The 144,179-nt window shown below is 36.6% G+C and overlaps 1 protein-coding gene across 1 annotated transcript; it reads left to right on the top strand.

Annotated features, from left to right (window-relative positions):
• The first annotated feature begins 19,623 nt into the window (after positions 1 to 19,623).
• LOC149532366 (phospho-2-dehydro-3-deoxyheptonate aldolase 2, chloroplastic-like) lies at positions 19,624 to 77,600 on the top strand. The gene is made up of 5 exons (XM_089804249.1): positions 19,624 to 20,621; positions 75,795 to 76,072; positions 76,197 to 76,473; positions 76,751 to 76,996; positions 77,161 to 77,600. Exons 1-5 carry the CDS (start codon positions 20,142 to 20,144, stop codon positions 77,443 to 77,445), a joined length of 1,566 nt encoding a protein of 521 aa, XP_089660375.1. The 5' UTR covers positions 19,624 to 20,141; the 3' UTR covers positions 77,446 to 77,600.
• Positions 77,601 to 144,179: the final 66,579 nt, after the last annotated feature.

A 144,179-nucleotide genomic window follows, 5' to 3' on the forward strand; every position in this document is an offset into this window, starting at 1 on the left:
TGAATGATACTGAAAAACATCACCAAGATGAAGATGTAAGAACATAAGATAGATTCTGAAACTTGACAAGTGTCTTGAACGTGTATCTAGTCTCCAAAACCATTGAACATCGTCCTTCTACTACCTAAGATGGGAGTGTGGCCTAGACACTTTTACCTTGCCAACCACAGAGTGTTTATTCCCCTAGGATTCTTCCTTGCTGGGATTCTTCCTAACAATGAAGAATGCCCTAACCATGGCATGAGAAGCCTAGCTTCCTGGAACAAGTTGGATCGGATGGATTCGGTGCAGCCTTGAAACATACTACATGCATCCATGTGCCTAGTAGCCTAATCACAGAATGTGGCAGGAAAAAAAAAAAAGGACACTACACAGTCTACTCATATTTAGTGAAAGAAAAACTGTAACATATCTATCCACATATACATTTCTTTTAAAATGAAGCATATCTACACATATGCAAGAGAATTTGAGCATAGTCACACACATATGCTACATGTCAGAACAACATACTTAAATGCAAATAATAAATGGCTTGGCCAAGCACTAGATTCGTCAACGATACTGAAAAGAGAGACAAAACATAATGAATCCTACTTTTCAGAACTTGACGGGTTGAGAGAAACAAAACATAATGCATCTATCTCACCCTCCCTTATGCCACATTACACCCTTCCATAAGGTAGCGAACATCATACACATGATAGAAAGAACAAGAATCCATTCACAAATCTTACTCAATTATATGCATCTTCTGTTATCTATCACTTAAGTCCAATTGTTTATCCTACAACAGTAGCATTGAATTAATAAGTTAAGTCCAATCGTTTATCCTATAACAGTTGCATTGAATTAATAAGTTACATTCTTGGTGGCTGATATAGAGGTTCCAACATGATCATCCAACTATAAATAAGGAACAATGTTACATGAGTTTACTTCTAAATCTAGTTAATAAACTACCAGTTGAAAGATAAGCCTCTATTTCTTCTAGTATTACTCTTCTAATTTGAAGTCTACATATTCATTAACAACATAATCAACAGGAAGAGTAATTGAAACACAATTTAACTCAATGAAAACATCTGAATTCAGCAATCACTCAAAATAGTGGCTCATTTATTCATAGCAGATTTTCATAGGAACTTGTAAGTTTCATCCTATGTAATGGATCAACGATTTCAGCACGAAATAAGTTCACAATTACCATTACAGTAGTACTAGTATAATGATAATCTAACAGTTTACAATTTTTAACCAACCACATAGTCCTTATAAACCACCAATAATTTTAATGACATACAAAGCATGATAAGTTATTATCTCAATTTCACAACAGGTTTTGATTCTAAAGAAATTAGTCCTCTCCCTGCCCAGTTATCAATTTCACTAAAGGATACAAGAAAACCTACACAATTTCCATTAGCGTCAGCAGACAAATTGCTTATCTCATTTGCTCCACCAAGTCCCTAGTTATCAATACAGTCATGCTACTGTCATAAAAGAAGAAAAGAGGGTGTTCTGGACAGATATAATCTTAGTTTTCATTCAGATCCATGCCATTGTGAGACATCTAAATTTCCCAAGTATCCAAACCCAACAAGGAACACATGGGATCAGACTACTGTACATTAATACTACCGAGTGGAGGAATCTATTAGTAAGAAAAGCGGTCTAAAATTTAATTAGAAAGATGTTGTCGAACACCATCAAAAGGTCTCTTCCTTTATAAACCGACTAGAACAAAACTAACTCCTTCACTTGGCAAAATGTCGCTAAGACATCACAAGTTTTTAACCACATTTTAAAATGATTCTAGAAAAGGTAACATCCTTCTACAGGATAGGTCAATATTAAGCTAGGTTTAGCACTAGTTTTTGTGGCAACTGCCAACCGCATAAGCTTCCACAACAGCCCAACTTAGTCTTTTTAGTTCTCTCTCTCCCCATTATCTGCATCGTGTCCCCTTCATATTGTTTGATACCAATAGTTTAGTTGGCTCAAGAAGGCACACATGCATATTTACGCTATAAAATGTGCAATCCTTTAAAACTAAAGACACATCCCTACTGTAAAACATAAACTAAATTTTGTATCTCCTAAATTAAGAACTTAACTACCATTTTCTATGCCCTGTACAAATAGTGGATATTTAAATCACAAACAAGCATGATTACATAATTTATTTCCATCAATTCGCAGAATTTAGACTCATAAAAGAAGAAGAATATTGGTTTAAGCAAGCTATAACAACAGAGGAACCTGAGAATTTACTCTATTCCTTCAATTTTACTACTCGAGTGTTGCCTCCTTCAACACCCATAGTCGTCACTGCCCACCAAAATATCCCTTCTTCTGTCCCCCTTTATCATTACTTCCTCCTTTATGCCCTCAGTCATGGATGAAACTGCCCCGATTTGGATGGAAATGAGCATATAAGCTTCTCCAGAAAATAATTAGATAAAGTGATGACAATCCAAAACAACATCAAGACCAATATCTTTTAAAAACACATTTTTAAAGGGGATAAAGTTAAGATTGTCATAAGAATTTATAACTTGAAGCTTGTATTAAATCCTCTACAACATAGTACTATAAGGAGCACTAGTTTAAAAATTAGAACCATGTTCATGTCATTAAACTACATTTCAATATCATATTGTCATTTTAGCAGTTAAGGAAAAAGATCAAATGCATCAAAATATTAATTCACACTAGACTAAGTGGTGTGTGAAATGATGCACAGATTATCCGTTTGTCCCTTTCCGAGAGGCTAACCCTCTCTACTTTAACCACACCCTCATCTTTGACACCTTGTGATCACTCAAACACTCGCAACCAGATATAAGTCAGTATCCATCAAGATATATGACTAAATCAACATCATAACATCAACGAATTAACCCATGCAACAATATCCACAATGCATCATTATCATGTAAATTAATGCATTACATCATCATCTCAAATGAAATCCAAACATTATAATAACTTTATAACATAATCATTTTTTAACATTAAATGAAGTACAAGAATTTCCAATTCATTATTTATTCATTTAAGCACACTAGTTAATTTAATCTAAGTTTAAAACAAGATTTGGCCAAGTTGAAATCAACAAGGTTACCACATAATTGCCACATAGGCAAAAACAATGAAGGTCTCAAGATAGGACGTGACATCCACAAAGCTATCATCCAAAGATTCTTTAAAAAATTAAACTATAAGATTATTTATTTGATTTGTAAGTTTTCAAACTAAAAGAACCTAATAGCAATATCATAAAAAAAACCCAACCAACTACCAAATCATTTTCTTGAAAGCTTGATCATCTAAAATATGTGGACATATCAAAATATCTAAGTGCCCATTCCTAGAGAGGTGTCAATAGAAAGGTGGCATGACCAAGGTAAGGTTCAATGATGTCCCTAATGACCTTGAGCGAAAAAGATTTTACAAAACTCAATCCTTGAAGGAAGAATCAGTTATGAATTTAACTAAAAGAAGTGTTTGTTATTAGAGATCTAGTACCAAACTTATATAACTAAAGATAGATAAAATAAGATTTGGTTGTTAAAGGTTTGGTGCTTAACTTCTTTTACACTAGCATTAGAAGCCTACATAAACTTTCCAAGGTACATTAGGAAAAAAATAAAAGCCCACAGAATTACAAATGTTCATATGCCTTTGCAGCTAGTCTATCTCTCACAAGAGCTTTGGTTCAAAGGTACATTCCATTTACACAACATTGACAAACCATGGAAAAATGTAAATTAAATTAAATTACCAAAATAAAAAATGGCAGAGACTCTTAAAATTCAAAATTGACACCAAGATTTTTCAAAATGGAGTTAATTTTATTTAGATTAGGAAACCAATACATCAAATAGAGTTGAGACTAGTTAAACTAGTCATTATGCATTTTTCACACTTTCCCAATAATAAGGAGGACCATTCATGAAAAGCACAAAATTATCTACAATATCAATAATATTGGAAAAAAATTGTATTTCATAGGATTTGAATTGAGTTGGATACTAGTAATTGCAATGCCATGTTTACATGAATAAAACAACAAATTATAATTTAGCATAATGTTCACTCAAAACCAGCCAATGAATTCAACAAATGATCACTCTTAAAAATAATGGATAAATCTTCAATAACCAACAAATTTCAAACTAAGTTGTATTCTAGATCACTTATTAATCCATCAATGATAAGGTATGCGTATAGTTCCACATAAACATCCTGGCAAAAATTATCACAGATAAAACCTAAATGTAGTTGCTAACTGCAATCTCTATGCAATATCTATGACAATGAACTATTTTTTGTTGGCATTGTGACCCAAAAGGTTGTACTTGAACATCTTAAGAACACAAACAACTTCATTTAATTTTCTTTAAATCTTTACGTAACATTTTTTTTGAAATAAGTTGTTGTAGTATAAAATGTTAGTGTAAATAATTATTATTTACACTTTACCTTAAATTTACTTAGGATAAATGCATTATTTTATTATTTATTAGGTTAGACACCTAGGAGTTTGTGTACTCATATGAGTTGTCTTGTTGAGAACACATGAGTAAGCAACTCTAATTTAGCACATGGTGTCTACAACACTAGAGTTTGCATAATCAACTGAGTTGTCATATTGACAACATAGCTATTCACACTTAATTATGCACATAGTGTCTACAACATAATTTTACATGACACACCTTTGTAAGCTTATCCTCTCATCATCACACTAACTCTTGTGCTTAATGGAGGATAACCCACTCCTGGTGGACATGTGCTTAGTTGTGAGGCTTATCATATGGCTAACTTCTAGACATTCTAGATGCATCATAGAGGCCTTTATATACAGGCACCTCTAGTGTACTATACAATCAATACAATGAATTGAATATCATATTGTTATTCTAATCATACTCTATTGGTCTATTTGTGCTAGTTATTGTGCTTCTTGGTCTTGAGTGATTTTTCCCTAAGACAAATTCTTACATGGTATCAGAGCTATACCAAATTCTTACATAAAGTAGTTAAAAAATTAGAGCCCTAGGGATGCATGATATCAAGTCATTGCTTGATGTTATTGAACAAGAGGAAATGAATGGTGTTCAAGCATTTTTTTCCTCTAGTGGTACAACAACTAGCACACCCCTTAGATTTTCTATCCCTTGATTAGTAATTGGAGTATGGTTTACTCCAACAAAAGATTTAGATCATTGTTAAATTTTAATACCTTCTACAAGATGATATCTACTTTAAATTATTCATTTCACATGGTTAGACATTAGGCATGTATTTAACTAAAGGCTAACATAATCAAACTTGTCATTTTAATGCATATTTGCACCTTTTTCATTCCAGCAATTTGTGTTGAAGTAACCATATTTATAAGAGTGTTGCAAAATACATACCCTTAGTACACATATAATTGCACAAAAGATATTGAAATAAGAGCTTGATGACATTCAGATACTTTATTGTAAGACTCTAACTACGCATATGAAAACACTTTATTATATGCAAACACTATATGATGAAATTATATGTTTATTGTTACAGATTAGATTACCAGAGACTATAAAGTTTTGAATATGGGCGTATAACTTAGAATGAACAATTAAGATGCATACACTTGTACTTTTTATAAAAAGACCATATTGTTCAAGTTATAACTATACAGATAGATAGATAGATAGAGAGAGAGAGAGAGAGAGAGAGAGAGAGAGAGAGAGAGAGAGAGAGAGAGAGAGAGAGAGAGAGAGAGAGATTGTTCTACCAAATAGATATCTCTGTAAGATTTTTAGAAAAAAATGGCGGGCTCTATGTAGAATCACAAATAATCTTCCTAAAATAGAAAAAGAAAGGAGAACGATATGCGTGTTCCTTTGGCCTTTGAAGACCTTTTCATGTGGGCACGATTCAATCTAGAATAGTCTCATGTAAGTAAGAATTGGCAAAGAACAAAAGATTTTCTAGGAGACTAAGTCCATGTTAAATAAAAGATTTATTATGAAGGGTTTATGTAACACTAGAAATAGATAAAACACTTATATGATAGTTTAGACTCTGTAGAATTAAAGTCCACCAATTGAGCATTGGTGATATTGACACAAGCACTAGCCACTAATTTAAACTTTCAAAATGTTTCAAGTATTCACTTTAAGGTACATTGAGAAAGAACAATAGAATGAGCCAAGTCATAACTCTTTAAAGTAGCAGATGAAAAGGGTATGTCCTAGTTCTAGTGACTAATATAATAGTAGATATTGATTTGAGATATGCCTGGTATTTTTCAAATTAGGGAACCTGGAGGGTCTAAAATAAGAAGTCAAAGTTACCTAGAATAGTTTTGAAAGAATCAAATGAGTTGTTTATAGAAGAGAAATGGAATTTGAAAAATTGTACTTATATGTTCATCAAACACTACAACACATGAATCTTGAAAAAAATATACCATACGAAGTATTATAGCTTTTGAAAAATAAATGAGAGATCTATAGAAATAAAAGAGCTTCATGGGTATCTAAGCAAAAAATGATTTTTTTTGGTTATATTATAGGGCCATAACTACATATATAAACATTATTTGAATTAATCAACCATTTAGAACATAGATTACCAAACTTTACTTAATGGAGCTATAATTATAAAAATAAAATTAATTCAATAAATCAACAACTCAAAACATAGATTATCAAACTTAAATTCAAAACTCACATTAATTACCAAACTTAAAGTTCAAAGCATAGATTACCAAACTTTAGAAATGAGTATCTTCTCATGTGCAAGCAATCATATTGCTGAGAAAAATATCAGGTTGTCACATTTCTTTTCTAAATACAAAGATTCTACAATTATATTAAAATAATAAGAATAAAGATTGATTTTTTTTTTTTTTTTGCTCGGTAAAAGGTTGAAGCCCTATAGATTATATTAATGAATTAATAAAGTTACAAAGTCTCCATTCAAACGAGCACTGGTAGGAAAGAATGGAGGAAGAAAACCCCTAGTCTTGCCTAGGACCCTCGTCCTTTATCTACTACAAATTGAAAGGGGCATACCCCAGTAAGATTTTAGTTGCATATTTGAAATTAAAAGAGCTCCTTATATAATTGGGATTTTTAAAAAGGCATTCCTTCCTTTACAAAATTGAACAAATGAAGACGAATAAGAGATTGTCTCTATCAGTCCAGAGTGCCCTCTTTAAACTTCCTTCAATGTGACCTTGTACTTTAGCTATAATTTGCTACTTAAAATTCAAAAGAAACATTGGATAATAAAGATTAGTCATTGCTTTTATGCCTACAATTTGAAAAATTAGGTAAGAATGTGACACCTCTAGAGAGAAGAATAGCTATAAAATAGATTGAACAGTGATAAACAAAGGGGTACAAAACCAGGAGAGAAGCTAAACCAAAATAAATGATAGAGGTGAAGCGAGATTCTAAGATATATACATAGGGAAAAAGTACCAACTCTAAAGAACTTTGGAATGTATTACAACTTACAGTTACCATTAAGATTTTATAGTCAAGGAATACCAATCCCTTGTCCTATTTTATGCTTAGATTGCTATGTATGAACTTTAGCTTAGATTTTAAAATTTACTACATTTCTAGGGTTTTCTTTAAAATGTTATTAAAGTTTAAGTTTCCAAATCCCTATTAGGGTTACTCTCCTCTAATATGTTTTGATTAAAAATCAACAAATTTATTGAATTAAGGTCCTCATTAATCAATAAAATGTCCAAACCATACAACCAAAAAAATGTTGCTCCATTGAGACTACCCCTACAAAATTGATGAAAGGAGAACTGCCAAAAAATTAGCTAACCTACTCTATGTCCTTCTAGTTTAAATTTCCACTTATTGTTGAAAAAATGGTTTATGATTACGAGGAGCATGATCTTAATAGATTTCTAAATATGAGATACAATTTTTTTTAGATTAAAGTATTATTGAATTGATTTTCCCCAAATTAATTTACTAATGTACCAAAAAGATTCTCTGTCCTCACTCACTAGTTGGTACTCTTGCCACAAAATACTAAATATTGATCCTCAAAATCACCATAAAATTAGAACAGAACTGAAAAGGAGCCATAACTGAGAATAAAAAGGCTACTTCCATTACTAAGTGATAAAGATCTATATATAAGATTGAAAAATTGTTGTATGAGGCTTTGGTTGATTTTTAACTTTATTAATTGATTTAATGGAGTTGAAGAATTATTATGGTTTATAGCACATCATAATTAGACATTTTTTCCCTTATTAGCCTAAATTGAAAATAGGAAAACTATTGTATGAACAAAATAGAAACTCCAAATCAAGCCAATATAACTTATAAAAAACAAAGTAAAATAAAAAAAATAGATAAAGTAAAAATCCCTATGTTATATATGCTTTAGTTTTCAATAAAAGACCTACTATTTTAAATTTTATTATTTTAGAATTTTTGGACTATATACTTGATTGAAAATTTGGGATATTCATAGCTTTGTTGTTTCAAGTCATGAACATGCTCACTAGAATAGGAGAAATTGAAGACACTAAACTCATGAAAAATCAATACCTTTATCATATAGGGTCAGTTTGGGGACACTACAAATTCTATGTAGCATCCATACAAACCTTAAGTACAAAGGATATTTTCACACCATATTATTGTCCATGACATTGATTATAATTACCAATGCTGATATTTCTTTTAGCAATTTAATAATAATAAATATTTAATACAATAGTTTGGCATAGGAATCGTTGGTTGTTTACTAAGAATTAGCATGTTTATCCTTTTTAATTAATTTGTAATATTCAAATTAAATCACAGTTAATTGGAATGTGTGAAATATTTTTTTAGTAAACACAATGCATGAAAGGAAACTCCCACTAGACATCCACTACACTCCATATCTTTAGCTTGGAAAAGAAAATAAATATATTAACATTAACAAATTGGAAAATAGGGGAAGAAATGTGAATTAACTGTGTCATTTTATTTGAAAATAAATTATAAGTTCAATCCTCTTTCCATTGCGTACATATACCAATTTAAATTAATGAATTGGTGTACAAATATTTCTAATAGCATACAAGTTAAAACCAGAGAAAATTGAGGTTATATAATCATCCCAAAAGATTATCATAACAAAATTTCCATCAACGCCTACACATTCAATTTATTTGTTGAAAAATATAAAAGGTATAATGAAAACAAAATACAAAAAAATATAGATACTAAATGTTGGTATTTCTAATCTTTGGTGTCTATTAGTGTCAATCACTTAGTCATTTACAAGGCAGAGTCAAACGGTCATCACTATGACCAAGCTACTATGCGTAGGCTAAGTCATGTATATAAGCTAGTATGTACCAAGAAATTGTATAGAAGCTGAGTACAATATAGTATATGCACCAAGCTCGTTTAGTGACTGAGCAAGTTATTAGTGATCAAGTATAATTCCAAGTATATTAGTACCAAGTGATATAGTATATATCAAGCATAGTATATGTTGAGCATCAGGAAGTTAATAAAGACCAATAAACAATAATGTCGAGCACCAATAATAGTAGAGGCCAAGCAATGTAGAGTGTATATAAAATTCAGGAATGGAACAAAGTTTTACACAAAACGATTATCAAGCCAACTTGGAAGGTATATTTAAGTTTTGAAGATGTTTTCATAGAACATTTAATACTTGTTAAGGCTATTACAAAACATTTACATGGCATGGCTCACATATCCCCATGTGTATGTTCAATGATCAAGATGAAGAGAAAAAACATGGAAAAATCTAGAAGGCTCTTCATGTAATATTTATAAAGTGATGATCTTAACCTAGATCGAGAGGATGTGAGAGCTAAGAAAGTGGTCATATGCATGCATGTGAAGATCAAAGAAGGAAATCATAAGTCATTCAAGGGTTCTATTTTCATCTAACAAAATAGGTGATTTATTCGTAAGCAGTGAAAGTGGAAGGAAAAGATAAGAGTATCATATCAAAGGAGAGGATCAGTTAGTGAGGAGAAGACTCGACATCAACTTGTAGAGAAAACTGAGAGTTAGGTACTGAGTCATTTTTAATAGACTTGAATCAGGTAAATCACTTAATAGATTGGTCTTAACAAATATTTGTAAATCTCCTAACATAGTCCTTACTTAGTTGTAAGTGTCAAATCCTCTAACCAAGTGAAACCTAACAATTCCTTAAGTCTTTAATATGATAAGAGTATATCATATATTATGGTCAAACATTGTAACCTTAACTAGTTAATTTTATTACTATAGTAGTGAAGATTTGTGGGTGTCATCCCCAACTCAGTTTTGCCTTCACCTTGGAGGGTTTCTAGGTACAAATATTGTGTTATGTGTTATTACTTTGATGCATGTGATTGAAGTGATTTACATGTTACAACAAGTTTACAATGATTGTATTACATACATAAGTTATATTGGATTTGGATGAATTTGTGAAAAGGTATAAATTATGATAGACCCCCGCCCTCTTAGTATCTAGTTTACTCCTCCATAAATAACTAATTAGTATCAGAGCAATGGTTCTCTGAAGAAATCTTAAAGGCTTGGAGATTAGGTCTTGGAAGATGGATGCTTTCAAACTAGATAAGACTATTGACAATTAGGTTATCAACATCCAACTCACACTATAGAAGTTAGAATAGAAAAGACAAGATCTTAAGGATTCCCTAAAAAGAAGAAAGGAAATTGCCATATAGATAAAGAAATTCTCCTATGATGAAGTTGAAACTAAAGGATTATTTGACGCAATCAATCCTAATGACAAAGCATCTACTAAACTATTGGAAAAGAACAAGCTCCTAATGAAGAGATAATAACACTAAAGAGAGAACATGATATCCAATAAGTGAGACTATGTGAAGTGATTAAACAAAGAAAGAATGATGAAGAAGACAAATAAATGGCAAAAGATGACAAGAGGGTAATCAACACTAGACTAGAAGAAAGGTTATCAGATGTGCAGAAGGTCACAAATACACAAATGGATATGATGAATCAACTAATGACTACAAATCAAATACTAAATCACAAAGATATGAATTTTTCCAATCTAAAATCTCATAATGTGATACTGAAGAATGATAAGGAATCTATGGAGTAATTTAACAAACCAAAGCAAGCAATGAAATATTTTGAAGAACTTATTGAGTCATCAAGATGTTCCAATGGATCAGGACATTCATGCACTGAGAAAGTAGAATCATTTAGGAATGGAGAAATGAGAAATACAAAACCAAAAGATAAACCAACTTGTTATCACTATGGAAAAATTGGTCATATTAAAAATATTTTTTGAAGAAAACATGGTATGCAAAACTCTAAACCTAAGTTTATTAGTTATTGTTTTTATTGCCAGAAACAAGGACATCAAATACACAAGTGTAGGTCAAGATTGTAGAGTGCACCTACTACACCTAGATTTGAAGGGAACTACTACAACTATAAGAAAGATGGCCATGGAGCATTTGAATGTAGAACAAAGAAAAAACCCCCATTGGGAAAATTAGAGAAAGAAGAATTATGCACCTAACAATGCATGTTCCAAATTTGGACATCAAAGCAAGAATTGTAGAACTCAAGTACGTTCAGACAATTAGAAAAAGGATAAAGGAAAAGGAAAAGTAGATATTGAGAAAGTGAGGAATGAAATGAACTAGAAATGGAAAAAGAAACCAGAAAATGGAAATAGTGGAGTTAATGGAGCTAAGGTCACCCAATCCAATGGAGAAGGTGATCATATCATCTCTAACTGAGAAAAAGTGGTACGTATGGAACTAAATGCCTAAATGGTACATCATACATAAGTTCCTTACATAAATATGTGCCAACAGTTCATATCTACATATTTAAGATGTAAGAGAACAAAGTCTGTAAAAGGTTGTTGAGTATCAATATTTTGTTTGTGTTGACTGAGTGTTGTAACATAGACCGAGCATTATAATACATACCAAAGGCTATGGAAGAGATCGAGTTGTTATGTTAGTTGGCTTCCACTCAATAGAGTACACAAGCATTTATGGAAAACCTAATTGATCGAAGGCAAGGTATATAACAAATTTTGAATACATTATTTTCATATCTTGCATATAGATTTTCAAAGAGCTCAGAGTGATTAAGCAATAAAGTGATAAGACAAATTCAAGCAATTATTAGAGATCTCAAGAAGTGAATTAATCAAATGATTGAATAGAAGTGTGATCAAGTGTTGAGCATCTAGAGAAGGAAACACATCAAACCCTAGTTACTATCATGGAAGCTTCATCGACTACTGGAATAAGCTAAATGGTTAGTAAAATTCAATTGGTGAAGAGTGACACTTGTCATCCACCTAAATTTTGTGCTATTCTAGAAATTGTTGTTAAAGGAGACTCAATGGGTGTGTTATGCTTGATACCACCTAAAGTCATCATGATTCATGATGTCAGAAGTTGTTACATGTGTAAAGTTGGAGAAGTTGGAGACTAAGAAATTAGAGAAGCTTATGAGAAGTTGTGTTATGAAGGAACCTTGAAGAATGAGTTCAAAATTGTTGAAAGGAAAGGGTTAACTCAAGCCATAGAATTTCCAAGAAATTTCAGAATAAAATGGATCAAAGTCATCTTAAGAAGAATTCATGGTATGAAGTATTGGCTATAGGATGGACCAATAGAAATCACAAAGATGATGATGCATGGGGTTACTGGCTATCCAACCCTAGATAGAAAGAAAACCATGTGATGCTTAAGCTAAGGAGAAGTTGAGGCTAATACAAGAGTTGAGTGGAATGGATGTGGATTGTCCATTTCAAGAATTTCTAATCCACTTATAGAATTTTCAATGAGAGTCATTGCTCACAAATTTTATCAATCTAGTAGATTAAATAGTGTGTTGAGTATGGTTGTATATCAAGCATGTAAGATTTTGATGAAAGATCATGAGTATGATCTTGTCAAGATGTCAATGACACTAGTAGTAGAAAACTTGTCATCAATAAGGAAGGAAAAGAATTCAATGTGTAAGTTCAGTTCCCTAATTGTTTGTACATTCTTTTATATTCAGAAATATTTTCCTGGAATAGGAAATGTTGTATGGGAACAATACAAACTAATAACAAGGCAAATGAATGAGTTTATTACTCAATTGGGAGGCAATTTTGATAATGCAATGAATACATATTTTGATGAATTCAAGCTGAGAATGAAAAGGAGAATGAGAATTCCAAAGGAATCGGTCACAAAATATTAGAGTGACATTTTTTCCTTGTTAATATAGACAACACATTTGTGCAAGCAACAAAGCCAAGGAAGGCATGGCTACAAAGTTTTAGATATGGAATAGAAAGTGATGATGCGAATGTAGACATTGATGCATTATTGAAGGAAGAAATAGATGTCGAGGCAAAACCATTTGGAAGATATGAAGAAGAAAAGGAAAGGATTATTGTGAGCATCAAGATAGCTTCCAAAGAAAAGAAAAGGAAGAAGATGATTGAAAACCTAGAATCAAAATTAGGCACCCTAGGCAAGGGTAAAGAACCATTACAGTTAACTCAAGGTCTCGATGAAGAAAAAGAATAGGAAAGTGGTGAAGAGGAAGGAGAAGAAGAAGATGAAGAAGATGACAAGAGTAAAGCCCTATTTGTTGCTAAGCCATAGAGCAAGCAAGCTCAAAGGTCAAAGAAGAAGAAGGTAGCAACAACACCACCAAGTAAGCCAAGGACTAGGGCAACTGATATTGTTGAGCAATCTATAAAGCTGAAATTAGCAAAGGCTACTGAGTCTAGTGAACCTTAAACTAGGAGAAGGAGATTGGCTAGAGGACCACCTATTAGATAGATCAAAACATTAAAGAGGTATGTGACAACATAAGAAGAACTGTAGGTTTAACTAGTTTCAAACATGTGAAAAATGATACATTAGACAATGATGATAAAAATGAAGTGGAGGAAACTATGGTAGAAATGATTGAAAATTAAATGCTAACTCCTAGTGCAATAAAGGACAAGATATCCAAGGATCTATTTGATAGATTAGAGAGGAAATGGTAGTAGGCTAAAGTAATAGATAACCATATAATAACTAACACACTAGTTAGAGTTATGCCTAATTTGTCTCAAGAACAAAAGGACAAAATTATGAAACAACATAGGAGCAGATTTGTTCCTAAATACAAAATGTTCTTGATTTTACAAAACAAAGAGGAAGTTGTATGACAGCAAAGTGAATTGTTGTGGAAAAGTATTTTTGGGCTTATAACAAAGGAGGTAGAAACTATGAATATTGATGATGAACACAACTGTGGACGAAGCTCAACTGTGTTGAGTCCACAAGATAGCATGTCTCCTATACATGTCAACACCCCTAATATTCCAGAAGCCAAGCAATCAAGGTTCACTAATGAAGAAGAAGATGGTGAAGATAAAGAAGTTGATATAATTGATAATACTATTTTAGCACCTCAAATTTAGTAAACATAGCATCAAATAAGGCTAAATCAAGTTCTACTATTGTTGTCTCAAGCATAGATGCACAAGTAAGATCGAGTGGTGATACCCCTTTACCAACTCCTAAGGTATTGCCGAGTAGCAACACTCCTTCATTGAAAAGGAAGAGAAGAGAAATAAAGAAGGTGTCACCAGATATTAAAGTTAGTCTGGATGAACATATTGAGATGCCATTTTTTGACCTGGCAAATCTCACCTTGTAGCAAAAATTTTTGCTACAAGAAATTTTGAAAAAGAAAACGAGGCTAGAAGAGCTTAGGAAAGAGCTAAAGTAACAAAAAATATTACAAGATGTAAAACATATTTTTGTTGAAGCTTTTAACATATAGGATGTAGATGAAGAGACATCTATTATTGATCAACTTATTTATATCATCGATCAAGTTAGTGCAGAAAATTTGAAATCCAATGATAAGTTGATGAATTGGTCAGCAAGAAGAATTGAGACCAAGGTTATGGATAAATTTTTCATAACTATAGTAGAGAAGAAGGTGCTATTACAAGAAAAATCACATATAATGATGGATATTGTATAGAGGGTGCACCAGGTATACACAATTTTTTTAGATGTGCCAAGATTTATAGATGATATTCAAGCAAAGGTAGATAAGACTTAGGCTGAGATGAAGACATGCAGTAGTGTTATGTCAGAGTCACCATGATCTAGCATAGATCACTACAATGTTCTACTGAATGCTCAAGGTATAATGGTTGAGCTTTAGGCAACTAAAAACACCATGAGATCCAAGTTGATCTTAATTCAGGCATTGTTGATACCTCATTTGGAGGTAATACAAAGAGAACTGAAAACAACCCATGATCTTATTACAAAACATCATAAACTATTAGTGGCTGAGAGTTTGATTGATCTAGCTACAAGATTACCACTTCATAATCAAAATTTAAAGGCATCAAGGACCACTTGGAATCATGTAGTGACCATGATTACCAGAGTTCACAAAGAATTCATTGAAACATATGGATTACTTCAACTCTTTCAACCCTAGCAACAATGATGCCAAGTGTTCAAAAACAAGAGGGAAATGTATATAAGGGAGAAGAGTATATAGAAGGAGCATCATTTACAAGTAATGAATAAAGGTTGCAATGAATTTTTGTATTCATTTTTCACAAGTCATAGGACTTAGGGGGTGAGCTTATTCTAGGAAACTCATTCATTTTTGTATTGATATGACAAAGTATTTTTTTCCACTAATTTCAAAGGGGGAGATTGTTGGTATCTCTAATCTTTATTGTCTATTAGTGTGAATCACTTAGTCATTTACAAGGCAAAGTCAAACAATCATCACTGTGACTAAGCTACTTTATGTAGGTCAAGTCATGTACATAAGCTAGTATGTACCAAGCAATTGTAAAGAAGTTAAGTATGGTATATGGATCGAGCTCATTTAGTGACTGAGCAAGTTATTAGCGATCGAGTATAATTTCAAGTATATTAGTATCGAGTGATATAATATGTGTTAGAGCACAATATATGTTGAGCATTAGGAAGTTAACAAAAGTTGATAAACAACAATGCCAAACACTAGTAATAGTAGAGACCAAGAAATGCAAAGTTTATATAAAAGTTAGGAATGAAATAGAGTTTTAGGAAAAATGATTATCAAACAGACTTGGAAGGTATATTTAAGTTTTGAAGATGTTGTTATAGAACATTTAATACTTGTTTTACAGAATATTTACATGGTGTGGATCACATATCCCCATGTGTATGTTCAACAATCAGGATGAAGAGACAAAACATGGAAACATCTAGAAGGCTCTTCATGGAATCTTTATAAAGCAATGATCTTAATCTAGATTGAGAGGATGTGAGAGCTAAAAAGTGGTCATACACAAGCATATGAAGATCAAAGATGAAAATTAGAAGTCATTCAAGGGGTTCTATTGTTTTCTAATAGAACAAGTGACTTATTCATAAGTAATGAAAGTGGAAGGGAAAGACGAGAGTATTAGATCATATGAGAGGATTAGTTAGTAAGGAGAAGACTTGAAATAAGCTTGTAGAGCAAACTGAGAGTTAGGTACTAATTTACTTTTAATAGACTTGAATCAGGGTAAATCTCTTAACAAAGTGGTCTTAACAAATCTATGTAAATTTCCTAACATAGTCCTTACTTAGTTGTAAGTGTCAAATCCTCTAACCAGGTGAAACCTAACATTTTCTTAAGTCTTTAACAGGACAGATTCCTCACATACTAGATCATATATTATGGTCAAACATTGTTAACTTAATTGGTTAACTTTATTATTGCAGTAGTGAAGATTTTTCATGGGTGTCATCCCCACTCCAGTTTTACCTTCACCTTGGAGGATTTTTTGGTAACAAATATTGTGTTATGTGTTATTACTTCCATGCATGTGATTGAAGTAATTTACATGTTACAACAAGTTACATTTATTATATTACATGCATAAGCTATTATTGGATATGGATGAATTTGTGAAAAGATATAAATTGTTATAGATTCTGATTCACCCCCCTCTTAGTATCTAGTTTACTCCATAAATCAACACTAAATTCATCTAGAGAAAAAAAAGTCTTGTAATGAATTCATCCAAAATACAGTGAGAATGTTCAATCAACATGAAAAAAAAATGGTTCAAATTTTGTCATGACAATCATAAAAAATCATAATTGTCCGTCCACCACAAGGTTTTGCAACTTCTTATGCTTGTTCTCGCAACCTTGCACTTTTTGAGTCAACATTTTCACATAATAGGCAATCATTTTTTTTCATGTAATATATAGAAAATTCACATTTCTCCATTGACACATTTTTAGAGTATGAAAATTGAATAGAAAAATTCCATCTATATTGTCATGCAAACCACCTATCTTATTTAATAACAACACATCATTTATGAGTGACATTTACTATAAAATTAATTTATTTTGCATAAGCTTGTAACTATCTACCTATATTTTCCTTATATTTTGAAGAAGAAAAAGAAAAGACTACCAAGAAAAATGTCAGCAACCAATTGAAAAAATGAAATTAAAATTTTTAATATAATTTTAATATGGAATTTCTCTAGATTATAGGTTTAAGAAATGTTGCACAATTCTCTAGAGACAAACTAATGTTAGAATTGCAACTGAAAACTATAGTCTTAGGCCTGACTGGGACTAATAAACCAATTTTTATATTACTTTATAAACTCACTAAAAACTATTGTAAAAATTAATTGTGACCACCATTAAGACCATTAGTTACATGCCTATAGATAGGCATGGACTAATAAGGACAATGGGTGCCATGAAGAACAAAGGAACGTGAGAATGATACAATCTAATGTAATTGATTACCAGAAGAAGAAGAAAAAAAACAAAAACTAGAATGAATTCTTAGGGTAGGTCTCGATGTGACTACTAAGCTTATTTTGGCTAGCAGCCACTGTTCAACATTTCTAGCAACAATTGGTGGAGTGGCTAGCCCCATGCTTATTAATTTTTGTTGTTGGTTTTTTTTTGATAGATTTAAATAGAATTTCTAAATAAAATTCAGATAATAAATCTTGTAGAAAAATGTATTGAGAAAAATAGGAGAGATAAATGAGAGGGAAAATATTTTGTGGGGTCATCTGGTATTTTTTTCAATAAGCAGCGACTCCTTATTCGAGCCCCCCCTTTTTTCAATGCTTAATTTTTAATTTTAAGTTGTGGCCACTCCACAAAAATCCTAAATTATCCCCTTCTCGTGATTTGGAAATGCCATAGGAAAACTATAGTTGCTTAAATTTAATCACAAAGCACACTTAAGTAGCTGTATGGGAACATGGAATAGTCCCTACTTTTTGTTTGCCTCTTGTTCAATTAGTTAATACAATTAAGAATGTAGAAGTTCTAAAGGTGTTTAACAATAGATTTTGTATTCTTTAATTTCTAAATTATTTTCTAACTATTAATTTATCTTTTCTAATTGACCACTCTTATTTTTATCAAGGTTTTATTATTTTTTCAACTAAAAGATAATAACAATAGTATTATTAAAAAAATAGTAAAGTTTCCTTCATTCTATAAGACTCTAGGAAATACTTCCACCTTATTATTGACAATGCTTCTAAACTTATAAAATTGATTTTTCTGCTCAAGGTTGCCCAACATGAAGGAAAATTGTGGCAGAACAATCAAAATATTTGATTCTACCCAATAAAGTTTCCTCACATTACATTTCTTTACAGTCTGAGAAGGAAATCTAGAAAATAAAACTTTTTTAAAGTGGTGCAGGAAATTTATAAGTACTTAAGAAAAGGTTTTGAGTTTTGAACTTGTCTCAAGATTAAGTACGCAAAGCAGCTTATAGCGCACTATCAATGTGAATAATTCCTGCTTCAACATTATATTGTACTATCCAGAAGGCTTTCTGTGTATCTGTCTCCCTCATCTAATTAAATGATCTTTGCAATGCACATTTTATTATATAAAAAGCTCTATTTAAATTGCGATTAAAATGAGGGATAAATCATAACTACAATTGCAACATGATTTTCTGGAATTAGTACCAATTTTGCATTGCACTGCACAAAGTCTAGCTTGTTCCTAGATCTACAAGTATATTGAAAGGGCTATAAAGTTGTTATTGGATATTAAGAATGTGAAGGTGGGAAAATTTCTAGAGGTTATTGTTAACCAAAAATGTCTTCCCACCAAAATTGTCATATTTGAATTCAAACGTTGTAATGTTCATATTTGAAAATTTAAATAAAATGGAGCACAAAAATACTTTTATTCTAAAAACCTTATGTTATGTTGTTTGGCTGTGATTTTTTATATTTCTGTGGGCTCGTATTTTATCTGTCGTCAGATCTTGCAAAGATCAACAAGGGGCGCTTTTCCACATTCTCAGATTTGTCAGAATATGTCAGAATGTAGGAAAGTGCCTCGCTGCCATGGGTCGTGTGGGTTTTGAACTCCTCGTGGGCCATAGACAAAGAAATGTGATGAGGTGATGCTGGCATAGGAGAGGAACTTCATTGGTCAAGCTCTGACAATGCAGGCAGAGGGTGGTCCATGTTTCATCCATCATCAGATTAAAGATGATCTACGATAGGCACTTTCTCACAATATGGAGATAAACAAACTTTAACAAATACAGGGAAGCACTTTGTTGACATGTGGAATTGCTAAAGTCACTTTGTGGAACAGTGTCAGAACTTGCCAGGACTAGGGTGGACATGTCAGGATAGTGTGGCAGGTTTTGTTTGGTCAACAGTGTTGAAAACTCGTTCCTAAAGACGTTCCTAGCCCTACTATTTCATGAGTTTGATCTGAAGCCTTTGGTTGTCACTTGAATACTATTTTTCTGGTCGTATCTTCTTATCCTCTACAATTCAGACTAAGAATTTTGTAGGATCCAACTCCTTTCTGTTGTTATCTACCTAGTATATCGTACAATGACACATTATGTTTTTTATTTGCTTTTAATCAAGTTCATGCGAAACTGCTACGTGAGAGCTTCTTTTATTTCTCGTCACCTTCAGACTGTCCTGCATCCTTAAAAGTTCTTGTTTGCGTTTCTGTCAATTGTATTCCATATAACTCTGATATCTCTGAAAACGAATCTCTCCAGCAAACCCTGATGGCACTTATATGCCCCCAACCTGCCTTCTTAACAAACAAGCCCCTTCCATGCAATTCAAACACCTTACCCCCATTTTTCCATCATCAAAATAAGAACAGGAAGAAACAGTGTTTGAAAGTTGAAGCAGAGCAAAAGTCTGTTAAAACCTCCTCTTCTCCAGGTCTCCTGCCCGACTGGAATCCAGGCAGTTGGAGATCCAAGAAAGCCCTGCAGCAACCCAGTTACGGGAACACGGAAGAGCTCCACTCTGTCTTGAAAATGTTGGAGGCCTTTCCTCCTCTGGTTTTTGCAGGGGAGGCCAGGAAATTGGAGGAAATGCTGGGAGAAGCAGCACTGGGGAACGCCTTCCTTTTGCAGGGAGGTGACTGTGCTGAAAGTTTCAAGGAATTCAATGCAAACAACATCAGAGATACTTTCAGGGTTCTTCTGCAAATGGCTGTGGTTCTCATGTTTGGAAGCCAAATGCCTGTCGTCAAGGTATTCCTTGGTACCAATTTTATTTTTTTCATATACCTAGTTAGCCGCTGAATTGCATGTTGCATCAACAGACATATGCTCCGACGTTTCATATCGATGGTGCTATGATGGGTGCTTTTGTTTTAATGTTTTCAAATGTGTAAGTGGGCTTACTATACATTGAAGAAGGGTTTGGAGAAGTGATTGTATATATTGTAAGTCACTACTTTGGTTGGTGTATAAGAGGAGCCCCTGTGTGCATCCTTTTTCATATCTCTGGTACAGATCTATCGTATATATTGCAGATCATCATCAATAAGGGCACATGTATAAAATCTATGGCTCACCCATTGATGATGCTGTGAATTATGTGGATAACAGAGATTTTATGGAGCTGTGAATTATTTTTGTACTAAAGGCTCTACAAACGCACACATGCACATGAACTTCTCAATTCTTACAATCATGTTGGTGATGTTATGATATATGGGTTTGTGAGAGATAATTTTCCTGTGGTCGATTGTGGGTACCACTATGCTTACCACTATGCTCATTCTCCCTCTCTCTGAGATAATTTCCATTTGTAAGGAGCACGGTATTCAAGTTTTGAGATTGCATTCCTAGCCCCACATTTCGGTAGAGAATTGTGGATAGAAGTGCATGAAAGAATTCTGCGAGTGAGAATACTTTGACTTAGTTGTATCCAGAATTTTCTATTAAAACACATCATTCTTTGGTATGTTGGAAACAAATTGAGAGCAAAATCTCGTTCATTTGTGAAAGGAAATTGACATGAAGCAAATAGAACCAATTTAATGTTCGACACAGACAAACTTGTCTTTGTATAAGTGAGAATACATGTATATACCATGCATACACGATTTTTTCATATATGCTACACTCCTCTTAAGTACATGTGTCAAATAAGAGTTTTAGTTGAGTCAGTTATAGGGAACATATTATGAGTTTGAAATGTGGGATATAAAATATATAGAAAACAAACTCATCTGTTCAGTGAAAGGGTGTAATTTTATATATTACTGAAAAACTTATAAAACAGAAGTGTTTACAAGCATAAAATATTTACATATTCGTACACATATGTCTGTATTAGTATATGTGTAAATATATATCATAATATCCACAGTTTTGTTTTCAGCTCACTTAATTTTGCTCATGTGATAACAATCTGGTCAATAATGCTTTGAAATCTGTGCATTTATAAATCATTTGTAGTTCATTTAACTGTAAGAAGCATTTATTCGTTTAGAATTGTGTCATAAATTTGGTAAAAACCAACGTGATGCAGATAAATGCCTCTGCGCCTGCACCTCAGCTGTAAAAAAGAACCAAGAGATTATATATATAAAGACACAAAATGGAGATAATGTTCCCATGCTGTACGGGAAAACATAGAAATCAAACAAACAAAACTAAACTCTGCATTGTATTTCACTGAACAGAAAATAACAACTGATTACAAAAAAAACACATGGTGAAAATGCTCATCTCCTTTTCACAGCCCCTATAGATCCTACCTAAAACAGAGCCTTATTTTCCTATATAAAGGAGAAAACCTGATGCAGGAGCATCCTAGGGTAGTTGGCAATCCTGTATGTTGAAGTGGTTTTGACCTTGGAGTTGGAAAGCTCGGTTGAATGGAGGTGATGGGTTACTATTGGGGTAGTTCCTGGTTATAGTTTCACCCGAAGAACTCAGTGACTGAAGGAGCTTGGTGATCCTTGTGGTGCTCAGTTAATATCCTGCTCGGTGGAACATGTGCTCGGTGATGCTTGTGGAGCTCAGTGGACATGCTTGCTAGGTGTGCTTAGTGTATACTTGGCTTGCTCAATGATAGTTGCTGACGTTCAATGATTTGGCTCATCAAATTATGTTCTTGAGAGTTTTGATAGGCCGACTTGGTGCATTTAATATGTGTAGCGTGTGGTCGTGACATGGATCAATCGTGGGACATGTGAGGACCTATTTGTGGTCTTGGTCCTTTCTCCTATGAGCATTGAATGATTTTTGTAAGCTGATTTGAGGCATGTTATGTTTATCTGGGTTTTTGGATGGTTCTATTGTAACAGGCCAACTTGTGGCCGTGCAAGTATAAAAGGAGGGTTTGGGTTGTGTTTTAGGGGGAAAGTCAATGTAAGGAGAAACAAAGATTTAGGAAGGAGTCTGGAGTTGCGCATTTAGAGCAAATCTAGTAGTTGAGTGTGGGCTTAGGAAACAAGGAGATTTCTTGGGGTTTCTATCAGATTGTTGTAGTTTTACAAATCTGGGCTAGTTAGGAGTAATCTGAATCTTGTAAGGTCTTGCTGAACTGTTAATGGGGAAGGCCTTACAGGCCAACACATTGCATGTAATCAGTTGTTAATGAAAAAATAGTTGGATAATCTATCAGATCTTGTATCTTGTAGCATATTAAAATTTTAGAATGTAATTAATTCTTAAGTAAAGATAACAGATCTAATTCTTAATTGAATAAAAAGAGATACAGTTAAAACAATTACTCAACTACTTCACATGGAAAGGAAAATATGATCTACTACATTTTGAATTTGCATATAAATAAGAAATAACAAACATTTAACCATTAGTTTGTATGACATTCAATTATTAATTACCATTTCCAACATAAAATACTCTAAGGATAAACAACATATTTTAACAAGGAAGTACAAATGAAACTTAAACAAAAAGATTACTAGTGTAAAAGCAATAGATGAAACATAGTGGTGCAAGTCTTGGCATTTGGAAGAGAGGAGAAGCATTTCCATGGGCTTGACCTCCCCACCGTGGACCCCTCACAATCTTCAATGAGAAAAACCCTCCCTACCCTGGGAGTTGGCTTGGGACATCCTTATCTAGTCACTGAGCATCCTAGTGTTAAAGTGTTGACTAATCAACTGTCAAGATTGTGGACACATTCCAACTAGCCTATCTTACATTTGCTAGCACCCCGACCTCGGGTGACCATGGTGGCAAATGCCATTAACTACCTTGGCCAAGAATTTTGAATGGTCTCATGTGCTCGATCACCCACCGCTCAACTTGACAACAAGAAAAATACAAATGGATTACCATGAGCTTTCATTTTTAAGTTCTGTTTTTTAAGGTAATATTACTGATTTGTTTGTTCCCTTTTACTGCAGGGTTTTCCATTCTTTCCTTCCTAAGCTTGACCATTATGGTACTTAATACTTGGAGGAATTCTCACGATTCATGATTTCTTATTCGTTTACCATGTATCATGCCTTTATCTGCCTATGGCATCATAAGATAGTATATTTTTAATTCTGTTTTGATTTTGCAAAAGAGAGTATTCCATCTCAGGGACATATCAGCTATGCCTCTGTATGGAACTCCTTGCTCAGATCTTTTATTAATAAAATTTCTTAACACAATATAGCAATGACCGAATGCACAAGTAGATCAGCTTAAGATTATTTTAGATCAACAAACATGTGCAGCTTTGAACCTTGCTACAAGTATTGAAGTAATAATCGAGATTGATAATCCTGACGCATCACATATACAAGACATGGCATGATAAATACAAGGAAATTTAAATGCATGACCTGATTTAAAAAACATGACCTGGTTTCGGTTTGAAGTATTTGGTGATAGAAAAACAACTCGGCTCTAAGACTTTTGATTGGGTCGATAAACAATTCACAGCCTGAACTTGCGAGCTTCGGCTCTAGCAAATGACTCCAATTGCATTAATATTATATGGCAGTGCAGAACTCACTCAATGCTTGGATATGTTGCAGAAGAATGGAGAGAGAGAACAATGAATATTATCAAGAAAAGAGTCTATCCTGCAAGGATCATTAAACATGATATAAACTTGTATCAGCCAAGATGGTAAGGCCTCCCACATGGGTTTAGTTAAATCAAGATACACGTGGTGTAAACGTTGCAAGGCTGCTTTCTGTTGAAAATTCAAAAAGGACAAAGAATAATAATATATAAAACTATTAACCCGATATCATAAGGTGGAAATAAGGTTGATCAAGCAAAATTAAATAAAGTCCATATCCATGCCAAAGAAAAGATTATAAAAGCAAGGTGCTAAACATATCTTGGTATAAGAATATCACCTACCATATATTCATGCTTGCTTGAGTCTTATGATATATATATACACATACATACATACATATATGCGTATGCTAATGATTATTTCACACACACACACACACACACACACACACATGCACGCATGCATGCGTGTGTTTGTGTATACGTACATAGTTCATACCCACACAAGTATGAGTATAGACAGATATTTTTATACCAAGGTATGTCGGCTTGCATAAAGTGAGGAAAATGGAAAAGGTATTAATCTTGCTTAAGTTACCTTTAATTCTTCTTTTCAATTGTTTTAACCTAATAGCTCATGGTAATCCTTGTACTTCCTTGGTTGTCTAGCTGTTCAAATCCTTGGTCTAGGTGGTTAAGTTCATACCTGTTATTCTGACAATGGATTTGGATATCCCCTTCCTAACTCATTTTGACAATGCTTCCCCTTTGTTGTCATACTCTTGCAAAATAGAAATGGTTCCCAGTAATAACATATTCCAAGATTTTTAAAAATAAAATACATCACATAATCATTCTAAATTTCTATGATATTCATTCTTCTAATTTCATCTTAACGGTTAACTAACATTCACGTGATATATCAACTAATAATCGCTATACCATTTCACATGGATCAAATATCTCAACAATATCATTATTATTATAACCAATTTTACAAGATCGGTTATTTCCAACGGAATTATCTAACAACTGATTTCACATGAATTTTTCCAACAACTAGAATATTATATAATATAGCAAAAATATGGGATGTAACACTTGTGTTTCCGGTGTGTGGTTGTTTGCTAGGGGCTTGGTCACCTCCATTGGGGGTTCACTCGGCCTTGCACTACATCAGAGGTATGAGAGTGAAGGTTTGATTTGGTTGGTGATTTTTTTGCATAGTGTTTTCAAAGATATTGGAAGATGCCTTCGAGAAGATTGGACCCTAGGGCGATTGTAGATCTCTGTGATGCTGTAGAGATTACAATTTTAGAGAATGTTAGATCAGATTCTAGATCTAAGATGGAGTCGATGAAGAATGATATGGTCGTTGAGATCACGCGAGCTATAAATGGTGTACCGAGGAAGGTAGGTACGGAAGATGGTTATGAGGAAGCTGTTGAAGACTTTGAGGTTGTTGGATCTAGTGGTGAGAACTGATCAAATGGAGAGATCTATGGAAGACAAAACTGGTCGATTGGATAGATCTGAAGCTTGGTTGAAGTTGAGGCATAAGATGGATGTTTCTAATTTCTCAGGTACTTTGAATCGTGAAGACTTGATTGATTGGATTGGTGAATTAGAAGACTACTTTGAGTTAGAGGATAGCGGTGACTCGCTCCGAGTGAGGTTGGCACAAACTAAGTTGAAAGGACATGCTGCTTTATGGTGGAAAGAATTACAACGAGATAGAGAAGAAGGTGAAATGAAAATCACTAGGTGGAGGTTGATGGTGACTAAATTGAATTCAAAGTTCATTCCTGCTGATTATGAACTTGAGTTGTTTAAGAGATTGTAGAATCTGAAGCAGAAGGAAATTACTATAAAGGATTATATCGAAGAGTTTCACAAGTTAACAATTTGGTCTGGACATAGAGAAGTTTCTAAGGAAAAGGTGGCTAGATATGTTAATGGTTTGAGATTCAATATTTAGGATGAGATTGGTATGCTGAAGATTGAGTTAGTTGAGGATGCTTATCAGTATGCTTTGAAAGAAGATAAGTTGAAGAGAAGACATCAAGGTAATTCTCAAGGGAAGGAGAAGCATGATCACTCAGTGATGGATAAATAGATTGTTGAAGATGAACCTAAACCTATTAAACCGAGGAGAAGAACAGGTAGAGGTAGATTTAAGGGTACTTGTTTTAGGTGTGGTGAAGAAGGACAAATCTTTTGAATGTCCCAATGTTGATAGGAAAGTTGGTGATAAAAGAGCTACTACGGTAAATGAGAATGAAGACTCGGTGAATGAGCCTGAGGTGGAAGACAGTTTTTTGGTTCAGCGAGTATTGTTTGGTAAGTGGATGCGGGAATGTTGTTAAAGGAGAAATTTGTTTAGGACTCGATGCAAGTTTGGAGGTAAATGTTGGAATGTGATTGTGGATGGTGGTAGTACTAATAACCTATTTGTTGAGGAGATGGTTTAGTCCTCATCCTTATAGGATTAGTTAGTTACAATATGAACATGCTTTGAAAGCGAGGGAGCAATGTCTTGTTAATTTTCAAATTGGGCAGTATGTGGATCAGGGGTTGTGTGATATTGTGGACATGAGAATGTTGTGAGGTTTTCACACTATCGCCCCAAAAAATTTTGGGGACCCCCTTTTTTTCGGTTGCCTTAGCAAATTTTTCGGAATTGTCCAGAGGTTTTCAATTTGAAAATTTTACATTTTGGATGCCTTCGGGCCAGAAAGGGATTTGATTTGTTTTCACCCGATGCAAAACTTGATTTTTCGAAACATGTAATTTTATCTTTAGGCCAAATAGTTTTCAAAAACAACATTTTATTAATGGTTAGAACGATATTTGGCAAGATAAATTTGCAAATTTTGGACTTAGATTTTTTTTTGAAAAGTTGATATAATTGTATAAGCTAGAGCATTTTTAGAATGAAATTTTTTAGATTTAGTCATTTCGGAAAATCTTGAATTTTGTGGTGAAAAAGGAAATTTTTGATAGTGAAATTGGAATTGGAGTTTGAGTTTCGATTGCTAGGGAAAGGATTTATTTAGTTAAAAAATTGTAATCGTATTGCAAAATTGAAATGGGATTAAATTGCAAAATCTCGTTAATTTGGTTGAAATTTTGCCTAGATGATTTTAGAAATGTTAAAGGAAATTGGTAATTTGAAATTGAAAATTGATTTTGGCTTGCTAAATTTGATTCTAATGATATTTTAATTGCCAAAACGTTATTAAATTAAAATTTTGACATCTCCTAGGCTTACCTTGTTTCTATTTTGCAATTTTTGATCAAAACTTGCAATTAAATGGGCCATTTTCACTATAGGGCTAAGTAATTTTAATGTTGCATTTAAATTTGGGCCATTAATTAAGAGACTAACTTAATTTTGTTTTCCCTCCAGGCAGGTCGGCCCACTTGGAGAGGCAAAAAGTTTGGTATAAGAGGGGCTCCCCCACCTCCCCCTCTTATTTCCTCATTCCTTTTTGCCTCCTCTTTGGATGTGCAACTTTCTTCTAGAAGAAGCGAATTTTTCTTGGGCGATTTTTGGGGTAGATTCTCCATTTCTTGACAACATTTTTTCTCCTTCTTGCTTGGGCAAATTTCTGCCCTAGGACGATTTTTGGAGCAGATATGTTTTTTTCCTGCTTGGGCAATTTTTTTAAAGTCTGATTTCTCCATCTTTGACAACGATTTCTCCTTCTAGAATTAGGCGATTTTTATTTGGTGAAAAGGCAATGTGATTTAAGGTCTAATTCAGTGAAATGGGAAAATTTTGCAAGGTTGGTGAATTTTGATTTTTGCTAGGGCATTATTATTTGCAAGGAGGATTGAAATTTCCAAGATCTGATCCGAACTTGAAGAGGGCCTAGTTATTGGTAAAGAAAAATTTAAGGTAAAATTCTATTCATTTTTAGAGGTAAAGATTGGTTTTAAAAGCGGATTCTATTCCTTGTTCTTGCTTGGTTCGTTTCCCTTATCTTCTTCTTGCACTTTTCATCCACCTCTTCATCATTTCCATTGATAGAGTAAAGTTGGAAGATATAAGTGTAGATTTCATGATAGGACACTTGGAGAAGCATGAATAAGCTAGACCACCCTAGGATTGAAGTTGGGAGATATAAGTGTAGTCCATTCTAAGGTAACGAAGAGGTAGAAATAAGTGGTAGTCCCACCCTTAAGAAAGAAGGTTGGAGATTGATAAGTGTAGAGATAGGATTTGGAGAGACAGAAATAAGCTAGATTCCATCAATAGAAAGATGGTTGGAGATTGATAAGTGTAGTCCATATCATTTAGAACGAAGGGGTAGAAATAAGTGTTTAGGATGGTAGATTTTAGTGTAAGCAAGAACCCAAAGGGAACGAATACCAAAAAAAACAAGGAAGACATGATACCTAATATCACCTTCTTCTCGAAAGTGAGGCGAATAAGTGACACCAATATCGGTCAGTGAACAAGATACTATTGAAGGATAGACTGAAGGGAGGACAATCCCCCATGGCGAAGAAGATCTATAAGAGTGAAATTGTACATGTGGCGGCTCTTCCTCCTACCTTGCCTTGTCTAGAATTGATAATGGAGTGTGCGTCCCGGTCTGATATTGTTACCAAGTCTATCATTTTTGATGAAAGGAAGAGAGTGTTGGCTAACATCAGTGGACAAGTGGGAGAAGAAATGTTCAATATTCCCTAGCATAAAGGCGTGATAGTGGTAATGATGGATCAGGCGACCAAGTTATTTTAGGATAATTAGGAGGCCTACTTCATTCATTTAAAGCAGAATTGGTTGCACAAAGGCAAGAAGGGAGTTACCAAATTGTTAAAGCTCACCAAGTCATATTTCAACCCAGAGTACGATGATTTTATTGCGCTTCCTAGCCGAATCATGGGCATGGCTCAGGGTATACAATTTGAGAACTAGATGTACTACTTTATTGATGAAATTGAAAATGGAAAGAGAAAATTTGATTGGGCTAGAATTAGAAGTGAAAATCTAGAGTTGAAACTAAGGACAATACAAAATCAAAAGCAATTCTACATGGGATCCTATCTTTTCTATCTGATTGCGAGACTATATGAAAATTCTAGACTTAAGGCCTTAGGAGTGATTGGCAATGGGTCGGGGCAATGTTTGGTACATGAGTGCTATCCATAGCTTGTTTTGCAAAACACCAAAGATTATAAGATGTTTTATGATGCCTTTGCCATGAAGACAACAAAGATATTACAAGGGACACTTGCTAGAAGGTTCTCATCGGAAGTGGAAGTAAAAGTTAAGTAGTATGGGAGTTGGTTCATCCAATTTCCACAATTTACATATGTTAGAGTAGCAGGAAGTACAATTTGTCCCAAGAGACTTCCGAGGTACCCACCCGACAAGATAGTTTTGATGGAGTTGGCTAGGCAACTTGACATTATGACAAAATGATGAAACTTAAAGGTGAGACAGGGATTACCTTTTCATTTGGAATAGGCAATGATACTTGCCCCAATCCTGTTGCCTTTGCAATTGCAGAGAAAGAATTAGAGTGATATCATCTAGGATGGTATAGAGCAAGACAAGGATTCGATCGTAATGGTCTTATCAAGGCATCTCACGAAAACACATTCAAACATATTCCTACTATAGAATATTTTTGGGCCAATGCACAAGATGACTTTCACGTGAGGATGCTAGCTTTCTCAAAATTGTCAGTGGGCATGATGAGGGCAATCAGATGGAGAGGCCTTGATATTCCCAATCAACTGGAAGATGATGAAAATGTGCTAAGAGAAGATTATGATACAGTGGATGAGACAAAATTTGGATTGAGACTGGATGAGTTGGGGAAGGTTGCCATCAAGAAGAAACATTTGGGCACCCTTGCCTCCCTCAATGCCTTTATTCGATATGTGAAAGAGTATGAGGACCATGAGAAGACACTGCAAGCAGCAAGAAACATGATGAATTCGACTGAGGTCAAGATGAAGCACACACTTTGCCCTCCCATGAAGGAAGTCAACGACAAGCTAGCCAAGTTCATTGCCTTGGCTAAAAAGATGAAAGAAAAGGGTAGAATTATATTAGAAGATCATTTGATGTAAGCCCAAGTGGAAATTTCTCCTTCTTCTTGGGTAGGATAGGTGTCTGATTCTCATTGGCTACCATTTTGGTGCCTTCTCATTGGTTGCCACTTTTTCTTTTTTTTCATTGGTCCATTGATGAGGTGGCGCCTTCTCATTGGCCAATGGGGTGGTAACCCTAATTAGGGTTTTTGGGATTTGATCTAGATCGTCGGTTTTGCCTCTTAATATCTACCATTGGTTGTAATTTTGGCCCCTATATAAGGCCATTTGCTCTCATTTGTAAAGGGTTGAAGAAAATTGTTGCTTAGATAATACCAAAATTGTTTTTTTATCATTGTTGTGTCCTGCATGGTGATTAAGAACACTTGGTGTTATTGCATGGTTTCTACTTCCAATAGTTAAAGTTAAAAGGGTTGAAGAAAATTGTTGCTTAAGATAATACCAAAATTGCTTCTTTTATCATTGTTGTAACTTGCATGGTGATAAGAACACTTGGTGTTATTGCATGGTTTCTACTTCCAATAGTTAGACTTAAATTTCATTGAAGTTGTTAAAGTAGATTTTATTTCAAGAAAGTTGTTAAGAGTAAGAATAGATGGATAGTTGTATGGTGATATTAGCGGATGTTTGATAGTGATCTATAAATTGGGCCACTAGCATCCTAGCTATTGGTTAGGAAGCCTTGGGTGGTAATCTAGTCTTTTTTTTCCTCGAATCATTGCATCTATGGAGGTAGAGCCCCTGGTAAGCTTTCATCAGATTCGATCCTGTCCGTTTGCTAATCTTTCCATTCATAGGAGTAGGAGTAAGGCAGCAAGTAGTATAGTAGTTGGAGTTCAATCGAGAAGGAAGTTAGGAAAGCATAAGTCATTTGAACATGCACCCTCCATTATCACCATCAACATTATTTGGCATTCATATACTCCACAAAGCCAAACATCATCATCATCAACATGAGAGTTCGATAATCTTGAATGAATAACGTAAGGCCACCTACGTGATTAACCAACAAATCACAAGTGAGTTAGTATCCATAGGTGTAAGGAACATTGGAATTTTTTTCTCATGATCTTCATGAGTATTTACTTTACAAGAGAGGGATTGAGTGTTTGGTATTCCATGTCAAGTATTCAATTGCTATATGTTATGTAGTAGTACAAAACTGACATCAACAGAGTAGTTTTCACATATTACTTGGTAGACCTTGGCAGTATGATTGCACGGTAGTGCATGATTGTGTCAAGAATGTATTTACTATTGAAAAGGATAGCATAAAGTTTTCCCTGATTCCTTTGTAGAATGCAGAATTCGATAGGAGGAACTTGAGTTTTGGTAGGCGAGTTGAGTTGAAGGATTCTCAAGGGATTAGAGATCAGTGTAGAAAACAGATTTGTGGTACACAGAGGAAGGATGTTAAAAGATAGAGTAATAATTTGTTTGTCGCAAGGAAGGATTTACAGAAGTGGAACAAAGGCAAGAGTGTACAAGTTGAAGGCTTGGAGGACATGTATTTGAAGAACCCAGTTTGGGGTTTATGTGCTGAATCCCAAAAGATGTTCTTCTAGTTACTAAGAACATATTTTCGCATTTGGGGTGTCTGATGCAGGAGCATCCTAGGGTCGTTGGCAATCTTGTTTGTTGAAGTGGTTTTGACCTTGGAGTTGGAGAACTCAGTTGAAAGGACGTGATGCTTGATTACTATTGGGGCAGTTCTTGGTTATAGTTTCACCCGAGGAACTCGATGGCTAAAGGAGCTCGGTGTTAATATTCTGCTCGGTGGAACCTGTGCTTGATGATTTTTGTGGAGCACGGTGGACGTGCTTGCTAGGTGTGCTCATTGCTGACGCTTGGTGGTTTGGCTCACTGATGATGTTCTTGAGAGTTTTGATTGGACAACTTGGTGCATTTAGTGTGTAGCGTGGATCGATCGTGGGACATGTGAGGACCTATATGTGGTGTTGGTCCTTTCTCCTATGTGCATTTAATGATTGTTGTAAGCCGACTTAAGGCATGCTATGTTTTTTTGGGTTTTGGATGATTCTATATGTAACAAGGCGACTTGTAGTCGTGCAAGTATAAAAGGAGGGTTTGGGTAGTGTTTTATGGGGAAAAGTCAATGTAAGAAGTAGAGGTTTAGGAAGGAATCTGGAGTTCTGCATTAAGAGCAAAGCTAGTAGCTGGGTGTGGGTTTAGGAAACAAGGAGATTGCTTGGTGGCTTGCAAGCACAAGTTTAGATCTTGCTTGGGTTTCTACTAGATTGTTGTGGTGTTACAGATTTGGGCTTGCTAGGAGTTATTTGGATCTTGTGAAGTCTTATAGAACTATTACTATAATTGCTTTATTAGTCATAATTGGGAAGGCCTTACAGCGTAACACATTGCATGTAATTGCCCATAATAGACACAACAAAAATTGCAATCCTAGGGTGGTTGGCAATCCTATATGTTGAAGTGGTTTTGACCTCGGAGTTGGAGAACTTGGTTGAAAGGAGGTGATGCTCAGTTACTATTGGGGTAGTTCTTGGTTATAGTTTCACCCAAGGAACTCGATGGCTAAAGGAGTTTGGTGTTAATATTCTACTAAAGGAGCATCCTAGGGTGGTTGGTAATCTTGTATGTTGAAGTGGGTTTTGACCTTGGAGTTGGAGAACTTGGTTGAAAGGAGGTGATGCTCGATTACTATTGGGGCAGTTCTTGGTTATAGTTTCACCTGAGGAACTCAATGGCTAAAGGAGCTCGGTGTTAATATTCTTCTCGGTGGAACCTGTGCTCGATGATGCTTGTGGAGCACGGTGGACGTGCTTGCTAGGTGTGCTCATTACTGACACTTGGTGGTTTGGCTCACCGATGATGTTCTTGAGAGTTTTGATTGGACAACTTGGTGCATTTAATATGCGTAGCGTGGATCGATCGTGGGACATGTGAGGACCTATATGTGGTCTTGGTCCTTTCTCCTATGCGCATTTAATGATTGTTGTAAGTCAACTTAAGGCATGCTATTTTTTTTGGGTTTTGGATGGTTCTATATGTAACAAGCCGACTTGTAGTCGTGCAAGTATAAAATGAGGGTTTGGGTAGTGTTTTATGGGGAAAAGTCAATGTAAGAAGTAGAGGTTCAGGAAGGAATCTGGAGTTGTGCATTAAGAACAGAGCTAGTAGTTGGGTGTGGGTTTAGGAAACAAGAAGATTGCTTGGTGGCTTGCGAGCACAAGTTTAGATCTTGCTTGGGGTTTCTACTAGATTGCTGTGGTGTTACAGATTTGGGCTTGCTAGGAGTTATTTGGATCTTGTGAAGTCTTGCAAAACTATTATTGTAATTGCTTTATTAGTCATAACTGGGAAGGCCTTACAGCTTGTTAGGAACCTGTGTGTTCCTTCTGTTTATTTTGTTAGAGTAGTGTTGTTGGACGCATATGCTTTGTAAGTCGTCCCGTGAGTATATTTTATTATCCCACATGCATAGGTAGTGTTACTTTTCTAGATCGTACTCAGTATATAAGAATAGGTTGAGGCCCTTGATGGACACGGACGAATTTATTGTATTGAGCTTGCTCAAAGGAGGTTACCCCCTCGAAGTGGCCTGCGATCAGTAGATTCATTCTGAGTTCTGCTATCACTTTGTATTCTGTTATTTCGAGCATTCTCACGATATTGCTATAAGGAGGTTCTTCGCATCTGGTATCAGAGCACTCTCTTGGGCTCGCTGGGTGGAAATTACATCAAATTTTTTTTTCTGTCGTGGCCTTCAGGTTCCTCTCACTTCTAATCTCTTGTTATTGCAATAACTCTTTTCAGTTGTTCTGTCTGTGAGTGAATTTTTCTAAGTCGACTGTTCAAAAAAAAAAGAGTAAAAATTTTTCTGTTTTTTAGTCGTAGCTTCCTTGTTTGCTTTCTGTTTCTGCTCATACTTCCGCAGAACGTCTGCAATATCATTTCGCATACTTCCTTCCTTGGCGACCCAACCCCAAATTTTACATATCAAAGCCCTAAATCCCTCATTTATCTAATTTTAGGGTTTGCCCTATCTTTTTCACCTCTCATCCAATCGCCACCAAACTGAGCCACAAGATTCAATTCCTCATTTTGCTCCCTTATCCCTCTTGGACTGTTCACCTCATTTCGCCTCCCTACCCTTGAAACCCTCATTTTTCTTTTTCCCTTGTCCCCAGATAGTCTCCCACCACCCGTCGATCACCCATTTCCTATATGAGTTTTACCCAAATCCAAGTTTGCCGTAACTAAAAAAGTTTTTGTTTCTCATCTTCTACCCATTCCAAAAAAAAAAAAAAAAAAAAAAAAAAAAAAACCTTGCTTTATGGTTACGCGTACAGGAGCAAAAATCATGGAAGAGGAAATTGCATCCCTCAAAACCAAACTTCAAGATCTGGATGACAAAATTCTGGGTCTTAACTTTCAGCAGTCAGCCATGAGCCGAAACCATTCAGGAGATACTGGGTCCTCTTCTGGCAATTTCCGTGGACCAAAGCTTGATTTTCCACGCTTCGATGGTTCTGATCCGACTGGATGGATCTATAGGGCAGAGCAGTATTTCAGCTTGCATAATACTTTGGATAACCACAAAGTCCCCCTTGCATCTTTTCATTTGGAACATGAAGCTCTTCAATGGTTCCGTTGGTACATCAAGGCTAATGTAGGCCCAACGTGGACAGAATTGTGCACCCTCATTTTGGAGCGCTTTGGCCCTAGTTCCTTTGATGATTTCACAGGAGCACTCACTAAACTGCGTCAAACAGGCACTGTAAGAGAATACCAGACAGAGTTTGAAAAATTAGCTAATTACACAGAGGGCTTGTCTGATGAATTCTTCCGTAGTTGTTTTGTCAGTGGTCTGAAGGATGCACTTCGCTCAGAAGTCAAAATGTTTCGACCTACTACAATGATGGAAGCCCTTGGGTTGGCTAAGTTAGCGGAAGACAAGATTAGTGCTCTACAACGCTCCAGATCTAATTTTGTTCCATTCAGAAATACAGGTTCTCACAACCCTCCAGTCATACCAGCTCCCAGAACTACTCCGATCAAGCACTTGTCTGAAACAGAGATGCGAGTCAGGCGAGACAAAGGGCTTTGTTATAATTGTGATGAGAAATGGTCTCGGGGCCATAGATGTGTTCAGCAAAAGCTCTATCTCTTGGATGTGGATTCTCCACCGGAACTGGAAGAATATGTAGATGCTTAGGAAACAGTGGATGATGAGGTTGAGCCTCACCAGCTTGAACCTCCTTCACCAGAAGCTCCACCAGAGATATCTGTCCATGCTTTGGCAGGAGTCACTACTCCACAAACCATGCGGGTCCAGGGTTTCTTCAAGAAGATCCCTCTTACTATACTCATTGATTCTGGTAGCACTCATAACTTCATTGATCCACGAATAGCCAAACAGGCTGATTGCTTTATCCATCCCTGCTCTAGCTTTGAAGTCATGATTGCCAATGGGGGCACTTTACCTTGTAAAGGGAAATGTCGCAATGTGCGTCTCTCTATTGGAGATTATAACATGCGCTCTGACATGTTTGCCTTACCCTTAGGTGGCTGTGATGTGGTTTTGGGTGCCCAATGGTTACGCACTCTTGGCCCCATTCTTTGGGATTTTGCTGAACTTTGGATGCAGTTTTCAGCCGAGGGGCACCAACACACTTTGAAAGGCTTACAACCAGGGTCTCTCAGCATCATCAGTTCACACCGTATGGAAAAACTTCTTAAGAAGAATTCACATGGTGTCATCGCTCAGCTCCATTCCATTCAGATGCAGCCATCAGCAGTCTCTAGCACTCCTGCCGATCTCCAACACATTTTGGACAAGTATTCTGGTGTATTTGCTGAACCTGTGGGATTACCTCCTTCTCGTCCAGAGGACCACCGTATTCAGCTCCTTCCTGGCAGTGTTCCACCCAACATCAGGCCCTACCGCTACCCATTTCATCAGAAGACCGAAATCGAGATACTTGTCCGTGACTTACTGAAGCAAGGTATTATTCGCCCTAGTACCAGTTCCTTTTCTTCTCCAGTTCTGCTTGTTCGCAAAAAAGATGGGTCATGGTGACTCTGCATTGATTTCCGAGCACTTAATCATCTCACTATAAAGGACAAGTTTCCCATTCCAGTTGTTGATGAACTTCTTGATGAACTTCATGGGGCTCATTTTTTCTCCAAGTTAGATCTTCGTTTTGGGTATCATCAAATTCGGGTTAATGAGGAGGATATACCTAAAACTGCCTTCCGCACACATGATGGTCACTATGAATTTTTAGTCATGCCCTTTGGCCTCACGAATGCTCCTTCAACATTTCAGGCAGTGATGAATAACATATTTCGACCATACCTCCGAAAATTCATTCTGGTCTTCTTTGATGATATCCTCATATATAGCAAAACTTGGGCTGAGCATCTCCATCATCTGGAGCTTGTCTTGCAACTTCTCTCTGATCATCAACTCTGTGCAAAACTATCTAAATGTGTGTTTGGCCAGGAGGAAGTGGAGTATCTCGGGCATATTGTTGCACACCATGGAGTGCGGGTGGATCCTACAAAAATAGATGCCATGAAAACTTGGCCGCATCCTAAAACTCTCAAGAGCCTTCGGGGTTTTTTGGGGTTGACTGGCTACTACCGCAAGTTTGTCAAAGATTACGGGAAAATTGCAGCACCATTGACAGCTCTGTTAAAAAAGGATGCCTTCTCCTGGACCCCTGTTGCTGAGACTGCATTTGAACAACTGAAACAGGCTATGTGCAGTACACCTGTTCTCGCGATGCCAGATTTTTCCAAACCCTTCACTATTGAGAGTGATGCTTGCGGCAATGGATTGATTGCTGTTCTCCTGCAAGATGACCATCCTATTGCGTTCACTAGCAAAGCCCTCTCTGGTAAGAATCTAACCCTCTCTACTTATGAAAAAGAAATGATGGCTATTTTGCATGCTGTACAGAAGTGGCGGCCATACCTCTTAGGGAGTCATTTTTGCATCAGAACCGATCACCAAAGTCTGAAATACTTCCTGGAACAACGGGTATCCTCTCCTACACAACAGAAATGGGTCAGCAAACTCATGGGGTATGATTATGAGATCACCTACAAGAAGGGTAAGGAGAATATTGTGGCAGATGCTCTTTCTCGCACATTTGATAATCAAGCTTCCCTTTCCGCTATTTCTATGCCCATTCCCAATTGGTTAGCGTCTGTTCAGCAGGGCTATGACAGTGACTCTTCTTTATCTCAAATCATTCACCAGCTAGCCAATAATCCTTCTGCTATACCACATTACTCTTGGGATGGTGCTTCTCTTCGATACAAGGGTCGGCTAGTGCTTCCTCAGAACCCAGCTCTACATCAGGCTATTTTTTATGAACTCCATGCTTCTCCTTCAGCAGGGCACTCAGGCTTCCTCAAAACTTATGAGCGAGCAAGGAGAAACTTCTTTTGGAAAGGGATGAAACAGATGATTCAACAGATGGTGGCTGAATGTGATACTTGCCAACGCCACAAGGGTGAAACGACCCTCCTTCCTGGCTTGCTCGAACCATTGCCCATCCCTACACGGATTTGGACTGATATTTCTATGGATTTCATTGAAGGGCTTCCTAAATCTGGTGGCAAGACAGTGATCTTGGTTGTGGTTGATCGTCTCTCGAAATATAGTCATTTTTGTGCCCTCAGCCACCCCTATACTGCCTCCTCTGTTGCACAAATCTTCATGGACCAGATATTTCGTCTTCATGGACTCCCTTCTTCCATTGTCTCTGATCGTGATGCAACTTTTACCAGTCATTTTTGGACTGAACTACTTTAGAAAACTGGCACCAAACTGAAGATGAGTTCGGGCTATCACCCACAAACTGATGGTCAAACTGAAATTGTCAATAAATGCTTGGAAACTTATCTTCGTTGCTTCACTTCCGAACAGCAACATCAGTGGGCCAAGTGGCTCCCTTTAGCTGAATGGTGGTACAATACCTCTTACCACACTGCCTCTAAAATGACTCCATATGAAGCAGTCTATGGTCAGGCACCTCCAGTGCTCCTTCCCTACACTCCCAACAGCTCACCAGTCCAGGCAGTTGACATAGTTCTCCGCAGCAGGGATCAGATTCTTCGTACCTTACAGGATAATCTTCACATGGCCCGTAATCGGATGAAACAGCAAGCAGATCAACACCGTTCTGAGCGCTCATTTCAAGTTGGGGATATGGTTTTTCTTCGTCTACAGCCATACAAACAATCCTCCCTAAAGCTGAAAGGGCGTCATAAGCTGGCCCCAAAATTTTATGGGCCTTATAAGGTTCTACAGAAGATTGGTTCAGTTGCTTATAAACTGGAACTTCCTCCTTCTTCCCGCATTCATCCAGTCTTTCATGTTTCTTGTCTAAAGAAAGTTCTGGGTACCACTGTCAGAGCACAAACTACTCTCCCTGAAATGGATACGGAAGGATCCATTATCCTGGAGCCGGTGGCAATCATTGACCAGCGCACTCGCCAGCTTCGCTCTCGCTCCATCTCTGAGGTCTTGATTCAGTGGCATGGCATGCAACCAGAGGATGCTACCTGGGAACCCCTTCTTCAGATTCAACAACAATTTCCACACCTTAAGCTTTGAGGACAAAGCTTTTTTCTAAGGGAGAGGGGATGTTAGGAACCTGTGTGTTCCTTCTGTTTATTTTGTCAGAGTAGTGTTGTTGGACGCATATGCTTTGTAAGTCGTCCCGTGAGTATATTTTATTATCCCACATGCATAGGTAGTATTACTTTTCTAGATCGTACTCAGTATATAAGAATAGGTTGAGGCCCTTGATGGACACGGACGAATTTATTGTATTGAGCTTGCTCAAAGGAGGTTACCCCCTCGAAGTGGCCTGCGATCAGTAGATTCATTCTGAGTTCTGCTATCACTTTGTATTCTGTTATTTCGAGCATTCTCACGATATTGCTATAAGGAGGTTCTTCGCACAGCTTGACACATTGCATGTAATTGCCCATAATAGACACAACAAAAATTGCAATCCTAGGGTGGTTGGCAATCCTAAATGTTGAAGTGGTTTTGACCTTGGCGTTGGAGAACTCAGTTGAAAGGAGGTGATGCTCGGTTACTATTGGGGTAGTTCTTGGTTATAGTTTCACCTGAGGAACTCGATGGCTAAAGGAGCTCAGTGTTAATATTCTACTAAAGGAGCATCCTAGGGTGGTTGGCAATCCTGTATGTTGAAGTGGTTTTGACCTTGGAGTTGGAGAACTCGGTTGAAAGGAGGTGATGCTCAATTACTATTGGGGCAGTTCTTGGTTATAGTTTCACCCGAGGAACTCGATGGCTAAAGGAGCTTGGTGTTAATATTTTGCTCGGTGGAACCTGTGTTCGATGATGCTTGTGGAGCACGGTGGACGTGCTTGCTAGGTGTGCTCATTGCTGACGCTTGGTGGTTTGGCTCACCGATGATGTTCTTGAGAGTTTTGATTGGACAACTTGGTGCATTTAATATGCATAGCGTGGATCAATCGTGGGACATGTGAGGACCTATATGTGGTCTTTGTCCTTTCTCCTATGTGCATTTAATAATTGTTGTAAGCCGACTCAAGGCATGCTATGTTTTTTTGGGTTTTGGATGGTTCTATATGTAACAAGCCAACTTGTAGTTGTGCAAGTATAAAAGGAGGGTTTGGGTAGTATTTTATGGAGAAAAGTCAATGTAAGAAGTAGAGGTCCAGGAAGGAATCTAGAGTTGTGCATTAAGAGTAGAGCTAGTAGCTGGGTGTGGGTTTAGGAAACAAGGAGATTGCTTGGTGGCTTGCGAGCACAAATTTAGATCTTGCTTGGGGTTTCTACTAGATTGCTGTGGTGTTACAGATTTGGGCTTGCTAGGAGTTATTTGGATCTTGTGAAGTCTTGCAGAACTATTACTATAATTGCTTTATTAGTCATAACTGGGAAGGCCTTGCAGCCTGACACATTGCATGTAATTGCCCATAATAGACACAACAAAAATTGCTTAGAATAGAAAAGCACGAACTGCAGAAAAAAACCGATGCAGAGAAAAGTCAGTTAGGATAATTCTTTAGTTATATTTTCTTCACCATATTTGAAAATTCTGAACGTCCTAGTTTAAAAGAACCGGGCAATATTGCGACCAATAGAGAGTAACGGGCCTAGCAGTAGGCCTGTCATCAAATTATTCTTTTGTGATTCCTTGACACAGTTTTGAGTCATTACTAAACATTCTAATTCTACGCTTGTTGGTGTGAGGAGTCCAGTGCTGATTCCACCATTCAGTTGGGCCAATAAAATTGTGCTACTCTAGAATACACAAAATATTAAAACCATTTCCGGCATCCCAATCACACTTCACATTACCACTCTCATACTGAGTGAGACTGTCACTTTGACCCAGGATTTTATTCATATCCATGGAAGATACTTTTTGATCATGCTTATATCTCCATAGTTTACCATTCCCTTCAACCCCATTACAATCAGCTGAAACTTCAATAACACTACCTTTTAAATTCACCTATGATCTTGTCCATTGGACCATGTTCTAGCTCCACATTAAATTTTGATTGTAGTTCCTCTTCAAATTATCTGTCTCCTTTGTACTCAAATTTTCCTTCAACTTCTTTCTTGGCTGGTCTGGAAGACCATTTTTCTCATCAAGCTCAAATCTAGCTTTTGGTAGAAGAGACAAATATGCTACTTCATATGCTCCTTCCTCTATATTGAGTGTCATAAGTATTTTCTGTACCTCAATGGATAAAGTTCCGATCATAAGGCCTAGTTAACAATGACATGCATCCATTGGTACCACATCATAGAGCACTTCATCTGCATATAGACCAATTTTAAAAAAGCAAGAAAACAATATTTATCCACAAGCATGCTATGATTATTCATTAATCAAGAAACCTTGTAAGTGTTAGCTTTTGGAATGTAAACAAGCTATAATTTACTAACCATTTCTATGTTTACCAGCTTTTGAGTAGATCCACCCACTACGACTACTTTACACAGCTATTTTGTTTGTCTTCCTCTTCCAATAAGCTTCAGGGTCAGGGGCTTCTTTGTTCCTAGATTTTAGGGCTCTTGTCAACATCAGAGTGTCTTCCAACTCAGCTTCTTTCTTCTTCTTCTTGGGGTACCATCACTCTTTTAGTTTTCAAGGGCAGTCTATGGCCTTATTTGTTTCATCATAAATAAATCATTTCAAGAACTACTACTCTCTTGAAGGCCCTCGTCCTTGTCCTCTACCTCCAATGCCCCCCCTTCCTCTAAAGTCAAACTTCACATTCTTGTCTTCTTCTGACTCTTCACTCACGGTTAGTTCTAAATTAACTATATTTTCTTTCTTTGATAGCTATCACCCCATTTACCCACTATTTGTTTTTTCTGGTTTAGTTTCTTTTCATCCTTCAAGGCATATTTGTATGCCTCATCTACAGTAGGAACTCTCCCCACAAGTTTGTCTAGTTATAACTTGAGCCTATTCACATATCGGGCTGCCGCTCGTCCTTTGTTCTCTTGTATATCCATTCAAATTTGAAGTCTCATAAAATTGTTTAATATGTCTGCATTGACTGATTTATTTATTTTAATTGTGAAACTTTTACAACAATTTTTGTTGGTGATATAAAGGCAAAAATAGAGCTTTCAAAAGTTTCACCGTCTAAGGCCAAATTCAAACTAATCTTGTCCTTGACTTTTTCTTAGCTTTGCACATTGTCCACCATAGGAATGCATGTGGTTTCAACTTGGAGACAGCAATTTTAACTCTTTTTGGATCACGTTCATACATATCTTCCATTTCAAATTACTTCTCCAACTCTTGGATCCAATTTATGAATGTACCAGGATTGAGCTTGCCTTTCAGATCTGAAAAATCCTCCACTTTGGAACTTTTTATAGTGAGTGCTTCAATAAGCCTCTCGAAAGGGTCTGAAGCCCTAACAGCATTTACTATTTTTTCCCGTTCCTTTTTGGACTCATCCAATTGTAATTTAGCGTCTAGCCTTCTAAACACTTCCCCAGTTTTTTTGAGGGCTTACATTCCTCTTGACCCTTCTTCCCCAATCCATGCGAACTGCCATCATAAATTGCTCTGATACCAAAACTTGATGCAGAAAAACGACCCTGTGCCTGCAAGTCAGTTCTCAGAGAGAGAGAGAGAGAGAGAGAGAGAGAGAGAGAGAGAGAGAGAGAGAGAGAGAGAGAGAGAGAGAGAGAGAGAGAAGATAATGGTCCCATGCTATTTGAGAAAACATAAAACAAACAAAAAAAACTTTGCATTGTATTTTATGTAACAGAAAATAGCAACTGATATAAACAAAATGTTGAAGCTTCTCATTTCTTTTTTCACAGCTCCTATGCACCCACCTAAAAGTTAAAAGAGAGCCTTTATTCCTATATAAAGGAGAAAACCACAGCCTTCTGCACTCATTACACCACAACCCCCTAACTGACATCACTTGTAAAGAGGCACTACAAAAATAAACCAAAATAGAAAGACATGAATTGCAGGAAACTGATTGAGAGAAATGCCAGTGAGGAGTATCCTCAGTTATATTACAGCCTCATTTGTTCAGTAAAAGACTTACTCACTATTGCCAAACATATAAACAATAGAATGTTCTCTTTCATTCACACACCCAGATATTATGTACAATTGCACGAGTACATGCATTGGTGTGTCTTGTGTTAATGATGTTCTGAAATATGTGTTTATTGTTTCCACATTGTCAAGTGCAAGGAACATGGCATTCATTTCAACTCTGACATATAGACAACGCTACAACTCTCAGCTGTTCAGTTTGAAAGATTTATACAACACGAAACCTAGATGGAGGATTGGAGAGAGGTGAGAGAGTATACACACCCATAATTCATTTCTGTTAGAACTATGTGCCTTTTTACTACAGAAAATGTTTGAAATTTGGCATATAATTAGGGCTGAAAAACCTACCTGTTGAGCAAAAGAATTCACACCACAACCTTATTAAACAATAGAATGTTCATTCGTAGACATATATGCATGCATGCCTATGTATCTAAACCTGCACCCTTTTCATTTTTGTTGTACCCATCTGCCTGTTTCCATTAAGATATTATTGTGGATGCCCTGAAATATGTTTCTATCAGATAGTATTTCCCCTCTGTCAATTGTAGGGAAAATGGATTGGTATGAGCTTAAACTATAAGATAGATTTAAAACTTTGAAAATAACTCATTAGTCTGTTTACAAAGAGTATTAATACACCATCACCTAACTTATAACAACTTTGGGTTTTCATATTAGTGTTTTTTTTACTGTTTCAAGTTATGTGACAATTTATTGTGCTTTGTCTGGGTGGTCTGGAGTCAATCTTTATTGACACATATTTCATGAGTTACAGCTCACAGTAACTCATTTCACAATCCTCATGGGTATGAATCATCTGCTTAGCAGTCCTTGCATCTAGGTGATACTAACAAGGATGAAGCACTAGCTATTCTAGGGTGATCACCCATCCTAGTACTACTCCAGCCCAGTTGCACTTAATTAGATAGATTTGCCCGCTATCAAACCTTCTTGGCTTGTTACCCCAGTTGCCAAAGTGAACTTGTGTCATAAGTCAGTATTTCCTGTTGATAAATTTAATGTTTCTCATCGATCAATCACTCAATAACCTATCTTTCTTACTTCGGATGAACCTTCCACCTAAATCTTTGGCGTCACCCAGCACTAAATTAATTAGTGTCCATCCTAGGTGAGTGGGTACAAAGGAATTGCATGGCAATTGTGTTTGAACAGTTTGCTTTTAAAATTTTATGCATTGGCAAGGTGTGGAATTCCAGGAAGGCTTGGAAAGGTTCAAAAAAAGGTTCAGAATTGGCTATAATTCGAGATTACTGTTGAGGTTGGTGTGCTGCTAGTGTTGTTTTTTTTTAGGATGATACTAGACAAAGATAAGAAGACATGATATTTGTCTAAGCTGTAGAGAGATCCCCACTGATAAAAATAAATTATTTTTAAAGTTCCGTTCACTTGTGGTATGGTAATATTTAATCATAGTGATTTTTAGCAAGAGTAGAAGTACACCGTCACCGAACTTATAACACCTTTGGGTTTTCATATAAGTGATGTATATTTTTATTGTATCAACTATAGGTATTCCACTGGGTGATTTGGAGTCCATCTTTATTGACCCGTGTTTCATGAATTGCAGTTCACAATAATCAATTTCTCATAAGTATTGATGGTGCACCAGGCAGTTTTTAGACCTAGGCGATGAAAACAAAGATGACACCCTGTCTATTTTGGGGTGAAATCACCCATTATAGTACTACTCTAGTTCAAGTGCACTTAATTATGGAGTTTCCTCCATTGACAGTCCCTCTTAGCTTGTTATCTCATTTTCCAAAGTGATCTTGTGTTATCATGCGATTCATTCTTTTCTATCTATCAATCACTCTAAGACCCTATCGTACTTTTGGTGAACCTTCAACAAAACCTGTTGGCATCAGCTCACCCTAACTTAATAGTGCCCATTTCATGTTTGTGGGTATAAGGAATCAAATGGCAACCATGTTTGAACACTTTGTTTGAAGTATTGACAAGGTCTGATTCCAGGATGGTTTGAAAAGCTTGTAAAAAGTTCCAAGGTTCTTAAATATATTAGGAAGGCAACTTGTGGCTAGAATTGAGATTATTGTTGAGGCTGGTGTGCTTCTTTTGTTGACTTTTGGATTTTAGGACAAAACTAGACAAATCTCAGAATGCATGGTATGATTCTAGACTATACAGAGATCTGTGTTAGCATGAGTATTAATACACCATCACTGAATTTATAATAATTATGGGTTTTTATATAACTAATGATTTCTTATGTATAAAAAATGTGATGATTTCTTCAGATCCAGCTGTGTAGTTTGGAGTCAATCTTAATTGGCCCAGATGTCATGAATCATGGTTCACAAGAATCAATTACTTATGAGCATGAATGGTCAGCTAGCAGCTATTACATCTAGGTGACGCTGACAAGGATGAAGCTGTAGCTCTTTTAGAATGGTCACCATCCTATTACCACTCCAACACAAGTGTACACTTAATCATGGAGCTTCGCACATCATTGAACCCACTTAGCTTGTTATCTAATTTTCCAAAGTAATTGGTGTTATCACAGATTTTAGTGGTTCCTACTGATGATTTCAATGTTTCTAATTAATCAATCACTCTAGGAAGCTACTTGTCTTACCATGGGTGAATCTTTCACCTAAATGTTTGGCACCAGGTAGTCCTAATATAGATATGAAACTCAGACTCAGCGTGGACTTGGAAAGGGTAAACCTAACTTGGGACTCGACAAGGCTCAGTAAAGTGGAAAACCCAAGAAATTTAGAGATTTATAAGGATTTAGAACTTGTTTCATGCACCCTTTATTAAATAAACCTTAAAGACATAGTAACATTATTAATACACAATATGTTAAAATATTGGATGAATGAATGAATGAGCTAGACACTCATTTATAGTTTACAAAGATGATGTTTCTATTAGGAAACGATCTTAGTTAATAGAAATATTCTAATAATGAAAGAATATTTAGAATATTAGGAACATTCTAATATTTACAAGATTTACAATATTGACTAGTAAAATAATAAAAAATAGGATATTATGGAGATATTATTCTATTGCCCTTAATGGTCAACTTGTCTACAAAACCAAGAAGCCTCCCAAACTTAACAAACTTCTTTAGAAGTAGGGACTTAGCGAGAATATCGACAGTCTAGCTCGTTGTAGTAACATATTGCACATCTACGGATCCATCTTCAACCAAATGACAGATGAAGTGATAATGAATGTCAATATGCTTTGGGTCCCTCATGGAATACTAAACTTTTGTCCAGTTTGAGGGCCACTTGTAGAAGAGGGGTGAAGGGCCTTCTTGAGACAGAGATGTCAAAAAGCGTCCTTTGTTGCCAAATTACCTCACAACTTGCTTTGACCCTGCCTTGATATTCAACTTCCATTGGGGAAATAGACACGATCTATTGCTTCTTATTGGTCCAAGCGATAGCATTGGCGACCAACCTGAAGACATACCCAAAAGTGAACTTTTTTCATCAACATAGCCTACTCAATCTGATTCTATGTAACCAATGAGGTGTTGATCAATGGTTTGACCATAGAGGATACCAAAGTCTGAAGTGGCCTTGACATAGCACAAGATGCACTTCATTGCAACCTAATGATATGAAGTAGGAGCTATCATGAAGCGAGATGTCACTTATTGCAAAGTTCAGATTATGTCTAGTGCGATGAGATAAATCAAACTTCCCACTAGTTGCCTAGATGCGAATTCATTCTATATAGGACAACCAGATTTGGCTGACAACATTAAGACCAAACTCCAAAGGTGTAGATGCAAGTTTACAATCCTACATTCTGAATCTGTCAAGGAGAGCCTGTGCATACTTAGATTGAGAGATGAAGATGCCCTGTAACTATTGCCAAACTTCAACATCTAAGTAGTAGTGTAGAAGCCAAAGGTCGGTCATGTCAAGAGAGTGGGGCATAATTTCTATTTGATTTCTTGAATTAGTGATGCTGTATTGCTCGTGATGATCAAATCATCAACATAAATGATCAGAAGGATGATGTAGCTGCTAGTAGTCTTGGCATATAGATTCAAGTCAAAACTCCTTTAGAACCCTGATCTATGAGGTACTTATCAATTTTTATGTACATCCTCGAGGATCTTGATTGAGGCCATAGAGTGCTTTCACTAGTTTAAGGAAATGGTGTTCTTTACCAGTAACCTTGAATCTAGGAAGTTGTGCCATTTGAATCTCTTCCTATAATTTTGGAAGGCGTTCTTGACGTCCATTTGATGGATCTTCTAGCCACACTGAGCTTCCATGTCTAGGACTGATCTGATGGTGCTCATATTTTTTGTCTGAGAGGTCTCCTCATAATTAATTCCTTCACACTGAGAGAAACCTTTGGCAACAAGACGAGCCTTGTACTTATCTAGAGTACCATTTGTTAGCATGAATGTTGATGGTATTCCTTTGGGGGAGTATCCTAAGCATAGTTACGGGACTCAGACTTGCCTCTAATTCGGAAAGTCAAAATCTGACTTGGACTCAGACTCGACAACCGAACTCGGCTAGGACTCGGAAAATAAAAAAATCCATGCAATTCAAAGATTTTTTCATGGATCATTTAGTCAATTAACATCAGGTACACAATAATTGAGATAAATACAAGCTAATAAACACTCATACACAATTTTGCATAGATCACATAAGTATAACAGTGAATTTCTGAAGGAAAAAAACTAAATAACATAATATAAAGTTAATAAACATAGTGTCACTATCAAATGTCTACAATGTATGAAATCCATGGAATCAAAAGTTGAAAACATATATCAAAATATCAGCTAGAGTGTAGAAGATTAAGGTTCATAGTAGCCTATGCCCTCCTATGAATCCACCTAAGATAAGTCATGGAAGACTCAGATATTGAGAAATATGTTTGTTATAGCTTATGTGCGCATTGTAGACAACAATAGGGCTCTCAGTCTCAAGTATGTCTATCAATTTGCTTGTGAAACACAACCTTTAACGGTAAAAGTCTTTTAATAATTTGGGAGTGTTCTGGGCTTGGGACTCGGCGAGTCCATGTGGACTTTGCCAAGACTCAACCAAGTCTGAGTCCAAAGGCCATTTTCCTCGGAAAGGCCGCCTCTGCCTCAAACTCGCAGAGTTCCAGAACACTGATCTTAAGTATTGCTAGAACACTTGGGGAGATTGTTAGCATGATTGACATGTTGCATTCATGATTGTGTTTGTCATTGATGTCAACATAGTAGTAAGTCTGTGAAGACTGATAGAGCAACAGACAAAGATCTTAGTTTTACGGACAATGTTTTGATTGTTTGGTGATGCACATTCATGGACATGTTCTATATGGCACCCTGATGTTAAGGTTCAATGCACAATACTTGAGTCGAAGATGTACAGAAGATATGCTTGATTTATAGAGAGCAGTGCAAACACAGAGTACTTAAGAAGCGGTTTCTGATGTGTGTATTATATCTTCTAACAAAGATATAATTTGGAGATGTGCAGTCAGCCAGTGACATAAGATAGTCTGATGATGACATCAGCGAATGCGCAAGCCCTTGTGTCGCACATGTGAGAATTTGTATAGATTGTGAGCAGACAATTCTATTGTAATGATGAATTAATTAATTATATTATTATAATTAATTGGGAAAGCCTTGAGGCCGACTCAAGGAATTATTTTGAAGATAGGGTATAAAAGAAAGATGTTTTCCTTGTTTGTAAGATATGAGGAAGTGAGTGATCATTATATTGAATGCAAAGTGCGAAAAGGAGCAGAGTGTTTCGTGAATGTGAGTAAGCGATCCAAGGGATTATTGGATGCGAGATTTGTGATCTGGTTACAAGATCAGAAGGAGCAGAAGTCTAGTTGATAGGACAGAGAAAGAGGAAGTACTATTCATTTCTATTATTCTGCAAGGACTATTACGGAGATCATTTGGACAATGGGTTCATTGGTCTTGCCCTTGAATCTGTTTGGATAGTGGTTCCATCTATCTTCTACAACTCCTAACAGGGACTGATATGTACTGAATGTTGTTATAGACTTCTAATAGGTTCCATCGTCTAGCAAGGAATATTTATATTATTACATCATCTTGTGGGTATCATCCCCACTGGAGTTTTCTCTCTGATCAAGGGTTTCCCTAGTTAACATATCTGGTGTTATTGTGCATGAGTATCTTGTTTGGTTTCTGATTTTATTGCTCACGTGGTTAAAGTTTAATAAGATTGTTAATTGTGATATTAGTTGGATAATTGACTCACCCCCCCCGCCCTCTAAGTTATATTGGTGGACTATATATTCTAACACATTAACCTTGTATTTGACTTGTAGACCTATTTACATCCGATGGGCATCTTTCTTGAAGGAAGACCTAATAGAACCGTAAGTGTTAATTTTCAATAGACTGTGATGCTCAGTCTACATAGATTCTTCCTACTTGGGTATCCCTTTTGCCTCTATATATGTTTGAGGCTCATATGAATGTTGGCCATGGGAGCAAAATTTATAGAAACAGATTTGCTCTTTTTGTGACTAGTCCTACCCTCGATGCTCTCATCATCATACAGATCACCAATCGTCTTATTCCACGATTTAGGTTGAAGATTAGAACTGCCAACATCAAAAGGAGGAGTTGCAACAAGATCATCGTCATCAAACAGGAGATTGAGTGAATCTTGAGGAAAATCAGGTGGTGTAGCTATATGTCTAGGTGATTTTCCAAGAGGAGGAACTAGTGGAGAGGTAGGAATATGTTGTATCCCTCCAATCAGGTCGACCTAATGGAAGACGGGCTCCCAAGTCTTGAGCTTTGAGAGACTGATCCTCAAAATCTATAATTGGAGGAGAGAGCTGAAATGACCCTCATTCCTTGTCAAAGACCAGATCATGATTGAAGATGAGACAGTTAGTCTGATGTCAACCAATTGGTAGGCTTTGTGATTATCATTATAGCCTATTAGCATGATTTTTTGGCTCTTGGCATCTAACTTGGTGTATTTAGTATCAAGGATGGACAAGAACAGTGGAGTCTTAAACTTTGAGATGATTGATTCTAGGCTTATGACTTGACCAAGTTTTTTTGGAGTTTCCTTCTCAAGAGCCACTATAGGAGAGCGGTTAAGAAGATGGACTAGAATGTGGATTGCATCAGCCCAAAATGTCTAGAAAATTGTTGTTTTTAATCATAGAGTGTACCATTTTGGTGATTGTGCGATCTCTTTGCTCAAAAAAACCATTTATCTAAGGGGTTTAAGGTGTTGCTAGTGGGTGCTTTATGCCATGTTCATAGAAATGGGGGAAGGTAGAGGAACAAAATTCTCCCCCATTGTCAGTTCTAAGAGTAACAATATGTTGACTAGACTCTTTTTCTTCAAATGCTTTCAACTTTCGAAACAAAACAAACACCTCTAATTTTTGATGAAGGAAATACACCCACATTTTACAACTGAAATCATCAGCAAAAAGTAAATTTTTTTGGACCTAGTAATAGGAGTAACCATAGGTCCATAGAGATCAACATGAACTAGTTGTATAAAGGGAGTGTGGTACTTCTCCCCTCCTGAAATGCTTCACAAACTCCATGGTTCTGTTGGCAAAATGTTTAGCGCTCCACTTGGGATTCATGACAAGGGCTCAACTGCCTCCTGTGTACTATAAGTTGAATGGTTGTATCAACCACTGTCAGATTGGTCTTTTGGTGCAATGGCAACCCCACTCTAATAAGTCGTATCAAAGCTTGGTCACAAGTTTGAATCTTCAGACCCTTGGGTAATGCTAAGGGGGAGATTGTTGGAAAAATATTTAGCACTCCCCTCAGGGTTTGTGACAAGAGCTTAACTGCCTCTTGTGTACTATAAGTTGAGTGGTTGTATCAGGCATTGACATATCAGTCTTTTGGTGCAACGACAACCCCACTCTAATAGGTTCTAGGTCCAAATCTTTGATAGGCCAATGAAAAGATCTTCCTGAACAAGGTGAGAAAGATATGACACATTTAATTGTCCCAATCGCTGATGCTAGAGTCTGCTAATAGAGGAGTATTGGGCTACCATAGAAATCTTTTGAGAATGACTAGAGTCAACTAGTCTAACAAGACGATGGATCTCAACACCGATGGCAACAATAGACTAAGTCTCTTGATAAATGATATTGCATTGATGTGAACTGAAGTTTACATCTAGCTGAGGAGAATGTCTCAAAACTTGACCGAGAGAAGGTTGAGTTCTATTCTTGGAAGATTTTGCACGTCAAGGAAATCAATTTCCTTTAGAGTGAATTTGTATATTGCCTTTTTTGACAATGATGTACTCTTCCCCTCCAAAAATGATTGAATCTAAGGATAGATGAAAATTTGTGAACCAATCTCAAGTTCTCAATGATGAATTAAGTGGCGGAGACACGTGATTCAATATACTAGGCATGAGATTTAAAATGATCTTTAGGTCTTTTAGCCACGAAGGCGTAAAAGGTAGATTCACCCTACTTAGTGTGCTCTGTAACATGTGTTTTAGGTTGTGAACCAATTGCTTGGCCCGAGAAACTAAGCGTTTATGACACTCCAATTTCATATGACCAAACCTATGGAAATAGTTGTATTGAATATTTTTCTTCTTCAGGCCTTTTGATGACTGAGCAGAGGGATTTTGTTGATGAAAATGAGAGAACTAATAATTTCTTGTGTTGTTATGAATGGACTTAGTTGAGAAAGCTTGTGTTTTTGAAGATGAACTAATTGTTTGAATGTAAAGTCCACCAATATAATTGAGAGGGGAGGGGGTGGGGGGGACGGGTGAATTAGTTATGTACTTAAAACAACTTTAATGACTATCAAATTTGAAACGTGTAATCAAAAGATGCAATGACCATAGAAAGATAACCATACACAATAACACCAGATTTGTTAACTAGGGAAACCCTTGATCAGAGGGAAAACCCTGACGGGAATGATGCCACAACATGATGTACTAATATAGAAATTTCTTGTGAAAGGATATCTGATGAAATAAAATCAGTGCATATGAGTTCTTGTTAAGAGACTTTGAATCCCTATAAGGAGATTCTAACCTTGTTAGGAGCTATGCCAACCCTGCTAAGAGTTGATTGGAAGACAACTGAACCCACTATCCAAATTGCTTCAAGGCTGTCTTCACTGAACAATATTCAGGATAACATATCGAAGTATATGAACTGACTAAACAACAACTTCTTTTCCGATATAGTTCCTTTGAAGCTCACAATGCACTCAACATCAATCTTTGCTCTGATCTTAGCCAAATTTGCATCAAGCTTGCATAACATAACATATGATCTCACTGATGATTACAACCAAGGAAATAAATTTTTCTTTATACCAAGTCCTAAAACAAGTAGTGAGTCGGCCTTGAGGCTTTCTCAATTTACAACGAATAGTATAGGACCACACTAAGATATTACATTACACGTTTTATTACAAATAACACTTCCCATAATGATATTAACAATAGTTGCCCTCCTAGAATCAACACGTTGAACAATCTTCACAAATCTTCACAAAATGAACATCTAATTCCGACATGTTAACCAAAGCATCTTGAACATGTCTTCTACAATAGTCCATGTCAGCTGAATGATCTTCAGCCTCACTAAAAAGATACAACACGATTACCAGTACTCACATTCCAAAAACTTGCTCTGAGAGCATTCTCCATAAAATCTTCTGTAACTCACGAAAATCTGCATATCTCTTTCCGCGAACATAGACACAACATCAAAATAAATTCCTGAATTCACCTTTAAGTGCGCATAACATAACTCTCTAACTACTAACCTCGCTGAACAAATCTTCCTTTGCAATTCTAGCTGAACTGTCTAGAAAATTGATATGTTGACATCAATGACAAACATAGTCATGAATGCAAAACATAAGCACACAATCATCTCTGTCACATACTGACAATCTCCCCCATGTAGTCATACCTCTAGCAACAACAAGCATTCATGCTAACATTGGTACTGTTGGCTCCCGATTTAACATAATTTGAACAACCAAGTATGCAAGGCAAGAATGCGTCTATGGGCAGCTATCTCCAATAATGGACACAATTTATCAAGAACCTGGGCCAACTATAAGGCTACACTTCTACGCTTCAGGCTCTGCAAAACCTAGGCGGGTGAACCTTTTAGGATCCAATTATGTGACCAGTGCAATGAGCATAATCAGAATCTAGAATAGCAGATAAAACCCCTAATTCTTCTATACTTAACTAAGAAATCACAAGCATGAAATAGCTAATGACCTGACTCATGAAATTCCCAAGCTAAGTGCGGGTTAAACTTTGAATAGCTTTCAACATAAAAGGGAAAAGATTGATTTAATATGTTGATATCAGCAAGACCTAGGTATGAGCAACAAAATTGAATGATCCTATCTCTGATCAGTGCCTTATTTATTGGGCAATTAAATGAATTACAACCATACATCTTCTGGAAATCTTTGACATAATTCCTACATCAAGATCCCTGATCTATCTTTCACCTTGTGAATAGACATCTGCATCAAAATGAATCTCATACTTAGACTATCCTTTCATGAAATCTGAAAACCCTGTGATAAACACCAAGCAATTACATGGCTCTTTGATCCACAAACAAGACATTTCAACCACATACACTTCTAAACGAAATGCAACCTAGTTTGTGCTCTTTGTTCACAAACTAGAAGAAATTATAGTTCCAAAAATAGGAGAGATGATTCAAACTGAATTTAAATCCCTTTGTTGTTCTTTATTTGTTTTCCTTGAAACCAAATACATGAAAGATGTATAGAAACCAACTCACAAATCACCTAACAAATCTGAACTATCTGCATTAAAACATAAATGCTGCTCAATACAAGAAGAAATTGCTGGGTGTGTGGCTTTCACAGCCTGAGCAAAGCTCCTAGCACTGGAAAAATTGAAAACCAACCAACAACCTGTTTCAGAGGAAAAGAAATAATATATACGAAGAGGGAAATTCCCGGATTGAATTTGCAACTAACAAGTGTCCCTTCAGAATTCTCCCTCCTTGCCATGAGAAGACTCTCTAATCTCTCTCCTCAACTAGTGAATCAAATCCTTTCATTTTGGCCCTCAGAGGCATAAAATATCTCAAAATGTAATGATGCAAGAACATAACTGATTCTTGATATTAAAATGCATTCACGGTAAAAAGTGAAAAACCAGTTGAATATGGTCTTCAAAATGCAATATAATCTTTTCTAGCTTATTTTAACCACATTCAGGCTTCATTAAGTCTTCAAATCTGCCTCATGACCAATTTTGATGCTCGGTGATGAGAAATACCCATTTTGCTGAGAATGCCCCAAAGTTTACAAATTGGCTTACAGACTGAACTGGTGAGCATCTATGCAAAAATTGACCTCAAAAATGGAAAATTTAATTCGTTCTGGTTCTAGTGGTATATTGGAGTGCCCATTTTGGTGAAAAATGCTCCAGTTATGGCCTTCTGAAGATCGGAACTTTGTCATGGCTTTGCACAAATAAAAGAATGAAAATGAAAAATTTAAAATATCCTATAGTTTGAACTATAGAAATTTGACATTTCAAATCAAATTTTTCACAATGGATTTTAGAACTCCTTTTCCTCCCCAGGGCCACTAGGTGCTACCCGGGCTGCCACGTGGCATCCCCTAATTGGCTGCCTGGTCGCTCTGTCATCACCCATTCACTGCCCAGTCAACACCTACCTCGTCACCACCACCTCATCGCCACATGGCGCTCCGTTATTGGTCGAAACTCACATCTGCCATGTCAGCGCTACTGGGACCCACTGCCACATGTCGTCACCATCTCTACCCTCGCTATGTCGCAATGTTATGGCGTGAGCAACTTCTCCTTGGCGAGATAGCGAGGACTGCTGGATGTGCCACGTGGCAACATCTCCTTCTATCTCCATTCTACATGCCATGTCATCATTCCTGCGTCCTCGTTCAAAATTTTGCTGGCGTCACACTAACATCACCTCTAGGTGGGCTACATGGGCCGCGCGCGCGCTCTATGGATTCCAAAAGCTTGTGTCTTTAAGACACTCTATTATGTATGTAAAATGGTATTTAAAGTGTTTAAACTTTCAAAGCCTGGCGAATGTGGGATAATTCATGCTTCATGGCCTTCTCGCTGTGGTTGGCGTGTATTCTTCCTCTTTAGACAACTTCACGGTAAAATCTCCCTTTGGCAATTCGATCGCACTGTACAGGTTCTTTTTGCCATCATATACAGGTTTTGCATTACAGAAAGCCACTTGATTCTTTGCAACCAATTTTTTCTTAATCTCTTCCGCATTTGCCCTAGAAATAGTGGTCGCCAAGTCCTGAACCTCCGAAGTAGATGCATCACGGCCTCCTTTCTACTTTCCTCCACATTTGGAAGCACCATTTTTTGCAGATGGTCGTGTTATGTTTACATCGTAATGGAAGATCTGCTGATTGGGTAGAAATTCGACCTTGAAATGATTTGCAAAGAGGCGGACCTGCTTGGACCCATTTTTCCTTCTTGCATCGGGCCTCTTTACAGGCTTCAAATTTCCAGTGCTGAGTTCTCCAATGCTAGCACCAGTACTGCTGCTAGTGCTAGTACCAGAAATTTGTGAAACACTAACTGGGGCCAGGGGTTCTTGAATGTTCAACCGAGCCATTTGCCTTGTAGATTCATCCATAGCCAAACCTGGCTGAACCGAAGGCCACGGAGCAAATTGTTGTGGCTGTTGCCTTCCTCGTCCCCATGCCTGAGGAGGTCCTTGAACTCTTCCTTGACCGACTAGTGCAGCTTGGCTTGGATTGAGCATGCATTCATAGCTTCATCTTGTGGTACACCGGATGACTGTGGAAATCTTCTCCTTATAAGCAAGAGCATCTTGAATGTTCCTATTCCCATTAATGTTTATAAGAAACAATGGCAATCCAATGCTCTGGTCATGGATTGCATCAGGGAACTTCCACCTGAGACTCCTCTCCCGCTGCTGAGAAAAGGCAAGGAATAACATGACTGGACCGGCACGTAAGGCAGCTAGATTTTGCCAATTCTAATTTGGATTGCTGATAAGTAGATCGAAACCATTCTTTCATTATTCAAAACCATTTCCTTTTTTTTTTACTCCCCTGCAACTTCTGTTATGCTGCTGATGTAGTGGTCTGTTCCTTCCAGAGTAACGAGAATCGCGCTGAAATCGCGTGAATCGCCGATTCAGCGATCAAATTCATGCACCCCGATTTTTTTTGGAGTCGGAAATCGTGATCGGCGATTTCATCGGGTGAATCGCCTGAATCGCATGTATCGGCGATTCACTCAAAAAATCGCCTGAATCGCCATTAGAAATCGCCAAAAATCGGCTGGCAACAGCATGCATGTTTAGTTGGAAATAATAAAAAAATCGCTTATGTTTTTTGCTTTCTTTTTTACCTTTCCTCTTTGTTATAACCCTAAAGGGCCTTCTAATTGTTAAGCATGACTAGAAGAGAGGAGAAGAGAAAAGAAGAACCATAGGTTATATAAAAAAAAAAAAAAAAAAAAACGACGACAAATAAAAAATGTTTAGAATGCATAACGGATGATGCCCAAGGGAAGGGAAAGACATAATCAGGTAGTAAAACATTAGCGGTTCCCAGAAAGAGTGTGGGATCAGAAGAAAATCACAAAAACACTGTGTTCCATATAGTTTTGTGTGGGTTTCAGAGTGCAAATTTGGTTTTGGCAACGGGGGCGCTGCCCCTCGACCCTGCCCTGTATTGCGACAGGGAGCGCTCCCGGGGCGCTGCCCCAGGACCCCGCGAGGGCGCTGCCCCTCGACCTCGCTGGGGGCGTTGCCCCCTAGACCCCCAGTCGCTGCGGTTATCAGTCGTGGGAAGTCTCACCAGTTGATGAGACTTGAAGCTGTTGCAGGCATGGAGTGTCTGTGGTGGAGAGAACAATAGAGCAAGCCTTTCGAGAGGGGTGATATGCTTTGAAGCACTTGGAGTAGGTGTTGGATGTGAAGCTGTCTTATAAAAACTCTTTACCCCATGTGGTAAACACAAACTTCCATGTTTATATATGTTAAGTTTCAACTTCTATTTGATGATGTTATAGTGTGTTTAAGTTATATTCAATAAAGGGTGCATGAAATAAGTCTTAAATTGTTAAAATCTCTACATTTAAAGGGTTTTTTCAAATTTGCCGATTCATCGCCGATTCACCGACGATCACCCCCGATTCACGATTCGATTCAGCCGTGCCAATTCCGATACGATTCCGATTCTTGTTACTTTGGTTCCTTCCATGCTAGGCGGCTCCCTTTTTTGTGGGCCCTTTCAGTTGCAAAGATATCTCCATGGCACACTAGCTAGACACTAAAGAGCCACTACATCTGGAAACCCCTCAATCAAACCAGACATACCTATAATTTCTGAGCAAATTTAATCATATAACGTCGATGATGGTTTTGTACCAAATACTGATTACCTTTTGCTTCCAATGACAGCAATGCATCTAGAAAATTCCAAGCTCTTTTCTTTTGATATTGTACACTTAACCCATCAACATGTACAAGCAATTTAAAATGGTCATAGCAAGAAGGTAACCAATGCAACTATTGAGAATTGTAAACTTTAGATTAAGGTCTCTGACACCTTTTGCTCAGTAAATGATGCATAGCATATTATTCACAAATAACCAAGTAATTGTAGATGAATAGCATTAATTGTGTTATTCCAAGTAGAGCTTGTACAATCCACAACTTGGTTTAAAAAAAATGATATCCCCTCATACAATAAATAGACCAACATTCCAACCGAAATAAGCCTCTTTCAATTATTTATGACACCCAATATCTGTAGAATTCTTTAGGGAAAATTCTGAACATACCTGGTTGTGTGAAATTAGATTAACATCAATCTGTGTCAACGCCATTCCTAACTTGAAATCTTGGAGCTTTCTAATCTCCACCATAAATTGGTCCCTTACTTTCAAATGGAGTTAAAATGTTGTATGTATATTGCACATTGTATGTTGGTTTAAAACATTGTAACACTACCTTTTACAAAACTCCTCTAACCCCATGTCCAACTCTATGCAATCAGATGAAAATAATCGGACCCCAAAGTGGGTCCGACAAAAAAAAAAATTTCATTTCCAAACAAATGAATTCTCAAACTGACCTATTCATCATTTGAGACTGATAGGATTCAAAATCAAGCACTTTCCTATCATTAATAACTCATTTTATCACTTTCTTGCAACTTGTCGACTTTGTGCCAGGAGGTCCTTTGACCAGCCTTAAAAACTGACCCAAACATCTGACCGAGCTTTGAAACCAAACAGAGTGATTCTTTGTTCCACATACTTGCACCCTATTGAATCTCATCTCATGACGAATTCGAAGTCAAAAGATATTGACCGTCAAAGTTGACCTTTCGAAATTGCCTGCAAACAAACATGTCAGAAAACCATAAAATGCTTTCGGATTCGGCTTCAAAAACTAGTCATGAGGAGAGTATAAGTCTGTGATTTGGGCTCATGAGGAATCACGGGGTGCATTTGGCGGGTAGTCAAAGTGGGCTACTCAGAATTTCGCAAACTGGAAACACTGTCAAAAGGTGATTTTTGCAAAATGGAAATGACCTAGAAAAGTGTGTAGACGGATTCATCAAGACTTGAAACTTGGCACACTTAAAGTATTTTCAGAGGACAACACAGTGGTATAATCCATTCAATCTCACCTATTGTCATGTCCCCAATTTTCGGAGGCAGTCTGATTAATTAATTTGATTAACTTGGTTGTCCAAAATAATGAATATTTTATGAGGACGACTAATTAATCATTTTAATTAAATAAATAAGTGATATTAAGTTAATTACTTATAAAGTTATCAAATAAATAAATATTAAAAGGTAACTTTATATTTAATTAATTTAATAAAGTGACTTGGATTATAAAAATATTTAATAAAGTCACTTAAGAGATAAAATCAGAAATGTTCTAGAAGTCTCTGGAGAAGGTGGAGAGAAAAGAATAAATAGGCACCCCGGGGCTCCATTCGAATCAGGCAGTTTTTATCTCTCTTTGATTTCAGATTGTGATTCAATCACAGGTGCATTGTGGAACCTAGGGTTTTCGCAATTGTCACAGTTGGCCATTGAGAACGATAACTCTCAATTGGTACGCAATTTTGAGGGTGTGAAATATCATCTGAATTATTGCAGATTGGAGGTGACATTCAGTCATTTCATCAGGGCAGAATTTGTGGCTCAAGGCCAAAAATTTCGGGGGATCATTCTGAGGGTTGATATTCGAAGATATAATTTATTCACAAGGTTTTATAGGATCAGTTGTCAAGAGGAGTCAGGCGACCTCTTCAGCAAAACGGATCGAGAATAGAAGACGAGTTCCCTTGACAACCTTCCAGCAGCATTTCATCTATCATTAGGGCCGAACCTAGACCAAAAGCAATCGCAGAGATCATTTATGATGAAGCCCTTAGTCTGCATATACTTCAGGTTTGGTCCATGACATGATTCAGAAACTCAAACATAGCAGATGACCAAGAAAGTGGGATTTAATCTACTCGAGCCAGGCGTCATTTTTCAGGGCATTTTCATCATTGGAGGTAAAATCGAAAGGATGAAGAAATCACAAGTGCCGAAATCTCTTAGCGAAAGATTGGAGGAGGGACTTTCACGCGATTCAATTTTGTTGTCCATACCAGCAAATCACCGTGGGATCATTAACAAAGGGCATTGTTGCGAGTGTATGTATTAACCTTCGCAGCGGCTCTATAAACTGGGCGTCGTTTTCCTTCGCAACCAGCTGTCTCGACTTCCAACAATTTGGGTGCCTTCGTAAGTCGCGATTTGATCTAACATTATTAAAGTCGGATCACCAAATTAAGGAGAAGAAATCGTATCAGTCCAAGGATATCGATCTCAGTTCAAGGATGTTACTTAGCCATTTGTATAAATCCGCGGGTGGAATTTATCTCAATAACAAAGCGATCTTGATCAAGTCTTGGCAACTGCATGTTCGATTAGCATTAAAGCGACTCACTTATAAGCCAGAACGATTGCAGCACCCGTCTCGGCTCAGACCCAGGCTGGATCGACACCTCAAAAATTGAAGAAATTGAGCACGGGCTCGAATAGAGGGTGGCAGATTGGTGGCATCAGTTGGGTACCATTTTTAAAGGTTGTGAATTCTAAAAAAAAAGTGGCGCAAATACAATAGTATTGGTAGGCGGAATGAGAACAACTTGATTCAATCCAGGCTATGATAACTGGAAAAATTCTGCACAGACCCGTGTCTCAGCAATAACACTTCCATCAGTTTAGGCGGGCCATAATTCACCAGTAAATCTCATCAGTAAGATTGCAGCCAAGGAGAAATACCATTTTAGGGGTTCACGTTTATGAAAACTCCAAGTTCTTGATGTTACTCTTATTATTCAGCTAAAGACTGAACATATCTAGATACTGTTATTCATTCGCTATTACCAATAAAGCTTGTAACAGACCAGTTCCTTAATGCAAGACACAATAAGATTTTCTTGAACATCATTAGTACCACTAATATTCATTATAGCTATCTTGTTTGATGAATTGTTTGAAACGTTGCATCTTTTCGTATTTAACGGTTGCATATCAAGTATTTGACAGATTGCCACAGTTTAGTTTAGTGTGATTCAGTGGCCTTTAAAGTAAGGGTTATTGTAGTGGCATCAGGGTTGCTGGAAAAATGTTTGCCGAAATGTCAAATCATTGAAGTACGAGGATTTTTTTTTTAGTTATAACCTGTTGGGGTTATTTCAGTGGTATCAGAGCGGTTTTCTTGCCATCCTGTGGGGTGAGAACCGAATTACATGAGTGATTAGCACTCTACTTCAACTAAGATGGACAAGTACAACACAAAGTCTTCGAGGACACAATCTTGGACAAGTGATAGACACTGTATTCAGGGTCGGAATTGTGGAAAGGAGGGCTATTCAGACATTCAGGATGAGCTCAGGAAAATAAGGCATAACATGTCTGAACTGCTGGTTAAGCACCACCGTATAAATGACAGGCTGTCCGACCCAGCTAAGGTGTTTAAGTCAACTGGATTTCAATTTGGCAAAACGTCTCGCAAAGCACTGATTGATTCGGTGGGAGATATTACTAAGAGCCTTAACGAAGAATTCGAGAAAACAGTTTGCAACCGGTCAGAGGTTTTGGTTCAGCCACAAGGGGTAAAAGATATTACACCATGGGATAGTAACTATCAACTTGATACTCAAGTTGAGACAGTTGTATACAGGTTTCCCAAGGGTGATGTCTCAGGTACTCAGGGTAGTTTGGTTCCGACAGGCAATGATTACAGTGAAGTGAGTTCAGATGATGATAAGGATGTTGATGGTGAGATACCAGGTAGAGATGAGCAAACACTGAGTATTCATGATTTTGCTGAGAGAGAGTACCAGGCTCAGATAGATGTTTCATCACATGAGGTAGAGGCTGATAGGACTTCACATAAGTTGACTAGTCAGCTAAAGGTAAGCAAAGATAGTATTGTGGCTTCTTTATCTCATCATGACAGAATGCGGGAGATGATAGAAGAGCACATTCAGATGATTCAGTTACTAGGAAGACATAAGGGAGTTCAGGCAAAATCTTCTTGCTTTGACTTACAAGCAATTAGAGAAGGAATGGGAACGATGAAGTTGAGCTATTTACATCTTCTATCAGATCGTGACCATCTTCTTAGACTTGTCAGAGACTACTCAGATGCCTTGAGAAGGAAGGAGGGAATTGGCAAGTTTTCTTGCAAGCTTGAAGACACTCAAGTTTCTCAGGTACATATTCCCTTGGCATTACAGGACGGGAAGAAACGTGGGTATGAGCACGACATGGAACTGAGCTTAAGTTCATCTTGCACTCAGTTTTTGGCAGAAGACAAGTCATATGAGGTTGTTGATAATGTTACACATTCATCTTGCATTCACATCCAGGATATAAGGGCAATGACAGACAAGTTTGTGGAGTTAGTTGGTCACATTACTCAGGTAAGGAGTTTGCTTGAGTTACCAGCTGTTCCTTGTTTACGGATATGGACTCAAGAATGTTTTAGCAGCGTTTGGGATTTAGTTGACTGGAGAACACTTTATGGTAGAAATAATTGTTTGGGTGCTGTCATGGATTTGATCAGCAGAATACACGGTGTTGTCTTTCCTTGTGCCAGCAGCTTGTCCGATGTTGGTATTGGTTTTTATACACCGGTATTGTGCTTAGTTCATATTTTCAGACGACCATTTTTGCTAAAAGGTGTTGAAGATTTTTCATATTTGACAGTGTGTACAGGAGAATCCCAGGATCATATTGGCCTTGATGACATCCAGGAGGATGAAATGGACAATTTTGAAGATTCAGCTTCCTTGACAAATTCTTTGGGTACAGAGGAGTTTGACAGTAGTACTATAGCTTTTGACATTTTGGATGTTGATATGAATCTTGGAGATGATTCGCCAGTTATGGATGATAATAGTCTAGAAACCAGTGACTTTGAGGATACTCTTTTAGACAGAGCACCAGAAGAGGCTTGTAGGAGACAGTTCAGCCAGAGCCATCATGTGACTAGCCAGTTGAAAGTTAGTAAGCGAGACATTGCTATCGCTTGTGAGCATTTTGATACTGCTCGTCAGTTGTTGGCCGTTACTGGTTGGGGTACTGCTATGACAGATGAGTCCAGCGGTGGGTACCTTTCTTTGGCAGAGATTCATGCCTTGCGTGAAGCTGTCGGGATTTTAAAGCAAGATTACTTGCGATTGGTAGCCGACCGTGATCACCTGGTTGAGTGGGGAAGTACAGCATATGAGGCACTCTTGGATCGTGAAGAGGAGGTGAGTGAGCTTTCCCAAGAGCTCATAGCGACTACTGAGGCGTTAGAGGACACACAACGAGATCTACAAAAGTCGCAGTTTCAATTAAAAGAGGTGACCGTGGAGTTGGAGCTTTTGCGGTCAAAACCAGCCCCAGACCCAGTTCATTTGATTATTGAGGTGGATGATGGTAAGTACACTTCCGCAGTTGCTACTGAGGAGCATATTGAGGCTGACACACATATTCAGGATTTGGTAGTAGCTGGTCCTAATGAGTTCGAGATACTAGAGGGATCAAGTCTCCAGATCGATTCTTCTCAGACAGATGGCAGTGTGGTATAGTTGAGTATGCCATCCTTACAGGAGGATCAGTTGTGGTGTGCAAGGGAGTATGTTGATGCTTCCTCGTATAAATTTTACTGCACAGAAGCATTCATGGAGTATTTGCTGGATAGTACATGTATTCATTTGGACTCGCATAAAGTAACAAAAGGTGTTCTCATCCAAGATACTAATATTATTTGCAGATTGGTTGAGAAGATTATAATGGTCCTCTCTACTATGCTACCTCACAGGGATCTCGAGGAGAGGTTTGTTGAGAAAAGTGCACAGGATCCTAATCAGCCTACAGCTACTCGGAGTCTGAAATTGGAGCCATCTATTGATTCTCAGTTCAGCGATGGAGAGCCAGTAGCAGAATTTGGAGGTTCTTACCGGTATTATGCGGTAGGGTACGCTCATCATTTTTCTTTTGACACAGAGATAGAAGATTTTATTCCACCATCATCTACAGTTGGTTTTCATATGATTTCATCAAAGTTGTCAGTTGTTTGGATATCAAGTACAATTTCTCAGCTACTGGTATTGATGGTTTCTCCACGAGAGTATGATGAGTATTGGGATGATATACAGATTTACATTTGGGATCCAGGCATACTGATTGGTTTATGGTTCAGCCATTGCTTGGGGACAAGCAATTTCAAGAAGGGCGGACTGTCATGTCCCCAATTTTCGGAGGCAGTCTGATTAATTAATTTGATTAACTTGGTTGTCCAAAATAATGAATATTTTATGAGTACGACTAATTAATCATTTTAATTAAATAAATAAGTGATATTAAGTTAATTACTTATAAAGTTATCAAATAAATAAATATTAAAAGGTAACTTTATATTTAATTAATTTAATAAAGTGACTTGGATTATAAAAATATTTAATAAAGTCACTTAAGAGATAAAATCAGAAATGTTCTAGAAGTCTCTGGAGAAGGTGGAGAGAAAAGAATAAATAGGCACCTCGGGGCTCCATTCGAATCAGGCAGTTTTTATCTCTCTTTGATTTCAGATTGTGATTCAATCACAGGTGCATTGTGGAACCTAGGGTTTTCGCAATTGTCACAGTTGGCCATTGAGAACGATAACTCTCAATTGGTACGCAATTTTGAGGGTGTGAAATATCATCTGAATTATTGCAGATTGGAGGTGACATTCAGTCATTTCATCAGGGCAGAATCTGTGGCTCAAGGCCAAAAATTTCGGGGGATCATTCTGAGGGTTGATATTCGAAGATATAATTTATTCACAAGGTTTTACAGGATCAGTTGTCAAGAGGAGTCAGGCGACCTCTTCAGCAAAACGGATTGGGAATAGAAGACGAGTTCCCTTGACAACCTTCTAGCAGCATTTCATCTATCATTAGGGCCGAACCTGGACCGAAAGCAATCGCAGAGATCATTTATGATGAAGCCCTTAGTCTGCATATACTTCAGGTTTGGTCCATGACATGATTTAGAAACTCAAACACAGCAGATGACCAAGAAAGTGGGATTTAATCTACCCGAGCCAAGCGTCATTTTTCAGGGCATTTTCATCATTGGAGGTAAAATTGAAAGGACGAAGAAATCACAAGTGCCGAAATCTCTTAGCGAAAGATTGGAGGAGGGACTTTCACGCGATTCAATTTTGTTGTCCATACCAGCAAATCACCGTGGGATCATTAACAAAGGGCATTGTTGCGGGTGTATGTATTAACCTTCGCAGCGGCTCTATAAACTGGGCATCGTTTTCCTTCGCAACCAGCTGTCTTGACTTCCAACTATTTGGGCGCCTTCCTAAGTCGCGATTTGATCTAACATTATTAAAGTCGGATCACCAAATTAAGGAGAAGAAATCGTATCAGTCCAAGGATATCGATCTCAGTTCAAGGATATTACGTAGCCGTCTGTATAAATCTGCGGGTGGAATTTATCTCAATAACAAAGCGATCTTGATCAAGTCTTGGCAACTGCATGTTCGATTAGCATTAAAGCGACTCACTTATAAGCCAGAACGATTGCAGCACCCGTCTCGACTCAGACCTAGGCTGGATCGACACCTCAAAAATTGAAGAAATTGAGCACGGGCTTGAATAGAGGGTGGCGGATTGGTGGCATCAGTTGGGTACCATTTTTAAAGGTTGTGAATTCTAAAAAAAAAGTGGCGCAAATACAACAGTATTGGTAGGCGGAATGAGAACAACTTGATTCAATCCAGGCTATGATAACTGGAAAAATTTTGCACAGACCCGTGTCTCAGCAATAACACTTCCATCAGTTTAGGCGGGCCATAATTCACCAGTAAATCTCATCAGTAAGATTGCAGCCAAGGAGAAATAACATTTCAGGGGTTCACGTTTATGAAAACTCCAAGTTCTTGATGTTACTCTTATTATTCAGCTAAAGACTGAACATATCTAGATACTGTTATTCATTCGCTATTACCAATAAAGCTTGTAACAGACCAGTTCCTTAATGCAAGACACAATAAGATTTTCTTGAACATCGTTAGTACCACTAATATTCATTATAGCTATCTTGTTTGATGAATTGTTTGAAACGTTGCATCTTTTCGTATTTAACGGTTGCATATCAAGTATTTGACAGATTGCCACAGTTTAGTTTATTGTGATTCAGTGGCCTTTAAAGTAAGGGTTATTGCAGTGGCATCAGGGTTGCTGGCAAAATGTTTGCCGAAATGTCAAATCACTGAAGTACGAGGATTTTTTTTTTAGTTATAACCTGTTGGGGTTATTTCACCTATCACAAATTAGGAGTTATGACATCACGACCAGGGGTTCCAACAAATTTGCAAATGCTGACACCAATAAAAAGATAGAAATTGTGTTTGGAATGACGTTTGAAAACTAATCAAACGGATTCGTCATGAGCTGAAACTTGAAATATAACAACTCTCTGACGTCTACAATGCAACGCAAAAGGAAATTTAGCATTTCGGTCAGCTGGGTCAAAATTACAACTCGTCAAACAGGGCTTCTCAAAACTATGTGCAAAGTGCATCAGCATGAAAACAATAAACTACCAACTTTGAGGGATTCGAAACCTAGTCAAATGGACTCGAAACATCGCAAAATCTGAAACAGAGGCTCTCAGGTATGGATACTAAACACTCCCAAAGTGGCAGGTCATGAAACATTTCTGGGTGCGAGATATTCACTTGCAAACATAGGCTCCTGTCGTTGACACAGGTGAAAATGCAGATTTGACAATTCGCTCAAAATGAGACTTCACAAAATGACTCGGAATGGTGATTTAACTTCATGGAACAAGTGGACACACTGAATGAAAGGTGTTAGAAGCATTAAACATCTCTTAGGTCTCAAACTAACAACCGGGTACACATGCATTTAAAAGGTTTTTATAGGGCTCAAAATCTCAATGGTACTCAAAATTGACCATGCAATTATTAGTCCCAACAGGTACCACTGCCCAATTGTTGTTTCTAGCAATCTTTTTGTGGAAGCATAATTTAGAGATTGGAAATCAAAACATTAGAATGAGTAGAAGCAATGTTGAGAGTTTCAAGAAAGTGCTCATAGGAAGACAATAGACTCATCAGGGTGGTCATCACCATGTCATCTTCCTTCATTTTGTGTCAAGTGGATTTCAACCGGTCTCAAATGTCCTTGATTTTATTGAGATGATCATGTAGGGATGCCTATTTATCCATCATGATTGTGGAAAAGCATGTTCTTCAAGAAGAATGCACGTCTCCTATTAGATGTTTCATTCAAACTTTTGAGATGCATCCAAACTTCAGCAATTGTTTTGCCAGAAGGAATATGCAATAGCTGATCACAAGTGGTCAAAATTTGATGAGCATAATAGCTCCTTAATTTTGCTTATTAAATTTATCCAACTCCTAGCCTTCTTCCTCGGGACGGTTAGTATTTCCCAAAACAACTTCATCTAGACATTTGTATTAAAAAATTGTCATCACATGCCACTTTCAAGTGTTTTAGTTTTTGTCGTTGAATTTATGACTCCCCTCAAGTAGAATATTTGTCAAAGATGCCATTATAGAAAATTGAGGTCAAAGGTGGTTGATCGAATGATGATATGAATATCGAGGCAAAGAACATTCAATATATGAAAATTACGGTTTGAATATGATTGAGGTAGAAAATAGACACTGATTTTGAGACTGAACAAGAGATTTTTGGTATTGGATCCCAAGGCAGAGTTTTCAAAAGACCCGAATTCTTTTGAATCCTCTTGGAAAACCCACCAAGAACCTGCAATCAAGATGCAAATTCAACTGGAATATCAAAGGATATTGAAAACACCACAGTCGGTTCTTTGCAACAACTCAAAAGTGGCTGTTAATGAGGAATCAGATTGCAGGTGAAAAGATTTCACAGTATGAATCATAAATTCATCTCCTGGGATGAACACAGGCTGAGCAGAAAGCCCTAGTGAAGAAACTTTAGGCAAGAAAAAAATGAAGGAAGTCATTGCAAAAATCAGCAAGAGGGAGGCCATAAAAATCTTCCAAATGTGGGTGAAAAGGAGAGAAATCACAGTTCTTGTGACTGAGAAGAGAAAACGAATGAAATGGATGGTCATAGGAGCCAGAGAAAAACAAAAATTGCTCGCAAAAAAGAAATTTCTTGAGTTGCAGGCGTGGGGCAAGCGTGAGGGGTAGAAATGGCTGAGAAAAAATGCAAAAACAATTAGAACATAGAAAAACACTCAATGCAACATGCAGATATGTTGATAAAAATTCCATTGAGATAAACTGTGGATTTGCAGCAACGAAAACAAGCTACAAACAGTTTTTAGTGTTATGTAGCTGCAAGAGAGATCGACTGTGTGATGGTTCTGTTGTGTGTTCTCAAAAATTGTTTGGGCTTGAGCTCTAGAAGTTTAATATTGCCATTAAGCTGAAGTTGTATTGGATTCAGGTTTTGTGTTTCATAAGTTAACACATGCGGTGTTTCTTTATTATTTCCCAGCTGTTGATATCGTGATCATGCTGTACTTATTTCATCATGGTTGAAGAGCTTTGTGAAGGAATATTTGATGACTTGGCTTTGTGGATGTGATGACTTGGCAGCAATGTGTATTCCTGTTGGTGATTTGGCATCTTGAATGTACACTCAGCTATGCTGGTAGTTTACGCTGGTATTTTTTGTTTGTTAGTGACGACTTGATTGTATGTGGCATTGGTTTACTCTCATCATCTGTTGGATTCATTTATGTCTCTTCATTTCCCCCTGCTGCTGCAATTTCACCATATGTAACTGTCTCTGCTTGGTGATTGTGCGTGTTGCTTCAAGTTTGCTCTATTCTCATTTTTGTCTTCTATCAAAAGATATATCTATCGTTCATGGTTGTATTGGGCATGCATTAATGGTAGTATTGGGCATGCATTCTGCGGAACAATTTTCCTAAGCTCGAATTGCCTCCTCCTTGCTGTGAGTTTGTATTATTTATATTGTGTAGTTTGTGGGTGTGAGACAACTGTCGTACGTGATCTGAAGTTTTACAGTAGTGAATTTTTTCATTCTACAGTATTGAAGACTAAGGAATGTCAGCTATATAAGTTTTATACTCTCTGCATTGAGGGTAACGTGTCTGCTACAAAATTATTTTGTGATCAATCAAAGTGTGATCAAGGAGTGTGCATAATACATTCTAACTAGTGTCAGTGAGATTCTAACATTGCATAGAAAACATCTTCAATGTTGAATTGTGTTTAAGGCTTAGCAATTGACTGTTTACAATCATAAGCTTGAGAGCATTGAATTCAGTCTTGAGTATTCAGTAAATGAATATTTTTTGGGTCTGGCTGGGTTTTTCCTTGAGCTAGAGGGTTTCCCAGGATAAATATTTATGTCCTCTGTTATTGTGTTTTTGATCTTTGCTTTCTATGTATTCTGGTTCAAAAAACTTAACAACAGTTACCTTCAACAGAGAAAAGCTTGCATAAATGGCATCAACAGTGACATGCAAACCCTAGTTGGGTTTGGTGAAGACAAATTTCTACAAAAAAAATCTAGAGTTAATTCAAAAATTCAGAATAAATAATTTCAGAGAAGAAATATATTTTCAAGAAAAGTAGTCTAGCTCTGTTATCATATTACACATATAATTTGGTAAAATATTGGATGAATAAATAAATGACCAAGAGGCTTATTCATAATTTTCAAAGACAATTTTTCTATTAGAAAATCATCATAGTTATTAGAAAGATTCTAATAACAAAAGAATATCTAGAATATTAGAAACATTCTAATACTTTCAAGATTTACAATATTGACCATTGGAATAATAATAAACAGGATAATAAGGGGATATTATTCTAAAAATAATCAAACAGAAGCTAATTTGGTACATATACAAGTCTACATCAGTCACATAAGTATAAACATAAATCATAGTTGAAGGAAATAGAAAACTTAGATATATAAATATTATAAAATAATAAAATATAAACAAAACTCGTAGAATATGACATCCATGACATCTAATGTTCCAAACAAATATCAAAACTAAAACTACAACTGTATGGCTTGGAGGAGCCTGCATTCTTCCTATGTAGGTTTCTATGGTAGGTCTTGGATGATTTGGTGGTTGTAGTCTCTGCCCATGATACCATGCCACACTCCCCAACATCAATTGTGCCTGTCTACTTGTGCTCAATCCTCCTCATTCATGGCTACAATCTGAGCCTCTTTATTTGCCTGGTTTATCCAATTAAGGTCTTGGTCAAAGACAAGATCCACAGTATCAATGATCCACTCCAATTTTGGATCAAACTCCTCTATAGTGATTGAGGAGAGTCATGGTCCAAAACCTATCTTTATCTAAGATGAAGACTGTAATGAACAAAGAATAAATCATCCAATCTCTCTGGATAGATAGTCTATTGCACCTCTTGGAGTATGTGTGCTCAATATAATCCGATTGTGCTGACAACTGGAAGCACTACATGATTAGCTCAAAAAATGAGTGGCTATCCTATGAAGATTTGGTGATTTAGGACCAAAGAGTTATCACCATCTATTTGAGATAAGAAAAAGAAAAAGAATTAGTCTCATTTCTAACTTGAAGACCTTAAGTTAAAAAATCAAATTATGCACTTAAAATATTTCTTTTTTCATGGCTGCAATTTTGTCTATCTTTGCAAATTTGATAAGTGAAGACCTCCCTTTGTGCATTAGAAAAGGCCCCTATCTCGTGGATAATAGTGATAGTATCACCAAGTGACATTCGGTCTATCGTTGAGTAGAGCCCATCAAGAACCTGCTTGTTAGCCTTGAAATTAGGGCAGAAATGAAATGTTGGAAAGAGGTGATAAGCATCTGGATGGACGGGCTTGTGAAGCTGGAGGTGCTATCTCCTATAAATTATCTCCCAAATGGGATGATTCTTACTCTCATCTTGTTCTTAGATAGATCTAATGGCCTCTTTGGTCCTACCCATGCCCTCATATGTGTAGCCAATCGCAGGCTTCTCCTTGGTATCACCAGGTAACAACTTATATGAGAACTACTAGGCACTCAATGAACTTCAAATATTGTGAAACACAAATAGTTAGTGTAAATGAAAATGAGAAAAAATGCAAACAAAAGAAAAATATGAATACAGATTAAAACATAATGTAGAATTTGTAAAAAACATTATCTCAATCATCAAAGATATAATCTACCACATCAATCCCTATTGTGGTCGAAGCGTAGGATAAGGAAGTCCACTCCTCACCAACAAACATGTGCATCAAAGACATCTTCGACAAAATCACGGATTGTAATGTGATGAAATTGGTGGTAAATCTATTAATTCCAAGATGAGCCAACTCCTTCTGCCCCATATATTACCTCATTAGGCGAAGGAACCATGCTTTATTGTACACAAGTTTGCATTTTATTTTGGTCCTATTAACATATGTCTTGACCCATGGAAGCTTGCCAATATCCTCCAAATGAGGTCAAGGCAATGGGTGCCACACAAAGACCACAGTATGCTTGGGTGTTTGTCTTTTAAAAGTCTGTTAACAACATAATTTTTTAATTAACCAGTTTCCACTTGAACTATGTTTTCCTCACCCACCTCAAGTATGACTCTCTACAAGCTCACATAGGAATGTGACATTTTTTCGATAATGCAGAAGCATCGGTAGATTTGAGGAGCATCGTTGAAAATAAAGAAAATAAATGATCAAACTTTAAATCATAAACTCAAATTATGAATCACTAAATCAAATCCAAATTGATAAGTAGGATATATTTACAGAACAAGTCAAATTGTGATATTGCTATTAGGATTCAATTGTGTGGTTTTTGGGTCAAATTCAGACGCATATTTCATCAGTGGCAGTTTACAAGAACCCATCTCTCATGAGAATGAATGGAACACTTGACACTCATTGTATCTAGGTGATGCTTACATAGGTGAAGCATTGAGACTTCCTGGGAGGTCACCCATCCTAGTAATACTCTAGCTCAAGCATGCTTAACCATGAAGTTTCCTCCACGGATAATCCCACTTTGCTTGCAACCCCATTTGTAAACCCTTCCACAAGTGTTGTGCCTTACGAACCACTCATTATAAAGCCCCTTAAGCTTATCGATTGATAACTAGGAGATAATTTCCATGGCAAGTCAAATTGTGATATTGCTATTAGGATATATTTGTATAGTTTTTGAGTCAAACTTATTGACCCATGTTTCATGAGTAGTGGTTCACAAGAACTCTGTTGTGTGCTTGAGCTGGAGTAGTACTGGGATGATTAACCTCTGAAGAAGTGCTTCGCCTCTGTGAGCATCACCTAGATGCAATGAGTGCTAAGTGATGAGAGATGGAGTCTTGTGAACTACTACTCATGAATCATGGGTCAATGAGTTTGGCTCAAAAGCAATGCAATTGAATCCTTATAGCAATATTACAATTTGACTTGTTGTGAAAATTATCTCCTTATCAATTGATGAGCTTATGGGGCTTTATAATGAATGGTTCATAAGGTACAACACTCTCTAAAGGTTTTTCAAATGGAGTTGCAAGAAAAGTGAGCTTAACCTTGGACGAAACTTTGAGGGTTTGTTGGTTGTTCTTTCTTTGAAGTTTGAAAGGAAAAGAATTGAAATGTATTTTTAAAAATGAAGTTTTTGCTTAGAAAAGATGTTGGTATGGAGCTCTTGATGTACCAAATGTGAGTATTAAGCTGTCTAATGTGCTTTGTTGACAATTTTTTGGTCTTCTTCCTTGCCGGGTTCCCTTCTATGCACTCTTATTTTTCCTTGCAAACTAACATTTCTCTTATTTTGCAATAAAATGTCTGTTGAAATTATAGAAGCAATATAGATGAAGGAAAAACAACATAAAACAAAGGTTGCATGGGTACTCATAACCACACCCTTGGTACTCGTACCCATGTACCCAAGTACCGGATACACATATCCCAAGTACCGGGTACTTGGTGGAGAGCACCATTGCTCAGCACCTTGATTAAGATTTTTTATATTTTCTTTTGGTTTTTTTTTTTGGCATATCAGCTTGTTGTTTATCAAGCTTAATTCAATACCTAATCAGTTTGGAACTTTGATACAATATTGATTAACAATAAACTTTATCACTGTTCAAGCCAGAAGTTTATCATTTGCAATATGTCATTGTCATATGATTTATGATCTTGTTCCTATTTAAAATCTTCCTTCTGTGTTATGCAATTAAATATCTATCATATATTATTATTACAAACATATAGAAAATCTGAGACTGAAAACAATACATTACATTTGCAAACTTCATCACTATTCTTGTTTTGAAAAACCATTGTCATGACTCATAATTTCAGATTTTCTATAAATATAAAAGTATAATTAAAAATAAAGTTTGACATACCCAAGTACCCCTGTCCCCTATTATGAAAAATAGCCGTACCCGGACCCGTACCCGTACCCTAAGTACCCCAAGTACCTACGTCCCCATGCAACCTTGCATAAAACAATTGTTTTTTGTATTTTTTATTGTTTTCTCTTTGACTGTTGCTAGTTGAGTCCAGGTATTGGGACTCGCTTGGTCCAGGCTGAGTCCATGAGTCTTGAGACTCGTGGAGTCTCGCTGAGGACTCAGATGAGCTTGGGTCTCGTGTCCCAGGTTTCAGCCAGGGTCACCTGGCTCAAAATTTGCAGTCTTGGCGAGTTCAGGCTAGTCCAGTTTCTGTGGCCTAATTCAATAGTGCCCATCCCAAGTGGCTGGGTATAAACATGGCAACTGCGCATGAAGAGTTTTTTCACAACTTTTAAGCACTGATAGGTTAAAAATAAGGTTCAGATTATGTTCAACAACAATTTTGGGGGATGGGGACTGTGGATGAAAAAGGATGCATTTCGGGGATTGCAGTTTAAGGCTAGTTTTAGGGGATCGATCTCTCTACATATGTCTGTGTGAACTTTTCAAAACATATTTATATATTAGAGAGAGAGAGAGAGAGAGAGAGAGAGAGATGATAACAATTTCAATATACAAACAAATCATGAGAGCATTTTCTGCAACATTTTTATTTAGCCCTTTAGCTCAACCATTTATTTGAAAAACGATTTGACTAGTTCAAGGGAAATAACAAAGTCTGTGGGCTTAAGTAGTTTATCAACAAAATGAATGCAAACCCTAGTGAGGCAAGTGAGGAGATCCTTGATTTAACCATTCCACTCTTGAATTAGATTAGGAAAGGAATTCAACCAATTCATACTATACTTCTTATTGGTTTGTTAGTAAATTGTTTTTTCTCTTAAATGCTTGAGGATATCCCCACTCTCTTGTAATACTAAAGGCTGTCTTATGAACCTACCACCATGTTTGGCTGCACATATTATTTTTATTATGAGCTAAAGAATATAAAACTGCTAAGCAATAGAATAATTTTTTTGAGTTCCAATTGATAATATAGCTATACTATAGGCAGAAATCCTTATTAATTTGTAGATGCTACAGATCAAATTGAATGCAAGCAGAAATGAAGTTGCAGCAGTCATAAGTCATGTATTACCTCATCCGAAACAGTTGAATGGTGGCTGGAACTTTTATTTTAGTATATCTAATGGCTAAACCCCTTACAAACAACATGATGCAAGAAAATATCTTAAAATCTGCTCGCCAGTGGCTATATATGATTGATAACAGCAGTCGAAAATAAAAAATCCCATAAACAATAATATGAAAATGGCACAACTACAATACTCCCCAGCCGTGGGGACAAGGACAACTAGGTATCCCAAACCACACAGAGCTGTTTCCCGTCTCCTGCAAATTTTCTGAAAAGTGGGATGGTAACATGTCCCTGTGTATCCTTGTTCCAGAACACTTGAATATATTCTAAGGGCTACTTGTGGCTAGATTTGAGATTATTGTTGAGACTGTTAGCTACTTTTTAAATTATTTTAAAATTTTACTTAGATTCATGATAAATCTATTTTTATTTGAAGCAGTCCTACACTGGCTGGAATAATTATTTTCAGTAGTTCTAATGGCTAAACTCCTTACAAACAACATGATGCAAGGAAAATGTCTTAAAACCTGCTAGGCTTTGGCTATATATGATTGATAACAGCAGTTGAAAATCAGAGATTCCATAAATCACTAATATGATAATGGCAGAACTACAATATCCCCAGCCATGGGGACAAGGACAACTACACATCCTGAATGGCACAGAGACAATTATCCTTTTTCCTGTGATATTTTTGACAGGTGGGACGGCGATGTCTCCATGTATACTTGTTTCAGAACCCTTAAATATATTCTAAGGGCAATTGTGGCTACAATTGAGATTATTGTTGAGTCAGTTGAGCTGCCTTTGTTGTTTTTAATTATTTTGGTTCAATGCTAGAGAAATGATAAATCTGTATTTATCCATTCTTGGTATTGCAATATATGATCAGAACAAGTCCAAAATCAAAATTGTATGCAACAAGATAATCGCATAAATATGCTTAAAAAACAGATTCTGATAAAACTAAAGAAGTTTTCATAACATTTTAGATTATTGACAAATACCAAGTGAAAAATAAAATGAATCATTGGCCTTTTTACATACTCATGATTTATTAGAGCTAAAATAATTGATACAAACATTGAGTTCATCCAAACAAATTGTAGAGGCAACCGTAGAGAGTTTCCATGTTTATATTAAGAAATAGTAATCATGCAGTCTTTCCTACTTTTGGAAGAAAATATCAAAGTAGATACAAGGCAATTAGATCTTATGGATTTCTTCGCTGATGTTTAAATTTTTCTTCAATATTCTATAGAACTTTTTAATTAGAGTCTTGGTCATTTTTTTTTTGAATTGGTTCAGTTCATCTAATTTTTGACATTTTTGGCTTTCCATGTTCATCCAAACATGGCAACTATGAAGAGTTCATGGGAGATATTGCCATTGTTTCCCATTACACATTTAGATTGACAAATGATTTTACTTGCATGTTTATTCTAGTTAGGGTTTGTTTTAAGAACAATCCCTTAAACAGTGTATTTTAATTTTGTCCTATTATCATTCTGTCTAATGGCCAATTTTTCCCAAATTGATTTGGATGAGTCAGGTAGGACGTATGGCTGGACAGTTTGCGAAGCCGAGATCAGATGACTTCGAAGTGGTTGATGGAGTGAAGCTTCCAAGCTATCGGGGAGACAATATAAATGGAGACACCTTTAACTTACAAGACCGAGAGCCTGATCCTCAAAGAATGGTACGTGCTTACAGCCAGGCTGCTGCCACCCTCAATCTTCTTCGAGCATTTGCAACTGGAGGTTATGCAGCAATGCAGCGTGTGTCCCAGTGGAATCTAGATTTCACTGCTCGCAGTGAGCAAGGAGAAAGGTGAATCTGATTTTCGACTTTGTAAAATATTCATCTCTCCATGCTTTCAAATACTGAACTTATCACCATATTCTTTTGTGATTATGGTCCTAATATTGCTTCTCCCCCATAAAAATATATATAGGTATTTGGAACTGGCCCATAGGATAGATGAAACTCTTGGATTCATGGCAGCCTGTGGGCTTACAGTGGAAGATCCAATCATGAACACCACGGAGTTCTGGACATCACATGAATGTTTACTATTGCCATTTGAGCAATCTCTAACACGGGAGGATTCCACATCAGGACTTTGGTATGACTGTTCAGCTCACATGTTGTGGATAGGGGAGAGGACCCGGCAGCTGGATGGGGCTCATGTAGAATTCTTGAGAGGTGTTGCTAATCCTCTGGGTCTCAAGGTACATATATATGTCATAACTTTATGCCAGGATATGTTTGTGGTAATGGTAGACATGCTTATAGTCATTTTAGAGTTGAATTTAGAGACTTGCACATAGGTGTTGAAAAATAGAAGTCTCTCTTAATTCTTTTTGTCTGGTTTGCTTTTGTTTGCTCGCCTATGCTTTAGCATACAAGCTTTGTGTTCTTGCTTTAACAGCTTAGACCTTATTGTAAGTACTAAGGAATAAACGTGATAAATTTCCTACATTTGTTTACTTGAGATGTGTCTCACAGGTCAGTGATAAAATGGATCCTTCTGAATTGGTTAAACTATGTGAAGTATTGAATCCTACCAATAAACCAGGGAGATTGACAATAATTGTGCGTATGGGTGCTGAAAATTTGAGAATAAAATTGCCACATCTGATAAGAGCAGTACGACAAGCAGGTTTGATAGCGACTTGGATTAGTGACCCTATGCATGGAAACACAATCAAGACATCGTCAGGATTGAAGACGCGGTCATTTGATGCTATCAGGGTAATCAAAACAACATTTTTTTGTTTGTTTTTGTGAGTTGAAGCCGGTCCCCCATTTATCTTAATTCAATCACCTTTCAGAATTTGTATCTTGGAGGGATGCCGTCTTATTTTTTCATTCAACATCGTGTAGAATTTTAACATTTTTCCATGTGGAATTTGCAGGCAGAACTAAATGCGTTCTTTGATGTGCATGAAGAGGAAGGTAGCCATCCTGGAGGCATGCATTTAGAAATGACAGGTCAAAATGTAACAGAATGTGTTGGTGGATCTAGAGTAGTAACACTCGATGATTTACATTCTAGGTATCACACTCATTGTGATCCTAGATTGAATGCCTCGCAATCTCTGGAGTTGGCATTTATTGTTGCTGGAAGATTGAGGAGGAGGAGAATGTCAAAATCTGATCTGGGAATATCAAGCCTTTTGAAAGGCCTAATGTCATTGTGAAGTTATTAGAAATCTGACTTTGGAAAGCTATCCAAATGAAAGCAGTCAGCTGTAGTCCATTTTTATCTTGGTTTTAGAATCTGTGGCCATGTAAAATAATAACCTGCCAAGACTAGTAAAGATCTCTTGAATAAGTAGAATAATATTTTTGAACATTTTTTATTGTAATTTTTATTGATAGCTGCAGTTCTCTAAAAAATATCTGCTTGTAGTTAGATATATAAATAAATTTTATCTAATAATATGCAATTGTTGTTTTATTTGTATAAGATTGTCTAGTTTGGAAATCAGAATTCAACTTCAAAATGTAAATAAGATTGTTCTGGTGTGCACAAGAAGGTAGAAAGGGGTCTCTGGCAGAGAGGATCATGCTTAATTTTGATCAACTAAGCTTCCTCTAGAATTATTGTTATTTTATTCTATCTGATTTTGGTGCAGCAATGCTTTTGGCTTAACGTGACATCGGAGTATATGGAATAAATACTTAGTTAATAGTAAAGGTATGTTTGTTTTAGAAGATAAATTGTTTAATATCGGTCTTGTCATATCTTAGATTCTATTATGATATTATTTTTCAAGTAAGAAGTATTGTGGAGTTAAAGGTAAGTTCAAAATATTCTAGTCATTTTTTATCAGAGATTTGGGAAGGGAAAGCATTGAGATTGAGAATTGTGCGGAAGGGAGTTATGGAAGGAAACAAAAGTTCTTTTTAGTGATTTGGTTGGGGGGATAGTGAATTTCTGAAGTGGAAGATAGTGATTTTTTTAGTGGCTAATATTAGTCAATTGGCTATGGTTTGAAATTTGAGAATTCAAATTTGGCTAAAAGTTCAAGATTTAGGCTAAACTAAATTGCCACTTTTTTATATTTTTATTATTATAAATATTTAAATTGTAGAATAACTTATTTTATTAAAAATTTGAGTTGAATGATTCACCACAATATTCAATACATGATTAAATTCAGTGTGTCTTGTTAGAGTAATTATTTGTTACACTTATTAATTAAATTGTGTTGATTTAATTAATTAAGTTCTTTATTACTCTAGTTACTTAAGCTTTTTCTTAGGTGCATATAATTAATATTTTATATTAATTATAATGCGCAAACATAGTTTTCTTTCCCTTTAGAGTTTCGTTCACCTTTAAGGTTGAACTTTTGTACTTTTTGTTTTCATAACTTGGAATACAATTTCGCTCTCACATGGTTGAGATTTTTCAAGCTCTGCTTTTTCTTTTTCTGGTTTCTCTTCAGTATAGGTTATTTGCATGTAGGTGTTCTTGGTGATCTATGAAGTTGGTTTTCACAACTTCTACATAGTATCAGAGTGTCCTGCTACTTTCTGGTTTGAAGAGTTTGAAGCCACGATTCAGAGTTAGAAACCTCGACTTTTTCGAGGTTTTTTTTCCTTCAATCAAGAGGAGGGCATTTTTTAGCTTACTTTGGGCCAAAACAGATGCTGCCATTGTGCTCAGAAGGCCCACTACAATCATAATTCATATAAAAAAAATTATTTTTGGTTACTGTACCACTAGGCAAAATTTTTTTGGCCTCCCAAAGGGTTGTATGGATGACTTTTTAAAAAAAAAAGAAAAATATTTGGGTGGCCGTAGCAACCGCTCCGCTTAGCGGTCACCGCAGTACTACCCTCGTTTGCTGCCAGGTTGCTGCCTCCACTGGTGGCGCACCACCCGGCCCTCGACTGACACAAACATCATCAATCGGGGTGCATGTCACTTATTCGGTAGTCCACATCATTTTTCTAGTGGTACACGTCATTTTTCCAGCATCGTTTTTCAACCCTGCTGACGTCATTTTCTGATAGGATGACATCACTATTTGATCGCTGACATCAGCATTCCAACAGTCGGATTTTTGTTTGACGAGAGGCTGTTAACGGTTGTACGATTGTCAAATTTTTTGCTGTGACTATAATTTTCTAGTGAGCTTGTCTTTTGGAGTAGCTGTTGGTTTTTTGACCATAACTTGAGCATATAGAGGCCTTTTTTCGATCTGAAAGAAGTGTTGAAAAGCTGGTTCCGAGATGGAGATGATGCTGGTTTCATTTCATTCTGAGTCCGTTTGAGCTCCCAATTTTGACTTTGAAATAGAGGCTTTAGTTTCTTATCTCTCTACATTCGGCGTCTTGGTTTTTTTCTCAGCTTTTGTGCTTTCAATAGTTTTTGCTTTGGTTTTTTAGGGATATATTTATACGTTGTAGGGGGAGCATTTTCTTTTCTGTAATCTACTTTAGAATCGACCCTTCTGCTTTCATCTTCTTCTCTTAATGTCGGACCCCTCTGCGGCCCGGCTAACGCCACACAACTATCACAATTGAAAAGCACACATGACTCAGCTTCTTATGTCATGTGGCTTATGCTCATGTCCAGACGAGAATCAACTTGTCCTGCAATGCACTTTTGATGTTTTTTAGCACAGGATCAAAATGGATGAAGCCATGAGATTGATTGCACTGAACATCTTCGATAGTATACTATTTCACTTGGATGGTTTGACCATTCCTTGGGTTGTTTGGACCAAGTTTCACAACTTGTTTGGCACAGTAAATGAGTTCTAGGAACTACAACTTAATGCAGAGTTGACTTTTTTGACACTTACCGACTTCCCCACCATTAAGGACTTCTTGATGGTGGTCAAATCTCTACGTACATTTTTGCAAGGATGTGGGAAAAACAAAACAAATGATGAGTGTATTAAATCTCTGCGTACAGTTTTGCAGGGATGTGGGAAAAACAAAACAAATGATGAGTGTATTTTTTTGATACTCAAAATTGTGAGGACAGTATCAGATCTTTTCTTCCACTTTCTACTCCACTATGGATGCCTTGGGTAACAGACATCAGATGCCTTCTTTTGAGACATTTTGTGATCGGTTGACACGGGAACAAACAAAGACCCAATAGGTGGATGCCTCTGGCTCTTCTAGCCAAGCATTGGTTGTGTTGGAGTTTTAAAATGGTACTAAAACTACTAAGCGACAAAATGCTTAATACCAAAATGACAGTACATACACAATCTAAAGACTAGCCTATTCTTATCACCAATTGCGTATGTAAGATATTTGGATCCAACTTCAACAAAACCACAAATGGTTTTCTACTCTTTTGGCTCTGCACAACCAGGGTGGGTATACCCAGGGATGGTTCAAAACTGAAACGACTGTATGAGGATTATTCTTAGTTTCATTCTGATTCTCATTTCAAGATCCTCAAATATATACATAATTCTTACTAACTTGCTAAACACATCCCATAAATAGATATGGCCAAGAAGTCTTCTATAGATCTGCAGACGTTTTCAACAACAATGGCTAACTGAAGCTAAAACAAATTCCATGCAGACAAGTGCTGGCCAACTTTGAAGATCTATAGGAAATAAAAGTAAAATTTGATTTGATGATGCATTTGAAAAACCATTTGTAAGATATTTCTCCTTTAGCTGAAATAACTTGATCAGTGCCTAATCCATTGGGGGTTCAGAGTCTATAGCAAAATCTAAGATCTAATTTGTTGCCTTACAACAAATTGTATCAGTAATTCTTATCAAAATTTATCATTCAAAATCCTTTTCAATACTTAAGGAATCTTATCACATTCATCAAAGCTTTTATTTAATCCATTGAATTAACAGCAATGATAGATGGATATACAACCTAACTAGATTGCATTCAATTGTACAGGCTTTTACTCATACAACATCAAGGTAGCTAAGTATTGAGCAGGAGACAAAATTCAGAAAGAACTGATATGGGGACAGTTCATAGTTTGTATTCATTTCCTTTGAAAATGGTACATCTTTTACAATAAACTCAGAATAGCCTTCCAAAAGAAACACAGTTCATTCTATCTTCATGTATTTTCAGAAAATTTGACAGACAAATACATTACAAACTTGCTTTCAAAATTTGGACCAAAAGCTTAGACTAAGCACAATACTTAGAAGAAAAAGAATTCGGACCCTCTCTTTAGCCTTGGGATCTCACTTAAATAGTGTGAGATGCAACGCTTCAGGCTAAAAACAAATGACAGGTGTCCCTCTAGAAAAAGGGGCACTTACCTACAATTCTGTCAAAAAGACCAGAACCAAAATAACAGAAAGGCTAATTACAACAAAAATTCCTTGGTGGATCCCTTTCTGTTATGCTTCTCATTTGTTGAGACAAGAAAATATGATCTGATCTTACAATCATTCTTCATCTTCGGAGTACATAGCCATGAGGTCTGAAAGTGATGTATCACCTTCAGTTACCTGCAAACTCACTTTAATCTGGGGATCTTCCATGTCTTCATTACCAATTACAAGGGTAACTGTTACTTTAGCATCTTCCTCCTCATTGTCTCCTGACATCTGTTCCATAAACTGATTTTTCCATTCATTAAAAACATCATCATTTGGCCAATCAAAACTTAGAGCTTCTCTTTGTATCTTTATTAAAGAATTTGCACTTTCTTCTAAATCATCAAATTCTTTACTTATAGTAGTATAAAACAACTTTATTTTTACTAGCTCTTCATTTGTCTTTGCCCAGAACCAGTGGCCAGTCTCACTCATGATGTTTATTGTTCTTTCATTGAATAACTCATCTATCTCCCTTTTCCATTTTTCCTTTTCCTTTACCGTATCAACAGATTCTAAAGCACAAGAAAATAGGGTGAATTTTTCAGCAATATATTTGGAAAAACAGATTGTTAATCTTCTCTGTAAAGAATCTCTTTCATCACCAAAATTTTCTAGCTTATTTAACAAATCAAAAATCTTCTCAACTTGATGATCAGGCATTTGGACTGCAGATATACATATGATTGTAATATCATTATTTCTCTCCCTCTATTTCTGCGCAAGAGAAGTCAGTCTATCCTTTTCTTTATTCAACTCATCCATAAGGGTTATAATTCTTGTCAACTGATCATAAAAAGTTGACCATTGTATTTTATCCCTCAAATATACCACACCCTGCTTCAATTTTTCTTCCTGTTGATTTCTAAATTCTATCTGCAACTCATGTAATTTGATTTTTTCTGCTTCAAAGTCCTCTTTAGTATAGAATTGGGGCCTTTCAGGGGTGTCAGGTATTTCAATGATAGGGGTTGATCCAACAAATGACTATGAAGGGTACGTAATTCCAAGTGTACTGGATTCTCCCACCTTTCTTTTCCCAAGTATCTTCTCCAATTGAGATACCCTGTTTTCCAACTCAATTCTCTTTTTTACTTCTTGATTGTAGGCATCCACCACTATTTCATACTTACTCTGCAAATCAGTCATTTCCTTTTCTTCTCTTTCTGCAGTGGCCAAGGCAAATTTAGAATAGTCCACATTCATGTAGGCTGCCTGTACATTTGAAGTATCAACAACCCTCCTCACAATGATACTCCCTGTTAGTCCTGAATCATCAGGCTGTAATGGAGTAGTCCTGGATCCTCTTCTTAGTGACCACATAACAAGGGCAGCTTGATCATTGATGAATGTTGTTTCCAAGAATTCCTTTTTATCTAGATCCTGTAATCCTAAATTATTTGACATAGAATTAAAAATTAAGGCATCAGCAATATCCTAATTGGGCAATAATAAAATATTTGCATTTTTCACCATCTGTCTACCCTCATCAGGGGTTATATTCTAGAATTCTTGTATCAATTGTTCCTTTATTTGATTCTGAATGGAGGCTTCATCCATTTCTAGATGCTCTGCTTTCATATTCCTACACCTTTGTTCAAAAATATGCATGTTTGCCCTCCATGCAAACTGATGGAAAGCCCTAGATTTTACAAAACTGTTATCAGACAAAAATTGCTGACTAGCTTGTTCCAAAATAGGGTCTAATTCCCTTCCTCTAAAATCTGCTATAGTTAATTCAAAACTTGGCATAGGAGGCTCCTGGGGGTTCCCTTCATCAATTTCTGCTTGAGTAACAAAAACTCCTCCTTGCGACCCCATTTGTTCAATTTTCTCATTGGTGAGCTGCTCTTCCTCAATTCTCATTGGAGTTTGGGAAGGTGAGTAACCTTCATCATGGGATTCCTCTTCCCTTATTATTTTTCTTCTTTTGGGAGTAGGTTCAGGGGGTCTTTCTTCAAGGACAGTACTAGTAGATTCAATTACCTGTTTTTCTTTGTTTACAATGGGCATCTGATCCCGAATAACAGTATATCCTATCCTCTTTCGCACAACTAGTGGACCTACCCCTATGTTAGGGGTGAAACCCAATTTCCTCATAACTTCTCTAGCTTTATCTGGAAAAGAGTCAATAAAATGTTGTTTCTTTTCATTCATTACCTCCATTATTTCTGAGAAAGTACTCATGAGCTTATTTATCCTATCTGCATTAGTTGCAGCATTACTAAGAGGACTGTAGTCTTTGTCAAAACAATTAATAAACTCCAAAACCTTTGAATAGAATCTCCATTTTTTTTCTTTTTTTCTTGCTCCTGGAGAGAATATTCATTCCTTATTATATCTTTAGGGAAGTAGAATTCATGCTGACTTGGACGAAGCTTGATCCTATGTCTAAGAGTAGAATTAAAGAAATCTTCTGTGTCACAAAAACGAGCATGAGATACTGCCATCTTATACCGATCCAAAAATTTATAGAGGAAGATCCACCCTTCTTTAGTTATTACAAACTAGTGAGCTACAGTGCAAGTAGGAAAGATTGATCCTGTTCCCCTTTTGTGCAAAAAGGTCTCCTCCACTCCTCCCAACTGCCATAAAAATTCAGCCACCCCTACCTTTAAAGGTACCTGATAGGGTAGTACATGGGGTGTCCCTTTGAACCCATAAACCCTAATGACAGTTGAGACTGGATATGGGATGATATCTCCCCAATTATGTGAAACTTTTAAACTATGGGGTCTGTCCATAGGCCTAACAAGATGCATTAATGCCTTAGGAATTCTGGGATTGTCACTCAATGAGACATCTTAGTTTAGAAGCAAAGTGCCTATCAAATCTAACAAAACTAGCATTTTTTGCTTCCCAAGTCATGTCTGCACTACATAATTGAACTGGTAGTGCCTCCCCTTCTTGTTCCCTATTTAAAACCATTTCTTTACCGAAATATGTAACCCCTTTAAAAAGAAACATATGCATCAATAGGGAGTACTGGCCCCAAACCTTTTCCACCTTGCCCTTTGCAATCCCCACCAATCCATTGTGAATCTCATTAGCTAGGTAAGATGCAAAATCAAAAAATATTTCTACACCGTAAGAAGAGATTTGGGTGATCATATACATGAAGCTCACCGGAATAAAATCTTCTTCACCCTCTTTGAAGACTCTGCACAGGGTCCTTTATATTTCTACTGCCCTGGCATTAAAGCATGATTTCTTGAAAGGTTCTTTAGAAGATGATGTTATTGCTGGTAGGTTTCCAATTCTGCCTATGTGGGATTTCAATGCACCTTGTCTAACTACATCCCTTTTGGACATATATTCTTTTTCTAACTCTACCAAATTAATGGGCACATGATACATGGTGAGAGGTACTAGACTGAAAACCTTCCTAATTTCTTCTAGACTAATGGTAATTAAAACCTCACCATCCATTCTTCTCACTACCTTAGTGGCTTGATCATAACTTTTAGCTACAGTTTCAAGCAGGTCATAATCCATAAACACACTGGGAACAACAAGCTTTCCAAGATCAAAATTCCATATATTGGCATGAGGGGCATATAATTTCCTTTCTGCAAACCATTTTTTGAACAAACTCAAACCAGTTTGAGAAGTCTGAGCATCCTGAACCCAATTACCCTTATCATACAATCCATCAACTATCCTTAGCCTAGGGTTCAATGAGGTTAACCTTTTTACTTGTACTGTCTCTACAGTAGACTTAGGAAGCAACTCAAGCAAATCATCATGCACATTCCTATCCAAATAATTTACTGCACCTAAAAATCCTTTCTTCGGAGGCATCTTGGACTTATTTTTTACAGAACTGAAAAGCCTACGAGGATTATGGTAGTACTACTTACTTGAATTTTGTCTTTGTTTTCCTCTGTATATCCGCAAACTTTCCGCGAACAGACACTTTCCTTCAGTAATTGCTTCTGCACAAGAATGGCTCCAAATCTTTGCTCGCGTAAGATGAAACTGATGAAATCTCTCTATATTATACTCTGTTTTTCTCACGGACGATGCTTTCATGTCTAATTAATATAGGGAGTGGCACTACATTTTGTGTTTAAAACTGTGCCGTCAATTTTCAAAGATACTACGATCATGTGATATGGAGAGAACAACTGGGAGTTGTATTTGACATGTCAGTCAATTTACCCAATGAGAACTTACCACGTATATAATTCTTTCCTTGATGGCGCTTGTATCTGGACCCATTGACAACTGAGGACACGTGTCAGCATGTCACTACTTCGGTATGCATAAAGAATGAGCACCTTGCCATAGCGAAGCAGCGACAATCGTCGATCTGATCCAGAATCGGTCAAATGATATGTTATTGGGTTTGCTTAGAAAGAAGGCGGTGGGCTCTATTCACTATGTTGCTATAATTATCTCCCTCACAACTCTTCATAGCGAGAAGACGACAGCCGTTGATCATATACTCAATCAAGGGTGAGGAAACTGCACGGGGTCTTCTGATTCACATTCGTTATGTCGCATGGCTTAAAAAGCATACAAATTTTCAAAGCGAGGTAGCAAGGACCATTGATTCCGTTCCAATCTGACGTTCATGATCTCTTTGTATATTCGATCAGAAGGGAATTAATGAGAGAAGGATCTCTGCATAGTTGGCGCCTTACAACATTTACTGTAGTCCTAATTATCACTCCACGTCACCAAGGTCCTGCCGACCTCCAAATTTTATGGGGCCTCGCTACTTTGCTAACGGCAAAGTATCTGATTTTTTCGATAGTGAGGTAGTGAGCTCCGACATTTTAATGAATTCTGGACTGTAAAATGCAAAGGGCAGCAGATAATTATTTCTGTTATTGAAACTTCTTCTGACAACAGAATTTATTACTTGGCACGCCACCTGGTGTAATCATGGTACCAGCAAAATGCAATGTCACCGCCTCTTGATTTCACAGGGCCTCGCTACTTCGCTAACAGCGAAGTATCTGATTTTTCCGATAGCAAGGTGGCGAAGTCTCAAAAAAATCATCACTCTGGCTCTTATTTCAGATATTCTACTGGGTCCCCTTTCCTGTTTGGATGATAGTTGCAACGTGTACCTGCACAATAAATCATTTAGAAAACAAATCTTCGACCACCGTATCTTCACTTTGTGGTCCCGCCTCGTAAAATACTCAGCATTCGCTATCTCGCCATACTTAAAAAGCATGCAAATTTGCATAGAGAGGTAACGACAGCGGCAGATTTACTTGGATCTGACGGCTGGAAAAATGAGAAAAAGGGTACCTCGAGGGAACAGAAAATAAAAAGGAACAGAATATTTGTCTCACTTGAAAATTCAAAAGTTTCATGCCCGAAAATTTATGAATAGAGAGAACATAGGGTTTTCATGAGTTTTTTCTTTATGGATGGATTATCCAGAAACCCTATGTTTCACTTAGAAATAAAAATTCTGACTTTTCTACAATTGAACAAAAACTTTTGTTACACAAAAAGTCAGACCAACAGGTTGCTCAGACTTCTTAGGGGAAATCAAAATAGAAAGCCAAATTGAAGAAAGATACACCAAAAATTGATTCCAAACCTCCAGCTAACCCCTCCAAGCATAAATCTGCTTCGAAGTCTACTAATTCTACCTCTACTTGACTAAGAAGAAATCAGCTGAGGCCTACAGTTTTTGTGGAAAGGATGGACATCCCATTTCTAGGTGTTGGAAACATTTGGAGGTTTTAGAGGAAGCCATGTAGGAGCATCACATTTTAGCTCCTAAGTCTTCATCCCCTCCTGCAAGGAAAGGTCATGCTCTTACTGCACAAGCTATGACTTTTGCACCTACTTGGATTCTTGATTCCAGTGCCTCTCACTATATGACAAACACTTAGCAGTTGGTCACCTCACTTGCTCCTTGTGCTACTTCATAGATTGCTGTTGGAAACTCATCACATCTTTTAGTCATGGGTTCTGGTTCTGTTGCATTAGCTAGTGGTTCTCTTCAAGATGTTCTTTTTGTCCTTGACATCTCGATAAACCTATTGTCTATTTATCAGATTTGCCACTCTGGCTCTAGTAAGATAGTTGAGTTCTCACCACATGATGTGGTTATTCGAGACTTACTTGATTCTAAGTTGATTGTGACTACTGGAAGTGTTGACTTTGCATCTCACCTCTATAGATTTGATGGATTTGAGTCTTCTCATGACACAGGTTCTTGTCTTGTAGCACATGCAGATTTAGTAAGCAAACTTTCGCGTGAGCGTTTGGCCCATGTCAATTACAGATTTCTTTAGTAGATGAGCACACAAGCACTTATTCTTAGGCTTCCCCAGATTTCCTGCATAGATGGTGTTTGTTAGGGTTGTGCTCTTGACAAACAACATAGGGACCATTTTCCACATGGATGAGCCACTCCTGCTTTGGCACCATTAGAGTTGATTCATAGTGACCTCATGTCATTTCCCACTCCTTTTTTCAGTGCTAGATATGTGCTTACTTTCATTGATGACTTCTCCAGATGTACATGGGTGTACTTTTTGAAGTACAAGTCTGATGCCTTTGATTCATTTTGAGTCTTTAAGACATTTGCTGAGTAGTAGTCTAGTCTTTCTATTTGGCGGATATGCATAGATAATGGAGGGGAGTATGTGAACCAAGCTTTTAGGGATTTTTGCTATGAACATGGTCTTTAGCATCAGTTTTCAGTGCCCTACATCCCTTAGTAGAACGATGTGGCTGAGAGAAAGAACAGAACCCTTCGGGAGATGGTTAATTGTATGGTTCAATCTAGGTCCATGGATTCATGTTTTTGGGCAGAGGCAGTCAATTGTGCCAACTATATTTAGGATCAGATGCTTCACAAGGCAGTTCGACATATGACTCCTGAGGAGGCTTGGTCTTATTTCAAGCTTGATGTATCTTCATTCTAAGTTTTTGGTAGTGAAGCATGGGCATTTGTACCAGATGCTCAAAGGAGAGCAATGGAGCGGAAGAGCCGACACCTCATTTTTTTTGGCTATTGCGAGGATGTTAAGGCCTATAGGTTGTTTGATCCTGATTCTAGAGAGGTTCTATTTCAACGGGATGTCCACTTTGATGAATGCCTTCTTGTAGTAGATATCCTATCTCTAGAGTCTACTTCACTCACCACTACTCCCTCATCCTTTCCAGTCTCTTTTATGGATGATGAGGATGATGATCTTGGTGATCCCCATTTACCTTCACCACATGATCCTCCCCAGATGCCTAAATGATCTCGAGCTATAGTCGAGGCTGCAGGATCTCTAGCTAGTGACCCTTCCACTTCTTGTCACACCTATTCTCATACTGCGGGTTCTAGTCTTCTCAGTCATGCTATTTGTGATGATCCTCAGACATTTGCAGCAGTGATCAGACATTCTGAGTGGGATAGTGCAATGGAGGAGTATTTTTCTTTGATGAAGAATCATACTTGGGATCTTTGTTCTCTTCCTAAGGGAAGAAAGTTAGCATGATGCAAATGGATGTATCATACTAAGTTTACTACTGATGGTTCCATTGATAAGCACAAGTCCCGTCTTGTTGCAAAGGGTTTTTCATAGGTTGATGATATTGATTATACTGAGACATTTTCCCTTATCACCAAGATGAACTCTATTCGCCTTGTCTTATCCCTCACAGCTTCTTAGGGATGGCCCATTTTTTAGATGGATGTGAAGAGTGCATTCTTGCATGATGATCTTACTGAGGAGATTTACATGGAGCAACCTCTAGGATTTGTGCAGGATTCCTCCTTGGTTTGCAGACTTTGATGCTCATTGTATGGTCTCAAACAAGTCCCTCAGGCTTGCTATGAGAAGATGGACTCTTTTTTGCTTTCTACAAGCTTCACATGCTGCCATTCCGATCCTACAATCTACATTTAGCATCTTGAGTTTGAGGTTTTGTTCCTTGTGCTATATGTTGATGATCTTCTTCTCATAGGTAGCTCGTGCTCTATGATTATAGAGGTTCAGTGAGCATTGATGGAATAGTTTGAGATGACTAATCTTGGTCTTCTACACTATTTTCTTGGTCTACAAATTGTTCAGTCCCCTATTGGAATCTTTGTTTACCAGCAGAAGTATGCTCTTGACATGCTTGATTGCAAGCCTGGTTCCACACCTTTTCAGTCGAGTGTTACCTTGTCTAACTCTTGCACTTCACCTTCAGTGGATCCCACATTGTACTGAAAATTGGTTGGCAAATTGTTCTACTTGACACACACTAGTCCCAATCTCTCCTTTGCAGTGGGTCTTGTCTCTCGATTTTCACATGAGCCTCATGAGAGTCATTGGCAAGCTGCCAAGCATATTTTGAGATACTTTCAGGGCACACTGATGTATCGCATTCATTACACATCAGGAACTCCTCACATTGTTGGCTACACTGACTCAGATTGGGCTGGTGATGTTGATGATTGGAAGTCTACTTCTAGCTTTATTTTTTGTCTTGGCTTTGGTCCTATTACATGGTCATGCAAGAAGCAGCATGCTCACACACTTTCATCTACAGAGGCTGAGTATTGAGCAACAGTGCTTGCTAGTCAGGAGATTTTATGGCTTTGGCAATTGATGACTGATTTTATTTTTCCTCTTGATTGTCCCACTATTCTGTGGGGCAATAATCAGAGTGGTATTCATATTTCCCACAACCCGGTGGAGCATCAACGCACTAAACACATTGAGCTTCATATGCATTTCATCCGTCATTTGATCGAGGATGGTGTTCTCTCTTTGGAGTATATTCCCATTGATGCCTAGGTTGCCAACATCTTCACCAAGTCATTTTCATCACCTCGCTATCTTCAGTTGTAGTCTATCCTTGGGGTTATGAAAGTTGTCCTTGGGGGGTCTTCTTGAGGCCTTCCTTCCTTCATGTTTTTTCAGCATGTTTTTTCTATCTCTCTTTGGAGAGGGGTTTTTCCCATTGGGTTGAACTTTTGTACTTTTTGTTTTCATAACTTGGAATATAATTTCTCTCTCACACGGTTGACATTTTTCAAGCTTTGCTTTTTCCTTTTCTAGTTTCTCTTCAGTACAGATTATTTGCATGCAGGTGTTTTTGGCGATATGTGAAGTTGGTTTTCACAACTTCTACATGTCTAAATATTATGAGCTATTAGATACATCTAAATCAATTCACTAATAATATATCAAACTATTAGATATTTTAAGTTATATCATGAATATTTGGTTGTCATCATTGATGTAAAATATAATCTAATGATCTTCATTGTATTCTATGAAGTAAAAATGTTGCTATTTTATTTGTATCTCTTATGGAGGTTAAAATGTCCTTTAGATTGTTGACCTTAATGAAAGTCAATGGTTTTGAATTTTTTATATGGTCCCATTAGATTTAAAAATACCATTACATTTATCTCAAACAATATAATGAAAGTTATTATATTGTATTGTAAATAAATGGTACCAACTAAATGTTGAATTTTAATAACAAACTAATAATGCCTTTTAAATTATATGTGATATTGTCTATGTGTATATACATTTCTTTGTGTGTGAACATGTGCATATATTGGTGTCTCTTGCACTTAAATATTTATATACTATGTATCAATAATATTTATACAAATGTGTTGATGTCTTTGAATTTCCTTTGCAATGTATTGTAGATATTTTGGTCATTGCCTATTTTTGAATTATGACATAGACATTAAATAGAGCATTAATAACACATTAACAACACTAGCACTTCAACACATTGATCATAGTCTATTACTAATCACTATGTACCAATTTTAATTTTTTTTTTAGACAAGTAATAGTTTTATTTATATTTTGAAAAAGATTACATCGATTTCAAATATGCCTAAAAGCTTTGATTTTCATGCATCCCCTTTGCAACAAAAAAATAGGCTTTATTGCCTTGATTTGCAGGTCCCTCCCATTACAGACTAGTATAGACTTTACAAACACATAATAGCCCAACAAAAAAGGGTTTAAACACCCCTCCCATAAACCATTACAAAGACATCAAAAGGACAACAACCATAAGACAAACAACAAAAAACACCAAGTAGACCGACATAAGACATGTCCTACTATAGAAAATGAGCAACCAAAATCAAACTAGGATGCAACTCACTTGTTCCTCCATCAAGCCATCATTTCCTCCATTGACTCCTTGGTCATCACTCCACCCACTATAGACAAATTCCCCAACTTTCGACCCAACACTTGTGTCGACATTTCTCTTGCTATTTCCCTCATTTCCCTTTCTTTAACCTTGATCAATGTGTTTCTTGTTCCCCTGCCTCTCCACTTAAAACCACTACTGGTCCTCCTCCCAATTGGGAAGAAATTGAACAAATTTGATCCAGACTGTGAGTGCCTCACCTCTTTGCTTCCAAATTGGAACCGAGGTGGTAAGGATGAAGAAAGGTTGGACTCCTTCGTCAAGACCCTCCACATAGTGCCATACACCTTCTATAGTTCGAAAGTCGAGACCAACCTTTGCCATTTCTATCCACTTCTCGTATCCTTGATGCCAGTTCAATTTCATGAAAAGCTCTATAATCTTTTTAACCTCCTCCTTATGCTGTGCCAAAAGGACAGATCATTCACAGATTGGCCCCAGGACAAAATGTCCAGGTTTTTTAATGTGTGGAAATTGTTCCTCAAGAATTCCTTTCCTAACATCTATTCAATGAGACTGACAAATTCATCTTCCTAGCCATGAAAGTTCTCACTCAGGTGGCATGGAGTAATTTCATTGTTGAAGCTTGGAGTTTGCTTTTTTTTGGGAGTTGACAGATAGAAGTTCACTTCCATATTCCCTTTAATCCTTCCAACTCAATATGGAGAGACAATGACATTTGGAAAATAATGCAATTTAACTTTTTCCTTTCTCTAGAAAGTTCTTTAGCTCCTAGTGCCACCATGATTGATGCATGTACCATGTGAATTCCACTTGATAGCTCCATCTCCTCAAAATGTGTTGTTAAAGAGGACCACAACCACCAACTAGCTTCCTCACTTCACCATCATTGTGGTGTCCTATCAACATTTAAATCCAAGTTTGTAAAGACTTATAACATTTCTTGTTTCTCTCCAAGGTTAACTGCAAAGTTGGCTATTTTGTTCGCCAACCCATTCCCACCCTTTCTAACATGTGACACCTGGAAGCTTTCAAATCCTTCAAGAAATCTTCAAATCCTTTTAATGTATTTATCCAAACTCCAAACCTCCATGTTTCCTTTAATCACATTGTTTATCATGATTTGTGAATCACCAACTTTATGGATCTTCCTTCCTTTGTGTTTCTTTGCAACATTTAGTGCAAAGCTAGCCGCTTTGCTTTCTACCACATTATTCATCCCCTCCTTTAAACATTTAGCACCATGAACCATGGCATTATTGTCTACATCTAGGATTGCACAATCAACCCCACTTTGACCTAGGTTGCCCTTGGAAGTCCCATCAAAATGAACTCTTATCCACCTCACATCTAACTTCTTTTCTGGCTCCATAGAAATTACCTCTGAAGTAAAAGGATTAACCCTTGGAAGTCCTTTGGTGGGCCGAAACCTAATCTGAGGCCAATTGGATTAGATTTTTGAGTCAAAGGTAGTAAAAGGATTTTTTGCTACATTGACAAGTAAAGCCACATTAGAAATTAGTTCTAAGATAACTTGCTTTAATCTCAAAGAAAATCTTTCCCAATCCTCTTCCTTTTCTTGAAAGATCCTTCTGATCCTCTCCTTCTATATTTCCCACACAACTATCAAGGGATGACAACCCATAACTCTATAATGGTTGATTTATGACTTAAACTTGGCTAGCATTCTAGCCAATCTTTTAATTTGTTTGGAAGTGGGCCTTCCCACCATGATTTACTAAGAACAAATTCCCAACACTTCTTTGAGAACCTGCAATTGAGGAGTAGATGATCTATGGTCTCTTCTTTGTTGTGATACAAATAAAATTTGTAAGGATCTACAAAGATGATCCTCTGAAGATGTTCCCTTGTCAAGATGCTCCTCTTGCTTGCCAGCCATGTGAATGCTCTAGTCTTTGGAAGGAAAGCATGAAGTCAATGAATCCTCAATGCCCATTTTTATTTTGTCTCCTCTCTGTCCAATAAACTATAGCCCTATTTGGTTGTGTACTCCCCACTCCTTGAGAAACACCAAATAATATTGTCTTCAACATCTGAAAGAGAGATATCCCATTGATTGAGAATGCCCTCAGGGCATTGACTCTATTGGCCTCAATGCCCAACATTCTACAATCTTTCCATCTCTCAGGTTCACCATCTTCTCTTTTATTCAAATGTACATGGTCCCTCACCTTCCTTCGCCACCTCTCTTTAGCTACCTCAACCACCCTTTCACTAGTCACCAAAGACTCCACCAATTCTTTTTCATCCCATGAGTCACCCTAGAAGTCCTCATTTTTACCATCCCCAAGAAGTGAAGACACATGTTCTATAATAATCAACCTACATTTGACAATAAAATTCTACAAAGGTGATCCCTCAGGAAGATCAATTGATTTCTAAATACATTTATGATCTTCTTCTCCTAGATACTTCTTATTAGTAATTTGAGCCCATCTTTGCATTGGTTTGTTGTACATTACCAAACGAGTTTAGCTGCAAAGCATCATTTATCTTTCTCTAATTGCGAATCCCTACCCCACCATCTAATTTTGGTTTACAGACCTTGTCCCAAGCAATAAGTGGGACTTTATCTTGGTCACTATTACCATCCCACATAAATTTCCTCATTCTCTACTCAATTAGTTTGATTACCTTTTGTGGAATCTGATTACAAAACATAGAGTAGGTAGGTAATGCAGATACTACTGATTTAAGAAGAATAATTTGCCCCGCTAATGTTAACCATCTCGTCTTGCAACCCTCCATGACCTTAAAACATCTATCAACCAACTGGTTCCAAAGACTTTCTCTCCCTACCCCTAAAAACAAAGGAGCACCAACAACTTACCAAAAAGTTTCCCTATCCAAACTCTAAACACTCTTGCAATGTTCTTCTGCAAGTTCTCTACCACATAGAAACAATATATTTCTAACTTTTCCTAGTTGATATCTTGTCCTAAAACATCTCTGTAAGTGTCCAATACACTTTTCATGACCCTCGCTTCTCTCGTAGAGGCCTCTCCTACCATAAATGTATCATCAACAAATTGAGAATGGGTAGATGGGTCCAAACCTTTTACAATCTTGACTCCTTTCAACTGACCATGAGTCCTCTACTTAGTAATGATCTTCCCAACAATTCATCTAGTAAGATAAAGAGAAAAGGTGAGATGGGATCCCCTAATGCAATCCCTTGGTTGTACAAAAGAAACCTTGTGGACTACCAATCACCAACATTGACACCTTATAGTCGACCATCCTATCCATCTCTCATTGAAATGATACTTTCTCAAGACCTCATATATGAAACCTCTGTCCACCCTATCATGTGCCTTTCTAATATCTAGTTTAAAAATCATTGCATTACATTTACCAAGAGAGATGGTATGAATAACTTCATGTGCCACAAATATGCCATCCACAATATGTCACTCCGACATAAAGCCACTTTGCTCTGAAGATATGAGCTTCTTTGGCACTAATTTCAGCTGATTAGCCACAACCTTTGAAAATATCTTATAGGTAGTATTGCACAAAGAAATTGGTTTGAAATCCTCCAACTTATCTTCCTTCTCTTGCTTGGGAATAATAGAAACCAAAGTGTATAAAATCCCACAACACAAAACCATCAATCCTAGATTCCTCCACCACCATGAGTTTGCCATTCTTCAAATTAAATTCTAGAACTTATGGTAAAAGAATGCTTGGAGCCCAATTTATCTCCTACTAGACCAAAGAAAACCACCTTCAACTCCTTGAAGCTAATATGTTCCATTACCATTTGATTGTCCTCTTCTATGAAAGTTGGTTAAATCACATCCAAAATTTGATTTCTTTGTCTATCCTTGGCCACATCACTTGCACTCCAAAGTTGAGAAAAAAAATCCACAACCTAAGCATTGATTTCATTGACCTCAGACACCTCTCTTCCATTTGAAATCCATAGGCTAAATATCCTATTAGATGATCTTCTAGTTTTGTCTGAGCAATGGAAGAACTTAGTATTTTTGTCTCCTCTCAACTATGCCCCCCTAGACTCCCATTTCTAGAAAACTTACTCCCTTGCAAGAATTTCCCCATACTTCACTTTGAGGTCCTTCTTTGTCTCAAAATCAATGTCATCCATCCCTTCCTCATTAAATTTACTTTTTAGATCAGCTAGCTGCCCTTCTAAAATTCCCCTTTCCTTGAAAATATTCTTGAAATGGGATTTTTTTCAAGATTTTAAGAACTTCTTTAAATACTACAATTTCTTGAAAAAAAAAATATTGTATTACCTTATTTTTCTGAGGCATTTTTCCACCAGCTCTTTACCATGTTATAAAAACCTTCTTCTCTGAACTATGTCTTCTCAAATTTCAAGGGATTTTGAGGAGTGCAATCTTTTGTCAATCTTAAAGACACAAGAAAGTGATATGAAGCTTAGAAAGGAAGGATAAAAGCATCAAAAATTGCCTGAAGTCTATCCCACTTGCCTCCAACAAAAAAAAATCCAATTTCTCAACAATGCTAGAAAAGCTAACACGTCTACTAGTCCAAGTGAATTTACCCCTCTTTGGATTTATCTCCCAAAGACCATTGAGGGTCACAAATTCTTGAAAATAATTTTGAATTCTGGTTGTCCTTCCAATCCTCCAATGTTCCATTAAAGTCACCGACAATGACAACATGGTCATGCCAAATCAATTCTAATATATTTGCAATTTTACTCCACAAGGCCTTCTTTTCTTCAATCTTTGTAGGGACATATATATCGATCAATTGGAAACTCACATTTTGCAAGAGGAATTAAATCTTAATCAAGATCCAGTGTTTCCCTTGGTCCATAAGATCTTCCTATTGGAAATATAGATGGATTAACTAAGAGGAGGGGTGAATCAGTTACCACAAAAAAAATCCACAAATCCCTTAGATGTCTGATAAAACTACTTACTGCTGTCACTCGGTAAACATACAGAAAAATGTTGTAACTTGGTAGATGCAGTGTATGTCAACTTTAACAGATTCTTAAACATTTATAGTGATTAACATGCAACCATAAAAGAAATAAAATGGACACATGAGACACCAGATTTAATGTGGAAACCCTATATGGGAATAACCACCAAGTAACTAGCTACCGATTTTCACTCTTCTGAAGTGAGCCCTATTAGGAGCCAACCTGAATGAGATGCAACTAAATTTTTGATTATAGATCTCTATTTTGCTCCAAAATATCTTTCCTAATCAAATATAACATTTTTGATCCTCAAGGATATCTGACCATCCTTCAACGTTCGCTCACACTTTCCTCTTCAAACAATCAATACACTTGCATGCTCGCTCATCACACTTAGAATTCTCAACTTGACCTTTCATATATACCTTACAAATTTTCAAGTCAGCCCATTTACAACTTACAATTATCAATAATCATTACCTTAGTCGGCTACAATCATTACTTGAAATAATTAAACTTTATTTCTCAAAGTAACAAAATCCTTCTTTAGCCAACCTTGCTTGGTAAACACTATTCCTAAAAAGATTTCTTGTGTTAAACAACAGAAGCTCAGTTAACACTATGAATCCTTCAAAATCATTTGGAGACTGAGTGAACTCAGTAAACACTAAATTTTTAACTACGTGAGCTCAGTTAACATTGTTTTCTGCCACATTTCCTTTGATGCCCGAGTTAGCTTGGTAGATACTATTTCCATAGAGTAATTTCTAGGAATGCTCGGTAGAATCTAAAATTTTCTTTGCTGACCAACTGAGATTGGTAAGAATTATCTTCCAATTGATATAACATTTGTGTAACATCAAAGAAAACACACAATTAGACAATTATATCCAACAATCTCCCTCTCTGGCATTGATGGCAACATAACAGGTCATAGCACAATGAAATTTGAAAGCAAGTCTTTCTCTGATAGAAACTTTTCTCCCTCTTAGATTTTATGCCACAAACTTCTCTAATGTAGTAATTTCCCTCTGCGAAGGAATTACATAGCTTCAATCCAAATAGTAAACTCTCCTTCAAAAAAATTTCAAAAAGATATGACAGTAAACTCTCGCTCTTTGACAACACATACCAAAGACAACACATACCAAATGAGTATCAATGTACCTTGAGTACTGATTCATATGCAATATTCCCATGACTATGTTGCATCAACTGATAGATCTTCAACTTGATTCCTATTGATGCATCACTAAAACTTTATTTTAGTGAGCTTCAGATAGGGGAATGACCCCTAACTTACCTCTTAGATACAAGAATGCATCCTTAGTTGATGGCTTGGTGAATATGTCTGCAATTTGTTCTTTTGTATGGACATATTCCAATCTAATTTCCTTGTCTTGCACCAATTCTCTGACAATGTGGTATTTTATAGTAATATGTTTAGTTTTGGAATGCATCACTAGATTCTTTGAAATGTTAATTGCACTTGTATTATCACAAAACATAACAATTGGTTCTTTGATCTCAACCTTCATGCCTTCCAACAACTACTTAAACCAAACAATATTAGAATAGTTCATTGCTACTGCAACATACTCTACTTCTGGTATAGATTGGGATGTGCAATTTTGATTTTTGCTTGTCCAAGATACCAACCTTTTGCCAAGAAAGAATGCTCCATGACTTGTACTCTTTTTGTTATCAATGTTTCCTGCCCAATCAGCATCAGTAAACACTTTGAAGTCCAAATTTCCTCCAAATTTATACCACAATCCATAATCTTCAGTGCCTTTCAAGTATCTCAAGATCCTTTTGATTTCCATCATGTGATTTTCTTTGGGTTTTGCTAAAAATCTTGCCACTATACCAACTGCAAGAGCAATATCAGGCCTTGTATTAACTACATATTGCAATTTTCCAATCATTGATCTATATAAGGTTTGATCTACCTCTTTTGAATCATCATCTTTGGTAAACTTTAGTCCAGTACACATGGGAGTTCCAACTAGTTTTGAATCTTTCATACCAAACTTTTTAAGTATCTCCTTGATATATTTAGACTGAGTGATGTAGATACCATTCTTGCTCTGTTGAATCTGAAGACCAACAAAGAACTTAATCTCACCAAACATTGACATTTTAAATTCTCTGTTCGTTTGTTCTAAAAAATCTTTGCATAGATCATCATTCCCTGTAAACAAAGTGTCATCCACAAATATTTTTGCCAAGATAATCTTGTCATCTGGTCCTTCATTGATGTACAAGCTATTATTATCATTAGTTCTCTAGAAACCAATCTGAATAAGGTAGTTATGCAATCTCTCATACCATGCTCTAAGGGCTTGTTTTAGACCATACAATGCTTTGTGTAATTTTCAAACCATGTCCTTCTTGTCTGGATCAACAAAAGCTTTAGGTTGCTCAATGTAGACTTCTTCATCTAGAATACCATTGAGAAATGTAGATTTAACATCCATCCGATAAACCTTAAATCCTTTATATGCTGCATATGCTAGTAAGGTCTTGACACCTTCCAATCTTGCAACAGGAGCAAAAGTCTGTCCATAATCAATTCCTTCTTCTCGAGAATATCCTTTACATACCAAGCTAGCTTTGTTTCTTGATACCTTGCCATCTTCATTCAACTTATTCATGAATACCCATTTTGTTCCAATCACATGTTTATCTTTAGGCCTGGGTACAAGAGTCTAGGTTTTGTTCTTCTCTATTTGCTTTATCTCTTCATTCATAGCCTCAATCCAACTTTCATTTTCCAATGCATCATTGACATTTCTAGGTTCAAAATCAGCAAGTACACAATTAACTTTTAGCTTACTTCTTGTCATTGTACCTTCTGATTTGTCTCCAATAATATGATTTGGTGCATGATGCCTCCTGACATACTTGGCCAATATAGGTTCCTTGCCTCTTGAATGAATTGCATTATCATCCTCTTGAATTTCAACTTCAGGTTTTGGCTGCTTAGAGTCAGTAGGCATTGGCTCAGTAGCATCTAAATGTGACTCGGGTTCCTATTACTTGGTTTGAACTTCTTGCAACTTGGTGACTAGGGAGGACTTAGGAGTAGAAGTCTCCTAATTGATAGATGTATCTAGCACTGTATCAGGTTCAATGAAAACAAATCTCCTATAATCTTCTAGTTCCGTTTTTCTTTCTTCTTCAATCATTTCTGCAAACTCATCAACTTTCACATGTGCACTTTCTATAATTTTGTGAGTAGACAAATTCAAACATCTATATGCTTTACTCTTGCAAGAATATCCCAAAAACATAACTTCACCACCCTTAACATCAAAGTTTCCTTTTCCAGATTCTTTCAAAATGTAACATTTACTTCCAAATACTTTCAGGTACCTAACATTGGGTTTATAGCCATATCATAATTCATAGGGAGTTTTGAATGAGTCCTTCTTTAGTTGTACTTGGTTTAAGGTATGAACTATAGTGCTGATAGCTTCCTTCTAGTATTTGATAGCAATGTTCTTTTCAATGATTAGAGTTCTTGCAAAATGCATGATAGATCTATTCCTTCTTTCAGCTATTCCATTTTTGCTCAAGAGTTCCAATAACTGATACCTGTCTTTTGATTCCTCTTTCAATACAAAAGTTATTGAATTCATTGGAAATGAACTCACCACCTTTGTCTGATCTCAAGAATTTCAATCTTTTCCCTATTTCCTTCTCTACTTTGGCCAAATATCATTTGAACTTCTCAAATGCTTCTGACTTCTCTCTTAGATACATAATAGTCATCATTCTAGAGTAGTCATCAACAAAAAGAATGAAGAACTTTTCTCCAGTATAATTCTAAATTCTAATAGGTCCACACAAATTAGTATGCACAATTTCTAAAATATCATCAAACTGATAGTTTTTGCTTTTAAAACTAGTCCTTCCCATCTTACCAATCTAACAACTCTTGCATAGACCAACATTAGGTTTCTTTATACTAGGAATGCCTCTTACTTTCTTGAATTTGCTTATTTTTATGATGTTATCAAAATTTACATGACATAATCTTTTGTACCATAACCAACTTTCTTCAACTTGAGTAATAAAACATGAGCACTCACCAAGATCAAGATAAAACAAGTTACTTTTTTTTTTTTTGCCTAATCCAATCAGCTTTCCTTTGTCATCTAGTAGTCTTGCCTTTCCATTCATGAATTCCACCTTGAATCCAATGTTGATTAACTGTGCCACACTCAATAGATTATGTTTTAGTCCTTCAACCCAATAGGCATTATCACATACAAGTTCTTTGGTTAATGAGATTCAACCTCTTCCTTTTATGAAACAAGGTTCATTATTTCCAAACCTTACACTACCACCATCATAGTCTTCAAAATGTTCAAACTTAGTTTTGTCACCAGTCATTTGATGAGAACAACCACTGTCTATGATTCATGAATCATTTTCTCACATGAGAGATAAGTGCCATCTTATCTTCCTCATCATTATCAGATTCATCTTTCACAACAATGTAAACAATTTCATCCTCACTATTATTAGAATCCTTAGAGTCCTTAGCCATAAAACATGTTTTCTTACCTTTGTCCTTGAATGATTTGAAATCTTTCTTGCCATTGCACTTATGACCTTTCTTCTCATCCTTTCTTTTCTTGTTTGGGCACCTGGCTACAATATGACCAATTTCCTCACATGAAAAATAGATTAGGGGAACTTTACCTTTTTATTTTTCTTTGCCTCTAGAATATTTCCTTGCAAATAGAGCCTCAACAACCTCAAGATAACTACCAAAACTTTCGTCTGATTCTTCTTCACTTTCTAACTGAGAGCCCTTTATTTTATTGCCTTTTTCTTTGAGTGAAAGCTTGGCTTCAAATGCAAATTCAATATTCTTGGAAGCTAGAACATAATTTTCATAGTTATCTAGCTTAAATGTAGTCAATCTTCCTACTATGGCATCCAAATTTATCTTATGATTTGCTTCACATCTTCTTTCTTGAATTGTAGATACTCTAATTGCATAAATGGGAAGCAATATTCTAAGAACTTTACTTACAACTATTTCTTCTTTGATATCTCCTCTAGAAGCTTTGATTGCACTGACACTTGCTTTGACCTTTTCAACATATTTGGAAATGTTTTCATCCTCTCTCATTCTCATCTGATCAAATTTTCCTCTTAGACTTTTTTCTTTGGCTCTCCTCACATTGTCATCACCTCCGTAGATATTCTTTAGCTTGTTCCACATAGCAAAGGTAGTTTTGCAGTCTTTGATATCATCAAATTCTTCACAGCTTAGGATAGATGCAATGTCTATCATTATGGTGTTATGAGTCTTCTTCTCAACAATGTCATTAACAGATAATGTACCAAAAGGAGTTGTATATTCTTCATCAAGATATTTCAATCTTTTATCTCCAATGGAAGCCAAATGAAGTCTCATCCCTACCATGCTGAAAAGTTATCCTTGTTAAGCCTTGGAATTTCTCTCTTGTAAGACATCCTGATCTTTAGCTTAGGTCCTTGAAACCCTTCCTGCAAGCACCAAAAGCTATGATACTAATTGTTGGAAATATAGATGGAGTAACTAAGAGGGGGGGTGAATTAGTTACCATAAAAACAAATCCATAGATCCCTTAGATGTCTGATAAAAACTACTTACTATTGTCACTCGGTAAACATACAAAAAAATGCTATAACTCGATAGATGTAGCGTATGTCAACTTTAACAGATTCTTAAACATTCACAGTGATTAACATGCAACCATAAAACAAATAACATGAACACATGAGACACTAGATTTAACGTGGAAACCCAATATGAGAAAAACCACCAAGTAACTAGCTACTGATTTTCACTCTTCTGAAGTGAGCCCTATTAGGAGCCAACCTGAATGAGATGCAACTGAATTTCTGATTACAGATCTTTGTTCTACTTTAGTAGATCCTTTCTGATCAAATATAACTTTTCTGCTCCTCAAGGATATCTAACCATCCTTCAAAGTTTTCTCACACTTTCCTCTTCAAACAATCAATACACTTGCATGCTCGCTCATCACACTTAAAATTCTCAAAATTAACCTTTCATATATACCTTACAAATTGTCAAGTCAACTCATTTACAACTTATAATTACCAATAATCATTACCTCAGTCGACTACATTCATTACTTGAAATAATTAAACTTTATTTCTCAAAGTAACAAAATCCTTCTTTAGTTGACCCTGCTTGGTAAACACTGTTCCTGAAAAGATTTCCTATGTTAACCAATAGAAGCTCGGTTGACATTGTGAACCCTGCAAAATCCTTTGGAGACTGAGTGAACTCGATAAACACTAAATTTCCTTTGTTAACCATGTGAGCTTGGTTAACACTATTTTCTGCCACATTTCCTTTGATGCCTGAGTTAGCTCGATAAATATTGTTTTCATAGAGTAATTTCCAAGAATGCTTGGTAGACTCTAAAATTTTCTTTTCTGATCAACTAAGCTGAGTAAGCACTTTCTGCCAATTGATATGACATTTGTGTAATATCAAAGACAACACACAATTAGACAATTGTATCCAATACTTCCTTGACTATTTGAGCATTCCACAAAATCCCTAAACCCCTCAAAGCTCTAATTAAATCCACAAAACAACCCAACCATCTAATTATTCATCCTAACAATCTGGCCACCACATCTTTGTTCACCTTGGTCTCTTTTGAACAAACAACATATGGTTTCTTCTGTTAATTTTTTTTTTGGATCAAATGACATTTATCAAGGGAATTGCACCCTTAACATTCCATGTAAGGAACCTCATTACTCCCTAAGAGGGAAAAGGTTAATCCTAGATCTTAGTTTTTTTTAGCCGTTCATGCTACCAACTTCTTCCAACAATTTTTGGACTGATTTACACCCCTCTTTTATTTCCCACCATTGGAGCTTTTACCTCCTTGAACCATTTCCTTCTTCAGGGATCCAGGAGTTAGAACAACCTCCTCTTTTGATCATTCAAAATCCAATTCCTTGAGGCCCCCATTTGAGTCTTCCCAAAAAGGAAAAAACCCCTTCTATCTTTTAAAATTTCACACAACTCCCCCGAGTTGGAGAGACTTGAATGTCTTTAAAAGAAACCTCTCTTTCAAATTTGACCTCCCTTATATGGCCCAAAAGATTCTCCTTTTAGTTGCCAAATTGTCTCTACAATGATGTCCTTGCCCTTTGTGCTGGAGCTATCATGTGATGGCATATTCTTCTAACACATTGCTATCATATCTAACTGAAGTGCAACAATCTAACTATGCACACTCTAACCATCCAAGGCATCTACAACCTTTGTCACCTTAACTCCTTGATACTCCTTCTCCACTGATCTATCCTCACTTATCACTACCATGTTAGGGATGCCAACATCGTCAGAAAGGCTGCAGGCCAAGGATAGATCTATGATACCCTCTTGCATTGCCAATGGGAAGACTCCTTCCAATGAAGTCGTAACTTGTACTCTGTTATCTTCAATGTCTAAGTCCTTTTTCAAGGGAGCCTTTTATGTGCCTAATCCTTCCATGACTTTTGCAATAGATCTCACCCTACCTTCCTTCACCCTTGCCTCACTTGTAGCTCTAGCTAAAAAGGTTTCCCCTAAGTTTTCCTCTTTCTCCTTCCCTTTTCCTTGAGAAGCGCATTCATGCTTTTTGTGGCCCCATTTCTTGCAAATATCACATTTTCTCACTATCTCCTCCACTTAGATTTCCTACTACTAGTACCCTTCTAAAGTGCATATTTCAATAACATGTGGGAGGGACAGGTGAGGTTTTAAAGCTATGCATATTCTTGCATACAAGCTAAAGTTCTTCTGGTCAATCACTTCATCCTTATAGATAATCTTACCCAATCAATTCCCAAATTTTCCCAGAATCTCCTCATGCTAGTATTCATGCGAAAAGTTATAAATCCTAACCCAGATGTGAATCTCTTCCACCAAGGCTTGTTTGGGATTTAAATTTGTCACCCTATCTCTCATACAAAAACCCATCCCTCCCATTATAAATGATCCATTACACATAATCCATTTCTTTTCCCATTTTTCTCTAGCTTTGACAAGGGAAAAACCATTTGTCAAGGATTTGATGACAAAATGCTCACCCCAATGTTCATCCACCCACTTGAGGAGCCACTAGTAAGCTGACCAACCTTCCCCCATTTCATAATAAATAATTTCTCCTTTAGGTGCCTAATATTCTCCTTCCAAGAATTTGTGTCCACTCTTAGGTTCATTGATATCTTCTTGTTCATCCTAGGCTCTAACAAAATCATTTCCTCTAGGAAATTAAGCAATTTTGGTATCCATTTTTGACATCTCACCTTTTTTTCCTCCATCCTCTTACACTTAAAAACCACAACATCTCCCCATTTACCTCGTTACTCTCCTTTGGGGAAGGCCATCTTTAAAGAAATTGCTACTCATTTTCGGAGGCTCCCAACCCTATTTTGGTGGAGAATAGGGAAACCTACCATCCCTGCATCCACAACCATAGATTCTACTTCTTTATTTGTAATCTCAAAAACCATCCCTATGAAAAACTCCCCCCTAATATCTTTTCCTTATTTCTTTCTCTTTGTGTACCAATTATTAATTATTGTCTCTCTTTTATTATAATAAACCTTTGAAGATTTATTGTAAAACTCACGATATCCTTATAGCAATATCAATATCATTGATATATTCCAAATTTTTTTGACTTCACCACTAAGTTCAATTTTTATTCTTTTGACTTTATTTCTTGACATTAATCCTTGAAGATTCCATGTCGATTGCTACCTCCAGTTTCACTACCCTTTTACTATTGTCATATTCAATGATCTTGAAGACATATTGATGATCTATATCTTATATGATCTAATGGGCGCTCTTAAAAAATAATATCTCATTAATACAATCATCATCTCCTTTCATTTACGAGGGATCAATTAAATGCTTGATTCAAAAGATAATATTAATAAATTGGCAACACAAATTAATGAATAGATATCACTTAAATGTTAATTAATAAAATAATGGAAACCTTTAATAATTTTTTATTTAATAATGAGTAATCTAATTTTTCAATCAAATAAGAAAAAAATGATATCTCAAATAACACTTCATATAAAATTTAAGACATTTAGAACTTTAATTATGTTAGCCTCGTGAAGCTACTTCAAACACTTCCTCTTAGCTAGGGAGGCTTCTACATTAAATTAAGATTTCCAATCTCATAATGAATTTAGGACATCTCTATATGATATATCCTTGGATAGAACTCCATGTGGTACACACTATTTCTTATGGTATCTACCATTAAAGTATTTTCTAGGGTAGAACCACATGCACTTTACCCCCATGATGGATTTACACTATTGACCATTATAGCATTTACATGCATAACACCACATAATGAATTGACAATATCAACCATTATGGTATTTACATGGGTAGCAACACCACATGCACTTCCCCTTGTATAGGTGGGAAATTTGAATCAACAAACTAAACCCTAAATTCACCACATAGCCTCACACCTCAACATGATATGACCAAGGAGAAGGATTCTTTCTGACCAATCCTCAAGGATGTTAATCTTAGTAGGTCAATGCAACCTCAATGATAACATAGCACTAACTCAAACCAAGATCTAACAGTTATGAAGATGGGTAAAAGAATGGATTATGCCCTTCAAAAATAGACTAAATCTTACAATAAAAATTTACTGGCAGGTTGATATATCTAAAGTGCACCTTTATGGAAGAAATATTTTTTTTTGATCTCAAACAAAAAACCTACTAAAAATAGTAATCTTTAGGAAATACAATTCTACACTAAGATAACCCTTATTGATTTTTTTTTGGGTGATGGAGGATCTCCCTTACATCCAGAATGCTCCTATATCAATATGCAAAGAGGTATGTGTGGAATCTACAATTGAGGCGAATATTTTGTACATTTTCATCTGTATTTGTATTTCAATGTGATTGAACCTGACATAATATAAATGTGATGAGTTAGTTCATGATTTGTAGATTTTGTGCACTATGGAATTTTGTCCATGTAATTTTTGTAAGGTAGCAAGCCTTCATTTGAGTTGTAACCCTTGTCGTATATGAGTAATGAGCTCTAGAAAGTATACTTTAATGCATGTGCATTCCCCTTATAATAAATCTTATAGGGTATAAATCTTTTAATGTAGTACATCATCTTGTGGGTTCTATCTCCACCATTTTTTCATAGGCTTATAGGGTTTTTAATGCAATAAATTCTTGGTGTTATTGAAGGATTTGAACAATACAAATCAACAAAGCCCAAAGAATACCTACATGTTAAAACCTGTCACAGAGAAGAGAAAGACCAGAAGAATTCAAATTGTATTCTCAGAAATGAAAAAGATGAGATATAATTACAAAAGATTAATCCTTATAGAAGGAGATCCAAACCCAAAAAAGGGTAACCTAAAAGGGAAAATCTATTTAATAATTACTAATTATTAAATATGAATGCATAAGTGCATAAAGTGAAATCTTAAGAAGGGAGTAAAGGTAATTTAATAAATGAAATAAAATTAACACTTCACTCTAACAACCCCCTTTAATATGAGCCACAATGCACAAACAATGTAGAAAAAATAAGGAGTTCTCGACAACAAGTCCTGATGAGGTACTCAATCACAACCAAATCTCTATGAAAAAAAGAAATAGAGAAACCCAGTGGGAAAAAATATACTCCAAAAAGAGAGAGAAATAAAAGAAGGAAGGAAGGACTCATCATTGAGACCCCCCAAGGACAAATTTCTTCACCCCAAACATGAAATGCAACTAAAGATACAACGAGAATGTAAAAGGTTTAGTGAAGATGTCTGCAACTTGCTCAATAGTAGGAATGTACTCCAAGCTCAAAGAACCATCCTAAATTAGATGCCTGATGAATTGAATGTGAAGCTCAATGTGCTTGGTCCACTGATGCTCAACTGAGTTGCAAGAAATGTGTATAGTACTCTAATTGTCATACCAAAAAAAGGTGGGACTATCAAGAGGAAATCCAAACTCTATGATCAACTGTCAAAGCCACAAAACCTCTTGACTAGCCAATATAACTACCTTGTACTCTACCTATATAGATGATAATGTGTGAGCATGTTGCTTCTTGCAAGACCATGTGATAGGACCATAACCAAGACAAAAGACAAATCCAGAAGTAGACTTACTATCATCATGTTGCCAAGTTTTAGTTCTACCCTAGAAAAGCTTAAAGTCATTGGTATTTAAGTGAATCTATGTCAAAGTGTGTTGTCTAAGTATACTTTAGGTTACTTACTTCTCATCTTTCCCAAGTACCTCACTTTCTTTCTTTTTTGGGTCTCCCTTGCATTAACTTTACCTAATCATGTTGTGCGAGTTTTTTGTTTTTCCGGTGCATGAGAGGTCTAGGTGATCTAGGTATGGTTAGGGATGTGTTTTGGTGTCTTCTCAATGAGAAGTAAGTTATTCATGTTCAATATCTATTATCTTTCCTCAACATCCTTTTTCCCACAGATTTAGATCAATCAAGCTGGTTTTCCTAATTGGTGAACTTAATCATGTGCGTATTTGAAGCATGAAGTCATGATAGTGATCTAGAAGCTATGTATACAATTATGGCATGATTGAAAGACCCAGGAAGCTATGGATATAGGTCAGGTAGAAACCAATTTAGGTTGCAAAGGTAAATTTTAATTTCACAAGGAAGAGTGGATCTATGGGTTTTTTCGCTATGTGCTAATGGAAGCAAAGCTGTTTTTTTTGCTTCTGAAACTACACTAGTTTATGTGAAATCCAAGCCTTTACATACAAGTAGTAAGAGCACAATGTCAAATGAACTATTTTGAGGTCTCAATGAGTGAGGCATGAGGCCATCAGATTAAGGTTAAAGGGTAAAGTGCTATTAGCTTTACTCTATTCTAGGAAATGTTGCTAAGAAAGGGGTTTTCTGTCCCCAGGTAATGAAAAAGGCCACTTCTATGAAAGCTTTGAAAACAAAAAGAAAAGCCAACTTAGAGTGCAAATATTCTTTAGAGATTCTCGAAAGATACTTTCAAAAAATTCAGTGGTGAGAATGCAATCCCAATATAAAGGAAAGGAATTGTTAAATGCTTAAGGTGGAAAGTGAAAGAATAAAGTGCACAAAATAACAAAGAATCACTCCCCGTGCTGCAATTCTGAATAGAAGGAAAGTGGGTTTGCAGAAAAGATAAGTTTCTCTTCCTCCCCTAAATAACTTAAAGACTTGTTTTGTTAAGTGATTTTTAGTATTATCACTTTACTCTAAGTAAAGTAATAGAGTTTCTAAAAATACAAGTTCTTATGTACAAATGAACAGAAAGTTTAAATAGCCATTGATAATCAAATTAACTGCAAATCCTACCATTATAATTGTTGGCAAAAATTAATTTCATTTGTGTGGCACCGATGTTCTAATTCATATACATTTTTCAACAAAATTGCTTGAAATTGATTTCTTCAAGTGTATTAAAACAACTATTTATTGAGAATTGTATCCTATGCAATCATAATCAATGGCAATTAGAGCTGCTGGTTATGATAAATTAATAGGCCTAGAAAGTGAATTGAAAGAGATAATAGATACATCATTTAAATTCTATGATTTGAATGATCTCCATAGGAGACTCAATTCCTAGCCAATTAACTAGATTACTCAAAAGCTTAAATAAAGTGGACTAGTTGAGGCAGTTGGTTTTCTAATGGCAGTGCATGCACCAGAGCTTGTGAGGGAATGTATCAAGAGATACAACATGAAAACCAAGCAAAATTTTTTCCTTGATCAATCTATCCTCATCTATCAACAAGGCATTGATGCAGTTTCTCATGTGAGAGGAGTACTATGATGTTGATTTTGGTTCTTCCACACCTATGTTCAATGAGAAGAAGGTCATTAGACAAGAAGACATGCAAAGGACATGGTTCTAGACTACTTGTTTGAAGAAGAGAAAAATAACCAAGACCCTATTTGACACAAATTTGAAAAGTGAGATACTTGATATTCTTGCTCTACTTCTTAGAATAAAAGGAAAAGAGGAGATCTTGGAGTTCATCGAGCACCATTTCTTCCTAGTGCAAGTTATATGTGCTAAGGTTATGCAGATTGATTGGACATAGATTATCTACAATGAGCTTGCCTCGTGGTTGAATTCAACCAGAGGATTTAAGAAATTTTACATGTCCTCCTATCTATTTTATGTCTTGGCTACTCAACACATGTGGTCTAGCCTCCCTAACATTCAAAACTATGATGAGCGCACTCAAGTGTATGAGTTCTATCCACATCTATAGATGCAAAGATGTTTCAAGGAGTATGTGGCCATAAATGATGCCTTTACAATGAGGCTATGTTGAAAATTGCAAGGATGCCCTGAAAGGCGATTCTAACCAGAGGCAATCTCGGCTATTATCCAATTCAAATACTAATTCATTTAGTTTTTGAGTTTCTCTTACTTGTAGATAGGTTCTTAAGATGGTTTTTCCAAGAGACTTCTATGGTATCCAGAATAAAAGGTGGTTCTAGTCAAATTATGTCAACAGATTCTTGAAGTGAACACCTTGTGTTCTAATGTAAAGAAAATAGTTGGGATTCCTTTCCCCATAGTGGTTGGACTCTATTCCTATGCTTCCAGATCTAATGCTTGGAATTTGGTGAAGAGTTTTGAGAACAAGATCAAATTGGAAGATTATGAGGTACTCACACCTCAATATGATCCAGTCATATTTGTAGGGGATCACTTGAAGCAAGGATATGCTTACAAGCATGTTCAAGATATTGAAGACTTCTAGTCTAGGTGTCTTAATGAATACCACATCTAATAGAAATTTTGGTCATGACTAATAATTAATGAGATTAAATTATATAACTACTCTATTGAGGTTTATGAGCTTGTAGACGATGGAGCCTACATGCATCACACATCCTATGAGAAGATCAAAGGCACCCCAATTTTGTCTACTCCACCTGTAGGTCCTATCATACACACTATCGAGGTCCTCAACCATGGAATAAAAAAATGATAAGTGGGTGGAGTGGATTCAAATGAGGAAGAAGAGGACCTAGAGCATTGGTCATATGGGTGGAGTATCTTTTGGAGCCACCCAGTCAACTACAATAGTGTCCACCATAGCTAATACTTTAGCATTTGCAGGCCCATCAAAATCTATTGGTCAAGGTGGAGACCAACCTCCAGAGAAGAATGTGCCAATCACTCCTACGTCTAGAGGGGGCTCTCTTTTGGAAACTAGGAAAGTTGGGGAGAAGAAGGGAGATAAGGACAAGGAGAAAGAACAAGACAAATAAGTGGCCAAGCCTACCTCCCCTATCCAAATCATCAATTTGGATGGCAACACCAACCCCATGGATGACCAAGAGCACGACCCATATTAGAAAGGGGATACCTTGACCCTCTTAGAAACTATGGTCACTACCTTCCTAGTTCAAGGCACCTAAGGCTCTTAGGCATGAATTCAAGGTGTTTAGTAGGTTAGAGTTGTTAGGAATGAGGTTTGGTCCATACTTGTAATAAAGACTCACTTGTAAGGTACATTAGCACTTTGGTGTGGTTATAAACCAAGTGACCATATGTAACCAAAGAGTCATAATTTATGAAATCTTGAGTGTTTTGATGTTTTAATGATGTTTTAGGTGGATTTGAGTCATTAAGACACCTTTGGATTAAAAGTTTGTAAAAATTGCAAAAAGTGCAAGAAAGTTGTGAAATGCAAAAAGTTGCTAAATAGCAATTTTTGCAATAATAGTTGTCAAACTGAAAAAGAGGTTGTATGGTATTCCAAAAATTCAAATGAAAGTTGTACCCATTTGAAGGAACTTATTTAAGGTCTCCACATGTGGGGAAGGTCATTGTACGGATGAGTGGACAACATTTGGTGAATAAAACTCAATTTTTTTTCCATTTTCACTATTTTTTCAATTCTGTACAACCTGTATGGATTGGGAGTGGCACAAGTTTCATATGGATGGATAGAGGGTTGAGTCAGGATTCCATTTTATTTTGTTTGAAATGTTTATCTTATCTAGATCAGAAGTTATAGTAGTGTTTGTGTAGGTTACTTGGATCTACCCTAAATCTGAGGGTTTCGGCAAGATGGCCTCCTAACTTGCAAAACCACCATGGGATTTCAATTCCACTTTGTTGAATGCAAGTTAGGGGAGGGGTCTTTGAGATGGAATTTTTTTAGGGTTTTAGGAATAGGGCACCTATTTTTACTAGCAAGCCCTAGACTAAACATAGTCTTATGTCTAGTCTAGTTTTGAAGGAAAAAGAAGGATCAAACTCCCAAATTGATTAATCTAACATAGATGAAGGGTGTGGAAGGATGAGTTGGTTGAACCAAGTTTGTGAACCCATTTTTTAATGTTTTCCTTGTAACCTAGCCTAATCTAGCCAATTAGGACTGTGACACAAAGTGGGCATAAGTTGATACTGGAGCAGAGTTTGTGATTGATCTTTTGAAATATCTTAGGAGTGGTTGAAGGGTGTTTAAAGGTGTGAAAAAATTATGCTTTGGGAGTTTGACTATTGAAACTAGGAATTTTTCTAATAGAAGTGCTAGCAACAACTTTGCAATTTGATTGTTGAGTGTTGAGAAACTTCAAAGTTGGGGTTTTCTTATTGATTTGAGTCTATAGAAACCATTTCTATTAGAGGAGTTCAATTCTAAACCAATCTAAGAAGATTCTTCCATTTTAAGCCTATTGATGATAGGGAGTCCCTAAGTTTTGGAGTTGATCCAAGTTGTTTGAGTACCCTAGGTTTGAGGGTTGGGCCTATAGAGTGGAGTCCACTTGTAGGGTAGAGTCTACCAATGTTTGAAGCCCATTGTATCAATCAATATTTTTTAAGGAAAGTTAAGGTGCTATTTGGAGGATTGGAAGAGTTTTTGTGTGATTTTTTTGCATACTCTACATTAGAGAGGTATCAGAGGCACTAAGAGCCTGATTGGGGAGGAAATATGTTAGAGAACAAGGAAGGAGAGAGGGAGATATCTCTTAGGATTAAAAATGTGGAATTGGCCAAGTTGGTCAAAGAAAAAATGGTAGAAAGTAGGGCAGTGAGAGAAGAGAATAAAACCATGAAGAGGGAATTGGATAGATTGAAAGGAAAAGTGGAAAGAGGAGTCCTAGAAGACTTTAAAAGAGAAGAAGAAAGGATTGAGGAAGAAGATCCTTGGTAGGACAGATGAACCATGTCTACAAATTAGAGAGCAATGTTAGAAGCCTTGGAAAGAGTGGGAAGGAAGGATCAAAGATTAGAACTTCCAATGTTTAGTGGAAAGCTAGACCTAGAGGAGTGTATGGATTGGCTTGAGGCACTTGATAACTTCTTTGAGTGTGAAAATACACCTGAAAGAAAAAAATTGAAGGTGGCAAAGTCAAAGATGAAAGGATCTGCCCTTAGTTGGTGGAACTTCCTACAAAATGAAAGGAAGGATGAAGGGAAGGAACCCTTGGCAACATGGAGGAGGATGAAATCAGAAATCAAAAGGCAATTTGTGCCTTAGGACTATGAGTTCCTAATACATCAAAGGTTGCAAAGCCTAAGACAAAAGGATTTGGACATGGGGACAGAGGAATTTCATAAACTCACTCTAAGGGCCAAGATTCTTGAGAATGAGAAGCAAAAACTAGCAAGTTGCTTGAATGGGCTCAAGTACTCCATGAAGGATGAGTTGATTCTATTCATCCCCAAATCAGTACATCAACACTATCAGATGGCCCTTAAGATTGAAGATAAAAACAAGAGGAAGAGTGAATCTCAAGGTAGAGGAAGAGGGGGAAGTACTAGAGGTGGAGGAAGATTTGTAGGTAGAGGCTCATCCAATAAGTCTCAAGGGGAGACAAGCAATCAAGAGAAGACATAAGGAGACATAAATCATAGACGAGGATTTAGAGGTAGGGGACCTAATGGAAGAGGAAGGTTTGGAGGAAGAACTCTAGGAGTATCCATTGGAAGCTATTTTGCCTACAATGAAATAGGGCATAGATCATCTAGATGTCCTAAGAAGATGAGAGGCAATAACCAAGAAGGAGATAGAAGAATTCACTTGGCCCAAGAAGAAGATGCACAAAGTGACGAAGGAGCAAGAGGTAATACTGATCTAGAGAGAGGAGAATCCTTAATGTTTAATAGAACCTTGTTGAAGATAGTTGTAGAGTAGGAACCACCCCAAAGGAATATTTTGTTCAAGACTTTATGCAAGGTAAAAGGTAAAGTGTGTAAGGTTATTGTTGATTCTAGTTCAATTGATAATATTGCATTGGTAGAGATGGTAAATAAAATTGGATTGAAGAGGTCTCCTCATGCTAACCCTTACAAGGTCTCATGGTTAAGCAAGGAGCAACAAGTTGTAGTTAATGAACAAGTCAATGTTGAATTTCAAATAGGAGAGTACAAGGACAAAATTGTTTGTGATGTTGTAGAGATGGATGGTTGTTATTTGTTGTTAGGCAGGCCATGGTAGTATGATGTCAATTCCAAGCATGATGGGAGGAATAATGTCTACATCATCACCAAAAATGGGAAGAAGTACACTATGACACCATTGCCAGAAGATGGAAAGGAAACCCAACACGCATCTAGTGTGATGATGGTTGGGGAGAAGGAGTTTTTGAAGACCCTTAAGGTGAAGAAAACACCATGTTTTTCCATTTTAGTAAAGCCAAGGCAAGAAGATAAAAAGAAGGAAAGTAGATTAGAAATAAGGAATGTGGAATGCAAGGAAGTGAGGCAGCTTTTGGATAGATATAAGGAAGTTATTTTAGACCTTGCTACGGATACCTTGCCACCATTTAGAGAAGTAAGTCATTGTATTGACATTATTCTAGGTTCTACATTTCCTAACAAGCCTACCTATAGGTTGAAACTAGAGCAAAACAAGGAATTAGCAAGACAAGTTGAGGAGTTTCTCGCAAAAGGGTTCATAAGAAGGAGTATCAGCCCTTGTGTAGTCCCTAGTTTATTGGCACCTAAAAAGGAGGGTACATGGAGCTTATGTATGGACTCAAGAGCCATAAACAAGATAACCATCAAATATAGATTCCCAATGCCTAGGATGAAAGATTTGATGGATCACCTAGGAGGAGAAAAATACTATTCTAAGATTGACTTGAAGAGTGGGTACCACCAAATAAGAATAAGGGAAAGAGATGAATGGAAAATTTCCTTCAAGACTAATGAGGTACTTTATGAATGGATGGTGATGCCCTTTGGCCTTTCTAATGCCCCTAGTACATTCATAAGACTCATGAATGAAGTTTCGGCACCTTTTATCAATCATTTTTTTGTTGTTTATCTAGATGACATATTGATTTTTAGTAAATCTAAAAAGGAACATCTAACACAGTTGGAATTGGTTTTGAAGAAACTTAGGCAGAAGGAATTAAAGATAAAATTGGATAAGTGTGTCTTTATGAAGGAAGAGTTGGTTTTCCTAAGTTTTTTCATATCCAAGGGCAACCTCAAGATGGATCTAGAAAAGGTGGAAGAAATCCTCAACTAGGCTACACTAAGGAATTCAAGTGAGGTAAAGATCTTTCATGGTTTGGCAAGCTTTTATAGGAAATTTATTAAAGCTTTAAGTGATGTGTGTGCCCCTATGATTGATACAATCAAGGGTGGAAAGAAGTGTCAATTTGCATGGAATAAGGCTGCCAATCAGTCCTTTGAGTACTTGAAGAAGAGGGTTGCAGAGGCACCCATCCTTGCACTACCTGATTTCAACAAGGTATTTACTATTGAATGTGATGCAAGTAATAGGGCCATAGGAGGAAGTCAAGAAGGTAAACCGATAGCCTTGTTTAGTGAAAAGTTAAATGAAGAAAAACAAAGATATTCTACATATGATTGGAATTATATGCTATGGTTCAGTCTTTGAGAAAATGGAGACATTACTTATTTCCCAAGGAGTTTAATGTCTATACTGATAACTATTCATTGAGTTTCTTGAATAGATAGGAAAAGTTGAGCCATAGGCATGTGAAATGGATGGACTACCTTCAATCATATACCTTCACTATTAAGCGTAAGAAAGGGGTGGAAAATAAGGTTGCTGATGCCCTTAGTAGAAGGAACTTGACCATTCAAGAAATGAGGTTGGAGAATATGGGGTTCCAATCCATAAAGGACATGTATAAAGGTGATGAAGACTTCAAAGAGGTCTATCAAGTTTACAGGGATATGACAGGGCAATACCACAATACTTAGATAGATTTCATGTTGCAGGAAGGATTTCTCTTCAAAGGGAGTCAGCTATGCATCCCTAGAGGATCCTTAAGGGAAAATATTATAAAGGAGAAGCACTATGGGGGTCTAGCTGGTCATTTTGGATTGGACAAGACACTTGACCTGGTAAGAAGATTTTATTACTAACCTAGGATGCCTATTGATGTAAGGAAGTTTGTAGAGGCTTGTGTGATTTGTCAAAAGGAAAAGGGGAAGAATTAAAATTTAGGGTTATACACTCCATTGCCAATACCAAATAAGCCTTGGGATGCAATAATTTTAGACTTTGTACTTGGGTTGCCAAGGAAGTAGGGCTATGACAGTGTTTGTGTTGTAGTAGATAGGTTTTCTAACATGGCACACTTTTTACCATGTAAAACCAGTCATGATGCCTCTTATATTGTAGGTATATTTATCAAGGAGGTAGTAAGACTACATGGATTACCATTATCCATAGTCCTTGATAGAGATTCTAAGTTTCTTGGGCACTTTTGGAGGACTTTGTAGAGAAAACTTGGTATAGACCTCTCATTTTCATTAACATACCATGCAAAATAAGATGGCCAAACAGAGGTGGCTAATAGGTCATTGGGAAACCTATTAAGATGCCTTACTAAGGAACATGGATCATCTTGGGACTCAGTGATAGCACAAGTAGAGTTTGCCTACAATGATTCAGTAAATAGAACAACAGGACTGAGCCCATCCCAAATTGTTTATGGCACTCATCCTAGAGGGGTAATGGAGGTCAAAGATATCAAATCTATGGAAAGAACCAGTGCTCAAGCAAGTGATTTTGCTGAGGTTATGAAGAAAATTCATCAAGAGGTCAAGGATAGGTTAGAAAAATTGACAATGAAGTATAAGGAAGCAACAAATACTAAGAGGAGATATCTTAAATTTGAAATAGGAGATCTAGTTATGTTGAACCTTAAAAAGGAGAGGCTTCCTAAAGGAAAGTTTACTAAGTTTATGATGAGGAAAATAGGTCCTTTTAGGATCTTGCAAAAATGTGGACACAATGCTTACAAAGTGGAGTTGCCACTAGACATAGGGCTCTCCAATACCTTCAATGTCTCTGATTTATATCCTTACAGAGGTTCTCAGATTGAAAACAGTGGCATTGAATCAACCAAGGTAGACAAAGAGAACATAGACTCTCTTCCCAAATTAGGGGCACCCAACATTGAATGTATTTTGGACAAAAGAGAAGGAAAAAGGACCAGGAGGAAGGTGTAGATGGACTACCTCATCAAATGGATAGGTAGACCAGTTGAAGATGTAAGTTGGCTGCCTGAATCAACTACAAAGAAGATGGGATATGATGTTTCCAAATTACCAAGTCAAGAGACTTGAGATTATTTTGGCCTAAGGAGTATGGTGTAGGTCACCTAAACCTCTTAGGCATGAATTCAAGGTGTTTAGTAGGTTAGAGTTGTTAGGAATGAGTTTTGGTCCATACTTGTAATAAAGACTCACTTGTAAGGTAAATTGGCACTTTGGTGTGGTTATAAACCAAGTGACCATATGTAACCAAAGAGTCATAATTTATGTGATCTTGAGTATTTTGATGATTTTAGGATGTTTTAGGTGGATTTGACTCATTAAGACACCTTTGGATTAAAGGTTTGTAAAAATTATAAAAAGTGCAAGAAAATTGCAAAATGCAAAAAGTTACTAAAAAACAATTTTTGCAATAATAGTTGTCAAACTAAAAAAGAGGTTGTACAGCCTTCCAACCATTCAAATGGAAGTTTTAATAACCATTTTAAGGAACTTTTTAAAGGTCTCCACACATGGGGAAGGTCATTGTACGGACAAGTGGACAATGTTTGGTGAATAAAACTTAGAATTTCTGCCTTTTTCACTATTTTTTCAAATCTATATGGTCTGTACAGATTAGGAGTGGCACAAGTTTCATATGGTTGGATAGAGGGTTGAGTCAAGATTACATTTAATTTTTTTTGAAGTGTTTATCTTATCTAGAACAAAAGTTTTTGTGCAGGTTACCTAGATTTACCCTAAATCTGAGGGTTTCAACAAGATGGCCTCCTAACTTGCAAACCCACCGTGGGATTTCAATGCCACTTTATAGGATGAAATATAGGAGAGGGGTATTTGAGATGGAAAATTTTCATGGTTGTAGGATTAGGGCACCTATTTTTACTAGTAAGCCCTAGACTAAACATAGTCTTATGTCTAGTCTAGTTTTGAATGAAAAAGAAGGATCAAGCTCCCAAATTGATTAATCTGACCCAAGTGAAGGGTGTAGAAGGAAAAGTTGGATGTATAGAAGAGATCCAAGGGGTTGAACCAAGTTTTTGAACCCATTTGTTTATGTTTTCCTTGTAACCCAGCCTAATCTAGCCAATTAGGACTGTGACACAAAGTGGGCATAAGTTGATGCTAGAGTAGAGTTTGTGATTGATCTTTTGAAATATCTTAGGAGTAGTAATAGGGTGTTTAAAGGTGTGAAAATTTTTTTTGGTCCTTTTTATGGTTTGGGAGTTTGACCATTGAAACTAGGAATTGTCCTAATAGAAGTGCTCGTAACAGTTTGATTGTTGAGTGTTGAGAAACTTCAAAGTTGGGGTTTTCTTGTTGATTTGAGTCTATAGAAATAATTTCTATTAGAGGAGTTGAGTTCTAACCCAATCTAAGAAGATTCTTTCATTTTAAGCCTATTGGTGATAGGGAGTCCTTAAGTGTTGGAGTTGATCCAAGTTGTTTGAGTACCCTAGGTTTGAGGGTTGGGCTTATAGAGTGCAGTCCACTTGAAGGGTAGAGTCTACTAGTGTTTGAAGCCCATTATATTAGACAATATCCTTTAAGGCAAGTTAAGGTGTTGTTGGAGGATTGCAAGAGTTTTTGTGTTCTTTTGCTACATACTCTGCATCGCTTCCCTATTGCTTCCAGAAGCAAGAAAATTCCTCTGATATTAAGAAATCTATTTGATCCTATTGCCATGTAGTCAGATATCAATGTGCTCCATAAAGAGTCATGGCTCAAAGAGACCATTGATAGGAGGAAGAGGAGATATGAAGATTCACCTCCATTAGAGGACTTGATCACACTAGCTGCCTCTTTTCAGCCATCCAAGAAGACTAAGAAGAAGAAGACAATTTTTTCATTGGCTATTGATTTGATGACTTGCGTCATGTTGGTAGAGATTGCTAAACCAAAAAAGGAAGAAAAATTCCATGATCTTTCCAAAGATGACTTCTAGATTAAAATGGTGGATCTTGGTATCCCTATTAATGACTCCATGGTGAACATGTGGAAGTCCACCAATGAGAAGTTTCAAGATAAGTTGGAAGAGCTCAAAGAAGAAAATGAGATCCTAAATGCCTCAAACAAATAATTGATGGAATACATTAGGTCTACACTCTAAACTTAGGAGCACTTCATCAAGCCAATTTGATCCAAATTTAGAGGACAAAAAAATCTACTCGTAAAGTTGCAACAAGAGATGCAATTCAGGTAGGTTGATGAAGCATGGGTAGACTAGATGAAGGCTCAAGGTCCCCCATTAATTGAAAATTTGGGAGGTCTAGTGTTAGATGCTCACAAGCTAAGGGAGGCAACTTCCAATCATTAGACCACCATACAAAAGGCATTAGATGAACTCACATAGCAGGTGGCTCTACTGCAAGAAGTTATTGATATGAAGACTAATGCTGCCATTACCTCTAGGATCCTCAAGACAGGAAAGGAGTCATTGTTTCAATAGAAAAAATCATTGGAATTTATTACAGAGAGTTCTATGAGGTCTACAAATGAGGTCAAGGATGTACATGACCTAGTGTAGAAGGTCATTGAAAAATTATTCCAATATCTGAAGATACTGCATACAGAGTCCTTGTGTTTGCTAATGGTATGCTTGTGGATATTGAGAGTATGAAGACAAAGTTCTTGGCATTTTCTAATGAAGCTGTGGATCCACTCAACTTCCAAATGTCAAAGATTCAAGAACTCTCAACAACATACTCAATCATAAGAAGAGAATAAAAAAAAGTTTTAGTGAAAGGCTTCCAAAATTAATTAATTGCCTGAGATGCATGACTATTGGATGATTTGAGATAAAATCATCATCATTCCAAATTTTGAGGAACTGGACAAAGTAATTTACACCATGAAAGCTTATAGAGCCAAGGTAGTTGCTCCTAAGAAGGCATGATGTTTTGATGTTCTTCAAGAAATTTTCCATTCTCTCTCTTCTTTCTTTTTGTAGCCATTCATGGCATTTTGTTAGTCTCTATAATAGACTATGATTCAAGCTTGTCCTATCTTTAGCTTATTTTGTTCAGAGATTCTCTATGAAGGAAATCATCTAGTGTAACTGATCATTTTTTGAAGGGCTATATACGTAACTTTTGAGAAGTTTATAAGATCAAAAAAATTTCTTTTGGGTGAACCCCCATAGCTGGGACTACTGTGTGTGACTTTGAGTCCAATTTTTAATTCTATTGTTCATTTAGTTTTGGTATAATATGTGGAATGAATGTGTTGTTGAAAATTGAATGAATGCAAATAAGATTTTCTTTATTTCCTTCACTCAATAGATTGTATGCTTTACTTTATTTAGCATAACCATCCTTTTGTTCTTTGTACTGTATCCCAAAGTTTGTGTGTTTAGTGTAGTTTTTTGCATAAGAAGGCTAGAAATTGGTCGATGGAGTGGCTGAGATACAGATAATCTAAGTATTGTCAAACCATTAGTTAAGTTTGTAATCTAGGAATTTGGTTATGCACGTTTCCATTTCTTGCATTTAGGTCAAAATGGTTTGCATGTTGTGATTTAGTTCCTCTTTCACTTTCCTAGGTCATTTAAAGTGTTGAGAAACATGGTTTTTTCCTCTTCTACTCTTTGGCTAAGAGCATACCCCCAAAACTTGAAAAAAAAATTCATTGAAAATGTTGCATGTAAAAGGGAGCTATACCTTTTAGTTAGGAGTTTGTGATAGTTAACTACACTGAACCATTCTATTGTTAACTTCTTTTTCCTCCATAAGCCATTGGGCAGTTTAATAGTAAAGGTATCAACCAAAAAGATAAGGAAGACAAACTATTAACCAACAATTTTTGGTGACTCTACTAGGGAATGAACTCATATGTCCCAAGTTCTCTTAGTAAGTTTTCTTGAAGCTTATCTCCATGGAACTCAATTCATTGAGCCATGTATAACAACTCATAAGGAGAAATGGTGTTGCCTCATGAACAACAAATTCTAGTAGTGCAACGTAACCTTGGTTTCTACTGTAGCACCTCTCATCTTTGGAGTATGTACCTTGTTATATTTTGATCTAAGAGATACTTGTTACTCATGTTATTTTTACATTTGAGATGACCTAATGGTCATATGTTATACTTTGATTTCTAGTATCATAGACATTAGATTACTATGTTGTTCAATTGATCATATTTGCATGATGATTCCTTTTGAGATGACAACATGTTTTTATGATGATATTTGGTTATCTAGTATTTGGACATATCTCTGATTATGTTTTATGTTGGATTTAATGTTATGATTATTTACTTCATTCTTTCTTTGTAATACTTTATATGAACGTGAGTGATGTTAATGAATTATTTTAGTATAATTATATAAATGGTTAAATGAACTTTTTTAATGCATATATTACTTTGGCTAAGTTATTATATGCAATTGCACTTGATCATGTGTTTTAGTGTGCAAGATTTATATCCCTAGTAGTGACACATGGAGTTATTGATTCAACTGTTCATATTTAACCAATGTGATCCCTGTATGGTCAACATATCATATTTGATTGTTTAAATTAAACCTTCTAGTGATTTAATAAATTTGGACTCATTTGCATTATGTGATTTGATCTGTGAGCATGTTTGTGCATTTAGAGGTTCGTAATTGTCACGAAGGTTATTAAAAAATCTTGTGATATTGGTTTAAGGGTTTTTCAAGCTTTATTTTAATTAATTTTAATTCCTAGCAGCTTTTCCATAGATGAATTCCAATTACTTGGAATAGTTTATTTTCATTTGGGTTGATTTAGGGTTATTTTACCTAACTCAAAAAGTGAATAAGTATCCAAAAAGGAAATTTATTCCTCACTTCTCACTTTTGGAAATTAGAAATTTGAGAGTTTTTCCCAAAATCCTCTTTTGGAGGATTGCATTTTTGTTCATTATGTGAGCTATGAGTGTGGGATCTTCGAGAGATAGGTCTTGTTGGATCCATCTTGGGGAGACCTTGGTTTGCCATGATTTTTGACAGCTTCTACTAGATATTTATTTTATTTGGCCAATTCCCATTTTATCTCTTTTTGGCTGTCAAGTAGGGCTCTCCCATTTTTATGTTTCAGCTATGGTTTTGCTTCCCTATTCTTTGGTAGCCATTTTTTAGGAGGTTGAGAACTAGTGTTCCCCTCAATTTTTGATTGCTAGTTTTTCCTAGTTTGTCTGGTATGAACATTTTCCTAATTTTTAGGATGGGGGTTTGGGGTTTCACATTGTTATGCTGGCCATTTTTTCATACGGTGTTTGAACCCAAATTTTATTGGATTTTCATATCTTTTGTGCCCTGAATAAAATGGGTTTTATTTTTTAAGTTTTTACCTTGATTTGAGTGTTGCCTAGTTTTCTTGGGTTTTCTTGGCATGATGTTGGTTGTGGACTTGGATTATCCATAGGATGTCAGTCAGACCACTATTGTACTTTTATGTTGTAATGGGATGCATGCCACATCTATACTCTTGAGCTTGTATTTGGTTGAGTGTGTTTTTCTTGTGTTCTCATCCAACCCTTGTGTTATGATCTTCTTGATGGTGGTGCACCCACACACAAGCACATGCACGTGCATTTTTTGAGTGACTTGCGAGGCCCAAAATCTTGGTTGTATTTTGGTGGAGTTATGTTCATTTGGGGTTGGGTTGGGAAAATTCATGCCTACGGGAACTCATCGTTGGATGAGCATGGGTAGGCTAGGGTAGAACCATAGAGGGGCTTCTACTACAACCTTGGTGACTATTTCCTAGGTGGGCATGAAGAAGGCTTAATTAAGTGATAACTAAATAAATTATTGGGTAATAAATTATGATAATAAAATGTTTGTGAACCCAAAGTTCACTTGAGGAAACTTATTCTGAGCACCCAAAGATAACTTGAGGACATACGACTATGCTCCTTCCATTGGGAAGTTAGAGCTACCAATACTAGCTTGGGCTATTTGATGCCAAGCAATTTATCCTCTAGGGAGTCCCTACATAGTTGACCCATCAAGAGTCTAACCAGGACCTCATCTACTTGCATTTTCTCATGATCTTGGTTTCAGTCGTCTTTACTATCTAGCATGAGTGTTAGCCATGAACAATTTCTTTATGTTTGTTTGTAATTGGATCATTGTCTCCATTAGCATAGTGGAAGTGAACTTATGGGTTTCACATGGTTGGGAGGCATAGTTACCTATATCATTGCTGGGGACCAGTGTGCATAGATGGTCTATCATTCTAGTGCAACCAGTGCTTGATGTTTCGATTGGCACTTGGGGTTTTAGAGTATGTTACCTTGTGATTTATGCTTTTATTGAGATTCATGCATATCATGTTTAGATGATGTTAGTTTACTTGACTCATTCCTTTATTATGATGTTAGCATATGGTTAGATGATGTGATACACTTAGTTGGGATATCTATTGCTTTATTGGTTTAGCATGTTTAGATGTTCTTGTTCTTATGATGTTATATGCTGTAGTAGTGTTGCCCTCATAAGACAGCTCTGACTATCTATTTGATAGTTTGGGATGTTATGCATGGGGGATGGCTAGGGCCTTCAAGGTATCATGATGCTATTACAGTTGGGTGGAAGCATGCATGAGTGTAGTTATGTTGGTTCGCTTTGGATTTTATGTTGAGATAGTTATTATTTCCTTTCTAGCGTGTTTAGATTCATTCCATGCATTCAAGTGACTTATCTTTGACTTTTGTGGTTCCAACACTCCCCGCTGTGGATTTCCTTCCTTATTTTCCTTTAAATTTTAGCATTTAAGTCTTTTTTCTTTTGGCCTAGGTGAGAAAAGTCCAACATTGTGAGAAATTGGAAAGTGTTGCACTACTTTATAAAATCTATTGCATGACTTTAGGAGAAGTGTCACACCAAAAATGTAGCAATTCCATAGAGTAAATCATTGAAATAGTATAGGAGAAGTGTTGCATGGCTAAGGGTAATGTGTTGTATGGAAAGAAAGTGTCACCACATGCTAGTAGATTATAGCACCAATATAAGGTAAAGTGTCACCTGGTGATAGTTTGTAGACCTATTTAGGCCAATATCGGGCACTTTTTGGTTTGTGTGGAAGTTTTCAAGAGGTTTTTTGACTACCTTCTATGGAGTTCTTGGACTCTTGTGTTTGACTTTTTGGATTCAGGATCTATTCAGTTTTGTATGTGTTTTGTGACTTCTGTAGTTTGCCATTTTGGTTAGTAATGGTGTTTGGAGATCCATTGGTGTTGGATATTTGTTTAGTCTTCCATTGTGAATTTGTGATCCATGTATGTTGATTGTTGTATGCTTCCATACTTGTTTATTTTTATTTTTTATCTTGTCTTATATTTATCCTTCTTCCAAGGGTCTCAAGGTAGGGCATTACATTTAGTATCAGAGCATTTGGATCTCTATTTTATGCTTCCACTATGATTTTGTTTTTAGTGTGTATATTGTTATCTTATTTATGCTATTTTGATATCTTGTGATGGCTCATGCTTCTGACTCTTATGATTATGACGTATGATTCTAACCTTATCTTGTTGTTTCCATAATGATGCCTCCTACACATAGACCTAGTGTTCGGGGTAGTAACCAAAAAAATAACCATGAAGGAGAACACCAAGAAGAAGAATGCCAGGTAGGTGGGGATGAATAGGGTAATAATGATTAGGGTGGTATTGAGACATTCTTGCCTTTTTTTTAGGAGTTCATACCTTGGTTGGGACCTTGTGTAGAGGAAAACCAATGTGATTAGGGTCAAAAAGAGGGATCTCATCATGAAGATTACCATGTGTCTGAGCATGGAGAGGAGAAGCATGATCATGAATATTCCTACATGCCACCTACTATGAGAAGGAACCATTGGAGTTGTAGGGACTATGATGGTGAGGACTCCATCCATTTGAATATCATGAAATCTCTTCAGTAGTCCAAACCACCATCTTATGATGGCAAGGGAGGTAGCCTCTGGGTGGAGACTTGGTTATTGGACATAGAAATTTTCTTTTCCATGTATCCATATGCAACTGATCTGTGGTCTCATTGTGTAGTTAAGTAGCGAAGGGACCATCCATCCATTTGGTGGAATATAGAGGTGTATAATCTTTAGATTATCATCTCAAATTCACCTGGGAGATCTTTAAGGAGAGATTTTGAGAGATATTTTTATCTCATCAATTTAGAGAGACTCATGCTGATGAGTTCCATGAGATGAGACAAGGGAACATGTTAGTGGACCAGTACAAGATCTAATTCTTTGAGATTAGGTAGTATTCATGCTATAATCATGATAAGTTACTCCTTACTCATAATTTTGTCTAGGGTCTAAAGGAATCCCTTATTGGTGAGGTTTAGATGCATCAACGTAGGACTCTTATCCTTTTTATGGAGAAGGCACAAATTGTAGACAGTAATTTGGATAAGGGGTTTAGTGGTAAATCAGATTCTTAGAACCATAGTGCATGGACTTTAGAGCAAGATGCACATTTTACTTAGTCCTTTGAAAAGGGCCAAACCCAGTAAACACCCTCTCAGATTGGATATTGTCATAAAATCCCTATGGGTTGCACCAGTCATCTTTGTATAGAAGAAATATGGATCATTGTGTTTATGTATTGACTATTGATAGTTGAATAAGGTGACGGTGAAGAACCAATATCCTTTTCTAAGGATAGATGACTTGTTTGATCATATGAAGGGAGTGTGAGTGTTCTTGAAGATTGATCTTAAGTCAGGATACCATCAACTTCAAATTCATGAGGCTAACATTCATTGGACACTGTTTTGTACATGATATGGGCATTATGAGTTGATAGTTGTACCCTTTGGGTTAACTAATGTGCCGTTGGTGTTCATGAGCTTGATGAATGGAGTATTTCAAACATACCTCAATCAGTGTGTCATTGTATTTTTGGATGACATATTGATCTATTCTAAGACTGTAGAGGAACATGAGTTTCATTTGCACCAAGTGTTGTAATTGTTTTGAGATCATTAGTTGTATGGAAACTTGGGTAAATGTGGATTCTTCTACTTAGAGGTAAAGTATTTGGGACATATCATCACTAGTGATGGTATTGTGGTAGATCCAAAGAAAATTTGAGCTATCATGGATTGGCTAGTACCCACTAATGTTTCTAAGGTTCATAGTTTCATGGGGTTGGCGAGTTATTACTATCACTTAGTGTAGGAATTTTCATGAGTGGCTCATCCCATCACTTCTCTTCAATGGAAAGGGAAGAATTATGTTTGGTTAGACCAGTGTGAGGAAACATTTAATGCTCTTAAGGAGTGTTCGACTAGTGCGCCAGTCCTTGCATTGCCTAATCTTGTAGGAAATTTTATGGTTTCCATAGATGCTTTGTTGGAAGGCGTGGGTGTGGTGTTCATGTAGGATGGTTGAGTGACTACATATGAGTCTAGAAAACTCAAGGATCATGATCATAACTACCCCACTCATGATTTGAAACTTGTGGCCATGGTGCATGCTCATGTTTGTTGGAGACATTTCATTCTGGGATATAGGTTTGAGTTGCATAGCGATCATATAAGCTTGTAGTATATCTTTACTTAGCCAAACCTAAATGCATGACACTGTTACTAGATGAAGTTCCTCTACAAGTATGAATTTGATGTTCACTACATTAAAGGGAAAGAAAATGCCATTGTGGATGCCTTGAGGAGGAGGTGACATGAGATATCAATGTTTTCATTGGGAGTGAATTTGTGAGGTTGTATCTCAAAGGCCTTACCCAGTGACACATGGTATTAGGAGGTGAGGGAAGAGATCGAGTCTAGATGCACCTTTGAGGGAAGGTTTCCAAGTTATTTTCTTGATTTTGATGGACTACTATGACTCTCAAGGTGTATCTATGTACCAATGTCTGGTGATCTTCATTCCTTGGTTTTGTTGGAGGAACACTGTGCACTGTATTCTGCACATCTCAGCATCAAGAAGATGCAATAAAATTTTAAATTAGGGATGAGGTGTGATGTTTCTAATTTTTTTCCTCAATGTATCAAGTGCCAGAGAGTGAAGGTTGAGCATCAGCATCGAATGGGTCTTTTGCAACCGCATACAATTCTAGAGTGGAAATGGAATACGATATCTATTGATTTCATCATAGGGTTTCCTATGTCATCATGATGACATGATTGTATTATGGTGATAGTAGAAAAGTTGTCCAAGGTAGCACATTTTCACCCATGAGAACATCCTACATAGCTTCTTCTGTAGTGCATATTTTCTTGGAAGATATTGTTCGACTACATGGGATCTCTCATCAAATTATTTTGGATAGAGATCCAGTGTTCACTTAAGCACCGTGGATGTCTCTCTAGCATGTTTTGGGCATGCAACTCAATTTAGCTTCAGCTTATCACCCAGAGACCGATGGTTAGATACAAAGAGTGAACTAGGTTGAGTTTTCTTATAACAAAAAGTATCATATTCTCCTAGCATGTAACCTTTTTAGGCTTTGTATGATAGACTATGTCGTACCCCTTTAAGTTGGGATTGTTTGGAGGACCGAGTGATTCTAGATCAAGAGATGTTTTAGGATATGGAGCTAAAGGTTGTTTGTATTAGAGAGAATTTGGTTACTTCTCATGATAGGTAGAAGAAGTATGCAAATGCCCATAGGTTGGATTGTCACTTTTCTATTGGTGAGAGGGTGTTTTTGAGAGTGCATCCGAGGAAGAGCCAAATCCATTATGGAAAAGGATCTAAGTTTGCACCACATTTTGTCAGACCATTTGAGATCCTCAAGAGGATCAATTTTTCTTCTTATTGACTAGCATTTACACCTAGCCTATCGTGCATACATGATGTTTTCCATGTTTTCATTTTGAGGCACTATATTCTTGATGTGACCCATGTTCTTGATTGGGATACTTTACAAGTGGAGGATGGGCATCTTTCTTTAAAGCCCATTCATATCCTCTAGCATCAGAGATTGAATTTGAGATGTTGGGACATAGAGTAGGTAAGGGTCTAGTTGGACCTGAGCAATGAGACTTCTGCTACTTGGGAAGATGCTACACGATTGAGAGATTTGTGCCCTATCCTTTTGTAGGCTTCCAGGAGTAAGCCTATTGTTAGAGTTTTAGGTGACTCTACAACACCCCTAGGATCAAATGAAAGACCAAGATAAATTCCACAAGAGAATGACAAGACAAATGCATGAAGATGCAAGAATGCTATTATTGATAATGGACTTGATTGACATCCAATGGATTGATTTGAAATGTACATAATAGGCCTCCATATATAGGAGAGGCGATAAGAAGAAGATAAGCTATCACCCACAAAAGGTGGAATCATATGTCCACCAAAGGTGGACCATCCTCCATTATGCAATGAATTATTGACAATGATGGGGATTATAATGTGATATGTGCACTAAAGGTGGAATGAGATAACAACTATGACTAGCTAGATTGGAATTCTCCTACACCATGTGTTTAATTGAGGTATAAAGTCCTAAGTGTCTAAATAAAAAACTACTATGAAATGTATTATCCTAGATAAGTTTAAATAAGTGTCATTAGTGAATATTTAATTACACTAACACCTATGCCTAGTGGGGGAAGATATAGTACCTCTGATGTTTGTAGTTTGTACCTTGTTATATTTTGATCTGAGAGATACTTTTTACTAATGTTATTTTTATATTTGAGATGACTTGATGGTTAGATGTTATACTTTGATTTTGAGTATCATAGATGTTAGATTACTATGCTATTCAATTGATCATATTTGCATAATGATGCCTTGTGAGATGACAATATGTTTTATGATGATATCTAGTTATCTAGTATTTGGACATATCTCTTATTATGCTATATGTTGGATTTATTTACTTTATTCTTGCTTTGTAATTCTTTATGTGAATGCAAGTGATGTAAATGAATTATTTTAGTATAATTAGATAAATGGTTAATTATTTTATTTAATGCATTTATTTCTTTGACAATGTTATTATATGCAATTATACTTGATTGTGGGTTTTAGTGTGTAGGATTTATATCCCTGGCAATGGCACATGGAGTTAGTGATTCAACTATTTATATTTAACCAATGTTGTCCCTGTATGGTTGATGTATCATATTGATTGTTTAAATTAAACCTTCTAGCAATTTAATAAGTCCATACTCATTTGCATTATGTAATTAGACCTGTAATCATGTTTGTGCATTTAGAGGTTCGCAATTGTCGCAAAGGTTATTAAAAAATTCTATGATTTTAGTTTGAGGTTTTTTTGGGATTTATTTTAATTAATTTTAATTCCCAACAACTTTTCCATAGATAAATTCCAATTACTTGGAATAGCCTATTTTTCTTTGGGTTGATTCAAGGTTTAATGGGTTACCTAGCTATTATTCCTAATTGATTGTTCACTTGAAAATTGAATAAGTATCTAAAAAAGAAATTTATTCCTCACTTCTCACTTTTGGAAATTAGAAATTTGAGAGCTTTTTCTAAAATCCTCTTTGTGGAAGATTGTGTTTCTGTTCATTACATGAGCTATGGGCATGGGATCTTTGTGAGATCGGTCTCGTTGGATCTAACTTAGGGAGAGCTTGGTTTGCTGGAACTTTTGACAACTTTTGCAAGATATTTATTTTATCTAGCTGATTCCCATTTTAGCACTTTTGGCTTTCAAGTAGGGCTCTCCTAGTTTTATGTTTTAGCTCTGTTTCTTCTTTAATTTTTGGTAGCTATTTGTTACGAGGCTAAGAACTAGCATTCACCTTAATTTCTGATTAGTAGTCCTACTTGATTGGTCAAGTATGAATTTTTTCCTAATTTTTGAGATGAGGGTTTGTAGTTTCACACTATTATGCTGGCCATTTTTGCATATGATGTCCGAACCCAAATTTTATTGAATTTACATGGCTTTTGTGCTCTAAGATGAAATGGGTTTTATTTTCAAAGTTTTTGAGTTTTGATATTTTTACCTCGATCTATGTGCCATCCATTTTTCTTGAGTTTTCTTGGCATGGTGTTGTTCATGGACTTGGATTATCTATTGGATGTTAGTCAGACCACTTTTACATTTTTATGTTGCATTTGGATGCATCTGACACTAGTACTCTTGAGTTTGTATTCGGTTGAGTGTATTTTTCTTGAGTTCTCATCCAACCCTTGTGTTATGATCTTTGTGATGTTGGTGCACCCACACATAAGCACATGCATGTGCATTTTTTAGGTGACTTGTGAGGCCTAAAATCTTGGTTGTATTTTGGTGGAGTTATGTGCACTTGGGGTTGGGTTGGAAATATGCATTCCTACGAGCACTCATTGTTGGATGAGTATGGGTAGGGTAGGATATCACCATGGAAGGGCTTCTATTACAACCTTGGTGACTATTTCCTTGGTTGTGATGAAGAAGGCTTAATTAAGTGATAACTAAATAAATTATTGGGTGATAAATCAAGATAACAAAATGCTTGTGAGCACTGAGAGTTCACCTGAGGACACTTATTGTGAGCACCTAGAGATGACTAGAGGATACAAGATTGTGCTCCTTCCTTTTGGAAATTAGTGCTGCCAATACTAGCTTGGGCTATCTAATGCCAAGCAATTTACCCTCTAGTGAGTCCCTACATAGTTGACCCATCAAGAGTCTGACTAGGACCTGATCCGCTTGCATTATCTCATGATCTTGGTTTCAATCATCTTTATTGTCTAGTGTGAGTGTTAGCCATGTATGTTTTCTTTATGTGTGTTTGTGATTGGATCATTATCTCCATCTACATGGTTGGAGTGGACCTATGGGTTTTATGTGGTTGGGAGGCATAGCTACCTATATCACTACTGGGGATCAGTGTACAAAGACAATCTATTATTCCAGTGGGACTAGTGCTTAATGTTTCACTTGGTACTTAGGGTTCTAGAGTATGTTACCTTGTAATTTATGCTTTTATCAGTATGCTTATATATTATGTTTAGATGATGTTAGTTTACTTGACACATTACTTTATTATAATGTTAGCATATGGTTAGATGATGTGATTCACTTAGTTGATATATCTATTGCTTTATTGGTTTAGCATGTTTAGGTGTTTTTCTTCTTATGATGCTATTACACTGTAGTAATGACACCCTCATAATACAGTTCTAAATATCTAGTTAGTAGTTTGGGATGTTATGCACGATAGGGCCTTTAAGGTCTCATGATGCTATTATAGTTGGGTGGAACCACACATGATTTTAGCTATGTTGGCACTTTAATGTTTTATGCTTTCCTTCTTATGTTGATTTGGATTTTATGTTGAGATAGCTATTATTTCCTTTCTAGCATGTTTAGATTCATTTCATGCATTCAAGTGACTTATCCTTGACTTCAGTGGTTCTAGCACTCACTAGTGTGGAGTATCTTCGTTGTTTGCCTTTAAATTTTAGCATTTATGTCTTTTTGCTTTGGGCTTGGATGAGGAAAGTCCAACATTGTATAAAATTGGAAAGAGTCACACCATTTTATAAAATTAGTCACATGGCTTTAGGAAAAGTGTTGCATCAAGAGTGTAGCACAACCATATAGTAAAGTGTCACACCACTATAGGAGAAGTGTCATAGGGCTAAGGGTAAAGTGTCATATGGAAAGAAAGTATCACAACCATGAAAATATTGTTGTCCAATGCTAGTAAAATGTTTCACCAATATAAGGTAAATTATCCACTTGTGCCAGTTTGTAGACCTACTTGAGTAGACAATAGGCATTTTTTGGTTTTTGTGGAAGTTTTTGAGCAGTGTTTTGACTACCCTCTAAAGATTTCTTTGACCATTATGTTTGACTTTTTGAATTTAGGATCTCTTTAGTTTCATATGTGTTTTGTGACTTTCATAGTTTGTCATTTTTGGTTAGTAGTGACGTTTGGAGATCCGTTGGTGTTGGATATTTGTTTAGTATTTTGATGCGATCTCTATGATTCTTATATGTTAATTATCATGTGCATCCATAATTTTTAAATTTTTTATTTATCTTGGCTTATATTTATCCTTGTTCCAAGGATCTCTAGGCAGGGCATTACATCTAGGATGAACAGGAGAACATAACAAATCAATTGAATATCCTTGCTTGGAAAATCTGAAAGTCCCTTGACCAATATAGAAGAGTAAGGTTTGCCCTCAAAAGAGAAGAGGATAATGTTAAATATTGGGAGGGAGTGTTACGAGAAAGAATATTAAGAGAAGTGCATGCATTGTGAACCAAGGTAAGTTCACATTGGATTCTAAATATACCCGCAATGCTCATGGTAAAGGGAAAATTGACACTATGTTTGAAAAATTGTAGAAAGCTAAGTTCCCCATATTGGAAGATCCTTTAAGAGGAAGGAGAGCTCATTTCTAGGATCTACTATTTCAGGGTATTCATGGACCTCTTTTTTTGCCACCCCATCCTATCTCTTGGATACAGAGTCATTCCTCTTCTCCTCCTATTTTTTGCACTCAATTCTCATCATTGTGTAATTCCCTTACTCTTCACATGGTAGTTGCTCCTACTGTTGTCACTTTTTAGCCCATACTAATAATCCTCCCTACCTTAATGGATGTTCCTTGGGGTAATGATATTGGCCCTTTGTGGCTTGCTACCAATTATGACCTACCAAGAGCTTCTCGAAAGAATTTTCCCAAAATCAATAATGATGGGAAGGTTTCAACTGACGAGCACATCATGAGTTTATTTGCTGCATGCAGTATTGTTTTTCCTTAGCATGAAGATGTAGTAGTGGGGATGTTTGTGGAAACTTTAATTGAGAATGCAATTGACTAGTTTTAGCACCTCCCGATGGGATGTATCATGACTGGGATGAGATGCATAATTGATTTGGAGCATGCTACAAGAGTATAGAGGACAAATGTACTCTGTTGACTCAACTTACCTAGATAAAGAAGAAACCCAATGTTCCTATTAGAGACTTCATTTCAAAGTTTAATAAGTTGGTCAAAAAGATCCCTACTAAAAATAGACCCACTATAGACAACCAGAAAATGTTCTTCATTTTCTCCATGCCCCCTGACATAAGTTTTTAAATTTAGAGTGGAGCCTCAACAAGCTCTACCATTGGTACAACCAACAATACTAAAGTGATGCTTTAGAATCTATCTAACAAAATGATTACCATCAAAATACAAATGGGGAAGCCTATTTCTTTGCTCCAACAACCATATCAAGACATTCCTCAAAGGCCAAATGAAGGAAGACCATTGCAGTTATCATCTACTCAACAAAAGCTTTCTATTAAGGCACCTCCCAAGAAGAAAAATATGTGCATATTTCACCTAAGAGCAGATCAAGATGGTGGTTCCTACCTAGAAATGAACATGTATAAGCAACTCACTACTAGTAATGAGCTAACAATTGAGTATCCCAAAAGTGAAGATGATTTTTCTCCCCATGGAAACTCTAGAATATTTTTTTTGGAGTATGAACCAGAATTAGAGGTTGGAGGTGACTGCTTTTCCACCTTGGATGGAATTTAGATGACCATGGCTACAAGAAGTCAGAGAGAGAAGAATTCAATGAACTCTATTCCTACCTACAACATAGCCACTAGCCCTTCTCTAGCTATAGCTGGAGCATCCACTTCCTCATCCTAGAGGAAAGAGAAGACAAGGTTTGAGCCAAATGGTAAGCCTCACTCCTCATTTGACATAATATAGTATTGTAAAGATTCTCATATCCAAGTGTCTCCCTTCGATTATCTCAAAACTCATCCTATTGAATTGAAAAAGTTAGTAGATTATTGTAAAGGTGATGCTAATTCCAAAACTCAGCCTAATGTCAATTCTACCATTAGCAATGATCAACCTCAATTGGGTAGAGGTCTCACCAGCTAATGAAAATCCCATCTTTCCTATTCTCTTCAAAGAGGAAGAAGCATTAGTCTTGGTTACCTCCCCTGGTTAGAAAACTAAGCCATTTTATGTGTCCTTATAAGTAAATGGTCATAATCTTAGTAACTACACTAATGATTCTAGAGCTTCGAATAATGTCATGCCCTCTTTTGTCACTCATGCCCTTGACTTGACCCTTACCAAGACATTTGGACATTGCTATTCCATAGATGTAAAGAAGGTCCCTTTATTAGGAAAAGTGAAAGATGCACAAGTAGCATTGGCTATGCACCTTGTAAAGAGAATGAAGCTAACTATCCTGGTAGTAGATATTCCTGCCAATTATGGTATACTTTAGAGTAGGAGTTTTTGTAAGGACATGGGAGGGAAAATTAGGATGAATTGGTCTCATGCCATAATCCCCATGGGAAATAAGAAAATCAAGTTGGAACCTGAGGAGAAGGAAAAATTCATGGTCTTGAAGTCTGATGATCCTAAGGCACAGATCCTATATCAAGAAATGGAGTTCAAAAATTACATGATGTTGTTTGAATTTAGTCATTAAAAAGGTCAACCACAGCCTCCTAGTGACCTAGAGATTTGGACCTTAGAGTTTGATGGCAGTTTTGCTACTACTTGGTCTAGAGCTAGCATGGTACTTGTGTCCCTAGATAGAGATGTGACTCAACTTACATACAAGCTATAATTTTAAAACACCAACAAAACAACAAAGTATGAAGAATTGTTGTTAGGTAGTACTATTACAAAGTAGAGAGGAGTGAAAGTCTTAAGAGCCAAAGGAGATGCATAGCTTATAAGTAAATAAAGTTTAAGCTCAGTATACTGTGAAGAATGCAAGTCTCAAAAATAATAGAAATAGAGTTTGGGATGAGATTGAGGACTTGGATGCCTTCTCAATACAAATTGTTCCAAGAGAACATAATGTAAGGGTAGATAATTTACTAGCTTCCTCTTCCTAACTTCTACTTCTGCATCTAGATTTCTCAGATAATTTGTATAAAGTGGAAGTTTTATTTAAACCTAATGTTTCTACCAACATTGAGACATGGAAATTTTTCAATGATGACAAATAGATCATGGATTTCTTGGAAGGTACTAAAACTTTCAGTGATTAGTACTTCAAAGGGAGTGAAAGTGCTTGCAAAGATTTCTCCCCTAACACCAAGACAGATCTAGAGCTTAGAGCTTAGAAAATAAAAGGTAATAAAATTCCTAAACATCTCATTTCCCTTTAAAAGTTGTTTGATAAGCATGAAACATTTATCAAAAGGGAAGGGGTAGGAAGGGTGGCACTTCCAGAGATTTTGAAGGGATGAACATTGGCATTGAATATAAACCTAAAATATTCAATATTGTTAGAATTTGCTCAAATGAATAAAGGGATAAGTCTAAGAGATTATTGTTAGAATACCAAGATGTGATTTCTTGGGGGTATAAGGATGTAAAGACCTTTAGGAATGTTTAATTCAAGCACAAAATCCCCCTCAAATCTAAAGTTTCTCCCTTTAGATAGAATCAACATAATTACAACCCTATGGTCTCTAACACCATCTTTAGAGAAGTTCACAAGATGATTGAAGCAAGAATAATCTACCCCATACACCATTTGACATGGATAGCCAATATTATTCCTATCTAGAAAAATAATGGGGAGATCCGAATTTGTGTGGATTTTTAGGAATTTAATTTAATTAGGCATCTCTAAAGGATAATTATGCCTTGCCCAATATGGATCATTTACTACAAATAATGGTTGGCCCCAAAATTAAGTCCATGTTAAATGGATTTTTGGGTTTCAACCAAATTGAGGTAGACCAGGAAGATAAGTTCAAAACAAAGTTCACCTCCCCTTGGGGAACATTTGCATTTAACAGAATGCTCGTTGGGCTTATTAATGTTGGAACCACTTTTCAAAGGGCTATGAATTCCTCATTTTTTGATCTAAAGGATAAGATCATTTTCATATACTTGGATGATCTGACTATCTTCTCCAAGGAAAGAGATCACCTAAGAAACTTGGAGAAAGTATTGAAAATATGTAGGGAGTATGGCATTTCACTCAACCCAAGGAATTTTTTTAGGTCATACAGTCTCCCAAGAAGGAATTAGGATTGATCCAAAATGGATTAGAGCTATCTAGTAGTTGAATGTGTTGAGGAGAAAATCTAGAGATAAATCATTCTTTGGATAGGTAAAATTTTTGGGGTGCTTCAGGAAATTTGGTCCTATTGTGGGATAGGAGGCACAAACCCAAAGGTATGCATCACAAGTTGGACTCCCTTTGGAAGGACCCTTTCAAGATTATGTAAGTAAACCAAAATAATTATTTCATTCTGGCATATCCTTCTAGAGAGATTATGCCATTTTCCTATAATGGCCAAGATCTAAAGTTGTATCAAGTTCATAACTGAAAGCAGGTAGCACCTGCAGTTAGTGCTACTATAGGTAGGTTTTCTTTGCATCTTTCCTTCCTTTTTTTTCCTTATTGGGCGTGTGTATTTTATTTTCCCATTGTATTTTTCCATTCTAGCTAAGAAAAAATAGATATTTTGGATCCCTTCTTAGACATTTGCAATTCCTATGCCCCTAGTCAGAGCCAATTGTTACCAAGTTTTAGTTTACCCTAGAAAAGCTTAAAGTCATTGGTATTTAAGTGGTTTTGTGTCCAAGTGTGTTGTCCAAGTATCCTTTAGGTTATTTATTTTTCATCTTTCCTAAGTACCTCACTTTCTTTATTTTTTGGGTCTCCCTTACATTACCTTTACCTAATCATGTTGTGTGGGTTTTCTATTTTTCTGGTGCACAAGAGGTCTAGGTGATCTAGGCATGGTTAGGTATGTATTTTGGTGTATTCCAAATGAGAAGTAAGATATCCATGTTCACTATCTATTATCTTTCCTCAACATCCTTTTTCCCATAGATTTAGATCAATCAAGCTAGTTTTCCTAATTGGTGAACTTAATCAAGTGCCTATCTGAAGGATGGAGTCATGACAGTGATCTAGAAGATGTGTATATGATTATGGCATGATTGATAGACCCATGAAGCCACAAATATAGGTTAGGTAGAAGCACATTTAGGTTGTAGAGGTAAATTCTACTTTCACAAGGAAGAGTGGATCTATGGGTCTTCTGCTACACACTAATGGAAGTGAAGGTGTTTTCTTATACTTCCAAAACTACAATGGTTTATGTAAAATCCAAGCCTTTACACACAAGTAGTAAGAGCATGATGTTGAATGAACTATTTTGAGGTATTAATTAGTGAGGCATGCTTGAGATCTAGCTTGAGACCATTAGGTTCAAATTAAAAGGTAATGTGTTGTTAGCTTTACTTAATTCTAGGAAATATTGCTAAGAAAGGGGTTTCCCATCCCTAGGTAATAAAAGGCCACTTCTCTAAAAGCTTTGAAAATAAAAAGACAAGATACCTTAAAGTGCAAATATTATTTGGAGATGCTCAAAAGATAATTTTAGAAAAGTCAGTGGTGAGAATGCAATCTCGATATAAAGGAAAGGAAATGTTAAATTCTTAAGGTGGAAAGTGAAAGAATGAAGTGCACAAGCTAAAAAAGGATCACTCCCCATGCTTTGATAATAAATAGAAGGAAAGTGGGTTTGCACAAAAGCTAAGTTTCTCTTTCTTCCCCACATAACATAAAGTCTTGTTTTGTTAAGTGATTTTCAATATTATCACTTTACTCTAAGTAAAGTAATAGAGTTTCCAGAAATAGAAGTTTTTATGTGCAAATGAATGGAAAGTTTAAATAACTATTGATCATCCAATTAAATGCAAATCATACTGTTATAATTGTTGGACAAAATTAATTTCATTTGTGTCATGCCAACTTTCTAATTCATATATCTATTTCATTAGAATTTCCTACAATTGATTTCTAGAAGTGTATTGAAATGACTATTTATCGAGAAATGTATCCTATGCAATCAGAACAAACAAAAATTAGAGCCACTGGTTATGATAAATTAATAGGTCTAGAAAGTGAATTGAAAGAGATAACAAATAAATTATTTTAAAATTCTATGATTTGGCTGATCTCCATAGGAGACTCAACTCTTAGCTAGTTCACTGATTACTCAAAATCTTAAAGAAAGAAGAGTGTTTGAGGTAGTTGGTTTTCCAATGGTAGTGCATGCACTAGAGCTTGTGAGGGAATGTATTGAGAGATATGACCTAGAAACAAGGCATATTTTTTTCCCTAATCAATCCATCCTCATCTTGATCAACAAGGCATTGATGTTTAGAATTCCCATGAGAGAGGAGTACTGTGATGTTGATTTTGGTTCTTCTATGTCTATGTTTAGTGAGAAGAAGACCCTCAGATGGGAAGAGATGCATAGCACATGGTCCTAGACTACTCACTCAAAGAAGAGAAAAATGTCCAAGATATTGCTTGACACAAATTTGAAAAGAGAGATAGTGGATATTATTTCTCTACTTCTCAAACTAAAAGGAAAAGAGGAGATCTTGGAGTTCATCGAGCACCTTTTCATCCTAGTGCAAGCTATATGTGATTAGGATATGCAAATTGACTGGGTTGAGAATATTTGTGATGAGCTCACCTCGTGGTTGAATTTGGCTAGAGGATTTAAGAAATTTTACATGTCCTCATATCTAATTTATGCCTTGGTTACTCACCACATGTGGCTGACCTCCATAATATCTAGAACTATGACAAGTGAACTAAAGTGTATGAGTAAATGATGCCTTCACAATGAGACTATGTTGAGAATTACAAGGATGTCATAAAGGGAGATTCTCACCAAAGGAAATCTTGGCTCTTAGCCAAGTTAGATGCTCATTCATCTAGTTTTTGAGTTTCTTTTACTTGTGGATAGGTGTTTATGATGGTTTTCCCAAGAGACTTCCATAGTATACAAATGACAAGGTGGTTCTAGTCAAATTATGTCAATAGATTCTTGAAGTGAACATATTGTGTTATTATGTAAAGAAAATAGTCAGGATTCCTTTCCTCATAGTGGTTGGACCCTATTCTTGTGCTTCTAGATTTGATGCTCAAATTTTTTTGAAGAGTTTTAAGGACAAGATCAAATTGGTAGATTATGAGGTACTTAAGCCACAATATGATCAAGTCAACTTTGTAAGGGATCACTCAAGGTTGGGATATGCCTACAAGCATATTCTAGACATTGAAGACTTCTAGTCTAGGTGTCTCAATGAATACTAGACCTAGGAGAAATTTTTGGTCGTGACTAAAAATTATTGAGATTAAATTTTATAATGACTTTGTTGATGTTTCTAACCTTTTAGATGATGGAGCCTATATACATCCCATATCCTATGAGAAGATCAAAGGCACCCAAATTTTGTCTACCCCATGTGTAGGTCCTATCATAAATACTATGGAGGTCCTTATGCATGGAATAATCAAAAGAATAGATAAGTGGGTGGAGTGGACCCAAGCAAGGAAGAAGAGGATAGGGAGCACTAGTTCTACACTTAGAGTATTTTTTGGAGCTTCCCATTTGACTATAGTAGTGACCACCACAACTACAACTTCAATATCTACAGGCCCATCACAATCTATTAGTCAAGGTGAAGAGCAACCTCTAGAGAAGAATGTGCCAATCAATCCTACCTATGGAGGTGGCTCTCTTTTAGAGAACCAAAAAAGTTGGGGAGAACGAGGGAGACAAGGAAAAGGAGAAAGAACAAAAAAAATCAATGGCCAAGCCTACTTCCTCTTTCCAAGTCATCAATTTGGATGATGACACCAACCCCATGGATAGCCAAGAGAAAGACACATCTCAGCAAGGGGATACCTTGGCCCTCTTAGTAAATTTTGTTGTTTCCTTTCCTATTGCTTCCTAGAGCAAGAAAAATCCTTTGATACCAAGGAAACTATTTGATCCTACTACGCTGTAGTCAGCTATCAATGAGCTTTCTATAGAGTCATGGCTCAAAGAGATCATTGATAGGAAGAAGAGGAGATATGAAAATGTTGCTCCATCAAGGGAATTGATCACAAAAGCCACATCTTCTTAGCCATCCAATAAGACTAAGAAGTGGAAGACAATTACTACATTGGCTATTGATTTGACAACTAGCCACATGCTGGTAAAGATTGTCAAACTACAGAAATGAATGCAAATTCCATGAGATTTCCAAAGATGAATACTAGATCAAAATGGTGGATCTTGGTATCCCTATTCATGATTCCATGATGAACATGTGGAAGTACACCAATGAGAAGATCAAAGATAAGTTGGAAGAGATCAAAGGAGAAAAGGAGGTCCTAAAGGCCTCAAATAGAGAATTTATAGAATACATTAGGTCTACACTTGGGAGCATTTCATTAAGACAATTTGAACCGAATCTAGAGGAAAACATATATCTACTCCTAAAGCTACAATAGGAGAGGCATTTTGGGTAGGTAGGTCAAGCATGGGTAGACAAGATAAAGGCTCAAGGTTCCCCATTAATTGAAAATTTGGGAGGTCTAGTCTTAGATGCTCACAAGCTAAGGGAGGTAGCTTCCAATCATCAAACCACCATACAAAAGGCAATAGATGGACTCACAATGTAGTTGGCTCTACTGCAAGAGGTTATTGACATGAAGACTAGTGCTTCTATTACCCATGGGATCCTCAAGATAGGAAATGATTCATTGTTTCACTAGAAACAATCCTTGGAATTTATTATAGAGAGCTCTATGAGGTCAACAAAAGAGCTCAAGGATGTATATGACTTGGTATTGAAGGTCATCAAGAAATTGTTTCAATATCTGAAGATACTACATAATGAGTCCTTTGTGTCTACTAATGGGAAGCTTGCTGATATTGAGAAAATGAAGTCAAAGTTCTTGGCATTTGTTGATGAAGCCATGGATCCACTCAACTTCCAAATGTCAAAGACTCAAACACTCTCAGTAGTAGACTTAATCATAAGAAGATAATTAAAGAAGTTCCAATCAAGGGTTACTAGAATTGATGAATTGACTGAGATGCATGATTATTGGATGATTCAAGCTAACAACATCATCATTCCAAATGTTGATGTATTGGAAAAAGTAACTAAAATCATGAAATCTTACAGAGCTAAGGTAGTTACTTCTAAGAAGGCATGATGTTCAGGTGTTCTTCTAGACATTTGTCATTCTCTCTCTTCTTTCTCTTTGTAGCCATTCATGGCATTTTCTTAGTCTCTATAATAGACTATGATTTAAGCTTGTCCTATATTTAGCTCATTCTTTTCAAAGATTCTCTACAAAGGCAATCATCTAGTGTAATAAACCATTTTGAGAAGGCCTATATATGTAACTTTTGAGAATTTAATAAGATCAAAAAAATTACTTTTGGGCGAACCCCTATAGCTGGGATTACTGTGTGTGACTCTAAGTCCAATTTTAATTCTTTTGTTCATTTAGTTTTGATATAGTGTGTGAAATGAATGTGCTATTTTTGAAAATTGAATGAATATGAATGAACTTGCATTTATTTCCTTCATTCAATAGATTGTATGCTTTACTTTCTTCAACATAACCATCCATTTGTTCTTTCTGTTAGAGGCCCTAGTTTATGTGTTTATGTGTTTAGTGTTGTTTTTTGTAGGAGGCTACTCCATATAGCTCTCCTCATGAAGGTCTCCATGCAAAAAGACACTCTTTACATCTATTTGATAAACTATCCAATGCCTATGAAGCTACAATAGAGAGTATAAGGCAAATATAATTCATCTTGGCAATAGAGGCAAATGTCTTAGAGTAATCAATACCCTCAACTTGTGAAAAATCCTTTATAATAAGATTTTCCTTGTACCTATTAATAGAATCACCTACAACATACTTGGTATAGTACACCCATTGGCACTAAAGAAACTTTCTACCTTTTGGAAGAGGACAAAGATCCCATGTGTGGTTCTTCATCAAAGAAGAGTACTCCTCATCCATAGATCTATCTCACTCTAAGTGTACTATCGCATGTGAAGAACTCTATGGGTCATCTAAAATGACATGACTCAAAAGATTGTTAACTATAGTCTGAGCACTTGTGCGATGAGAATTGGTACGGTCACTTGCTAGAGGTCTGGCTACATAAACAGTATCACGTGCCCACTTGGGAACTCGCTAAACAACTTGTGGAGGTGGTGAAGGAGGATCAATATCAATATTTTCCTTAAAGAATGCATAACCTTGTGGGAGATTAGAGGAAGTACTAGGTAGTGAGGAAGAAGCTATTGATGGTAGATCCATATGAGGATAACACTCATCAAACTAAATATCTCATTGAAATAAGACATCTCTAGAATCAGGATCAAGCAACCTATATGCCTTTACATCCTCATAGTAGCAAACAAAGATGAGTGGTAAGCTCTTCTTCTCCATGGCTTTCTACTAAGCATTTGAAATAAATGCCCAAGCCTCACTACCAAAAATGTGGAAAGTAGAAACATCAAGCTTGACATGAGTCCAAGTCCCCTCCAGAATCAAGTGACACAATGCCTTGTGAGGCATTTGATTCTAAATATAATTGGCAAAATTGATAGACTCAACCTAAAACAAAGAACTAATAGCTCAAGACTGTATCATACAATTGGCCATCTCCTATAATGTCCCATTCTTTCTCTCTGCAACCCTATTCTGCTGAGGGGTATAGGGAACTATGAACCTATGTTGTAAACCATGCTTAGTGCAAAAATATCTAAAAGACTAATTCACATATTCTCCCCCATTTTTAGTGCATATATGCTTGACAGAAAGACTAGATTGATTCTCCACAAATGTCTTAAAGATTTGAAATGAATCAAAGACAATAGACTTGTACTTCAAAAAGTACACCCATGTGTTTCTAGAGAAGTCATCTATGAAGGTGAGCACATATTGAGGACTTGAAAAAAGATAGAGTGAGAAACGACATAACATCACTATGTTTCAACTCCAATGGTACCTTAGCACATGTGGATCTACTTGCTAGAAAAGGTTATCTGTGATTTTTGCAAAGTGCACAACCTTGACACACCGTTAATATAAGAGATCTGAGGTAACCCAATCACTAGCTTCTGTGTATTCATCTACTATAGATATCTATAGTTGACATGAAAAAATGCTCGTGCCAAAGATTTCTCACTGTGTCTACATGAGAAATGAGTGAAACACCTATAGAATCAAAGCTCTCAAATCCATTGAATTGATATAAGTGAGACTGAAGATCAACACTCCTTGTAGCAATAACCAAGTTAGGATCATGAAGGTCTTGAATAGCCACATCATGTGGTGATAACTCAACTATCTTTCTAGATTCAAAATAACAAATCTAAAAGAAAGATAGGAGGTTTGTAGAAATGGTCAAAACCAAGAGAACATCCTATAGTGAACTACCTTCTAAAGAGATAGTTCTTGAACCTATGACTGAAGGCTCTATAGAATCACCAACTACAATTTGTGTAGTAACACTCTGAGCAAGTGAGGTAACCAAATTAGGTGAGTGTATCATATGGTATGAAGCTCTAAAATCCAAGTAGATGTAGAAGAAAATACTCATGTAGAAAGAACATGTCCTTTCCCTAAGGGAGGAGGTGGTGGCTTCAGAAAAGCAATACTATGTTGTTGGATGTCCTCCTCAAAAGCCTCAAGATGTTTCCAAGACTTGGAAACTAGATGTCCTTTCTTGCCACAAAAACTATAAGGAACACCTGTGAAATTCTTAGTCTTGGAGGAAGATTCACAAAAACTCAAAAGATTTACCCTTCTAAGAGGGTCTTTGAGCATCTAATTTAGGAGTAGGCTTGGAGGACCTCTCACTGCTTGCTAAATCTATCTTGGGCTTGGTTTCTTCTTCTACTTGTAGATTTTTGAGCAACTAATGCCTATGTCTTGAAACTAATGATAGTATCCAACTGTGTAAGCTTGGACTTATCTCTAGTTAATCAATCACAAAAGACCTCAAAAGTGGGCATTGTAAATCTAGGACCCATGACATCCATAGTGGAATGGAAGGTAGAAGAAAAATTTGAAAGTTTCCTCGAAGCTTAGATAGAATTAGGTAGATGCACTCCTTACCTATCTTCTCTTTTCCACATCCCTATAACAAAGTCCTTTGCTGTTTGAACCTCATAAGAAAGTCCTCAATAGAGGGGAAAGCATTGAGTATGAGAGAAGTAAGCTCT

The sequence above is a fragment of the Cupressus sempervirens genome, chromosome 10 (genome assembly GCF_028749045.1).
Source record: "Cupressus sempervirens isolate cs-2001-9-10 chromosome 10, ASM2874904v1, whole genome shotgun sequence".
NCBI classification, from domain to species: Eukaryota; Viridiplantae; Streptophyta; class Pinopsida; order Cupressales; family Cupressaceae; genus Cupressus; species Cupressus sempervirens.

What these genes read in the sequence shown, in the direction of transcription:
- LOC149532366 (XM_089804249.1), top strand. Translation starts at nt 20,142, where the DNA reads ATGGCACTTATATGCCCCCAACCTGCCTTCTTAACAAACAAGCCCCTT. An exon ending in GCCAAATGCCTGTCGTCAAG is followed by an intron (nt 20,622 to 75,794) that starts GTATTCCTTGGT and finishes TGGATGAGTCAG; the next exon opens with GTAGGACGTATGGCTGGACA. An exon ending in CGCAGTGAGCAAGGAGAAAG is followed by an intron (nt 76,073 to 76,196) that starts GTGAATCTGATT and finishes AAATATATATAG; the next exon opens with GTATTTGGAACTGGCCCATA.